This window comes from Akebia trifoliata, chromosome 13 (assembly GCF_017979445.1).
Source record: "Akebia trifoliata isolate Shusen 1 chromosome 13, ASM1797944v1, whole genome shotgun sequence".
Classification (NCBI taxonomy): Eukaryota; Viridiplantae; Streptophyta; class Magnoliopsida; order Ranunculales; family Lardizabalaceae; genus Akebia; species Akebia trifoliata.
This window is the reverse complement of record NC_141387.1, coordinates 15,983,830-16,128,008: the sequence shown is the minus strand read 5'-3', so window position 1 is coordinate 16,128,008 and position 144,179 is coordinate 15,983,830. Positions and strand designations below refer to the sequence as shown.

Below are 144,179 nucleotides of genomic sequence, written 5' to 3'. Positions count from 1 at the left end.
TCCTAACTTTCACAAGTTAAGGATTTAGGCGCCAACTCTTTTAAATTGGCATTTTAACCGTACGTTTTACTAAAAAACTAAAATAACCATCAACCTTGTCAGGTTTATCTTGAGAATTTTTACTTAGACCTGAAATCTAGTACGTAACATATGGTACATACAATTTTACACAAAACTTCTCATTGAATCTTATGTCATTTTTACACGCATCTTCCTTTTCTATGAAACTTTGGCTATAGGTATTTTGTTATTTCCTTCATTTTTACAACTGTAAGCTAAGGGTATGTTGGTCGTCCCTCTATTTTTACACGATTAACAACAATAGAGCTCCATTATTAAGTAAAGAAGCTCCAATTTTATGTAACGAAACTTCTGGTATTAGCTCCAACCTCTATATTTGCATCCATTTGTCTCATCTTCCTCATTATAAAAAATGTAAAATAAAATAAGATAAAATTACAATACACATGGCGCCTCAACATGGCACAACAATGTACACATGACTCCTTTATAAAGTTTGATATTATTAGATAATGCGCTGCGTTACAAATAATTACACTACAGTACAAGGTAATACATTTTGTTACAAAATCTCTTTCCCATTTTGCAATTACATCTTCTTCTTCGTTTGAAATCTTCGTCTTCTCTTTTTAAATACTTCTTCATCTTCTTCAACTATTCCAATGAAAGCTTCAGCAAAAATGACGGTGAATTGAGAGAAATATATTATATTATGAAAATGTGTAATAATTACACTTGTAAATGTAACTATTTCACATCAGAAAAGATATGTGACAACTCAGCATGGCATGACGATATACACATGACGCCTTTATAAAGTCTAGCATCATTCATTAATACATTGCGTTACAAGTAAATAATGTTGCGGTACAAAAATAATATACTTCATTACAAATGCAATTTCCCATTTTTCAATTACATCTTTTTCTCTGTTTCAAATCTTCTTCTTTGTAGCTGTGTTTTCGATCTTCTTCTAAAACCTTTTCTCCATCTTAAATCTTCTTCTTTATCTTCTAGAATTATTTTGATGAAAACTTCAATGAAAATGGTAGAGACGTGAGAGAAATATATTATATTATGAAAAAATAAATTCTTCTTCTAAAATATCTTCTCCATCTGAAATCTTCTTCTTCTCTATCTAAAATCTTCTTCAACTATTCCAATGAAAGCTTCAGCGAAAATGGCGGCAAAGTGAGAGAAATATATTATATTATGAAAAAGTGTAATAAATACATTTGCAAAGGAAACTATTTCACATTTGAAAAAATGTGTGATGACTTAGCATGGCACAACGATATACACATGATGCCTTTATAAAGTCTAATATCATTGGATAATGTGTGATATTACAAATAAATTACGTTACGGTACAATGGTAATACATTTCATTATAAAAGCGTTTTCCCATTTTTCAATTACATCTTCTCTGTTTGAAATCTTTTTCTTTGTATATGTATTTTCAATTTTCTTCTAAAACATCTTCTCCATTTGAAATCTTTTTCTTCATCTTCTTCAACTATTTGGATGAAATTTTCAGCAAAAATGGTGGAGAGGTGAGAGAAATGTATTATATTATAAAAAAAATATAATAATTACACCTGCAATGGACATCAATAGCATGTTTAGCATCAGATTAGGGTAAAAAGTATTTGGGCATAAAAATATACTTTTTGCTGATGTGGCAACATTTGAGGGTAAACTCCCAATTCTGAAGAGACAAGCTCTAAACTCCTAACAACTAAGAGCATAAATCACTAAAACCCCCCAAAAATATCTAAACCAAAAGACACCAAATAAGCCTTTGGACTACCGTTTTTTTCTACAAAATAAAATAGATATAAAGATAAAAAAAAAAAAGATTAAATTAGAGAGTTTCTATTGGCACTAAAATTTTACTTATTATACCACAATTTCTTAATTTATTTATCACACCTCAATTAAAGATTAAAACACATTCCTCAAATGTTCCAAAGTTTTGGCTCAAATTATAATCTCAACATTAAAAAACATTATAACACTCATTGGAACAATTTCAATAGTTTTTTACAATAATGAATTAGGCTCATATAAAATTTTAAACCCAAAAAGGATAAATCTAGAAAAAAAAATGAGTGAGCTTATATTGGTACCCCAACTTTTACTTGTTCTAAATCATTCACTTTTTTTTCTTTATTTTTAATTCCAATGGCAACTCTCTTAAACAAAAAGATTGATGAAGGGGTATCTAACCAACTCCCAACTATTCCATTTGTAAATGTGTTTTTTGTGATAACCTCGAGATCATGATTTGGATCAATATCACTCCATTAAACCCACAAAATATTAGAAAAGTATGGAAAAAATAAAGAACGCGATGATTTTTTACGTGGTTCGACAAACGTGCCTATGTTCACAAGTTCGGGTACCCAATCCACTATAATAGATTTTCTATTACATGATTTTATCTTCCTCTTCTTCCTTTCTTCCCCCTCTTTGCAATGACCTTATCCTCCTTTAAATAGAAAACCCCTAACCTTAGAAAGAAACTCTAATTCTAATTAGATTATAATTTTCATATTTACCCCCATACAAATTAGTTATTATCTAAAGGGGAAGAATCCTCCTAAATTATGAATTCTTTCCTAATTAGATAGAATCTCATTCAAACGTAGTCACGTGTCTATCTCGAGATGTATGTTGATTGGTGTGAATGAACAGTCCAAATGAGAGTCAATATTTATCCCTCTACAAAGCCCCCTCTCAAAGGTAGAGATTGATGTATCGAGATTCTCTTTTGAAAACTTTACAACTTCTGAAAATTATTCTCGAATGAGCATCATTTTTTTTTATTTTCGAACTAGTATGATCCCTTAGCTCTTGAGCTTATCTTCTTTCCTGTTTAGGGTAAATTTGATCTTTCACTTGGTTCTCCCATAATAAGTCGATGCTTCAATAATAGAACTAACTATTCTACAAGTCGAACTTAACTCCTTGAATGAGCCAAGACTTTGACAAATGATAGAATAATCGACCAACATCCTAAGTTGGACTTGGATCCTAAAATGATCAAAGACTTTGATAAATAATAAAAGCTTCAATCGAACTCCCAAATCAAACTCACATCCTAGAACATTCCAAGACTTAGATAAATAATAGAAAAATTGACTGAAATTTCAAATCGGGTTTAGATCCTAAAATGATCCAAGACTTAGATAAATAATAAAAGAATCGATTGAAATGCCAAATCGAACTTAGATCCTATAACGACCCAAGAGATAGATAAATAATAGAATAATTGATTGAAATCCCAAATCGGACTTGGATCCCAAAATCATCCAAGACTTTGATAATAATAGAACCGAGCTTAAACCTTGAACCTTTTTTGCCTTTCCCCTTCGTGAAAAAGGCTTGGTTCCTAGAACCAACCTTAACTTTTTTCTTTTCAATTCATTGAACTGAAGAGTATAGCTCAATTTGTTGAATCGACCTTACCCTTTCCTTTGGTTTTTTGATTCATTGAAACTACCGTACATTTTCCTTTTTCGATTATTTGAACTGAAGATTATGGTTCGATTCATTGAACCGACTTTAACCTTGCATTTTGCCTTACTCCCCCTCAAGAGTAAGGCTCAATATGATTTATTGAAAAATCTTTTTAATAACACATGTTTATAAATTTATCTTTTTTTCTTATAAAATTGAAAAGAGACCAAGTACACTTTTCTACCTTACTGAAAACTTCATAGAAAATAATTCTTATTAAAATCTTACCAAAATACAATGGGTCAAATTTCCATTTTGAACATCGACTTGCCAACAACAAGGTTAGGGTTACCTTTTATGTTCCTAACCAACAATGGGGCCAGATTTTCTTTTTGTGTACCAATGACCCAAGAGGTCGGATTTTATTTCTAAATTAAACCGTCGTAGAAGACTGACCCATTTATCTTATTTATCCACCAGAATAAACTCAATTCCCACATTGAACTGAACTAAAAGATTTAACCATTTTTCCTGATGAATTGGGCTTAAATTGAGCCCTTAAGTAATTAATTGACTCGACACAATTTGTTGAGTCAGATTTTGAGGGAGCTATCATTTCCCCAATTAACTTAGCACCTGAGCTTGATTAAGCCCCACAAGTACCAAATAACTATTTTAACTACTTTTAATCTTGTACAGGACAACATCATATTTATAACCTTGTTATACCTATCTAATATAACTTCTTGTTACTTTATTAGAATTATCAACGTTGATGTGCTTGTGACACACTTCACAGGTAACTTTTTTTTTAGTTACTTATTCCCTTTTGCATGTTAAATATGTCTTAATGCACATCAAGCATTTATGTGCATGTTTTATACCATATTCCAGCTCTTTACCTTTTAATCATTGTACCATTATATTTTTCTAAAAAGGTCCCATACATCAAGAATAATGTACAAGTACACATCCAACGAAGTTTTTATACTTGTTTTTTAAGAAATGTATAACCTCGTTTAAGAAATACCAACATTATCGTTGAAGTCCTTGTGATAACTCCACACCTTATACCTTGTTGTACAATAATACGCATGTTGGGGCTTTAGTCCTTTGTTGTTGCCACTCCACGAGTCACCCACACACCTCATAATCCCCATACCTCTTTCCTTACCCTTTTATTTTTGCCTTTTTATTGTATTTCTTTTTTGGAACCTACTATTGCTAACGACCTAAATCACAATCCACAACTCCTATCTCTTTTTTTTTCATCGAACACCTTGCGAGCATGTACAAGATCACCACTCTTATTTCTTAAACCATGTTCTTGCTACTTCAACATCTTCCAACCCTTCTCAATTACACACCCAATGGATCAATTGAACAAAAAGAAAGTAGTTCTGAACCCAAAGGGTTGGATGTTTAATAGAATATGTGTTAAGTGTCGATAAATAAAGGTATAAACAATCCTAAAATGTCACAACCCAATTCTCATACCATGAATGAGATTGGATGGGAAGAGATAATCGAACCCAACTCTTCTCTATCACCTTAACCTTTTGAGAAGTTTAAGAACATGATAAATTCCTTGTAATTACTTAATTGCCTTGGTTATCTCCAATTAAATAATTTGAGACATGAACTTGATGATTACATTCCTTTATTGGTTGAGTACCCCAACTCATTTTCCCTTTTGAAAAGATGGCCTTCAATACACATCAAAGTTGATGTGTATGTGAAGCAACCAACTCACTCCTAGTTTCATTTTGTATTTACTTTTTAAATAGAAATAATGGTTCCACATACATCAAGTTCGATGAATAGGAAAACACCTAAACCTAATCTTTTAATAGTTACCTCGATTAACCCAAATCTCATGAGGGGTTGAGTGCTAACCTACAACCACTGAAAGTCATTAGTGTTGAGTCAACTCGCCATATCCCTATCCACATAAATCCCATAAAGCTAACTGTAGACACCCTAATTTGATCAAACAAGCCCAAGAACTTATTCGAATCCATGTATTGAGGATCAAATCGAGAGAATTTCATTCAAAAAAATGGGATCCACTTAGACTAATAAAAAATTATCAATTTTGATTGGCCATTGCATGGCCGTATAGATCATATGGCCAAGCCATTTTTTGTACTGATCTTACCTTTGTGATGTGTAAGCTTAAAATTTTACTAGCCTTACCTCAAGGATGGCTAGGTATAATTTTTTCTGGCCATATCTGAGGTACATCTAATTTAGTTAGGTAGTTAGAGAGCCCAAGTGTGCATGAGATCTCCACAGGAAATGACTCTCTAAACCCCTATCTTAGTGATGGTTGAATGTTAAGATGGTGTTTGGATAGGACTCCTTGGTTACTTCTGACTCTTGCGGGGAGCTAGAAGTCGTTTGGATAATTTAGATAAACAACTCTTTCGAAGAATTACTCTGCGCAAGAGCAAAAAAATGCTCTTTATGAAAAAGTCGCTAAAACCTACTTCTCAATTTCGCATCTTGCGGGGAGTAATATTCTAATGGTTCATTTTACCGAAATACCCCTAACTTTATCGAAATACCCCATTTTATTAATTTTCTACCAAAATACCCCCGTTTTAAACACATTATATTAATATTTAATATTTAATATTTAAAATATTATATTATATTATATTATATTTATTATATTATATTATATTATATTAATATTTATAGTTAAAATGTCAAAAACAGTATAGTTTGAAGGCATATTATGATACTAAAAAACAAAAAAATAGTAACTAGTATAATATAAGGGTATTCTGGTCTTTTTTCTATAAATCATGAGAAGTCAGTATGGTTCCCAAACAGACTTCCAGCACAAAAGTACTTCTGCTAGTACTTCACAGAGTTGATTGCCAAACGCCCTTTCTGTACATAATTACTTTTCCAGTTCCTCCACAGAATACTCCAGCTCCTGCTCTTTGGAACAGTAGTTCTGCTCCTGGTATCCAAACACGCCCTAAGATGCTGAAAGTATCTAGCTTCTTTGTAAAACTGTGCACACCACTCACTAAACTAGACATAACATTTTTTATATCAGGATCTACCTTCATCTTGTACATTCTTAGCTTCTTAACATAACCTTCTGTACCGAACTCTTCATTATTAGTGTTCCAATTTTGAGTACTCTCAGCTAGCTCAACTAGAAAATCATACGCTTGGTTGGGAGTTTGGTTCATGAATTAACCTTTGTGCATCGACTCAACTAAAATATATTGATTCATTATTAATCATCGATAGAGTATTGCACCAACTGTACTTTTTCAATGCCCTGATGTGAGCATTTGAATAACAAATTATTGATTTTTTCCTACGTTTGAGAAAATTCTTCATCAAAACACCCTTTAAAATTCCTAATTGTGTTTTTCATTCTCTCAATTTTGGTTACTAGGTAAAATTTGACCATGAATTTCTTGGATAAAATATCTTATGAATTTATGAAATTGAGAGTTATGGAGTTCAACCATGCAACTGCATGATCTTCTAAGGATAATGGATATAACATAAGCTTAACACTATCCTCATCTAAATTTTGATTTCTAAAGATTTGATATATGGTCAAGAATCAATTGAGGTGGGTGTATGGTTATTCACGTTCTAGACCGTGAAACTTAGGGAATATGTTTATGGTGGTTGTCCTAATTTCAAATTGAGGTGCATTGTTTAATGGTAACACAATGCACGTAGAAGGGGTAGCAAAAACAGGAGAGGAGAACTCATTAAGAGTTTGCTTTCGATCACCTATCATATTTAATTAGGGTCTCTTACGAATTTTACTGATGGTATGCTCCATCTCAGGATCAAATGGTTCTAATTTGGTACTCTTAGATCATCTACCAAGCATACAATTCACAAAGTATTTCAAACAATCATGAAAGAAAAAATTAGACATAAATAGGTTGCTTAACTTTAGATAGCTCTTAATTTGTTAGAAATTGCACAATTAACCTTCCAACTTAGTCTTATGAAATCAAATTTAGATCATTCGAAAATCTAAATCAGAGGTGGCGCACAATGCATAAGCAACGATACTCTTAAATCACTTTCCTTTCTCAAATAGACTGAGTCTATCCCCTTAAAAGGGCAAGATCTTACTAGATATCAAATATTATCAAGAAGCGCAATCGGCACAACTGAAATGGATTTCTCTTATTGAGCTCGTGGGCCCTATAGTCAAGTCTAATTAATTTTAATTAGATTGATTGGATGACTAGTGAATTATTTCTCCTAATTAGAGATAGAAATTAGTAATGACCTCCAATCCTTATGTTATGATGTTATCCCTAGAAGAGGAGTGCTCTTTACTAAACCTAATTAACTAATCCAAGTGTGTGTAAAGTGAAAATTAACAAACAAAGATAAGGAGTAACCCACTAGCAATGAGAGACATGAGTGTTTCGAATTTACCTCTCGTGCTAGACGGGGTGAAAACGGATTGAGTTGAGTTAGGCTACCAACTCCAATTTTGGTTTGCGAACCTAAGGAGCTGTGATGGTATTATCCAACTGTCGTCCTTCCCTAGTCTATTACAATCTAAGCCTTCTTGGATAATTAATGAAATAATGAAAGTTTTACAACATTCCTAATACAAACTGATCTAAAACAAAAAAGAAATCTAACTAATATAAAAAAAATTGAGCAAGATAGAATGAATCTTGGATCTAATAGATGGAACTTGATCTTCTTGTCCAAAAATTTTCCAACCTACAAAAGAAATAGAATATTAAAAACTAAACAAAATAGAAATGAAAAAAAATTGAACCTACTACTGCAATCTAGAAGAAAAAAAATAAAAGTTCTATCAAAATATGAAAACTCAACTCTTCAAACTCAATGAGGCGCATTGCGTTACATTGAAATCTTAAAATTTGTGTTTGAAATTTTCACATAAATCTTAGTTTGTTTCCCTGATTGCAATGAATATAGATCGACAGAAAATAGAAATAAAAAAAATTAACTTCAACCAACTTAGAACAACTACACATTTTTCCATTAGCAAGGCAAAAATTCTGATCGCTGGATTATAAAAATTAATTATTTATTCTCTCCTTAGCTTGTGGACAAGTAAGGGATCGAACCCAAGAGAAAAGAGGGATGTTACTAAGTTAGCAATAAAAGAAGTTAATCTAATGTTATAGTTCAATCCAATTTTTGTATTTTTATGAATCAAGATGAAGGGTAAAATATTGCTGAAAATCAAAGCTATAGAAGAGAAATTACACTAGGTAAACAAAGAAAAAACATCCATTAGTGATTAGAGTAATCTAAGATTAGCACATAAAATTGTATTTGAGTTTATCCTTTTTTGTCTTCAATCACAAAGGTTTGGTGTGAGCTCCTTGAGTTAGAAGATATGGCATGAAGCTTATAAGAAAATACTATAGTTAGGACTCCTTCACTCACTATTGTGTGAAGTTCCTATTATCAGATATCTAATTTAAGCATGTTCTATCTTGATCTTATCTAAGAATAGAACATCTAAGTTAAATATAAAAATTATAGAAATTCAACTAAAGCTTTGGTTAATTAGAGTTGGATAAAACCTTGAAGTAAATCCTATAAATATTATAAAGAGCATGGAAGGATAAAGAAATAACATAGAATTAAAACTTCCTCCTCTCACTTATGGAGAGAGTCTAGCCTATGGTCATGATAATGATACAAGATAAAATAAAAGAAACAACACTTGTATTCATGATAACTAAGATACACTTTCTCCTTAAGAAATTATAGAAATTGTTTAATTAAAACCTAACTAAAAAATGAAAATTATAAAGAAAATACCAAGAGCATTGGAGGAGAAGAAGATAAGGGACAAGAGCCCAATGACTCTTTCCTAATTGGGAAAATAATCTATTTATAGACTTGAGGCCTTCTCAAATGATCCAAATATAGTCGCCATCACTCTTGCGTATAATCTAATGTGCAAAGCAAATATGAGAAGTTCTAGGGTGGACTACACCACATTGAGAATCCACTGCGTCGCAGTGCTTTGAAAATCTTTGGACCTCATCTTTTGATTGGATGTTTGTTCTGACCTCCAGATTGCAGTGCACTCTTAGTTAAGTGATGTGGAATCCATTTATATGAGTTGATTAGTGACTTGTACAATGAACACATATGACTAGCTTTTCGATTTTATAATAAGTTTATGCAATTTAAGCCTAATTAACATGGTGTAACATGAAATGTGATAATTTGAGACTTAACATGATTATTTATCTAAACTAATGAAATAAGGACAGAAATCGAGATAGATACTAGAGAAAAGTACAGATAATTTAGTATTTTGAGACACTGATCAATGGTTGCTATTAAAAAGTCAAAAAAAATGAGAAGTAAATGTTGGGACTGTTGGGCATAGATCAAAGTGACGAAGAAAAAACGTTGGGGCTATGGTTGTTGTGGAAGGTTAACAAAAAGATAACAGAGATGGTTGCGTTATGTTATGGGCTTCGAGAGAAGAGAAAAAAAGAATGGCAGTGACTGTATTTTGGGATGTTCAAGATAAGAGGAAAATAATGGTTGCGCTGTGTTGTGAAGCGTTCAAGAGAAGAGAAACAACATGGCTGGGGGCTGTGTTGTTAAGGCAAAGAAGATGAAGAAGAAGGATATCTTGGGGGTTGTTATAGTAATCATAAGGAGATCTTGGTTGTGTTGTGTTGTGAGGCGTTCAAGAGAAGATAAACAACATGGTTGGGGACTGTGTTGTTAAGGCAAAGAAGATGAAGAAGAAAGACATCTTGGGGGCTGCTGTAGTGATCAAAAGGAGATATGGTGGGGCTGATGTGAAGCTAAGAGAGGGAGTAAATGAGAGGGGGTGCTTCTCGGAGAAGATGAATCAGGTAAGTCCTATTCTCCCTTTTTTTCTTCTTATTCTTGCTGTCCAGAAAAGAGAAAAAGGAGAAATAGAGGGCAATGAGAATGTATAGAGAGTGAGAGAGGGAGCCTGCAACCAAAATGATGGGAGAAAGAAGTCTGAGAAAGCGTAGAGAGTCCCCAATATGCGTAGAGAGAGTAGAAACGTGGACCGAGTAGCCCCTTCAAGAATGTGTAGAGAGAAACTTTTTATATAAAAAATTATTTCTAATTTCTTCTAATTTTTTTTTTCCAATTTTTTTTTTTTTTTTGCTTCTTTTAATGTTTTTTTTTCCTTTTCTCACTTTTTATCTTTCTTTTCTTTTTTCTTCCCACATTTCTTATAGAGTTACATGGGTAACGACCTCACGCTATACACAATTCGATAATCCTCTAGCGGTTGAAGATTGGTCAATTTAATTTGCATTTTGATTGGTTGATTGAATTGGAATTTGCATTTTGATTAGTTGATTGAGTCTTAATTTTTGTTTCGATTAGTCAATTGAATTTTAATTTTTGTTTGATTAGTCGATTGAATTTTAATTTAATATTTTGATTCGATTGATCGATTGAATTTTAATTTGATTTGGATTAGTCGATTGAATTTTAATTTAATTTTTGGTTCGATTGGTCCATTGAATTTGGATTAGATTGGTCGATTGAATTTTAATTTGATTTTTGGTGTAATTGGTCAATTAAATTTTATTTTTATTTATATATGATTTTGAATTTTAATTTGATTTGGATTTTTAATTATTCAAGTAATTTTTAATTTGATTTTAAATTTTATTGGTTGAGTAATTTTTAATTTGAATTTAAATTTGATTTTGATTGAATTTTGATTTGAATCTTTAACTCGGTTGAGAATTTTTCAATTTTTTTAGATTTTTGTTGCACATAATTAATTTTCTGTCATGCTTCCCTAAAACCAAGGTCTCTAGGTCAAAGTCGGACATTGAGGGGCATTTCGATTATTTTTGTGATTTCTCGTAAGTTTCTTTAATTTCATCGATTAAGGTCTCATCACACTCAAAATCATATTCTAAATACAATGAAGATACTTTCGAGATTTTTCTAAGGTCCAAAATTCATTAAGGGTATTTTCGTCATTTTGTTGATTCTTGCAACTTGTATGAATTTTAGTGTGAGATTTTTTTTTAGTCCCAACTTGATTATTTCTAAGTTTTGAGGTCATATTTTCCTAGCATCACAAGGTCTCTAGATTATAAAATTGTGTAGTGAACTTAAGAGCACGTACTTGCTAAATCGGATGTAAGGTGTAGCGATTCTAAGCGTACGTAAATTTCTATATTGAGTCGTAATGAGTAAGGGAGATGGAAGGACTAGAAATGAAATGATCGGAGATAGTACTCTCAAGCCTTCGAGGTCTTTGTGCTCATCATTAAGAATCCATTATAACCTGATGACGACTTGTCAAATTAGGCAGATATAAAAATAGGGTGTCTATAAATGCCCTTATTTTACAAAGGGTGGAACCAAACTAGATGGTCAATCTATTGTGGCAGATAGTATGACATCCGAATGCCAAAGCTAATAACAGCTTATTCTGTAGTCTTATTTGGCAATTTGTCAAGGCGTCCAGATCCTTGAGTGCTAGCTCTCCCTACACTAACAGATGTCAAATTCTCGAATTTAAAAAAATTCTCCTTAACTAATGCAAATGCAATGAGAGTGCATGTATATGCAATAGTGTATGATGATTTTAAAAGACGTGCCTCCATTATATTCATTCATGATGGGAGGATAACAAACTCAATAGTGAAAAATCGAGTAAAATGTAAATAAAACCTAAGTGAAACTTGAGAATAATTAAAATTAAACTGAGCATAACTTGAGAAAAATATGAGCATAATCTGAGAAAGGGTCTGAGCATAATCTAAGAAAGGTAGAAGAGCATAATCTAAGAAAAGGTCTTAGCATAATTTGAGAAATGGTCTGAGCATAATCTGAAAAAGGGTCTGAGCATAATTTGAGAAAAATCTGAGAAAAATCTAGAAAAAATATCTGAGAAGGAAAATTTAGGAAAGCAAATGAGATGAAGGATCTGAGAAACAATCTGGAAAAAAATTTAAGAAGCAATCTGAAATAAAAATAAGAGAAGAAACTCTACGCAAGAATATGAGGGAGAGTAAGAGGAACTATACAAATTGAATAAAACAAACCTAAAGAAAATCTAGAAGGGAATTTGAGAATAAACAAAAAATAAGAAAATCCAAGAAAAATCTGGACGAAATCTAAGAAAAGTATAAGAAAATCTGAGCATAATCGAAAAAATTCTAAGAAACCTACGAAGAATTTGAGAGAAATTTGAGAAAAATATGAAAAGTCTATAGAAAACCTGGAAAATCTGAGAAAAATCTTAGATGAATTTGAGAAAAATTCTAGCAAAATCTAATAAAAATCTTGAGAAAAATCTTAGAAAGATCTACAAAAAGCTTGAGAAAATTCTGACCAAAATCTGAAAAAGATCTAAGAAAAATCAGAATTTTTTTTTGAGAAAATCCTTAGAAATAATTTGAGAAATTTTTTAGTAAAATAAAAAAACTTGAAGGCTTAGAAAACATACTATAAGAAATTGAGAATCATGTTTTGCAGGTTTTAAAAAAAAAACCTGAGTTACCAATGAGTTTGAAAATTCTTTTATCCTCAAACATGAAATTGAACAAATACTGATAAAAAGGAAGTTCAAAAACATTATAAACTTCTGTTAAAAACATTAGGCATCTCATTCAATTTTGGCACCTGTTCCAAATTGACTTTGGATCATTCTCTTTCTTCTTTCAATTAAAGAATATCAAGGCTTCTCTCCTTTCGGTAAACCTGGTTAGAAAATTTTCTGGACTTATTGAAACGGTCAATTTTTATGAGGTCAAGATTGCTACCGCAAACAACTTGAACACCCGGAACATTACTAACATAACAAGGACTTCTGCGATTGAGATGTAATGAATTTTTCTTAAAAAAATATCTCTATTTTGAGATGACAAAGAGTAGACGAACACGCCTGACTTGAGTGATAACATCTTTTAGAATTCTAAGACTCTTAAGAGTATCATATGTGCAACTTTGACTAAATAAACATTTTTTGAAAAACTCAAAATTTGATGAACATTGAAAGTTTGGATTTTTCTTTCGAGATTTGAAATTAATCTGTCTTTCTCCCTTTTGGATCATTTAGTCAAATGAACATTCCTTCGAAAGTTAGAGATGATTTTGATATCTTCTGAGTTTTTATCAACTTGGGCCATGATATTTTTCTTCATCTGATCCTTCTACAAAGACACAAACATTGAAGGAAATTTCTTAGATTCTCATTTCGGATTCATCTTTTTTTTATGATATCTCGACTTCAACCTAAATCTTCTTTCTAGGTTTTCAATCTAGTAGACCGTGAAAATTTTTATACTCTTCATTTTATTTAAACTGCCTTTTTGGGTTTTCAGCCTAACGAGTTTTGATTTCTTTTTTTTTCACATTTTCCTTGACTTTTGCCTAAGTTGCCCTTTCGGGTTTTCAACCTAACAGACTTTTACTTTTCTTTTCCAAGAAATTCTTCTTGGCGGTAGAATAAACTTCCCTTAACCATTTTGCGCGAGACCTAAGAGGACTTTTTAGGTAGGCTTAGAACGGGTTTAGAAAGAAAGAATATACAGTTCAAAATATCGAAAAATGCCCCTAGTCAAACATGTTCCCCATTTCTAATTAATTAATTAATTTTTTTATTTCTTTTCAAAATGACCCTAGTTTGGCACTCTTGAGTTTCTTTCTTCTACACTCTGGATGAAAGATTTTTCTTTGAAACATACTTCCTTATTTATTTATTTTTTATTTGTGTTTATTTTGACGAGTATAGATCTTTATTTTTTTTAGACTGGCATAAAATAACTGCCAACGTACCCTAATTTAGTTTGGGATCAAGTCTAAACGTAATTTGAATTACCTCCCCTAAGTTGGTTGGTGTGATTTAGGAAAAAATGACTATCTTTCCATGTAGATACGAGGGACTAGCAAATGAAATTTTTTGAAAAGAGTAAGATCGAGAATATGCATCGACTAAAGAAAGGCTTCCTTAAATGAGGTATTGCATAATCTGGTTGAGGTCAGTTAATCACTTTGCCTTGTAAGGTCTATTTGATGATGACTGATCTTCCTCCAGTTGGGCTCAAACTTTCTTTAGTGGAACTTTACTTTTTTGGACGAGTGATTTCATTTTCAATATTGAGTGTTTGAGTTGGTTTCCACTTATAGTATTGATATTCAATTATGGCTCTAAGAGGGAGTATGTTTTTTTTAAAGAAAAATCTTTGCCCCTTATTTGCCTTGATGTCCTCCTTTTTGTTATCTATAGTATAATATTTCTTTCTTTGAAGTCTGGGATGATAAGTTCTGCACATTGCGCCTTGAATCTAAGATGATAAATTCCATGTCTTGAAATGCTTGATCCAATTTGATGGATTAACTTTAAGTATTTGAACTCATTAGTGGCATTCAATTCTTCTGAATGTAATTCATACTCTAAATTTCATATATTTTATTCATGATCCCTTCAAGGTACGATGTGTCTTTGAACTGTCAGAGTAACATTTGATTCTAAGGATACATGTTGTGCCCATAAGTGAAATTTCTTTCAAAACTTAAACGATAATTGGACAAAAAGGTATATTGTTTGAAAATATTAATGCTTAAACTTGGCATATCCTCATATGATCATGCAAAAACATTTCTGAACTCCTTGAGTAAGTTCATTATTTTCTCATATTCCTATAGGGATTGGGTAATTTTGATTCGTACTTTTCAAGAATTATCCTTAGTTTCAATATTTAATCAAATTCATTTTCAAAATTTGAAGACTTGTTGCGCACATGATAATCAAAAAAATCTTTTTATTGGAATAAACTCAATTGATAAATCAGAACAAAAACTCTTATAAAAAGAACTACTTTTAAAAACCTAACACAACTTAGAGACTAAATAAACGTATTAGACATAACAAGACAAGAAATAAAAGAAGTGACTAGGATAACTAGATTGGTATTTTACCCAGAAGACTTGACATTTCACTTAAAGATTATTTTCCCTTGATCGATGAGGTTCTGAACAATGCAACAAAGAGATATGCATTTGTCGGTATGACCTGTAACCAGGTGAAACTCGCAAAACTGGTAACTTTTTTGTTGTTTTGAAAGGCATTAGACATGGATTTATCCTGCAATGGCGAGATTAACCATTTCTTTGTCAACATCTTCAAAGTGATACTTAAGGTCGTCTCAAGATTATCAAACTTTCTTCTAAGCTTGGATCTCTTAACAACATTCACTGTCGATTATGTTGGAGTTGAGTTAACGACATTTGGACTAAATTGTTTCATAAACTCTTCCATGATTTCTTCCTAAGTGTGAAGGCGAGATTGTATTAGAAAGATAAATCACTCGAGAGCGAGTCCTTCAAGAGTGGTACAAACTAATTGTGCCGTTTGTTTACCCCCAAACCTTGAAGATGCATGTCTTCGACATACATGCATAGGTGAATTCTTAGGCAAAAAGTTCTATCGCACTTCGACATTCTTAGTAATTCATATTTCTTCGAAGGATCAATTCTAGTTATTGAAATTCCTTCATGTTTACCTTCATTGTTTTGGCATGTCGCAACTGGATGGCATTGGTGAGCACGGTTCATTTGATTCACAAAACCTTGCATGATTTGACGTAGATTATTCGTGTTTAAGAATGATGATCATTGAAAAAATAAATTGAAGATCACGATCAATAAGGACAAAGGATTCGATTAAAGAATGAAGATTGTGTTAGACGGCCAATTAGATGATTTGAAAGAATGACCTTGGTAGAGGTGTGTTGGACAAACTCGACACAAAATGAGATGATGTAGAATGTCTTAGAGCAATTTTGATTAAATAAAATATTTTCTTCGTGGTTAAATCTAGATACATCATTTATTTTCATCAAGTTTATCAAAATAAGAAATTAATAGAATGACCCACAGTCAGATAGGCAAAGTAAGACAATTGGTTTAATTCATTTGATCAGATCGGTCAAAATGAGATAATGGAAACCTGTCGACTTGACCAGTTCCACGAACGAATCCACATGCCTAATCAAGTTGTTGCTTCAATTCAAACTGATTTTACCTAATGGACTAAACTAGTCATTTCTTTACTTGTAATCAATTGGTCCATTTGATTTTGTAAAAGTTGATCAAAATGTTTGTTCGAAATGGACCAATTGATTAGCTACGAACTATTTCGATCCATTAGGTTGAACTGAGTAGTTTATAACCAAGGACCAATCAATCTAACTGATTTGGTGTAATTCAATAAATTTCATTTTCATTTAGACCAACCGGTTGATTCAATACAAACTAGGTTCATCCTAATAGATTGGTATAGTTCACCAATTAAATCGATTTCATTGGGTCGGACCGATATTGTGGGTTCGATTTGAACGGTGTCGATCTTGTTCATTTTTTTACCTGTTGGTTAGATTAAATGAAGCAACCCAGGAACACTTATGGTTGATTCAAGTCGTGGTCTAATGGAACCGTACATAGGTTCAGGTTTCTAAGCTCATTATATGATTGAGGCTAGGTTAGGACAAAGCTTAGGTTACTTCAGTCCAAAACACCGATATACTATCCTAGTTTTACCTGATCGAGCAGTACGTGGTGCTTTAGTTTGAAGTACTCGAAGGTACTATAATGAATTTGCAGTGGGTGTCCCTCGTGTCTTAAAATACTAGGTTAGCTTGGATCTGACTACGGGATTTATAAGAATATGTCATGATGCAAATATGGGTACGCATGCTAATGTGTGCAAAGTGACATAGTGCGCTTGGGGCATTTTCAAGAATAACCAACCATACAAGTCATATAGTCCAATCATCAAACTAATTAAGAGAAATAAATAATCAATTACATCCAATCCATATCCATGAAAGAAAGGAAAAAATCTAACCTAATCTAAAAGTCTCCTTGCGTCAACTGGGTTGACTCGAGAGAAAAATCAACTTGAGGATAGTCTTGAATCAGGTCAAGTTTGACCCTAAAATCCCCAATGGAGTCACCACTGAAATCGCCTCGATCCTTTTTCACTGAATAATTTAAAGGAGAATCCAGTTGGTAAATGAGAGATTTTCTGGGAGTTGGGAGCCACTACCTAGTTTAGATCTAGGAATCAAAAAATAACTTCAAAATGAATCTGGATCAATTTATGGATAAGAAAAATAGGCAAGGGGTGGTCAGACTACGGATTTTGAAAGGTATTATGCACCGAACCCGTCCGATCGAGATAATCGATCTCTACTACAATCTAAAACTATCCTATGGTCAACGGGTAAAAATTAAAGTCAAACAAGGATCTAATTATCATCAATTTATATTGGGTTTGCTAAATGGATTCTTTGGCTAAAATTTTTCCAATCATTATATGATTCTTTAAATTTTGCCTAAGAGGGAAAAACTTTGAAAAAACCCTAATTTCATCTCCCGTTCTAAAGTTCATGTGGTAATATTCTTCAATTAAAAATTCACATATGCAAATATTCTCCAAATCAAACAAAATAAGAATTTGTGAAAAAAATTCAAATTTTCAAATTATGAATGTGAAATTTCTAAATCAGCAATTTATGAAGTGTTTAAATTAGGAATATGAAAATTTTTAAATTAGAAATTTATAAATATAAATTTTTCAAAATAGAAAATTACCAAAAAAAAAAATGAAATTTTCAAATTAGAAAGTCATAAATTCCCATGAATATGAAATTTTTAAATAAGAACAATGCAAAACTCCCAAATTGGAAAATTACAAAAAAAAAATGAAATTTCTAAATTACATATTTATGCGTATGAATTTTTCTAAAATAGAAAATTATGAATTCCCAAATTAGAGAGTTCCAAAAATGAATATTTTAGAATAGAAATTATAAACTTTCCAACTTAGGAAATTATGGACACACGACAACTCAACAAATCGACTAAATTCAATATCGCACAAAACTATCGAATTAATGAAATATGAATATACATGAATCTCAAAATTAGTAAAAATCAAAATCATGTAAACTTATCAAATCAGGAAAATAATGAACATACATGAATCTCGAAATTAACAAAAATCAAAATCATTAAAATTTATCAAATCAAAAAAATTATGAACATACATGAATCTCAAAATCAGCAAAAATCAAAATCATGTAAAATTATCAAATCAGAAAAATTATGAGCATATATGAATCTCAAAATTAGTAAAAATAAAAATCATGTAAAATTAACAAATTAGGAAAATTGTGAACATGTTAATAAATTCATGAATTGGAGACTTATAGATGTCAAATTTCTAAATTGGGAACCTCATAAACACATAGCAAATCAACGAATCAAGAATTCATACACATAAAATTCTTGAATCAAAACATCAAAAACATGTGGCAAATCAACGAATAAAAAATGTACATATATGTAAAATTTTAAAATCAAAATGTTAGGAACACGTGATAAATCAGTGAATAAAAATTAATGTATATGTGCAAAATTCTTACATCAAAACATCATGGACACATGGCAAATCACCGAATCAAAAATTCATGTATTCATATAAAATTCTAGAATCCAAAAAAGTTAAGAACACGTGTCAAATTAGTGAATCAAATACTCGTGTATACATGTAAAATTCTGGAATAAAAAAAGTTAAAAATACGTGATAAACATTATGAACATGTTAACGAAGGTCAGACATACAAAATAAAAATGAGAAAAGGAGGAGAAAGAAAAATAAGAAAATAAACAAAAAGAAAACCAAGGTTACCTATATTATAGAATGGTAGTTGTAGTGTGTTCCTTCAGATGCAACCCTAGACAACTTGAAGTACGATAGTAAAAAAAGGGAGGAATTGAAGATGGTTGCTGTTAAAAAATCAAAGAGAAGGAGAAGTAAACGTTGGGGCTGCTGAGCATAAATCGAAGTGACAAAGAAGAAAAATTGGAGCTATGAGTCGTTGTGGAGAAGTTAACAACAAGATAACAGAGATGGATGCCCTAAGGCTTCAAGAGAAGAGAAAAAAAGAATGGTAGTAGCTGTATTTTGGGTCATTCAAGAGAAGAAGAAATAGAATGACTGTGTTGTGTTGTGGGGTGTTCAAAAGAAAATGAACAAGAATGACTACGTTGTGTTATAGGGCGTTCAAGAGAAGAGAAACAACATGGATGGGGGCTGTGTTGTTAAGGCAACGAAGATGAGGAAAGATGTTTTGGGGGGCTGTTGTAGTGATCAAGAGGAGATATGGTGGGACTAGTAAGAAACTTAAAGAGGGAATGAAGGAGAAAGGGTGCTGATCGGAGAATATGAATTAGGTAAGACCTTTTCTCCCTTTTTTTTCTTCTTCTTCTTGCTGTTCAGAAAAGAGAGAGATGAGAGATAGAGGGTAGTGGAAATGTGTAGAGAGTGAGAGATGGAACCTCTTGCCAAAACGTGAGAGAGAGGGGGACTCCAGCTAAAATCGTGGGAGAGAGGAGTCTGAGAGAGTGTAGAGAGTCCCCAACGTGGACCGAGCAGGCCCCTCAAGAACATGTAGAGAGAGACTTTTTATATGAAAAATTGTTTATAATTCCTTTTTGTTTCTATTGTTTCTATTTTATTTTATTTTTTTCTTCTTTTAACACTTTTTTTTTCTTTTCTTTCCTTTTCTCACGTTTTTTATGTTTCTTTTCTTTTATATTTGTCACATTTCTTATAGAGTTAAATGAGTAACGATCCCACGTTATCCACAATTTGGTAATCCTCTACTGATTGAAGATTGGTCGATTTAATTTGCATTTTGATCGGTTGATTGAATTGGAATTTACATTTTGATTGGTTGATTGATTCTTAATTTTTGTTTTGATTGGTCGATTGAATTTTAATTTTTGTTTGATTAGTTGATTGAATTTTAATTTAATTTTTTTATTCAATTGGTCGATTGATTTTTTATTTTATTTTGATTTTTAATTAGTCAAGTAATTTTTAATTTGAATTTAAAATTTAATCGGTCGAGTAATTTTTGATTTGAATTAAAATTTGATTTTGATTGAATTTCAATTTGAATTTTTAACTCGGTCGAGAATTTTTCAATTATTTTAGATTTTCGATGTGCATAATTAATTTTCTATTATGTTTTCCTAAGAATCAAGATCACTAGGTCAAAGTTGGACATTAATGGGCATTTCGATCATTTTTATGATATTTCATAAGTTTTTCCGTTTTCGTCAATTTAGGTCTCGTTAGACACGAAATCACATTCTGACTGTAATGAAGGTACTTTCGAGATTTTTTGAAGATATGAAATTCATGAGGGGTATTTTCATCATTTTGTTGATTTTTATGAATTTTAGCGTGAGATTTCTTTCAGTCCTAACGTGATTATTTCTAAGTCTTAAGGTCATATTTTTCTAGCGTCGCGAGATCTCTAGATTATCAAATTGTGTAGCAAACCTAAAACGTACTTGCTAAATCAGGTATAAAGTGTAGCGATCCTAAGCGTGCGTAAATTTCAATGTCGAGTCGTAACGAGTAAGAGAGATGGAAGGGCTAGAAATTCGAAAGATTGAGAACGGTACTCTCAAGCCTTCGAATTCTTTGTGCTCATCATTAGGAACTCATTACAATTGAGTGACGAATTGTCGAATTAGACAGATACAAAAATGGGATGTCTATAATAGGCAAGACAAAGATGACTACCCCTGTGATTGTGGGAAATTTATAGTAGTCGACCAATTGACCTATGTAAAAAAGGTCTCCATAATCATGGGATCCTGATCAACGATCAACCTGATCTAGGAAAATGAGCCACCCAACATAACAATCAAGCCGATCGTAGAATCAGGCAATAACATTGCAACCTCTCATCGATAAATTTGGGATCCCTAATTGAGGTAGAATTCAATTGTGAAACCTATAACTCTTATCTGATACATCACCATTTAATAATTATTTGTTTGATTAAATACATTTGTACTCTAAGTTTTTGCTAAACCACACTAACTTATGATAAGTTTTTCTTATTTATATAAAAAAAATTGTGCTGAAATTTATCATATATGATATGATTTTGGCATGGTTGATCGAACACCCTACGATCATTATTGTATCCTCCATCTACTGAGTAACAATTTCTATTACTCATCTATTCTTGTTATGTGTCTAAAAGTGTGTATGTTCTCACTATTTTATAAATCACTTAACTGTTTTTTCTAACCTATACCTAAGTTTTTATCATGAAATCATGCATAATAGTTAATTCATCATAAATTATATTTTATTAACTAAATTACATGTATTTTCATGAATTTTGAAGGTTTAATTATATATCCATTTCATAAAAATTGAAGAATCTAGGAGTAGAAAAACAATCAAAGCACAATCAAAAATATATAATAGTCTCAGATTGATAGAAAAAAATTTATTCATTCTCAATATGCCAAGTCATACCATTTTGCTCATAAATTTTGACTCATTTTTCAAAATAAGATGAGGTTAATGGGGTAAAAAAATTTATTCATATGAGAACAAATTAGCATTTCAAAAAAAATGGCTAATTTGGGTTTTAAATTGATCAAAATGTGTGACAAGTCAGAGACTCCAAATCTATCATATTTTATCATTTTAAACATAACTTTTGACTCGATCATTAAAATAAGGTTAAGTTAATGGGATTATAACTCTAATTGAGAGAGGAAGATGTTTCTATTTTACAAAGGAGATCCAATTTAGAAAAAAAAAATAGGGCGAAAACTTATTAGTAAAGCAACACTAGTTTTTTTTTTATAAAAAGACCTTAACTCTCTAATTTTTTAGTTTTCTCTCTCTTTGATCTTTATATCATATTCTCTTCTAATTTCTTTTTCTTCATCTTTTAGATTTAAATTTTTTTTTACTTTTTCTATAATTTTGGAAGACAAAAAAGATTTTGTTCAAGGATTTTAAAGAGTTCATCAATAATAAAGATAAGTATTTTATTCATTTTTATAATTGTATCTCCATTATCTTATTTGGTTAATCTCCCATTCTAGGAAGATTGATGAAGACATAATAAAGTAGTTAGGTTTAATTCTAGTATTTTTGTTCTTACATGTATTTTTAATAAATTTCTTTTCAATAACCTTGGATCCTAAGTATTCTTCAATTATTTATTTTTATCCATTATGGTCGTCGTGATCCGTTATTATTGGAATAAAATCCATTCTATCGGATGATCGTTGTGATAGAGGATCATTAAGCAATAAACTACTTTAAAAAAAAAAAAATTGACCTATTAATTAGATTTATTTTGTAAGGGATTTTAATGAAAAATATTCCAAGTTAAGATCCTTAGTTGGATTCTTGATTTGAGTTATTTGACAAAAACTTGAATATTATGATTAGAATTAATTAAGTTATTTTTGTGGATTCATTCTTCCTAGGTTTTCTTAAATTGCAAAAAAAAAAAATTAGTTTTAATTATTTTTGATAAAATTTAGTTTTTTTTTCCAAAATCACACCTTTTTTATTTTGGTTTTCAAAAATCTGAAATATTGATCTCCTAATCCTCAGTGGAATGACCCTATTTGTTAATCTAAAGTAGGTTTTTAATTTTATATTTGTTCTTATTCCTTTTAGAGATATCTTTACATGACAAACAATTTTATACCCAGTTGTAGAACTAGGAGAATACTATGAGGAACCAACCGAGAGTGGGAATGCTAACGTAGGTGAATATGGTGAGGAGTTTCATAAGGAAGAACCTTTTTAGGATAAAGGGTGTGAGATGATACACAATACAGGAGCTGGTGGTGGTTAGTTTGAGGTGGTATTAATGGGGATAGTAGTGGGGGAGCTTCGGGAAAGTTGATGTAAATAAAGTAAATTTTTGTAAATATCTTTTTAGGGAAAGCTTTAAAAAAAACTATCATGGTGTGATAAGTTGTTGCCATTCTACGTTAGTCATTTTAAATATTTTCAGTAGACTGACTGCTTGAAGTTATTGACTGCATCCTTGAAACAATCAGGTCACGTGTCGTCTTTGACATAACCTAGTCAAAGATGTTACATGGTAGGTCATGTCCCTGGAGGGGGGCGTGACAAAAATCTTACCGAACATAGCTTTCTCATCACTCCTTTTGACTTGGTCAAGCCAAGTCATGTCATCAAAATTAGGGCTCAACTCTCCATCGGTAGGTGCATCTATCACCTTATCAATCTCCCCCCCCCCCCCCATGATGTGCGTATCTGTGATGGCTACCATGCTCAACAAACCTTTCTTGTATTGGCCACCACATACCACCATTATACTTTCCAAAAGACTTCCTCAGATGAAAAGTCTCCAAGACCATTAGGACTCCATCCTATTCAAGATAGTTGGACCCAAATGTCATTGAAGAATGCGACATATGAGATAGGAGAAGATAAAGGATCAATGAGATCTCAAGGTACTATGGTAGACCTCGATCAACATGTGAAGTATAGCCCTAACCATGCAAAATGACATGTCCCAAGTTTGGATGGTGTGAAAGACATAAAGATGTCGAGTGTATAAGAGGTAATAGTTCTAAGTCCCTAAAATATTTGACACTACCCACTTGCCACTGCCATAGAAGGAGTTGATTGTGGTATAAACATCTTGCCTTGAGGCCATTGTTATTGGCAATCTCTTGTTTTTCCACCTCGAGTCAAATCACAAAGTGATCGAATCCTAAACTTGAAGTACACCTCCCAATTTCTATGTGAGCAATCCCGAGTATATAGCCGATGTCAATGAAACCAAGTGTGAACTTGATGCCTCGGAAGGACACTTGGAGCTTGAATTTGTTTGAATTTTCCCTCGTGATGGAATTGTAGAACTTTTTCACCAAAACTTCAACAAAGGTTTCAAAATCGGAATAAAAAAAAGGTTTTTCCACCATTGATGGTCGATTTGATCGTAGAGCAAATCATCAAGTTCGATTTCCAATGGGTCCATGTGCGGATTTAGATAACGAGGGCATGTTGTTGAAAGACATGATGACTACTATAATAGGGGTGAAAAATGGAAGGATGTGGACAAATTAAGTTTGATTAGGCCCAACGTGACCACGACACAGTAATCTATCTATCACGATGCCATGTGATCTCACAATAGAGAGATCTACTTCTAATAGAAAGATCCAAAATTGAAGGGGAGTGTAGTATACTACTCTATTTGATTTTTGCAAAAAATGACACAGAGAAGAGATCTGTGAGAGTTCTATCGAAGATATGGTTTTAAAAGGATTTGAAAAGAAGAAGTGAGGGGAAAATTATGTTTAAACTCTTTAAAGAGTTCGAAAATTTTCTTGGGAAAATAGTTTTCCGAATAGGAGAATTTGATAAAATTAATTTTCCAAAAAACAATCATTGAAAAAATTAATTTTTCTGAAAAGTTTCCTTTTTAAAAATATAGATTTAACACCTAAACTTCTAACCCTAACACAGTTAAGTTTACTTGGCTAGGCACTAGACTAAAAACTAAATGAAACTTAAAGGTTGCCTCCCTAGAAGCGCTAAGTTTTATGCCTTCAGCCAGACTTATTAGAGTCGATGATCCGCAATTCTCAAGCATGGGTTGCCTCCCAAGAAGTACTAAGTTTAACACCTTCAATCAGACCTTAGAAATGGGATGATACCAATGATTTTTCTTAAAGTTTTTTGGGTACCTTAGTTAATTTTCTTTCCAATGTGTCGACAAAATAAATTTATATCGTCCTAATGGCATGAAATTTATTTTGGACTATGTAAATCATCCCACTTATGTCTCCTAGTATTAATGTCTTCACCTTTTGTAGGCAATGCTCAATCATCATGTTGTATAAGAAAATGGATATTGTAAGACAACTAAGGTCCTTACAATTTCTTAAAATTATTGGTTGGATGAGACACGATGTTTGATTTGTTTTATCAATTTCCAAGAAGGTTTCTCACTTGGCTATGGTTAGATTTTGAGGAATTGATGTTATTGGAAAGTCTTTCGAATTCAAATTGGAATCTTTCCTTTCTTCCCCTTGAAAAATACTTTTGTTATCATAAAGCATTGGTGGGACATTGTCCATCAATAGTGGGTCATCAGCCATTGGTAGACAATTATCTTGTTCATCAGGAAGATGGATTAAAGGTTGGCTCTCTAGGATTTTCTCATTTGGGAATTGGTTATTCTCCCTTTCCTCTAAAGATATGGTCAGTTGTCTTAAATCGATTTCCATGTTAGCTAAGGCTTTAGCAGTAACTTGATTTATCTAAGATAATAAATGATTGGTTTCTTGTTGTTGTTGAATGAGTTGTTGTTTTAATAGCTCAGTCATCATGGATTCTAATATAGAAGATTGTTGGGAGACAAGGGGAGAATTGGATGTTGAATCCAACCCTAAGACTTTATATTCAGTGAATTGTTGCTGAGACGAGTATGATTGTTAGGGAATCATGGTTTGATTCATCAACGAAGTGTCGTGATTGAAAAAATTCATATAGATGCCTGAATGACTATGCTGAGTGAATTTGTTCTGCATATGTAAGACATTTGAAGGGAATTTGTTCTGCCTAGGTATCAATGTCCAATAAAAATTGTACTCATGGAATGTATTGGTTTGCATAGCTCTTAACATGAGCAGACTTGGAAAACACTCGGCTAAATGATCATAGTTATAGCAAAGGACACAAAAAGACTATGATTTTCTCCCCATTTTCATGATAGAATTCTACAGATCCTACAAATCATACAATCAATCTCAAGATCGAGAGGTTATACTTCTTCTCTATGTGATCACCTACCAAACATACTCACACAATCATCCAATCAAACAATAAAAAGAAAAAACTAGACCTAGTAATAAGACTATCGTTGTTCTTTTCACCAGAGTTAATAATAATCTTACTTTTACCTTACTTGTAGGGTAAGTAGAGGATCAAACCCAAGAGAAAGGAGAAGTAGAGTTAAGCTAAGAGAATAAAATTCAAATTAACTAAAAGGAATTAAAACTGTTTTTTTTTTTTTTTTTGTATTTTTGAACTTATAAGAAAATGTAAAATTGCGAGAAAATGAACTAAAGTAAATGAAATTAAAAGTAAGTAAACTTATGAAATTAAAGCACCATTGGAGGTGGATCTACTTAGAATATGTTGATGAGCAATTCCTACTTTCTAATCTTTTTATAACTCAATCGTAAGGGCTTGGTGTTAGCTCCTTAGATCGAAAAGTTTTGCAAATGAAATGAAATGAGGGAACATAAACAAAGTAGAATTCTTTGAAACTTCTTACTGCCAACTATCTACTTTAAGCATACTTTATCTTGATCTAATCTAAGCATAAAGTAAATATATTAAGAATAAAAAGTGCAAGAAACTTAAAGAGAATTCATAAGCATTTTAAATAAAAGAAAGGCATGAAATTAGAAACAACACAAGAACTTGCTCTAGGCTTTTCCACTCTTCAATGGAAGGGAACTTAGTCAAATGTCATTGCAAGAGAGGGAAGATAAGAGATGAAAGAATTTTTCTTCATTTCATGGAGAAACTTACAACTTCTTCTTCTTCTTCTTCTTCTTCTTCTACTTCTTACAAAAATTTTAGCCAAAAGAAAATAACTAGAAGATAAAAATACAAAAAATAAGAGAAGAGGCTAAGAACCTTAGATTAAAGGAGTCTTCGATAAGAGAACCAAGATGGGACCCTTTCTTTAGAGATGGGGGCTCTATTTATAGAGAAAAATGTGTGTAGAAGAGTCTAAAAGTAGTCGCTACTTTTCTTTGCACAAAAAGATAAAAGAGGAGAATATTAGTTAAGGATTAGAACATTCCAAAGGATTAGGGCATTCCAAAGTGGGCCCAAATGTTTTTGTCTTGAGATTTTGATTCCAAAATATTGATTTCCTGCACAAGAAACACATGTAATTATATTTATCTAGTAAATGAATTTATTTATATATAATTAAGTCTAATTAACATGCAACATGGTGTTTTGAGGCTTATCATAATTATTACCTTAATATAGAGAAATAGGTACAAAAATCAAGATAAATATCTGAAAAATGTGCGTATAATTGAGTGTTTGGAGACACTCATCACACCCCCAAACTTACCTTTTTCTAGTCCCTAGAAAATAAAACTGCCACTTTCGCAGGCACCTCGACTGCATTAAGCGAATGCAGCAAACCCTTGAACCGCTAGATTACCCCTAGTGGACGAGTTTGACTCGTAAGGATTTGCAGAAAATATACCCACAAAATTTGAAAACAACTTTGAAGTAAAAATAGTCAAAATCAAAACTTATATTGAAAAGCACAAGTATTTTTTTTTTTGTCAATCAATTGGAAGTACTGCTTGGTATAAAGTCCCAACCCTTATTTCTCTATGAAAAAACTTAGACTTAAATTGACCTTTGAGCGATAGTGATTCTAACTCAAAAATTTAAGAGATTCGATTTCCTAAAATGAGTTTCAACCTTCTAACTACTCAAGAATAGCTGGAGTAACTTAGGGTTTAATTCTAAACTTAGCATCCTGTTTAGGGTAGTAAGAAGTGTGGATATTCACTTTAATACCTCTAGGGGCTTTATTTGTGATATTCCAGTATACTCACATTTTTACACTTGATGGCTTTCACCCTACTAAAACTTTACATAAACTTTTGGATCTTTGATTTTTTTTTTTTTTTGAAAAGTCTCTTTTTTTCTATTACTTCTTCACTCTTTTTCTAAGAAAAGTAGGCATTCCTTTTCAAGGTACCCAGTCTAATTCAATGGTTACTGTACAAGGTGTATACAGCCCAGTTCTGTTTTTCTTTTAATCAGCCAACCAATTGAACAAGGAAGTCAAAGTTCATCAAACCTAATTTTTCCTTAAACTCTAGATAGAAAGAAGGTAACAAGCTCTCTTAATACAATCTAGACTCTTGGTAACCTTATTAGAAGTGACTATAAACCAAAAGATAACTTTGCTCTAATTTTTACCTAAGAGAAACACAAATGGGGACTCCAGATCATAGCTTCCAATGAAAGATTGATAAAATATTTTTAACTAAGTGCTTAAAAATACAAGTTAAGATTTTGAGCAAAATATAACAAAGTTGCCAACCAAATATTTTTCAAATATTTTTTTTGTATAAAAGAAGAAAATAATAAGTGGAAATCTGACCCATACACCCCCAAACTAAACATTATATTATCCTCAATATTTCAACATATACATGCAAAGATAAAATTGAAATTGACAAAATGAAATGAAGTGAGTTAGATAGCACCTGAGAAAGACCTTACAGTCCTGTTGATATTTAACACAATGTCCCCTGAAACGTGTGGGTTGCCTTCCAGAAGCGCTAAGTTTAACGTTTTTAGCCAGACAAAAACATAGTTAATTTTGATATACGGGGTCATCGAGGAGAAGAACTTCCTCCTGCGAAACATACTCGAGAAAAGGTTTGAGACGTTGGCCATTCACTTTGAAAGTGAATCCGTCCTTAGGATTAAAGACTTCAACAGCACCATGGGGGTAGACTATTTGGATAATATATGAGCCAGTCCATCGAGACTTAAGTTTTTCTGAAAAAAGGTGGAGTCTGTTATCATACAACAAAACTCTTTGATTAGGAATGAAATTCCTCTTAAGAATGTGTTTATCGTGAAAGAATTTGGTACACTCTTTGTACCTTTTGGCACAATCATACAAGTCATTTCTAATCTCTTCTAACTCGTCTAGTTGTAACTTTCACTTCTCACCGGCTTTATCAAAATCAAAGTTGAGGCGCTTGATTGTCCAATATGTACGATGCTCGAGTTCTACAGGGAGGTGACAGGCCTTGCCAAAAAATAACCGATAGGGAGACATAACTATGGGTGTCTTGAATGCAGTCCTATAGGCCCAGAGTGAATCACTCAATCTCAAATACCAATATTTCCTTGAAGGATTAATTATTTTTTCTAAGATAGTCTTTATTTTCCTGTTAGAAATCTTCACTTGTCCACTTGTTTGTGGGTGGTAAGGTGTGGCATCCTTATGAGTTATGAGGTAATTATTCATCAACGCAGCAAAGATCTTGTTGCAAAAATGCGAACCACCATCATTTATGATAGCTCGTGGAGTACCGAATCTTGAAAAAATTGTCTCCTTGATGAATTTTATCACAACCTTGTGATCGTTAATTCTACATGCCACAGCTTCGACCCATTTTGACACATAGTCAACTACAACTAGGATGTATTGGTAACCTTGAGAGATAGGAAATGGTCCCATGAAAGTCTATACCCCACACGTCAAAAATTTCGATGATCAGGATAGGATTTTGAGGCATTTCATTTCTCTTAGAGATTTTTTCTAATCTCTGACATCTATCACAAGATTTGCTAAACTTGTGGGCATAACGAAAAATACTAGACCAGAAAAAACCGCATTGTAAGATTTTCATAACAGTCTTCTTACCACTAAAGTGCCCTCCGCAGTCATGATTATGACAAAACTCTAGGATATTGCCTTGCTCACAGGTTGGAATACAACATCTAATGATTTGATCAGGATAATACTTAAATAAGTATGGCTCATCCCAGAAATACCATTTTATTTTTGACAAAAGATGGAGTTTCTCTTGACTAGTCATTTCGACTGGGAATTGACCTGTAACTAAGTAGTTGACAATGTCCGCATACCATGGAGCATTGGCTTGAGAGATTTGCATAAGTTGCTCATCGGAAAAGGATTCAGAGATGGGTAAGGACTCCTCGGATGGCTTGTTAATTATCCTAGACAAGTGATCAGGTACGACATTTTCTGCCCCCTTTTTATCTCGGATCTCGAGATCAAACTCTTGTAGAAGTAGAATCCAATGGATTAACCTTGCTTTAATATCTTTCTTTGATAGAAGGTACTTCAATGCTACGTGGTCTGTGTAGATCACGACTTTCGATCCTATAAGGTAGGGGCGGAATTTTTCAACGGCATAGACCACTGCTAGCATTTCCTTCTCTGTTGTAGAGTAGTTAAGCTGAGCATCATTAAGGATTTTACTAGCATATTAGATAACATGAGGTTATTTTTCGATTCGCTGACCCAAAACAACGCCTATTGCATAATCCGAAGCGTCGCATATAACTTCGAATGGAATGCTCCAGTTTGGAGGTTGAATAATGGGTGCCGAGGTTAACTCGAACTTGAGCTTGTTGAACGTAGAGAGACATGATTCTGAAAAGTCGAAAGGAACATCCTTTCCCAATAGCTCACATAAAGGCTTCAAGATTTTCTCAAAATCTTTAATAAATCTACGATAGAAACCCACATGGCCTAGGAATAACTTAATTTCTTTAACCATTTTAGGAGGTGGTAATTTTTCGATTAGACCTACCTTCGCCTTATCTATCTCAATTCCTTTAGCAGAAACAATGTGGCGCCCCGCCAAACGCTAACACAAATCCCAAGGCCAAATCCCAAGGTACTAGGTGGCACCTCGAAATTTCGGCATGGTCTCCTCTGTTTATGTTAGCGTTTCACGGAACTCAAACCTGATAAACCAATTTATAACAAAACCTGTATATAAAGCTGTAAATACAGGAAATGAACAGCGGAAGACTAATTACATCTAACATGTAAGTAGATCAGAGTGCGGAAGATTTATCAATATACAGGCTTACCAAAACACTCTCACTCTAACAGAGGCCTAAACTCTCAAATCCAAAAACTACATACATCCTGGATGAAACTGACAACACTAAGGGATGTGGCCCTAGTGCTCACCAGGCAATAAAATCTGATCGTCGATCTGATCGACAAGATACTCCTCAATTACTGCCTCTACGCCTGCCTCGACAGTTGCAAGTGCTGAAACTAAAAAAATAGGAATGAAAGGGTGAGTAACAATGGTTACCCAGTAAGTCCACAGCCAATTCCTACTAATAACCCTTCCTAAGCATGATCGAATAAAGCATACTGAACATTTTAATACATGCAAGGTTTTACAAGATAAAATACGATCAACTGGTACATATAGCCAGGGATGAGCAACTAAACAGTTTAAAAGTAATGCATAGCATCAATCATCCATACTCATTATACATTTTCCATTTTATGCAAATAATGTTGACAACATTGAAATAATAGACATGCTTCTCAGTTTATAATTCGAAATATAACAACAGATACATAATACAAATGGTGGAGTATTGGAATTAAAGAGTTGGGATTCACGACTAGATCGCTCCCAGTCGAGACATGATATTCCTCAATAACATTGTAGTTCCTGATTTTGTGGCTGGTCGTGTCTACCACGCTTGCGGAACCATTTATCCGGCTCAGGCTGACCGTTTGACGTGACCGTAAGCAATGGGTCTCTTTTCGATGTGTCAGAACGTTTGACTACTACTAGATTGTTAGTGATCACTGACTAATCATCTTCGTCTATGCCTATCAGGCGTGCATGTGATTCCCAAATGACACTCCACTCGTATACGACCACCTTTACAATACACGTTCACTGGTAAAGATAAGAAAGGAATGGACCCGGATTCCAGTTGTGACTCCACTCTCATACGCGTCCCATACCACGTATGAGTTTGGTGGTCCCTACCGTACATCCCAGGATAGTGTACCCCTCCGGATGATGTGACACACTATCCCTTCAGGCATTCACAAACCCTTTAACAGCTCACAAAATAGCCACGTACATATATGATTTTTCATTTAAAACAAAAGAGAAATTAACAGAACAGGGTTGAGAACGGATATCCAGTTCCTACCATGCAACCGTGGCCAATCGGCCTAAAATAAATAACAGTACTCAGCGCAAGCGCTAACATAATCGGAAATAAACATGCAACCCTTTCATTAATAACCTGGATATCCTTTCACCAACCTACACACAACATACAATGTAAAATGCAGACATCACCCCTCGGGTGTGATTCTGACATTTTACCGTTCATTCCCTTTTCCCATTCTCTCAACATTCTCATTTTTCATCCTTTCAAATCAACCATTCATTTTCAATCTTTCAAAGTCATTCTTTTAGTCTTTCCATTGAAAACCACTGAAGTTTATTAAAAAAACAAGGTCCCAGCGATGCTCGGGACCAAAGCTGGTGAAAATTTGGCTAAGTGTCAGAAACTCAAATTTTCAAAGTTCTCGAAATTAAAAATGGATTTTTCGAAATGAAAGTCTTGATCATGAGATTCGACACCATATAGTTTTTGTAATCTAATTCAAAGGAACGCGAAAGTTATTTCATTTTGAAAACTTGTCGAAAACGTCGAAAATTACGTTTTGTTCTTGAAACCAAAATTCGGATTTTGATCCTTTGAGATTTGGATCTTAAAACCATTCCCATTGTTCCGAAATGGGGGGTAAAACCTTAATTTCATTAAAGAACTTAAAGTAAATGGAAAGTAAAAATTAAAGAGGACATTTACTTTAATGTTTTTAATGAAATAAAGGGTGAGAAATAGTGTATAAGGTGTGAGTAGGTCAAGCCAAGAGTCAGAACACTGTTCTGATCAAAACTGTGTCTGTCGGTGGCTGTCGGTGGCAGAATCAATATGCTGTCGGTGGAACCGACAGAATACACATCGGCAGGTGTCGGTGGGACCGACGGTCCTGCCGACAGAACAAAGTTTTCGGCGGCTTCTTGATTTCGTCGGTGGCAGAAGCAACATTCTGTCGGTGGGACTAACAGAATGCCTTCGGTAGGTGCCGGTGGCACCGACCCTTCCCACCTACAGCTTGAACCTCACTCGCGATTTTTGGGTTTTTCGATCCCTTTTTCGATTTCTTCTTCCATTCTTCGAACCATTCGACCCACCCACGATTTTGTTATCAAAATTCGATAAAGCATAAACAAAACACTTACTTCTACCATGAATTTGAAATCAAGCACCAATTTCTACGATTTAAATGCAAACAATAAGTTTTGTTTCAAAACCCTAAATGCACATTTCGGAAATCTAAAGCTACCAATAAGAATTGGAAGTCCCTTACTTGGTTGTGGACGCCAATGGTGATGAATCAACACCAAGGATCAATGTTAGGTGGCTCGAAGTTCCGAACGTGGTTGAACTCGGGTGCCAACGGAGTGGTTGGTTGTGAAACCCTCTTTGAAGGTGTTCTCCCCGCTTCCTAATGACCAACAACGACTTTCCTATGATTTGGATGGGGTGAGGACGTAGAGCTCGACAACGCCGACGACTTTGCCTTCTTCGTCGAGGTTCAACTCGGGCTTGATTGGGATAGATCTTGATAGGAATGGGTTCAAACCCTAGGTCTAAAAAATGGCTGAGTTGAGTTCTTTAGAGAAGAAGAGGAAAGAATGAAATAAAAGAAATCAGATTCCTTTTTATAATAAAGTTGAGGGGCATACTTGTAATTTCCCCCTTATTTCTAGTTTCGATCGTAACTTAACTATTCGGACTCGGAAAACGACAAACGAATATACCATTTCGAATAATTTTTCACTACGGATCTAATGGTATCATCAAATCTTTTCGATTCTCGCTCTAACGAAATTCCACTGTTTTGGGTCCCACTTAACACGAAATTCGAGGATTCTATAACTTCTCTATCCAAATTCGAATTCGGACTTGCTTACAGGCTAATGTATATATTTCGATCCTTTTGAATCTAATGACGAAATTGATTTTCCTCGAAATTAATCACAACAAGATCCAAGTATTTTACTCTAAGTCTCTCCTTCGATATTTTCTTCCAAATCTCACCATTTAATTTCCTCGAGATATGAGTTGAAAATCCGGGGTGTTACAAACAATGTGTCCTAGCACAATCCCCGATGTTACCATGAAATGACATTTTTCCCAATTGAGGACTAGATTGACCTATTTGCAACGTATAAGGACTAAAGTTAAGTGATGGAAACATTCTTTAAAACTTGGTCTGAAAACTAAAAAATCGTCCATGAATACTTCGAGATATTTTTCTAGCATATCGCAAAATATACTCCTCATGTACCGTTGAAAAGTAGCGGGTGCATTGCATAATCCAAAAGGCATGCAACGATACGCAAAAGTTCCAAAGGTGCAGGTAAAAATTATTTTCTCTTGATCGATTGGAGCAACAAGTATCTGGTTGTATCCAGAATAACCATCTAAGAAGTAATAGTAAGAATGTCCTGCTAGATGCTCTAACATTTGATCAATGAAAGGTAAGGAGAAATGATCCTTAGGAGTAATCGAGTTAAGTTTCCTATAATCGATACACACTCTCCATCCATTTTGGACTCGAGTGGGGATTAATTCGTTGTCTTTGTTCACTACCACAGTGATACCAGATTTCTTAAGAACTACTTGTATAGGACTCACCCAACGACTGTTAGAGATAGGATAGATAATACCCACATCTAGTAATTTCATCACTTCCATTTGAACCACGTCTTTCATGACAGGAATTAACCGTCTCTGAGGCTCTAAGGAAGGCTTAGTGAAATCCTCTAAACGAATGTGATGTATCACCACAGATGGACTAATTCCCTTGATGTCAGCTATGCTCCAACCAATAGCTTCTTGATGTTCTCTTAATACTCCTAACAATTTTTCCTCTTGAACTTCATTGAGGTGAGAGGAAATAATCACGGGCAAGGTTTGATTCTTGCCAAGAAATGCATATCTCAAGGTCTCTGGAAGTGACTTGAGTTCTAATTTTGGAGGCTCGACATGGGAAGGAACAAGATAGAATGTGTGCACAGGAAGACTTTCAGCTTTTGCATGCCACCGCACAAAATTTAAGAGTGGAATAGATTCAAGCAAAGTATTGACTTCGTTTATAGACTCTTCTACGTCCAAGTCAAGGCCAAAGTGAGCCAAACATTTCTTTAGGAGATCAAAGTACCCTAACTCTTGATACGTTTAATTGACTAGTGTATCTATCATGTTCACTTCCTCCATATCATCATCTACATCAATTCATTGGAAATTGTGAAAAACGTTCAATTTCACTTTCATATCCCCAAATGCTAAAGTCATAATTCCGTTTCTACAACAAATGACTGCTTCAGACATGGCTAAGAATGGACGTCCTAAGATGATAGGAATATGACTGTTCGAATTGATGACTGGCTCTGTGTCTAAGACAACAAAGTCAACAGGAAAATAGAAATCTTTGACTTTAACTATCAGGTCCTCAACTATACCCTTTGGAATTTTTATGGACCTATCGACTAGACTCAACGTGATATCGGTGGGTTTCAAAACCCCCAAACCTAATTGTTTATAAATCGAATATGGTAAAAGGTTCACACTAGCCCCTAAGTCTAAGAGATATTTTTCGACCACTTGATTTTCAATATGAATGAAAATTGTCGGACATCCAGGATCCTTAAATTTTAGTGCAATCATTTGTTGGATGAGCGACGAAGCTTGGGCTGCCATGATGGCTTTTTTAGGAAACAATGTTTTCCTTTTAGCTGTGGTCAAATCCTTTAGGAATTTCGCCTAAGAAGGTATCTGCTTAATGGCATCTAGGAATGGGATATTAATATGCACATTTTGAAAGACTTCTAAGACACCCTCAAACTATTTACTTTTTTTAAAATCTCTTAGGCGATGGGGAAATGGAGCTTTTGGAATTGGCAAAATGATGGGAAGATTTTTCAAATCTTTCTCCTTCTCTTTTGGAGACTCTATGACTTCCTTTTGAATTTTGTCATTCTCTAGGACTTTTTCTCCCTTGTCAATAGGTTGGACCTTGTTGTCCACCTTCTTTCCAAAATGTAAGGTGTGGATAGTCTGGACTGGGTCTTGTGGAGCTCCAGAATGGCTTCCTACTTCGTATTGACCTTTCGATCCGTTTGGAATCAAAGGATGACCTCTAGGGTTAGGGATAGTCTGACTAGGAAATTGACCTTTCTCTCTCCCACTCAAGGAGAGAGCTAACTGCTCCAACTGAACTTCCATCTTAGCTATGGATTGCATAGTGACCTCGTTAATCTGAGTTTGATTTTGATGGGTTTGCTGTTGAGTTTGGATGAACTGTTGTTACTACTTCATCAACTCAGCAATCATAGATTCTAAGGACGACTGTTGTTGGGAAGGCTGTTGGTAATTGGTCATGGGGTCTGGTATGATGGCTCTGCAATCTGTAGATTGTTGGGGTTGATAAGGGACTTGAGGTACAATGGTTTGGTTTGTGGAAGAATCAGATTGCCTAGAAAACTCCTATTGTAACTGACGGACCACTAGATTGAATAGGTTCATTCTGTCTATACAAGAAATTAGGATGGAACCTATTATCTGGGTGATACGTTTGGCTAAAAGAGTTCGGAGTTGACTTCCTAAAAGTACTATAGCCATTAATCGCATTTACTTGTTCAGCTTTGATTTGAGGTAAGGTGGGACAACACTCGACCAAATGGTCATTGTCGTCGCATATGTCACAGAAAGAACTTGGTTCAACAATCACTTGCGAAATTGTATGAGGATCTAGGTGAGGCTTGGATGCTGAGATGGTAAAGGCATCTAACTTCTTCGTGAGATTGTTCATCCCATTCACTAGACTAGACATAACATTTTTGAGATCAGGGTTTACCTTCATATCATACATGCCTGTCTTCCTAACTGGATCGTCTCTATCAAACTCTTCCTGGTTAGTGCTCCAATTTTGAGCACTCTCGGCTAACTCTACAATAAAATCGTACGCTTGGTTGGGAGTCTGGGTCAGTTCTATGCATTGACTCGACTAAGGTACGTTGATTCATTGTTAATCCTCTATAAAAACTTTGCACCAACTGTGCTTTGTCAATGCCATAGTGTGGGCACTTAACCAATAAATCATTGAATATTTCCCAAGTTTGAAAAAATTCATCATCAGGATGGGCTATAAAATTTCTAATGGAGTCCTTCATTTTCTCAATTTTGGCCATGGGATAGAATTTGACCATAAATTTCTTGGATAGAACATCCCAGGTGAATATGGAATTGGGTGTTAGGGAGTTCAACCACGCAGCTGCGTGGTCTTCCAGGGATAACGGGAATAGAATAAGCTTGATACTTTCCTCATCTAGATTCTGATTTCTAAAAGTTCGACATATAGTCAAGAATTGATTAAGGTGGGTGTAAGGTTGTTCACGCTCTAAACCGTAGAACTTAAGGAGCATATTGATGATGGCAGCCCTAATTTCAAACTGAGGTGCATTATTCAATGGTAACACAATGCATGTAGGAGGAGATGCGGAAACTGGAGCGAAGAGCTTATTAAGAGTTCGCTCTCGATCGTCCATCATAACTATTGATGGTGTCTTGCATATCCTACTAATGGTACATTCGATCTCAAGATCAAATGGTTCTAACTCGTTGTTTTGTGAACGTCTACCAAGCATGTAAATCACACAGTCGATCAAACAATCACGAAAAGAAAAGACTGGACCTAGATAGGTTGCCTAAAGCTAGACAGCTCCTAACTGGGTAGAAATAGCACAACTAGCCTTCTAACTCGATTCTATGAAGTCAAGTTTGAATCATTCAGATCTCCAAATCGGAGGTGGCGCACAATGCATAAGCAATGGCACTCTTAAATCACCTTCCTTTCTTGAATAGACTAAGTCTATCCCCAAAGGGTAAGATCTTACTAGGTACAAAAGATGACCAAGAAGCGCAATTGGCACAACTTGAAGCAAAATTTCTCCTATTGAGCTCGTGGGCCCTATAATCAAGTCTAATTGATTTTAATTACTTTGATTGGATGACTAGTGAGTTGATTATCCTAATTAGAGCAAGGAATTAGTAATGACTTCCAATCCTTATTTTATCATGACATTCCTAGGAGAGGGGTGCTCTTTACTACTTAATTAATTATTCCAAGTGTATGCAAATTGAAAAAATAACATACAAAGGTAAGGAGTAACCCATTAGCATAGAGAAGCATGGGTGTTTTGAGATTACCTCCCGTGCTAGACGGGGAGAAGACGGTTTGAGTCAACTTAGGCAACCAACTCCAATTTTGGTGTGCGAACTTAAGGAGCCGTGACGGTATTGTCCACCCGTCGTCCTTCCTTAGTCTATTACAATCCAAGTCTTCTTGGATAATTAAAAAAATTACAAAGAATCTTATACAAGAGTTTCTAAAACAAAAAAAATAAACCTAATTAAAGATTAAAGGAAATTGAAAGAAAAGAAGAAAAAAAATGTTCACCTACAAGAAGCAAAACAGAAATGTTAGTAGAAATGATAGTAAACGGACTCAAAAATGGAATCTGACTAATCACAATCTTGTTGATTTTATCATATTTTATAAAAAAATTCGTTCTACCCCAAATCAATATACTATAATAGATAATCAGAGACCGGAGCAGAAAGTTACAGTTAGTTTAAGTTCTGCTGTCAAGGGTGAAAAAGAAAACGGGAATGACTTTTTTTTTTCAATGTTTTTTCTTCTTTCTTCCCTCTTAAAACCTCAAGAACACTTGAACTTATAGAAAGAAATCAAAAATAAAAAATAAAATAAAATAAAATAAATGAATTTTAAATCAAAACTTACCACTAATACATTTACCTTTCCCCGACAGCGACGCAAAAATTCTGATGAGACTATCGTTGTTCTTCTCACCGGAGTTAATAATAATCTTACTTTTACCTTACTTGTGGGGCAAGAAGGGGATCGAACCCAAGAGAAAGGAGGAGTAGAGTTAAGTTAAGAGGATAAAATTCAAATTAACTAAAAGGAATTAAAACTGTTTTTCTTTGTATTTTTGAACTTATAAGAAGATGTAAAATTGCGAGAAAATGAACTAAAATAAATGAAATTAAAAGTAAGTAAACTTATGAAATTAAAATACCATTGGAGGTGGATCTACTTAGAACATGTTGATAAGCAATTCATAGTTTCTAGTCTTTTTATAACTCAATCGTAAGGGTTTGGTGTTAGCTCCTTAGACCGGAAAGTTTTGCAAATGAAATGAAATGAGGGAACATAAACAAAGTAGAATTATTTGAAAACTTCCTACTATAAATTATCTAGTTTAAGCATACTTTATCTTGATTTAATCTAAGCATAAAATATCTATATTAAGAATAAAATGTGCAAGAAACTTAACGAGAACTCATAAGCATTTTAAATAAAAGAAAGTCATGAAATTAGAAACAACACAAGAACTTGCTCTAGGCTTTTCCACTCTCCAATGGAGGGGAACTTAGCCTAATGTCATTGCAAGAGAGGGAAGATAAGAGATGAAAAAACTTTTCTTCATTTCATGGAGAAAATTACAACTTCTTCTACTTCTTACAAAACTTTTAGCCAAAAGAAAATAACTAGAAGATAAAACTACAAAAAATAAGAGAAGAGGCTAAGAACCTTAGATTAAAGGAGTCTTGGATAAGAGAACCAAGATGGGACCCTTTCTCTAGAGATGGAGACTCTATTTATAGAGAAAAATATGTGTAGAAGAGTCTAAAAGTAGCCTCCACTTTTCTTTGCACAAAAAGACAAAAGAGGAGAATATGAGTTAAGGATTAGGGCATTCAAAAGTGGGCCCAAATGCTTTTGTCTTAAGATTTTAATTTCAAAATGTTGATTTCCTGCACAAGAAACACACGTAATTATATTTATCTAGTAAATGAATTTATTTATATATAATTAAGCCTAATTAACATGCAATATGATTTTTTAAGGCTTATCATGATTATTACCTTAATATAGAAAAACATGTACAAAAATCAAGATAAATATCCGAAAAATGTGTGTATAATTGAGTGTTTGGAGACACTTATCACCTAGGAGGGTGTCTTACTCTAGATAGCTCCTAACTGATTAGAAGTAGCATAACAAGCCTTCTAACCCGATTTTATGAAATCAAAATGGGCAGTCGGGTCCCCAGATAAAAGGGGGTGCACAATGGATAATAAGGGCATTATTAAATCACATTTCTATCTAGAGTAAACGTAGTCTATCCCCAATAGGCTAGGACCATCCTTATTCATAGATTATGATCAAGAAGTGAAATTGGTACAACTTGAAGTGAGCTTCTCCTATTGAGCTCATAGGCCCTAAAGTTCAAGTCTAATTAATTTAATTGTGATGATTAGTGATTTAGATTCTCCTAATGGGAAAGGAATTGGTAATGACTTCCAATCCTCATCTTGTTGGTGTCATCCCTTGGTAGGGGTGACATTTACTAATTAGTTATCCGAATGTGTGCGAAAAGCGATTAACAATCAAAAGCACAGAGTAACCCACTGGCACGAGTTACGTGGGTAAGAAGAGTAGTACCTCCCGTTTAAGATAGCAGACAACGAGTTGGGTCTACTTGGGCCACAAACTCCAATTTTCGTGTACAAACCCAAGGAGTCGAGACGTTATAGTCCAACCGTCCTACATCCCTAAACTATTACAATCTGAGCCATCTCGGATACTTAATATCATTAAAAAGTACACAAAATCCTTGTGCAAATTCCTTTCAAAATGATTTAAGGGTATGTTTGATTGCATGGAAAGTGACTTTCCATGGAATTTGAAATCCATGAAAAAATAGTGGTGAAAAATAGGTAGGGTTGGAAAATCAAATTCCATTGTTTGATTTTACTTGGATAATATCATGAAAAAAATAAGAAGAGAAGATGATGAGGAAAAGGGAGGGGGGAAGATGTGGCGGCGGCGACGGCGGCAGTGGCGACAGTGATAGTGGTGGTGGAGATAAGTGAGGAAGAATAAGAGAGAACGTGATGGTGATGGTGGCGACAGAAAAGGTAAGTAAGGAAGATGGAGAAAACATGGTGGTGGTGGAGGAGGTGAGGGATGGATAAGAAAGAGAAGAAAAAGAGAGAGAGAGAGAGAGAGAGAGAAGGTGGCCGGAGATGGTGATGATAAAGACGGCGACGGCAACAATGACGGTAATGGCAACAGCAACGATGATGGCGACGGTGATGATGATAACAACGAGGTTAGTGTAATGGTAGTGGTGGTGGTAGGAAAGAAGAAGATATGAGTGGGGAAGAATTGGGGATGAAAAATATGGGTGGATTTCACTTTCCCACTTATATGGGTGGAAAAGTGAAATCCATGTTTTGGTGGACTTTTTGATTGAGGTGGAAAATGAATTTCCATTTACATTTGCAATAAAACATACCCTAAGTAGAAAATAAACCTAATTAAGAAAGAAAATCAAAAAGTTTTTGAGGTTTCTCAAATGTTTTTTGTGGAATTCTTATTTCAAGACCTTGAACTTGCAAGATAAAACAAAGCAATCAGAATTGTAGTAAATAGAAATAGTATAGAACAAATATAATTGATGACTACAACCCTCCAGTGTTTAGAAGATTCCAGGAGAAACCATAGGTGTCAACCGTACTGTTCCACCGTGGCATGGTTGGAAACTCAAATTCAACCAAAAGGCTAAGATTTGCTCACTAGTTGTAAAAAACAGTAAGAAATTTTGATTTGTAAATTATTTTGAATAGAACAAAAACAAAATCAAAAAAAATTAAAGATTGGATAAAAAAAATACCCTTTTCCGAATTGAAACCATATATTTATCCTTGAAAGTGGCACCAATTTGTTTGGCTAATTTTTTGGAAGTGCTTATATGATATGTTGATGTTGTAAGGCTCCTTCAAAAAAATAAAATTTACCTTACTTCATAGGGCAAGTGTTAGCTAGCTTAGTTGGTAAAGTCTTTGGGTGATGATACCAGAGACTTGGGTTCAAATCCCGCCAGCATTGAGTTACTGAACTCATTAAAAATAGGTTTACTGATAATAAAAAAAAAAAAAGGTTGAACCACAAAGATAATAACAGAACTCTAATTCAATTGGAAATGCAATCGAACAAAAATAACAAAACTATTTTCTTTGATTGTCTGAACAAGAAATTAAAAATAGAAACTAAAGTGCTTGGAATTAAAACTAAATTTAAGGAAGAAAATCCATTAGAGAAATGGATCTACCTATAGTAGTTTAACTATACTTCAATTCAATTTTATCCTATTTTTAACTCAATCCAAAAACATGTCACTGTATCTTGGGATGGTGTATGTAAGTTTAGCATAAAGGGTGCAAGGGTTCATCTAACGATTTGATCTGTTGGAGTTGGATGAACTTTGAAGAAAACCTATTAAACATTAAAACAAGAAACAATGAAAAGTAAATAAAAGTAAAGCTTCCTCTAGGCTTTTCCACCTCTCCAATAGAAGGACTAGCTTAAAATCATTGCAAGATAAAAAGAAAGAGTAAATGAGAACAAAGCTTTTTTCAATGCAAATTTATTTGCTAATTAAGATAAAACTAAGGTCAAGACTATGATAAGTTCCCTAAAATATGTATTAAAATCAGGATTTTAAGGCATTGATCATTGGTTCGCATAACGAAGTTGGGAATAACTTGAGCATTTGGAAGGGATCCATTGCGTGTTCTCCTCATAATATTTGAGATTTAGACACATGCTCCTTAGGTGTAGTGGACCCATCGTATTAAGGGAAAATGTGAGAAACAAACATTTTTGGAATGGGATGAAGTAATACTTCCTTAAGTACTCTTCGATGGTTCTTGCCTTCTTCTTCTTTTTCAACACTGACCATGTATTTTATCATAGAGTGCATTGCATTACAAATGCTAGTAAGTTATTCCCCTCTACAATTGCATTTATAGCATACTTTCATGAATTGGAAATAATTCTTATTTATAAGGACTTTTCTATAATTTGACCTCTGTAAGTAATATAAATTCCTGTCAAGCTCTCAGAAAAAGACTTGACACAATTATTCTCAAATTCTTCTTGGTATCAGAGCCAATGAATTTTTTCCTTCCTTTCTTTCTTCTCTTTACTCGTTAAACCCTAACCAAGAATCAATTTCATTCGACCTTCTCCCCTTCGAGGATCTTTCAATTTTTTTTTTTTCATTTTATCACATGATGTAATAATACGCTGTGTTTATACTCTATGTTAGGGTTTGTCTCTTCGTAATAGGAATTGCTCTTTTTTGTGTGCAATAGCAACTGAGCTACATTAGTGGCTGTTTTTGGTGTTATAGCCACTGTTATCAAATCCTGCGATAACCTGGAACAAGATGACAAAAGTTGTTATTTCATTTTGGTCCTAATAACTCTACAACAACCCTAAAAGGTTCGTTTTTAGTCCTACGACAACCCTAACACATTCGTTTCAACTCTGTGATAATTGTAGATGCTTCGTTTTTGTTCTACGACTACCTTATAGCTCTAATATATTCGTTTTGGTTCTATGATAGTAGTAACTATGTCGTTTTGGTTCTACGATAGTCATAATTACTTCTGATTAACTCTATGACAACCCTAAGAGCTTCATTTTGGTCCTACAACAGCCCTAACACATTCGATTTGGCTCTGCAACAATCGCAACTATTTCATTTTGGTCCTACGACAATCCTACTATCCTAATAACTTCATTTTTGTTTTACGATACAAGTCTGTTGGACCTTGTGGAGGAGTATGACTGTAGTAAATACTTCGGTTTGGTCTTGCGATAGCCTAAGATCATCTAGATCAACAGGCGACAGTAGTAGGTGCTTCGTTTTGGTCCTAAAATAGATTTATTGGACCTTGTGGAGGAGTTCGACATTAGTTAGCCCTTTTTTTTAGTTTTACAATTACACAGCAGGTTGTAATAGAGTTTGACAGCATGTTGTAATAGAGTTTAACAACAATTTGGACATTGTCCTATTATTTTGGCTGCTCCGATTTATTGTGTAAGTTGCCTACAATAGTATGACTGTTGTCTGTGCTTTGCGATTGCGCTGAGGGTGCCAATTTCTTCTTCAGATCTCCCTTCAAACCAAATAATGTCTTCAGAACAAGGAATTACACCTTCCACTTCAGTACTTGAGTTTACCTCTTCAGCTCAACGTATTACCACTGCTCTTCTTGATGGTTGGAACTTTTAGTCATGGTTTCGATCTGTGCATCTCTTTCTCGGTAGCAAAAGAAAATATGGATGACTCTCTGGGATTATTACTAAACCACATCTTACTAATCCTAAATTTGAATCATAGGAGATCAACAATTGTACTATCCTTGGGTGGCTATTTAACTCCATGGAACAATGCATTTATATCATGTTTATGTACCATAAAGCAGTTCCATCTTTATGGTCAGCGCTTACTTATACATACGCACATTCTAGGAATGACTCAAGGATTTATGAAATTTATCGAGACATTGCCCAGGCTACCCAAGGGACTCAGAGTGTAGCCGATTACTTTGAATACCTTCAGTCATGTTGGGAAAAATTTTCTCACTATAAGTCTATGGTTGAATTGTCTTCAGAGGCAATCGATTATGTTGTCAAGTGGATTGCTCGACATCAAACCTACCAGTTTCTTATGGGTCTACGTCTAGAATTTGAGGTATTTTGCACACAGATCCTCAATACCACTTATTTACCTTCTTTATTTGAGATATTTGATACCATTAACAATGATGAGCGTCGTTGTCGTATTCCTCCTCCTCAGACTCAGGTCCCTAGTATTCTTTCTGCTCCAATTACAAATCAGATGGCCTTAGCTACCAACTTGAGTTTTTTCTACCACCGTACCCTTAGATCAGGAAATCGTGGCCGTTGTAACCGTGGTCATGGTAAAGGGAATAACCTTACTTGCAATCATTGTGGGAAGACTAGTTATGAGAAGGCTCGTTACTTTCTGTTTTATCATCATCTGATATCACGATCTTCCTCCATTTCATCTTTGGGACAGTCTTCTCCTCGTGCTGCTATAGTTGAATCCTCATCTACTAATCCTTCTTCACGTGGCATGATTGACTTGCAATAGCTACAGACTCAGATTGTCACTATTGTTCGGGATCTGCTTCAAGCTCACACTAAAGCCTCTTCGATTGCGGTCTTAGGTATTACGCCTATAGGTACATCCTCTGCATTCAATGTCACTCAGTCTAGCTTTACTCCTCTGACATGGGACATTGATTTTGGTGTTTTTGATCACATGATTGGTGAGTCTAGCCACTTTACTTCTTCTATTATTTCCACCACCCATAGGAAGGTTTGCCTTGTTGACGGATTTCTTACACCTATCCACAGTAAGGGTATCGTCCCTTTATCCTTTGGGATTTCTCTAGATTCTGTGCTTCATGTACCTCATCTATCTCTTAATCTTTTGTCTATTAGCAGTATTACTAAATCTCATAATTGCTCAATTACCTTTTTTCCTACTCACTGCATTTTTCAGGACCTGACTTCGAAGATGATTTTTGGCAAAATATATAAGAGGGATGGGTTGTACGTGTTTGGATCTCAACCTACTACTGCTCTGATTTCTTCCGTGCTTCCATCATCTGGTAACCACATTTTTACATCACAGACTCTAGATTTATGGCATGCTCTCTTAGGACATACCAATTTTCAACACTTATGTTATTTATTTTCTGCTTTAAAAATTACTTGTAGTGGACATAAATTTCAATACTCTGTGTGTGAACTTTATAAAAACACACATACTTCTTATATTCCTCGTATGCATTGATTTAATGCAATATTTGATTTAGTTTATTCTGATGTGTGGGGGTCTTCCCCTTTTACTTCCTTTAATGGTCATCGTTATTATGTTACATTTATAGATGACTACTCTCGTAGCACTTGGGTTTATCTGATGCGTTCAAATTCTAAGGTGCTCCTAATTTGTGTTAATTTTCTTAAAATGATTCAGATTGAGTACAATATCACTATTAAATCTCTTAGGTCTGATAATGGAAGAGAATATATAACTGATGGTATTTATTCCCATCTTTATGAGAATGGTATGCTTCACCATTTGACTTGTCCTTATACTCCTGAATAGAATGGGGTGGCGGAACGCAAGAACTGCATCTCATGAACATTGTCCGCTATCTTCTTCGCGGAATGCATGTTCTAAAGGCATTTTGGAATATGACAGTCCTAACTGTGCCTTTTCTTCTTAATCGCATTTCAAGTCGCACCTTAGAGGGGTAGGTGTCCCTTCATGCCCAATTATATGAAATTGGATGACAAAGTCATTCGATGCATTTTTTTAGGTTACTCCTCTATGTTCAAGGAGTATCGGTGTTATGATCCAGTTTCTCACCGTGTCATCTACATTCTTGATGTTACCTTCTTTGAAAATATTTCATATTATCATGCTAGATCTATTTTGCAGGATTCTCCTACTTTGTAGGACTCGTCTTCTATTGTGTTGTCTTCTCTAATTTTTTCTCCGTTTTCACCGTCGTTTTAGGTCTACCCTCGTCGCACTCACCCCTCTACACCTTTGCCAACCTCCTCCTTAGATTCAGGTATACCCTCTTCTAACTCCTCACATATACCTATTTTTATTTTGTCTATTTTTGACTTTCACTTACCTATTGCCCTTTGCAAAGGTAAGCGGGGGTGTGTTACTGAAAATCATATTGTCCAGTTTCTTTCCTATCATGATTTTTTTTTCTCTTATCAGGCCTACCTTGTCGTAACTGATTCTATTCAAGTTCCTCGGTTTGTCTTAGAGGCATTAAGAGACCCTCAGTGGACAAAAATTATGACTACTAAAATGGATGCTTTGCAAACCAATAATATTTGGAAACTTATTTTTCTTCTGTCTGGGGTGCGGATTGTTAGTTGTAAATGGGTCTTCACAGTGAAATATCTCGTAGATGGTACTCTTGATCGATATAAGGCACGACTAGTTACTATTTACTCAGACCCCAGGGAAAGATTTTGGTGTCACGTTCGCTCTTGTCACCAAATTCTCTACTGTTCGTCTTCTTATCTTTCTAGTTGTGTGTAACTCCTGGCCACTTCACCAACTTAATGTGAAGAATGCATTTTTGAATGGTGATTTTACTGAGGTTATTTATATGGACCCTCCTTCAGGATTTTGTTTTTAGGGAGAGTATTTTAGAAAGGTATGTTGCCTTCTTAAGTCTTTATATGGACTGAAGCAGTCCTCGCAAGCCTGATTTCAACATTTTTTTAAGGTTATTCTTTTTATGGAATTTTCTAGATGTCACTCAGATCATACTTGCTTTGTTCATCGATGAGTGGATGGTCGTGCACCATTATTTTGGTCTATGTGAATGACATCATTGTGACTGGAGATGATGCATAGTAGATTGATAAGGTTAATACGCTAGTAAGTCATGTTTTTGAGATTAAAGACTTAAATCCACTCAAATATTTTTTTGGGATAGAAGTGACTCGCTCTCGTCATGGTATATCACTATTTTAGCGTAAATACACATTCGATCTTCTTCAAGACATTGTGATACTTAGTTGTCATCCTTCTTCAACTCCTATGGATTAGAATCATCGTCTTCAAACTTATTCTGGTGAGGTTTTATCAATAGGCCATTTGATTTATCTAACACACACTAGACCAGACGTATCATTTGGTTAGTCAGTTCATGCATACTCCACGTACATCTCATCTTGATGCAATTTACCGCATTCTTCGCTACTTGAAGTCACATCCTGATCTTGAGCTTTTCTACTTTTTCACTGCTCAGTCACATTTGTCTTGTTTTACAGATACTGATTATGCTGGCTCTCTTACAAATAGGAGATCTACATCTGATTTTTGTACCTTTTATGGTAATAATCTTATCTCGTGGAAAAGTAAGAAATAATATATGGTATCTCGTTCTTCTACTGAAGCTGAATTTCATGCTATGGCCCTTAGTATATGTGAAATAATTTGACTTCGGTCTTTGTTGACAGAGTTGGGTTTTCATGTTTCTGGTTTTTCTACTCTGGTTTGTGATAACAAGTCTGCTATTATGCTTGCTTCTGGTTTCATTCTTCATGAAATAATTAAGCATATTGAGGTTGATATTTACTTTCTCAAGGAGAAAGTTTGATCTGGTGACCTTCAAACAGTCTTCGTTCTTTTATCAGATCAGCTTGCCGATATGCTTACGAAGTCTGTTGATCCGTTTATCACTAATTCTCACCTTGTTAAGCTGGGTTTAGTTGATATATTCTCCCCAACTTGAAGAGGAGTATTGGAAATAATTTAGTTTGTTGCTATAGTTACTTTTTAGTCTTAATTACTTAGTAGTAATAGTATTTTATGTAATTCTTATTTATAAGGACCTTTATGTAATTTGACTTTTGTAATTAATATAAATTCTTGTCAAGCTCTCACAAAGAAACTTGACACAATTATTCTCAAATTCTTCTTCATGGTTCTTAGGCATTTTAACATAACCCTATTCTTTGTTAGGGATTTGCATTTTTTCCTTTTCTTTGTTTGTCTTCTCAAAAGCATTCTTTAGTTAGGATAAATGTGATTTAAAAGCCTCATTCTCTTCCAATAATCTGTCTTCCCTGGCTTTTGAGTATCACCTATTAGTGCCTTAGAAGTCGATACATTGTCCTTCATCGATACTTTTTGTGTATTTCTTTCCATTATTAGCTTTAAAGAGATGTCTCTGATGGCTTTTAAATCCATTGTTAATGCTCTTTGTTGGTCAGTTGGAAGTCTAATTGCCTCTCCATTATTTGTCATTGCACTAGTTAATTCTACCAGACAGTTATATATCTTGACATTTCTTTTGTACCGTTTAGATTGACTTATGATATATTTCCCTTTTAAAAATAGATTGTCCATGTTGAAATTTTAGAAGGATAGAATTTGTGTTTTGTTTTCTTTTTGGGAATTCATTTAAAAAATGTATAAACTGTTTATTTCAAACACAACTGAGAAAAGATAAAATGAATCAAACAAGTAAAAAATGAGAATAATAGGCAAATAAAATGGAATGAACAACCAAATGATGCTTGAAAGTGGGTGATTAAACTAGAAAGGACAAACCGTAAGATTTATTGCTAAATTCAGGTGTAACCTTATCAACGCCTAGTTTAAGGCTAATATGTGGGGAAATGGATAAAAGAAATGCATGAATATAGTAATAAGAACAAAGAAAAGAGAAAGAAAACAATGTCATAGGAAGGATGAGTGGAAAAAGGGTAGCATAACGTCTCCCAAGGAAGAAAAATATCATTGAAGATGAGATCAAGTCGAAGTCCCCGAATGCAAATAAACATCAAGGGGTAAAGACTTGATATCACAAAAGTAATAAAAGAAATCAAAGAAAAATATGGGTTGTTACTCAAAACCAACCACCAACAAAAAATGTCAATTTATGAAGTTAATTCCAATTCCAATTCCAATATGCAAAAGCATGTCGTTGCAAAAGAAATTGAAGTCATAAAAATGACTTGAACTTTCGAGAAAAACGTGGGGGGTTATTTAGAAGCCAACCAACAAATAAAGAGCATAGGACAATATAAGAAAGACAATGGAATAGAAGAAAGAAAAAATATAGGATAAATGTAGAAAATAAGAAAAAGAAGGTTGCTGAAAAAGTTAATTTGTTGCCGTTTTTGGCTTGGACCCATTGCTCAGTAGGTTCGACACATTGCAAAACAACTTGGAGGTCATAGGTTCAAGTCCAACTTATCGATTAAAAAGAAAGGTTGCTGAAAATGGGATAAAACAAACTTTTCTTCACTATGTAGCGAACAAGCATTCTTTATATAACAAACAACCAATCACTATAAAAATGAACAAGTATTCACTATATAGCAAATGGATAGAGGAGATAGGGAATCCTCATTTGCTTTAAAGTGAACGTGCATTCTCTAGAACATTTAGAAAAATTTTGGGAATGGATCCATTCACTAAAATGAAGCCCGTTCACTATGTGCAGGGCACATAACGAACAAACCCTATCAAAATTTTGTTAATTTGTTATTATTGTAGAGGAGAGAATTAAAATAATAGACCACAAAAAACCTATTAAGAAATAAAAAACATACAGGAAAATTGAGGAAAAAACAAGATAATAAAGAATAAAAACAAAGTTAAAGAAAAGATGGCTAAAAAGTCAATAGATGAACAAGAAAAACAAAGGGGAAAAAGAAGAAAAACATGAAAAAAATAGAATCCAAAAGAAAAAGGCTAAAGTAATTATAAAAAAAAAAAGTTAAAAGGGGGGGAACAACAAAAGGCGACAAAATAAGTTGAAAAACAACAAAAATGAACAATAATAGAGATGAAATTAGATCTATAACAAGGATAAAAACAAGGAGAAAAATGTAGATATGAAATTTAAGAAGAAAATTGAAAAAAAAATTCAAGAGTATTGAAGAAAAAAATTGAAATGGGGTTTAGTAAGGTCAAAATTAATAAAAGAATAAAAAACACAGCAACCACAACCAAAAGGAACAATGAAAACACCATTATGTTCACTCTTTGTGTTTTGAGTGCAACTTCTCTTAATGTATGGGTAATTCGAGACAACCAATCGATTCAAGACCATATAGGGAGACATTTGGCTTGAGTTCATTGTTTTGCTACCATCATGAGGATAATGGATCCAAGATGCATCTTCACAAGCGATGGGGTGGTTGATTTTGATTTTCTAGCAAGCTAATTATCAATAGGGATCTCTAATCCAATTCCCATGGATTTAATTCAATTAAATTTTAAATTTAAGTTAAGTAAATAAAGAACATGGATTAAAGACTCACCAAATCTGAAATTGAACTTGAATTTCTCTAAGATGAGAAGAAAACTTGAGAAATTTCTCCAATCTTGTTGAAGAGAAGTGAGTTATAATTTGGACATCACTTTCTCTCTCTAAAAAAGTCCCTCTAATTCTCTCTAGGATCCCTTTTTTATAGATTCATAGGAGTAACTCACAATTAAAAGAAAATTACATAAATGGTTTAATCAATGCTTTTAACAAGAAGTTGAAAATGGAGTATTTTAGTCATTGTCTCAAGTCTATAAAAAGACCGTAGTTAGGGATATTTATTTTCTTTTTGTTTTTTTTCTCTTCTTTTGGATCTGAGGTATTTGAGCCTCTTAGAGCACTTGACTAATCATTGGGGCACATGTAGTCCTCTTCCCATACACATTAGGTAATTTTGAGATAAATCCCTGAGGGAAAGGGTGACTCGAACTCAAGACCTCTGCTTCCTAAGAAGTGACTTTGGAGATCTCATCAACCCTTGGATGTTCATGGGAATTCCATTAGTTTGGAAACACATGATTTCATACATTTTACCTAAACCCTAAGCATACATACATAGGCTCTAAATTACTTAATACACCTTTTCTTCTAAATCCCCTAATTTTTTTCGGGATGACTTGATAATCCATTTAGAAAGCTTTTTCTTTCTTAATACACCTTCACTTTAAGTGGGGAGATTGATGATTCAAAGTATAGAGATTGATGGTTCAAATCATTGATGTCAACCCTCATCCCAATCATCAAGATTGACCTTTTTTAAATTGTCGACACGAAAAAAGATTGTAAATCATCAATCTCGATGTTTCAACATGAATCATTGAAATCAATGGTTCAAATTGTCAAGATCGACCTTGTTACAGTTGCTGATGTTTTAACATGAATGATCAAATTCAATGATTCTAATTTTAATATCGACAATTTGAATTTATTGGTTTATTATCGGGATGAGGGGCATAATGTAAGAAAGATTTTACTAACTGGATTGTTAAAATACTTCCAGAAAGCTCGGGGTGCATTTAGAAACACGTCCCTACCGCAGGGTCTATGAAGTAATTTTCTCTGTAATTTAACATTGTGATTCTGTGTTCATGCTCGAGCATAGGTGTAGGTTATTAATTTAGGGCAATAGTGCTTGCAACCCCTTTCTTGTTCTCTCTCTCTCTCAGTGGCCCCTCGTTGGCGATTAGGAGACTGAGAGAATTGTTCATCTTCTCTTGGCTTTGTTTCTCTCAGGTAAAATAATCGATTTTGTTATTTTTCTTTCAGTTTCTCAATCTCTTGTATGCATCGATTCACGCAAGTTAATCGTTTCTCTGTTATTTTCCTATCTGATCGGTTATTGGATGATAATTTTTGTTTTTCATCTCTTTCAAGTTGCAAGTAGTTATTTTTTGAAGATTGTTTCTTTTGTTTTTGGTTTGTAGATACTCTTTATCTAATTGTCATCTTAAATCTATCTTCTGTTTATGAGACTTGATGTCGGAGGGGTTGTAGGTTCAATTTTCATAATTTTCCTTTTTTTTATTTTTATTTTTATCTACCTCGCCAAGTAATATGCACCAAAAATATTTATAGCTAGAGCCATCGACATTTGAAACCATGAATTAGGTTCAATTCGCGAATTAGATTTTTTTATTTTGGCTCTAGGTTTTTTTAAGGGTGTGTAAATTGACAAGGTATTGTCTGGTTTTGCTATTTTTGTTGTGCTGAAAAGAAATGTATCTTTACGGGCGAAGAACAATTCTTATTTTTGGTGCAAAAAAATCACGATTCAAACAGGCCCTAATTCTTTGTTTTCTGAGTACTGCAATTGAAATTTTGGCTAATGTTTTGTACTGCAATAAAGTACTCGATCAATGTCCACGTCATATAATTTGTGTGTTAGAGTTTTTAGGAGCCTACCTGTTATGTGCAGCGGAGAGCTAACCTTGAATCATGTCACATTCACTGGTCATTGGAGATCGGAGAGTCTGAACACCTGTCACGTTGACGCCACTAGAGCAATTTGTTCTAGTTGCTTTAAGCCCAAAACTGATTTTCATGTTATTTAGGCTGTTTCCTCCAAGTCTTTCGTTGAAGGGCCCTCTCTCTTTCTCTCTGCAATCCAAGAAAAGTAATTAAGAAATTCCCTTGTCACAATCTAAAATTTCCTAGATCCGTACTATTCTAAAACTGAATTTCTTGTAGCCCGTATGATCATCAGAAATACACATGTCTCCATGTAATCAGGCATAAATTTTCTAACCTTAGTTATTCTTATGCCTAAGTCCATCCTGCCCTAAATCTAATCAGGGCATGCGATTGAGAATCATGTTCATCAATAAAATAAGTGGTGATCTACAATGAACACAATCGATATTTCAATTACTCATCAACAATCGTATCATGAATTTATCAAAGGCATCTATAACATGTAATCAATAGCATGTTCCTTCTTTAAAGGAACATGCGATTATGGGAGGGTATTAGAGTTTTAGTTTTGTTGTAGTTTATTAAGTTGTTTTGTAATGCACTAAATCATGTTGATGAAGTTAGTAGTTATGTAACTACCTTGTACCCACTTCCTCTATTTAAATGCAATCTCACCAAAGATCAAGATTGATTTGGGTTTTCAGTTAATTTGAAATTTATCAATGCCACACACATAAATTTACTTCATCCCTTAGATTAGTTAATTGACATCTTAATTATGACAGCAGACCAAAAGACTAAACATTGACAATTTTCAAAGTCAACAATTATCTCATTTGATGCACAAATTTTGAAGATGAACAAAAAGTTACCACACTCGCCACTAATAATTTATACATAAAAGTGCACGACATGAATGTTCGAACTCTTTATGTATGTTATATAAACAATTTTACCGCGTGATTGTTCAAATCATATGTAAATTTGAAAAAAGGTTTGATGGCTCAAATCTCTTGTTAGCATACTAGAACAAGGTCAGATGGGGTTTACACAACCATGCATAAAACATATTAATTTTCAATACATGGGCATCGATTCTCATCATGAATCAAACTACTGTGAAGATTATTTTACCCTGCCCATTGATGTAAGATAATGTGTTGTGTCACATTATACTTTAACAGCCCATCCGTAGGTCCATTGTTGATAAGCAATGTAATTATTACATCTTGGGACCTTCAAATTGATTGAATGGATTTCAACGTATCCATTCACTGCACCTTCCTCAATAAGGAAACAAGACATAAAAAGTAAGAGATCATGAGTTCACATGGGAGGAGCTTTCAGAATTATCTTAAAGATTGGGAGGACCCACCTACACCCACGTTGACTGAAGCCCTCAAGCCCAGCTCCGTGGAAATCTCGCGTGTCATAAGATCATCTATTATTTTGTAATGCACCTTTATGCTTTTGTAACGCGTTACCCCGTGTAATCAATATTATATCTGTCACGCCCCAAAAACTCAACCCGAATTCCCATGATTCCCAAGTTGAATCCCAAGGCATGATATAAAACCCACCCATATTATGATAATCAATTCATAAACGTAAACGACAAATAATATAACTATATGTCATACCTGATTATTGCTCAATAGAATAGATACGTATCCTCAAACATCAAAACACTTGACACATACATAAAACAGTAATGACATAATATGGTTTTCATAATTACATAACAAAAACGATACTTAAAGACTTAAACCTAACTCTAGTTTAAGACTCATTACTAGTAGTACCCATGCTCCACTCTTGGAAGCTTGGACTGATCATCTATAAGGCCATGGTACTGAGTCTCCTCAGAAGGATCACCTAAACCAGGTGTGTCTGAAATTTGTGATGTCGTAGGGGTGAGTAACAGGGGAGTTACCCAATAGGGGAATCTTACAATTCTAAATAACAGCATCCTATATGTAGTTTAAACATTCTAGGAATTCATAAATCATGCATATTTGATATTCAACACAATTGAAAATAATTGAACACCGATGTCATAAAACTTAGTAGGAAATTGAAACACTTAAAAATCTAAGAAAAATAATTGTTCATAATATAACATCAAATAATCGAGTACTATAATAGAGAGTTGAGGGTCACAACTGATGTGAACATCTCAGTCAAAATACAATTATTCCAATACTTCACCAGTGTAGAACCCTACCGTTAGTTCCTGATTCTATGGCCAACCTCTGCTATAATTTGGGTAATTGTTTTTTGGCTCAGGTTGGCCGTTAACCAAGGCCTTAAGAAACGGACCAAATGAAGTAGGTCATTCTTTCTTGACTACTTTAGACTATTAATGATCACTAACTAGCCATCTTCATCTATGCCAATCTGGCGTGCATGTGATTCTCGATATTCTCTATCAATCATACAACTATCTACATCTTGTTCTCTATTAAAGATAGAAAAGAAATTCCCGGATTCCTGTTGTGATGTTGTGTTTTTATGCATTCCATAATACATAAGAACTCAAACAACGCAACTGTTATCCTAGAATAACACATCATTCCGGAAATGTCACAACATGTTATTCTTTATAGGTTTTCACAATCTCTTTAATAAATCACTAAAATACTACATATAAGTATTTATTTTCTTTTCAAAATATAATGAAAGTAAAACATACACGTGTTTTAAATACCCAGTCCACTCTCAAATGTACAGTCTCATCTCTCTTGTCTTTTTCTTTCTTTCATGTCTTACACAGTCTATGACTGAAGCATCACTTCATCTTTTCTCTCATTTTCGTGTCTTATACGACATACGCCGAAACATCTCACTAACTGGGTATTTTAAAAGCACGACATTCAATTGAGAACTCGTTCTCATATTTATTTTAATAAATTATTTTTCTACCCAACTTTTTAATTAGAAATATTTCTTGGAAATCCATCACTAAAATGATTAAAGTAAACTATCCACCAGTTTAACTTATTCAAAAATCATGTATGTTTATAAAAAATGTGAACAAAATATATGTATTGTGTGTAAAAACAGCAATTCATATAGTTGCTGTATTTTTTTTTTTTGACAAGTACAAAATACTTATAAAGTACGTATAAAATATGTATAAACTAATAAATGGTTTGAACATTCAATCTAAGTATACATAGTAAAGTATTATATAAAAACAACAACTTTCATAGTTGCTGTATTTTATATTTAACACGTATAAATACGTATAAAACACATATAAAACACGTATAATGTACGTATAAAGCAATCATTTTTTTTCCTTCTATGTAGCATACATGTTGTCAATTTTATACAAAAACAGCAACTTTCATAGTTGTTGTATTTTGTTTTTAGTATATATAATTATGTATAAAACATGTATAAATCAACGACAAGCATGTAATAATTCTTTTTAAATAAAACAACTACTAGCATGCTTTAAACTCATAAAAACAATAATATAAATATGTATAAAGTATATGCATATTGTTAAAAAATTTTACAAAACAACTTTAGCTTTAAAATTACTAAATCAGAATTGTTTTAAAAACAAAACAAATTCTATTTTTACAACTATAAATCAGCAATATATATATTTTTTAAATTACTAAAACTATTATAAAGAGTTGCAAGGGCCTACATTTTTTTTTTGTTTCTCTTTCTTTTCTTTTCCTTCTTTTCTTTCTCTTCCTTCTTTCTTTTCTCTTTTTTGTTTGTGTAAAAAGTGAAGCAACAAACAAAAATCAGCTAATATCATATTTGATATTTTCAAAAAAAATATCTAGATATTACAAAAATTCTAATTCTTTTTAGAATTTCTTAAAAAGACCTTAGTCAATTTGACTTAGTCAAAGTTGTTTGACTAGAATTGATTTGACTTGAGTCAACAATGGTTGACTTAGTCAATAATTTTTTTTATATTTTAAACATTACAATATCAACAAAGTTGCCTTCGGGCTTTGCGTCGTTTACTTGTTTGCTAGCTACGTTTGGTGTGTACGATCATTTTACAGGCTCGCAAGTGGAGTTGACCCCCTTGCGCCGCACAACCTCATTTCGAAAGAAATACAGCCGTCAACTGTCACGGTCACAATGAATTTGCTCTGATCTTGTGACGGTGTTTAATAAAGGTGCATCACCCCTCCTTTCTTCCTTCTCTCTCTCCCCCCCTCCCCTTTTCATTTATTTATTTTCAGTCTAGGTTCTTTTCTCCTTTTGTTGGGTTTTCGAGTCAACTCAATGAGTTTACTCAACACATCGAATCATTGAGTTGATCCAACGAGTTCAACGCTATTCTTCTGTATAGGACGGACATATTCCTTCGTGATTGTTCAAGATTTTGAGTCAAAGTTGACTCACTGATCTACAATTAGTTAATAAAAATGGGTTGAGTTGACTCACTATTCAAGATGTAGAATTAGAGTTTTTCTTTATTCTACTACCAGAGAGAGTCTTGATCAAATCTGATCTTTCTTGTAAAACTAGAAGAATCAAGGACTTTAAGGTGTTTTATTCAAGCAATGGAACACAATTTATGTATCTTTGATACCAATGTTAGAGTTTTTAAGAGCCCACCTATTATCCTCAACAGAGATCTAACCTTGAAATCGTGTCACGTTCACCGGTTGCCGGAGACCGGAGAGTCTAAACACACCTCATGTTGACACTACTAGAGCAATCACGAACTTCCCACTCCTTAAACCCTAGGGTCCTTGATAGAAACCCAAAGAATCTTGCAAAACTTAGAGAGGAGATAAAGAGATTTTCTGTCTCTCTCACGTATGAGTCTCCAACATTTTTATGGGAATAGGGGATTCTGTAGATTGCAGTCTCCTATTAAAAAATAGGGACCCAATCTAATTAGGACTCTTAACTCCCATAGGAGTTCTAATATAGGCGAGTGTATGTTATGGGAATGGGCTCACATGGACGTCCTATCAATTGACAGTGTGAAATTCAGTTTGATTTGGCTCCTTAGATGTTTTAATGCTGACTACCATAATACAGATCATTTTCCTTCATTCAGTTCTGGTTAGTATCTACAAGTACATCATCTATTAATACTAAATCCACCTTATTATATCATTTCTCTACTTTTTCAACTTTGTTTTTTTTTTGGTGTGTAATATTGTATTTCCTTGATTTACATGGTTTGATGCTCCAAACAATTGATGTATCCCATATAACAGACTCAGGTAATTTATTTAATAATTATTTTTCTAATTCTCTCTCTGTGAGCAGGATAAAAAATGGGCATGAAACAAGCTTTAAAGAGTCTCGATGCATTTCCTCGTGCTGAAGAGCACTTGTTGCAGAAGACTCGGTCTGGAGCAGTAGGTATGAACTTTAGCTTCTGTTAAATCCACATATTTAGAAGGATGACAACATTTAGGGTGGTTTGTAAGAGGCAGTTACTCGGAGTTAGAGTTGGCTGCAAGTGCAACTCTTGAAATTTCGTTTTTGGGATTTGTTCATAGCTCCAAATCTTGGTTTTGTTCGGCCAACTTCCCTAGAAGTAGTTGCTTGTTATACACATATAATTTGTCTTAGTAATTTTGAACGAATGTCTCATTGCTTTCATATATAGCATTTTGAGTCCTGTTTTAAGAAAAAAAAGATCTCTTATAAAATGATATGTAATATTTTTGCTTCACATGAAATGAAGATATATAGGTAATCTGTGATTATATTATGAAGGAGGCGTTTGACCAATCATACCATGATTAATGATCGAAAATACCATGATCAAATAAAATTGGATAAAAAAAAAAAATTTAGTGACTCATTTCTCTCTATAATGCAATAATAAATCCATTATTTGATTTGGTATTTACTTTAAATAGTGATCATGAACATTCCTAATTTCCTTGGTTGAATAAAAGGAACCATCTCCATGAGCACCTCAAAAGATGAGATCGAATACGTCATATCCTAATGGTTTTGATTCAACACTGTGGTCCAAGAAACAGCTTGATAGGCTTCCCTATGAAAGGGAAGCCCATAATATTTGAATTAGATTTGCTAGGCAAGCAATTCTCAATACCCATCCCTCTGTCATAAATATTAATCGATTGGTCTAAGTTCTACACTTAAATACAAGCTCATTTAGTTTAGTAATACCAAATTGTGTTTGTCTATCATGTGTTTCTGTTAATATTAACTCCAAATTAATATTCAATTTCATAACAGAAATAATATATTTTCCAATATTAAATTGAATATTAATTGGTAGACTAGTTTGATGTGATAGTTTTCTCTCTAGCGTATCTTCCATCAGTGTATGTCTCTTCAAATTTTATGTTTTATTGCCTGCATTTGTGAAGGAGAGACTTGTGCACTCGTGCTTCGTAGATGGTCTCTTTGGAAGAAACCTAACTAATTACTGTGAGCTTCTTCATCAATTTCTTTCTTCATATGGATGGGAATAGTTGCGAAAATTGGACTAGTTGATGCATTGAAACACTCAAAATTTATTTACCATTCAGTGCATTCTTCCACTGTCAGATAGATAGATCGATGTAAGTGTTGGATTGTGGTGGGTAACTGCTGGTTTTGGTGATTCACTCACCATCGAATCCAACCTATCAAACTGCAATTCCTCTGTATACCCTGATGGTGCTTCCCATAAAACTCCTATCAAATTTTGTTCTCTTGTGCATTTGTCTGTTGGCTGTTCCCCTCAACTGTCCTCTTTGTTTGGATTTTTACTTGATCAAAAAAAAAAAAATCTGCACTGATTTTAGCTGTAACTTAAGCTTATTCCATGGGTTTCTTTTTTTTTTTTTTTTTTGTGTTATATATTATTATCTCTAGTAACTTACCAAAAAAAAAACATACTTTTTTGTAGTCTCCATCATTGGTTTAGTTATAATGGCCACATTGTTCTTGCACGAGCTGAAGTATTATCTTTCAACATATACAGTTCATCAGGTTTGTTTAGATGCCACGCTTCCATTTTCTATTTATTTTTTTGTTATGCACACTTATACTACATGCACCTCATTGCTTTTTCTCTTTAGAACTGTAATATTACTCATATAAGGTTAGAAGCACTACTCTACAAGCATGTCTGATCATTTGGATTCTTTGACTGTGACATACTTTATTTGGACAGATGTCAGTAGATTTGAAACGTGGAGAAACCCTTCCAATTCATATAAATATGTCGTTTCCTTCGCTTCCCTGTGATGGTTAGTATTTACTTTCTGTTTTTCCAAATTCCATTGGTTTTCATGTTCGCTAATATGATCCAATAAATCTTTTTACAATCATCTTTAATGTCTTCAAATTCAAATAAATTCAGATAATGGCTATTTGCACGTTTTTTCAGTTATTAGTGTGGATGCCATCGATATGTCAGGCAAACATGAGGTGGACCTGGATACAAGCATATGGAAAGTAAGAAATTTGTTCCATCAGTTAATTACTCGTTGGTCTAAGGCAATGATTTATCCCAATTTTTAATCATTCATCCATTTAACTCTATTGTGAGCTGAAGAGTATGTAATTTTTGGAGTTGACTTGACTATTTGATAAGTTAACTCAAAAAGTTGGTTCTATTAATTTTTGTGGACGAGTCACCCCAAAATCCAATTGAATCAACTCTACTCAATCTAATTTGGAATTGACCTGATGATTTTTTTTAAACTATGCTTGAAACCAAATTTAAGCTTTTTAATAAGGAAAAATTACTTAAAGGACCCTCGCGGAAGCGTTTCTTTCTAAATGGTCCTTAAGTTTTGCATGATAGCTTGATAGGACATTTAGTAAACTTTTTCTTTCTTAATGGTCCCTCATTACTGTCTAGTTCACAATTTTTGTTGTCGAACTCAACACTATTTACGGTCAAACTCATCACTTTTTATATTGAGTTCACCACTTTTAAAATAAAAAGTGGTGAACTCGACACTAGTAAAACCCACTCATTTTCAATTTTTTCGTTTTTTTTACTAAAATATATGGAAAGATCATTAAAAACTTGAGATAACGACTTGTATTAGATGATTTCTATAGAAGAAATAGCAAAGCTGTTTTTCAATGAATATTTTCCCACATTAAGCAACATTTCTTGACATCTTTTGTTACAACATTCATCCAGCCATTCTTGGTCTTCTCTTACGCTTTAGGGCCATCGACTTGCACCAAAGTGCTTATTCTCATTGGTGCTGTTAATGGTATTCTCTGCACATGCCAAACCATATAGAATATTGCTAAATATCCTTTAGTGTACTCATTTCTGATTTTTTCTGTTTTAGTATTACCACTCATTTCGGGCATCTTACATATATACTATACGTTTTCATCAATATTTCTTGCATTAAACACAAAAGGGAATTACTGGTAGCATTTGATGTGGTACCTTTAACCATGCCCATGCCCATTATTTCTTTGAATGAGAAGTATCCTTGTTTCGTATACAAATTTGGGCATCTTAGTATACACAGTTATCTCGTTGCCCAAACTCACAACTCTATATATGCGTTCGGGCATCTTATGCATATGCCATTCCTTAGCTAGATAGACATCTGGCCATGAAAGAGGGATTAAGTGGGATAGAATTGACTGTATGGTTGAGTCATGGAAACGCTTGTTTCTTCTATATTTTGGACCTTAGCTCTATGGAACAATATTCTACTGCTGAAAAATGGAAGAATTGAAATCTTAGATCAAAACACTATGTATGGACGGTATGAACTACTTAGACATACATTTACACAACTATTTCTTACATTAGAACCAAGGGAACTACTGTTATTAAGCCTATTTTTAAATAAATAAGCTTAAAGTCCATGGATCACCACTTGTTAATTTGTCTTTTTTTTTTATTTTTATTTTTTATATTGGTTTATTCCCTCCAAGTCCGTGTTTCTTCTTCATCTTCCATCTTCCTCAATAAAGCTTACTTGATGTTTTGTCGATCTACTAAACAGTTTAAATTTTAACTGCAGCTTCGTCTGAGTAGAGATGGCCACATCATTGGTACTGAATACATATCTGATCTTGTTGAAAAGGATCATACAACTCTCAAGCATGGTAATGTCCTTGTTGTCTATTTAAGGTTTTAAGTCTTCTTCTCTTTTCTTGTGGTCAAATTATGATCTTTCTAGGAGGGGAAGAAGTGCTACACACACACATAAATATACACATGTGGATATATGTATATGTATGGGTGTAAGTATGTATGTATATACTCACTCACTCGCTCACTTGATGAGTAGTGTACATTTTTTTACTTGTATAATTTCATCAGACTTTGTGACATTTATTTTTCTATATTTTTGTTAATTATGTGTAATGGTCAAATAGATTATATATTTTTTGCATCAAATCATTGAGAAAAAATTAGTATCCTTGTAAAAATATATACAAATAGTAATGTTACAAGATTAGGGTTAAAGAGAGGAGGAAACTAGAGAAGAGAATGAGTAGGTCTACACCCAATAGGGTTTGGCCTCTCTTTTATATTAAAAACATGTGGTTGGTCGTGTAGGCTTAAGTATTGGGCCCACACAACCTTACATTAGTGAGAAATAAAACATGGGTCATTTGGGTTTAAGTATTGGACCCACATGACATTAAGTAAGCATTCTAACACTCCCCCTCAAGCTGGGAGCATACAAATCTGACAAGCCCGACTTGGTACAAAAAGTAAGAAAGGAACTCTTAGACACTAGTTTTGTGAGAACATCTCCCAACTGATTTTCTGACTTGATATAGGGAGTAGATATCTTCTTAGCCATTGCCATATCACGAATAAAATGACAATCAATCTTAATGTGCTTGGTTCTCTCATGAAATACTGGATTACTAACTATATAACTAGCAACTTGATTATCACAATACATAATAAGCATAAGAGTAGGAACTTCAATCCCCATCTCTTTTAGAAGATTCTAAATTCAAAGCATCTCACATGCAGTATGTGCCATCACCTTGTATTTTGTTTTAGCATTAGAACAAGCTACAATTTGTTGTTTTTTTTACTATGCAAAGTCACTAAATTACCTCCCACGAGATATATTACCTAGAAGTAGATCTACGATTAGTCCGGCTCTCCACTCAATCAACATTGAGAAGCCAATATTGGATATAAGAGGTGAAGGTGATGCAAAGCGATGATGGGAGATAAGAAAATTGAATTTGATTTAGGCAAAATAAGGGATTTAGGGAAATCTAGTTGGGGATTAGATTAAGGAATTGGGTGACAATATGAGAGATAAGAAAATGGAATTTGATTTTGGAAAAATAGAAGATTTAGGGAAATCTGGTTCGAGATTGAGTTAAGGATTTTAGCGACAATAGGATAGATAAGAAAATGAAATTTGATTTTTTTAAAATAGGGGATTTAGGGAAATCTGATAGGAATTGGGTTAGGATAGGGTAAACCCAAAAGGTAAGATGAAAATTTTATTTAGGTTAAAGAATGGTTAAAGGTTAAGAGAAAAGATGATTCAAGGATCAAGAAAGGGATTTCAATAATCCAAGACTTTAAGAAATCAAGAATGAAAAATCAAGAAAGGGGTTTCAAGAATCAAGAATTCAAGAAAATTAAGTGTAGAAAATAAAATAAAATAAAAATTAGAAGAAGAAAAAGATATTGGATTCACTCCAAAATGGCCTCATACCACACCATTAATGGGAATATAAAAGCTTCAATATCAATTTTATTCATTAAATCTTTAGTGTTCATTATCATCATTAAAAAAATCCTAATACAATTTATATAAAGAAAATAAATCAAGAATCCCAGTCAAACTAAAATACCAAATAAGTTTACTTATTTTCGTAACTTTCTCTCTTAATTTTCAAATCCTAATAAATCTAAATAAAAGACAAATTAAAGTTACTAAACTTCTCCTAAATATTTTACTAAGACCATGAGCCAATAAAATATCAAAATAAGTCTAGAAAACATGTAAATAAAGTCCTAAAACAGAAATCTAAATAAAAATTAAAATCTACTCTTTAAGATTTGATGTCCCCATTAATTCTCCTTGATTGGGAAGATTTAGCCATTGAGAAAATAAAATTGTAGTAATTATAATTATCGGTTGCATTTTGCATTAGAAGGTCTATATAAGAATCCTTTGCCTGGTAATCCCTTTAGATACCTCAATATCCTAAATACAACATCCCAATGAGTCTGTTGGTGGAGCATGCATAAATTGGTTAATTACTCCCTCAACAAGATAATATCTGGGCGAGTGACAGTTAGGTAGATTAGTTTGCCAACTAACCTATGGCAACATTCTACATCAGGATAAATCTCCCATTGTTTAACATAAAGCTTAATAGTGGGATCATCAGAGTATCAGCCATAGTCACCAAAGTCGCTGACTTTTTCAAAAAATCGTGTTTAAATCGCGCGATTTTAAAGACTGGCGATTAAATCTCGACTTTTTGAAAAAGTCGCAATTTAGATACAAAAATGTGAATTTTTTTTTGTTGAGCAAGCTATTTTAAAAGGGTTTTTTCTTAAGTTTAAAGTAGGATTTGATGATATAAATGATAACATCACTTAGTAGAAAAAAAATATAGTCTTAACACTATTTTGATTTTTTTTCGATTTTCTCTCTTTTTTGATTTCTTCATGATTTTTTCGTTTTTTTTTCCGACTTTTTCCCTTGCCGACTTATTCCTGAACCTAGACTTGGTGTTTATGGTATTAGTTGGTTTAGAACCCAAAGTACCACTTTCAGATAGCAAGTCCAAAGCATACTTACTCTAAGACAAACTAATACCTTCTTTGGAATGAGTTACTTCAATACCCAAAAAGTAGTAAAGAAGACCCAAGTTTTTAGTGTGAAACTGTTTGGCTAGATGAATCTTAAAATTTGAGATACCATCAGGATCACTTCCAATGATGAAATCATCCACAAACTATCAATACAATAATTCCACCAGAAGAGAGCCACATAAACATTGAATGATTAGAAGTAGACCTAGCAAATCCATAGGCGAGAACAACTAAACTAAATTTATCAAACCAAGCTCTAGGTGATTGTTTTAGCCGCCCTTAGATTGTCTTTCGTAAGCGACACACTAGTCCAGTCTTACCAGATGCAACATATCCAGGTGGCTGCTCCGTATATACTTCCTCCTGCAAGTCTCCATGTAGAAATGCATTTTTTATATCCAACTGATACAGGTGCCAAACATGACACAATGCAATGGAAATAAGAACTTCAATAGAGTTCAAGTGAGCCACTGAAGACAAAGTCTCACTATAATCAACCCCATCAGCTTGTGTAACCCTTGGTTATAAGGTGAGCCTTCAACCTCCCAATAGATCCATTAGGAAGATACTTGACTGTATATACCCATCTACACCCCACAACCTACTTCCCATGTGGAAGTGGAGATAGATCTCAAGTATGATTATGATGTGTTGCAATCTCATCCATAGTTAGTTTTCACCCAGAGGAGGATAATGCCTGTGTATTGGAAGTAGGAACATAAAAAGTAGACAAGGAAAGTGTAAACTGATGAAATGAAGGTGACATCTAATGAAAAGACACAAAATTAGCAATTGGGTGCTTAGTACATGATCTAGTACCTTTCTTTAAAGCAATTTGAATATCACTAGAAGTTGAAGTGGATGCTAGTGGATGTGGAGGAACCTCAAGTGAAGCTGATGATGGATCTAGGGCGGTAGAGAAGATGAAGGTGCTCAAAAACGAGTGTGTTAGTATACTTGAAAAGGCACAGTGGAAAGGGGTCACCTGCTGAAAGCACATGGGAGGAGGAAAATGTAGCTGACAGTAAATGTGATCGAAGTCCATACACTTAAAATCAAGGTGAGTAATGAAGAAATCTATGAGCTTGATTTAAGCAAGAGTGAGATTGACAAGTGTGAGGCATCATTATCGGTTCTTGAAGAAGAATCTAAGTTTGAAGGATCTGAACAATTGGCACAAGAAATTGTGGAACCACTACATCCTTTGCTTTAACACCGATTTTATCCCATGAAAAAGAAAAGGCAGATAATGTTTGAATAAATCAATGAATTACATTATACATGAAGCATTTTAAAGTGCCAGTTTCAATTCTTGCTGGAAAATAAGAGTCCAACGATTATTATTTGGTTTGATGATATCTATTGTAGCGTGGAGGGTGGATTGGTTGAGAAGCAAGTCAAAATTAGATTGTATGTGGCTTATAGAGACATGATTTGCTGGGGAATTACCACAATTTTATTTTGTTCGTAGCGAAATCTTCCTAGCCAAGGAGAATTGATGGGGACATCAAAGCTTGAAGAGTAGATTTTTATTTTATTTGATTTTCTATTTTTGGATTTTATTTTATTATTTTTTAGGCTTATTTTCATGTTTTATTTGCCCATGATCTTAATATAATATTTATGGGTAGTTTGATAACTTTATAATGTCCTTTATTTAAGTTTATAAGGGTTGAAAAATTAGGAGAGAAATTTACAAAAATTAGGTTATTTATTTGGTATTTTAGTGTGATTCCGAGAAACTCTTGGTGTGTGATTCCAAGCTTTTATCCCTTCTCTCTTTCTTTAGTCTTAATTTAAGTTTATAAGGGTTGAAAAATTAGGAGAGAAATTTACAAAAATTAGGTTATTTATTTGGTATTTTAGTGTGATTCCGAGAAACTCTTGGTGTGTGATTCCAAGGTTTTATCCTTTCTCTCTTTCTTTAGTCTTAATTTTCTTGATTCTTGATTCCTAAAATCCCTTCCCACATTCTTTAATCATCACCCTATAAACCTAGATCCTCAACAATAATGGTAAAATGCTATTGTTAAACCCTATAACCAAATCTTTGGGGTTGACCCTAAACTTTTAAGGTAACCTTATTGTAGCCCAAATCCTTAATCTAATCCCAATTCCAAAGAAGATTTCCCTAAACCCTTTTATTTCCTCTTCTTCCATCACTGTCCTGTATCAGTAGGTTTTTTTATGCTTCTGGTTCCAATGTTGAAGTTTTATTTCATAATCTTCTATTAAAATATAACTATTGAGTGGGTCATTTCCTCGAGATACTGATTTTCTTAGGTCATTACAAAAGGCCCCTAGTTGTATCTCTCATCTAGGCTTAATTGGTGTCATATATTTTATTTTCTCATAAACAGATGACAATGAGGATCACAAACATCTGCAACATCAATTTGATCAAGATGCTGAAAAAATGGTCAAGAATGTGAAACAAGCTTTGGTGAATGGGGAGGGATGCCGGGTATGTTTTAATGGGCTTTACAATACTTGAATTTGTAATCTTTGGGCTGACCAACTATAGCTTATGGTTTCCTCCAGGTTTATGGAGTTTTGGATGTTCAAAGGGTCGCAGGGAACTTCCATATTTCAGTTCACGGGTTAAATATTTTTGTTGCACAACAGGTCAGTTCTTACACCATTGTTGCATTTGTGATGAGGTCTTGTGCTTTTTTTTTATCCTTTTGAAGTTGTTTTGTTCTCAGTTGATTCATTCATTTTCTTAAGTTTGTGGAATGGAGGTTATTTGTTAGTTTTTTTAGGGAGATTTGCGTTGCAGCTTCAACTCTATTTGATATTGCTTACTGCAACCATAAGTTCTTTGCAGCTTCGAGGCCTTGTTATTTAACAAGATCACTTTTCAAATGCTTTATATTACAATGGAATTTCTCTATAAACATAAAATGGGTTTTTAATTTGAAGGGTTGCATTTGGAAGCTTGGTTTTTTTTTTTTATCATGTGTACTCCACAAGTGGGAGTGTAAGTAGGGAGTATATATAGGCAAAACTCTACCAAGTTGTTTGACTACCATGACCCTGTTTGGCACTAACACTAGTGTCCTTCAAGTTACATAGATGCACTGAACTCATGCATGCACATACTCGTGTTTACAGATACATGGTTGCTTCGTTATCATTATGCCCGTGCTTCTAAAAGAGAGCTTCTATTGCCACACCAACTTTTGCTAACTCCACCACAAATGTGTGCTAATTCTTTGATAATTTACATATGAATTGGGGTGGCGTTAGAAAAAGTTGGCATGGCAATAGAATCTCTCTTCTAAAATGGTTCAAGAACAGGGAAGCATTTCTCCTTTTGAGGAGATGATGTCTCATAATGATATGGTAATACCTCTTTGATATGCTTACAAGGTCTGTGTGGAGTCAACAAGTGAAGGCAGATATTGGATTTGTGAGATTATTTAAACACATTCCAATTATCATCTTCTTTTATCTCCTTATGAAGGAGTTCTTTGGTACCATCTGTTGAAGAATTGCATATATATATATATATACATATTGGAGTTCTTTTATCTCCTTATTTCAATTTGTGACATGCAGCTTTCATATTGGCTACCTTTTTATTCTTTTTATACAGATATTTGAGGGAGCTACTCATGTGAATGTTAGTCATGTGATTCATGATTTATCATTTGGACCAAAGTACCCCGGAATTCATAACCCACTTGATGAAACTATGCGGATTCTGCGGGATACAAGTGGAACATTCAAATATTACATAAAGGTGTGACTCACTTGCTGATGAATCTACACAACTAGCTTATAGGGTATTTTATTTTTGTCGTCTTCAGGATATTCTGGATATTTTACTCAACTTGCATGTATATGGCTGTTTAACGAACTACATTTTATGGGGTTGTTAGGAATTCCCAACAAGCAATACATCACCGTGGGCTGCTGAACAACTTTTAATAACCACTAGGGCACCCAACTTTTAATAATCACCACGTCTTAGCCAAGCAATGTTCTATGTCATTAGCTCTCTTTGAAATATGAGAGAAAATGAGTATCTACTGTCTAGCATATACCCTTATGTGCTCCAAAAAAATTTTCTGGTGCCATGGCCCGATCCCTTCATTTTGTACCCACCATATGATAGCTAGTCTAACCTTAACAATTAAGTTATTTTCATCTTTGAGCAATACCTGTTTTTCTTTGTTGGGCATAAGTTTCCGAAACATCCATTATTAAATTGTGCTTGATAATCTTCTCTGTTGATCTTCCATTTATCTTTAACTTTTATGTAATAAGACCTTCCGGTTATGATGTTTCCGCCATTATGAACTCTAAAATTGTGATTATCTGTAATATTCTGAAATTAGGGACCTTGACCGAAAGAATTCTCCAAATCTATATAATAGAACACAACGGTTCACTTCCCAATGTTTATCCCCCATATAAGTAGGGGTTGGGATTTAATCTTCACACAAATCTCGAGGAAAATTATACACTTTATTTCCTTCTCTTTTCCTCCTCGTTTCCAAAAATACCACACTTAACTTTATTCCCTTTCCTCTTCTACCCTCCCTTTTCCAAGAATACCCATCCAACTTTATTTTCTTTCATTTTCTCCTTTTCCAATAATCCCTCTCTAACTTTATTGCCTCTACCCTTCTACCCCTTTTCTAATAATACCCTTACAACTTAATTTTCATTCCTCTTTTACCCCCTTAACCCCAAGCTCTAGCGGAGTGTATGCTTCTGCAACCGAAAGGAATGCATCATCAGAAATCTTCTGGTTTCTTTTCTTCTAGAGGCATCGACACAGCAAACAAACAGATTTTCTGAAGAATCTTCCTCCTAGCACTGAATAGTGCAAAAGAAGAGACCTCAAAATATCCAAAGCTTCTTAGAGTAAACCTAAAACAAATGAACAATATAGAAACAAACATATTCTTAATGTTCCATACACATACATCACATATCGTTGATAGAAATCCTTATATTACTGTCAAAAAATAAACATCCTTACTAATAAGTTGGTCAATTTAAGGATCATTCTATCCAAATCCACATGCTAGGTGTACTACCATGATTGAATTGAAAGATGTTGCAAATTAGTCTTCCAGTGATTTTTCTTTTGAAATCCAGCAACCGAATAATTTTGTTTTTTCAAAATTTTCATGGAAATCTCTTCTTCTAAATCTCATTTTTCGGATTTCCTTGTCAAATGGCACTGTAGGGACATGCCTTTCTTTTTTGTTAGCAAAGAGAAATACCTAATAATCAGGAAAACTTGTATGGAAAATTGGAAACCACACATTTTTTTAGAATAATTGTTAATCCTCAAACCCTGAATAATTGTTAATCCTCAAACCCTGAACAAAAACCAACCTACAGTCTTTGGCATATATTGCAGATGATCTGAAGTCTCGTAATATCTTTAGACGTTCTGAACACGAGTTAGTTTCAGACCATGGCCAAGTCTAGTTTGATTCAGGTTGAGCTGATTGGAATCAGCCTATACTGTTTCTTTATTTATGCTATTGCATGTATTTATCTATATATTGTGATGTAGATCGTTCCAACCGAATACAGATATCTCTCAAAAGAGGTTTTACCGACTAATCAATTTTCTGTCACGGAATATTTTGTCCCAATGAATGAGTTTGATAGGACTTGGCCAGGTTAGTCCGCACCTCGATCTTTACAACTTATTTTTATGGTTTTTTTTTTCATCATATGTTTATCATTGATTACTTGTCATCTTTGTTCTTTGATGTAGCTGTTTACTTCTTGTATGATCTTTCACCAATAACTGTGACAATTAAAGAAGAACGCCGCAGTTTTCTGCACTTCATCACTCGGCTTTGTGCTGTACTTGGTGGTACATTTGCTTTAACAGGTTCTTATTTTACCCGATTTCTTTGGTTTGAAGTGTACTGTATTATTCAAGGTTTAAAATTTCATATCGAATTAATGTTTTGGTCAATTTAAAAACTGATACTATATCGGCCTATTCAATCTTGATACATTCAATGTTTCAGGGGTCAATGTTTCATATTAGTCCCGGTTGATACCAACATGTATCGGCTGATACATTCCAATATTTTTAACCATGATTTTATTATGATTACTAGAAGGTGGCATTTGCAAAAGCACATGTATCTGATGGATTTATTTGTAATTTAAAATATTAATTAAATGATGACTACATACTAAAAAAGGATATTTCCATAATTTTGAAAACTAACCAACATGAGTTTAGGGACGTGGAATTGCAATTTTATTTGTTTTTGACCAAAATGACTGATTATATTAAGTTTAAATGTTAAGGTGGGGGTATTTTTGGAATCCAAATTTTTGTGTCGAATCACTTCTACTCCCCCTTCTCTCATTGTAATAGAAAAGATAAATGTAATTATCCGTATTGACCATCTGTGATTTGAGTTCTTATTTGATAAGTTGGGCTGGATCAGATTGCCCAGCTTCGCATAATAATCTGCTTTCTTTTCTTGTTTCTTTTTTATTTTTCCCTGTACAAGCCGATGGGTTAGTGGTTAGGTGAAGGCTTGTTTTAACCCATATCGTGGTATTAACACTCAATAGACTTTAACCAACTTAGCAAGTTGGCACCTTGATTGATTGGGGGACATGACCTTTTTGAGAAATTAGAAAAAAAAAAAAAAAAATCTGAAGTAGAACTTGGGCATCTGTTTTATTGGTGTATGATCTTGAAGAAGTTCAAAGGGGTGTTTTTCGAGGATTTCATTATCCGTTGGGATTTTGTCAGTAATCTCTCAAAACCCTTCCTTAAAGCTTGTCTCTTTGTTTTATTTTTTTTAGGCTTTCTTTCTGACGTTTAGAACCTGTATTGTATTGTTCATCAACAGGAATGCTAGATCGGTGGATGTATAGGCTTTTGGAGGGATTGACAACGTCAACCAGTAGAAGTGTACTCCGCTGACCAAAGATGTGTGTAATTTATGTTGAGATAAGAGGGTACCATTGTTACAAATTCAAGGAAAGGTTTTGGAAAAAAGCAAGATATAATGAACATGATCCAGTTTCTGCACAACGATGAAAATTCAAGTGAGCGTCAATATGCCCATATAAGAACCTGTCGTGGAATGTTAGCCAATCTTTTACTTATTGAGAACAAGCTTTATTGATAATGGTGTTCTTTTATTTTTCTTTTGCCCATCTGCTATTCTACAGTACAATCCTCTTGAATCAAATCCTAGCAGATGTTTTTAAGTGATTCTGCATTAACATATTCCTGCACATCATATCATCGAACTCTTATCCCAAAAACCCACCCGTGGCTGTGGGTTTGCTCCCCCGAGTCTCCTCACCCATAACTTTACCATATATGCCTGTTTGTGGTGGCGCGGCCTAAAGGGATAAGTCTCATTTCTAAAGTGGGCAGGGGATACCTTTCCAAACTAAAAAATAAAAATGCAGATAACCTCAAAAAATTGGTGGTCATCAAATGATATCTATTTGTTGCATCATTCAATTTGATCTGTCATTGCAAGTGTTCATTTCCATTCTAATTGCTTAATCTTCCTCAGTTGTTTTCGGAGGCAAACAGTTGGAAGTCTTCGTTAGCTATTGATTCTACAGCTTTGCAACTTAAGCTGTTTTGTACCTCTTCATGGTAACAAAGTTCGGAATCAGTGGAGATTCAATTCAATTCAATTTGGCGTCAAAGTATCATAAAAAATAGGAAAATAAAATTTTGGAGACCGTACAAATTAAATATATATATATATATATATATAATATATATATATATATTTTGAGGTGTCTTAAACAAAATCAATTACCTCCCTAGAACCCCAATCATGTTATTAACATTTGAACGTTGAGAAAATAAAATGCTGAGGGTGAATGGGTAAAAATGTAACCATATTTCGTTGATTAGTCCCTTAATTGAAAAACTTTGGTGATAATTTTGGTTGTTCAAAGTGCCTTCCTCAGAGATATTTTAGATCTCCAAAACCCCTCCTTCCCTGAACACACCAAAATTGTGATTATTATATTAGCACTTGTATTGAAAACCAGAGATGCAACAAACAAATCCTTTATTACTTATAACATGTCATGTCATTACTCAATTACAATCAATATAAATTGGCTACTAAAAATAGGGAAGAGAAGATCCAAAGAAAAACATAAACATAAATAGAAGAAGAGGAAGAACCCAACATGCTGCACCATAACCAACCAGAGTTGCTTGATGTGACATGTAGATTATCCAATGTCATCCAAGCCAAACTAAAGCTCATCCCTGCCAGAGTAGTAATGTCGGAAAACACACGAGAAATCCTCGAGCTCGTGACCTTCCTCGCATAGTTTCATGTATCTGTAAAACATAAATCAGATGAAGAAAACAAAATGTTTCACAGCAGCACATGCATGAGAGGACCCAAGCTAGATATATAATGGGTAACAAGTAGATGTCAGAGGTCAAAATCAGACCTATAATGACTAGATTAAGAGAGAATAACCAAAACGGCACACTATTCATTTTAATTTCAAAAAACGGTAAATTACCATTTTTGAAATTAATTTTTTCAACCAAAACAGTAAATTTGTAAAAAAAAAATTCTATTTTATAAAATAGTAAATACTTTCCCTAGTTTAGTTTCAGTAAAACAGTTCTAAAAAACAAAGAATTGTTTTATAAAACGGTGAACTTTTCCCCACTTTAACGAACACATTTTATTCCTGAAAACAGTAAATTATCAATTTCAGAATTAAAATGAACAATGTCGTTTTGGTAATTTTTCAAATTTCAGTGCATGTTTTGGTAGATCACCCTTAGATTAATCCAATTTCACATTTTTTCAGATGCTCTAGTATATATATATCCAGAGAAAAGGTCCTGATATTTTTCACACATGCATACTAACACGAAGCATTACTTCTTATTGCACACACGACTGAGTTGAGCACATAAAATATGCACATTTAAGAGTTCGGATGATCTTGAGGAGCACAATAATTCTCCTATTTATGCCTGTGCTAAGAATTTTTACTAATCATGAAAGTGAAAAGATGAGTGCCTCCTTGGGATAATCCCCAAAACCCTACAGAAAAACAATTCCAATTCCAAAAGCAATAGCAGCAGATCGATATGTAAAATCTAAATGCAGAGGCAATAAACCGAGGGGTGCATCAAACACGTTGTCCAAAGGATAATTCATAATGATACAGAGATCTTTGGACTTCCCTGCCCTTAATTAGGGTACCACAATCTCGGGCAAGGAACTATGTGATGCCAGACAGAGCTCTTTGGGTAAAATGAGCAATGTTGTGCTTGTTATCTAAGGAGTACGACAAAATCCTTTGGTCAATTCATCCATCAAAGTTACACCCATTGCCTGAAGATAAAAATAGAAAAACTAAAAATACTAATTAACGAACCAAATAGCAAAGAGAAATAAACAAAGAAAAATAGGACATTCTCTGCCTCTTAGCTAAGTGGTAAGATGTGTGGAAAGTTATTCCCACATCTTGGTTCAAACCCCCTTGAACCCATATTTCTTCACCTCTTAAAAAAAGCAGCAGCCAAAAGGGAATCTCTTTTATAGGACTCAGACCCAACAAACACTTTTCCTGATTGTGACACATTGTGTTATCAGGTTCACCTATCAGATGTGAGCAATATGAAGAGTCTCCAACGGTTGCAACATTAAGAGAACTAAACATTTAAAATTCTGTTGAGAATTGAAATCTCTGTGGGAAAAAAAAAGTGAAAATAGTGAAAAAGGTGTCAAAATACAGCTCATTAGACAAAGCCCACATGTGGGACTACCTACTCATAAGGCCCACGCCAAGCCTAGTGTGGAAAAGTTAGCAAATATGTCCTCATGCTCACCTACTTGTGTGATTACCATAATCCTTGTTCTAAATTAGCTTTATGATGTAGGACTATGAAACTAAGATGTTGGTTCTGAGATTTGGATTTGATACCAAAATAGATGTAAGATATTTCAGGTTTAGCGCTGATACCAAGATTGTTATGGGACAACCCAGGTCTTATCGATTCTAGGTTTGTTCGACTTTAAGAAGGGGAGGAGAAAGGCTAATTAGGCACTGAAGAAGAGAAATAACAGAAAATGGTTTTAGGCACAAAAGGATTTAGTGACCATTGTGAACGGTTTTACAAGAATTGGCTACATTTTTAAGGTAATTCGAAATTTTGAAATAGGGTTAAAATTAATTGGGGTAAATTGAAGAAGGTTGTCGATTAAACTATGGATTTCAAATTTAAGTTTTGAAAGAGCATGGATAGATTTATATCCAATAGGATAGGTTTGGATAGTTTCTTGTGGCCCAAGAAGGATTTGGCTAAGCTGTTTTATGAGTTCCAAAAAGAAAATAAAAGAAAAACAGAAAAGAAAATAGAAGAAGTTTACGGGGAATACAATGATAGATTGATTTACCTTAGAATTGAACATGAAGCTCCATCAAAATATCCACAAAACCTTTTATCTTCAACATTTTGTAAGACATTTCCAACAAAATTTGTGGAAATTAGCTTCTTTTTTATTTTTATTTTTTTTAATACTCTTCACTACACAATACTTTGATGACTTCTAAGAAGATAAGGCAAAGTTGGTCTTGAATTCCAAAACCATCTTCAGGCACCACTTTGATTGGAATATCACTTTACCATATGCTAAAACCACAATACTTGGCCACTCTCTTTGAGGTCAATGAGGGATTAGAATTTTGCACAAATGTAAGCAAAAAACATAACTAACACCACAATCACCAAATCATGGTTCGATAATAAGTCAAGAAAAGGAAAATTTGAAATTTTTGATAAAATCAAGAAATCAAGGTTAAGGCCGTGTAATTGTTCCTACTAGGTGTTCTCATTATATTATCAAATATATATAAAACCACAATAATCAATCACCAAACCCCATATTTATATCATTTGTGCATCCACAACAAATAACCACATGTCCATAACATATTCAAGGTTTATATATATTGAGTTCGAGTAAGGATACATCAACTAGTCAAATCATCAAAATCAATGTCATCCTCATTTTAAGCTCTTTTATCTTTTGTTTTATCAATAAAATGATCACCATGAATTATGCTCTAATGATATATAACCAAAATCCAAGCAGTCAAGGCGTGAACGAATATGAAATTAATCTTAATATAACGTCTAATAAAACTCCACCACGCCAAGCTTCCTCATCCCCTTCCAATCACATATGTTAAGAGTTATTATTTAATGTCGTGTGGCATACTTAAGTTTACACGACCAACCACATGTTTTTTATATAAAAGTCAGGCCGGACCCTATTGGGGGTGACTGACTCATTCTCTCCTTAACATGGTATCAGAGCACTTCTACCATTAGATCTACTTGATTTCTCTTATTTTCTTCCCTTTTCTTGATCCCTTTCTTTTCCCTCTTCGATCTGGTACTTTCAAACCCTTAAGGCCTTTGTTCCAAAAAGGGATTAAGTGGTTGAGGTTTGTTTGTTTGCCCCTAGATGTTTATCTAGGGCTCCATTTGAGTTTGTTTAAGATGTTTATGAATGATGGGGGAATTGGTGGACAATTTATAAGCCACAAAATTTAGTTTTAAAAAAAATGTGAATTGTGTCGTATGAACAATGCTACATGAATATAATTCGTGAACAGTGTTTTCTACGTGAACAATATTTTCTGCATGAACAATATTCCGTGAATGGTGTTTTTTGTGTGGAGTGTTTTGCAAAAAAAATCGAATTCTTCGGCTTCTCGATCAATAGTATGAAATTTTGCCCAGATCTCAATTTTTTCTTCGGGTGTTTTTGGGTTTTGTGATTTTATTCCAATCGTTGTTTCGTTGGCCTCTCAACCCTAGCTGCATATCATGCAATATCCCAAGGGATACTTTATTTTTTTGAGATTTTTTCTATTTTTTTAATCTCTGTGCGGGTTTTAGTTTTTACTTCTCGGATGGCAAATTTGGTGATTTTCGATGGTGATGGTAGAGGAAGTCATGGTGACCATGGTGATCGTGGTGGTAATTTGAAATGTACCTATTATGGCTACACTTGCCACACTAAGCAATTTTGTTGGGATAAATGAGGTAAACCTGCTTGAGCTAATCAAGCTCAAGAGAAACTTCCTCAAAGTTTCATTGATTCCACTTGTCAAACTACATCTAGAGTTGCAATTTCCGATCTTACTAAACAGTTGGGAGAGATTCTTCAGAAGTTGACTACCTTGACTGCAGAACCCACTCCCCCTACAACTACTTCAGGTAATCTCACATTTATGGCTACGAAGTCTCTCTTATCTTGGGTCATCGATTCATGAGCTATTGCACACATGTCAAGTATATCTCGTTTCTTTTCTAATTTCCATTATCTTATTCTCACATTATACTAATCGATGGGTCTACTCGCAATGTAGTTGGGAAATGTGATGTTTTTCCAAACTCATCCCTTCCTATCTTCTACTCTTTTGGTCCCTAATTTTCCTTTTAATCTACGTTATGTTAGTTAACTTACAAAATCATTGTAGTGCTAAGTAACCTTCTTCCCTTCTTATTGAGTGCTTCAATTTCACTCATTCAGTGGCACTATCTATTAGGTCATGTGTCTTATATCTAATTTATGTCGTGTTATTCCTAAGTTGAGTACAGTGTTAGATTTAGAATGTGAAGCTTGCCAATTGGGCAAGCAACACCGTAGTTCTTTTCCTAATTGTATTAAGAGTCGTTAATCTAGTCTTTTTGAACTAATTCATAAGGATATTTGGGGTCCATCAAGAATAATTTTTTTTTTGTTTTCATTACTTTGTTATGTTTCTGGATGATTATTCTCGTATGGCATAGCTCTTCTTATTGAAAGATCACACTAAATTACCTTGTGTTTTGCTTACTTTTTATAAAGAAATTTCAGTCCAATTTGGCAAATTTGTGAAAATTATCCGTTTTGATAATGCATTATATTCATGCAATCTTTTATTCAATCTTTTTGTTCAGATAATGACATTATTCATCAGACCAATCGTGTTAATACTTATCAACAAAATGGTATTGCTCCGAAAATATTGTCATATACTTGATGTTGCTCGCACCATTATATTTCAGATGCATGAACCTAAGCCTTATTGGGGTGATGTTCTCACAGCTTGACATCTTATTAATCGTATGCCATCAACAATTTTAAATGGCCAATCACCTTTCTTTCTGGTTTGTCTTCAAGTTCATCATTTTGCTGTTATTCAGTCTTTGGTTATGTTGTTTTGTTCACTTATTTGAGCCTAGGTTGGATAAACTTTCCCCAAGATCCATCAAATGTGTCTTTTTGGGTTACTCTCGTACACAAAAGGGTATAAATGTTATTGTCCTATCACTCAACGCTATTATATAAGTGCTAATGTGACATTCTTTGAGTCTACATCTTATTTTTAAGATGTTGGTGCCTCATTCGACTTGAATCTTGTGCCTTCTTGTTAAGAGGAGATGTCTCCTACAGTTTCCTCCTCTCCTGTCTTTCCAATTCTTCCTGTAGGTGACCCTTCCATTAGGCCTTTTCAAGTATGTCAACACACTCATTTCCGAGCACCTTCAGCTTCTCTACCAACTCCAAATCCCTCATCAGCTTCACTAGAGGTTCCTCCACATCCACCAACATCTACTTCTATCTCTAGTGATCTTCTTATTACTTTAAGGAAAGGTACGAGAACTTGCACTAAGCACCCAATTGCTGATTTTTTGTTTTTTCATCGGATGTCACATTCATTTTGCCAGTTTGCACTTTCCTTGTCTGCTATTTCTGTTCCTACTTCCTATACGTAGACATTATCCTCCTTTGAGTGGAAACTAGTTCTGGGTGAGGAGATTGCAGCCCCTCATCATAATCATACTTGGGACTTATATCTGCTACCACCTGGGAAGTAGGCTGTGGGGTGCAGATGGGTCTATACAATCACGTATCTTTCTAATGGATCTGTTGAGAGGTTGAAGGCTCACCTTGTAGCCAAGGGTTACACACAGACTTATGCGGTTGATTATAGAAAGACTTTTTCTTCAATGGCTCGCCTAAACTTTGTTAGAGTTCTTATTTCTTTTGTAGTGTGTTATGCTAGGCACCTATATCAATTGGATATAAAAAATGCTTTTCTACGTGAAGATTTGCAGGTGGAAGTATATATGGAGCAGCCACCTGGATATATTGACTTTGGTAAGATTGGACTAATGTCGCCTATGGAAGACAATCTATGGGTTGAAACAGTTGCCTAAAGCTTGGTTTGATAAATTTAGCTCAATTGTTCTCGCCAATAGATTTTCTAGGTCCACTTCTGATCATTTAGTGTTTGTGAGACATTCATCTAGTAGAATTATTGTGTTGATTTTATGTGGATGATATCATCATCACTGGAAGTGATCTTAGTGGTATCTTAAATTTGAAGACTCATCTAACAAAACAGTTTCACACTACGACTTGGGTCTTCTTTGCTACTTGGGTATTGAAATAGCTCGATTCAAAAAAGGTATTAGTTTGTCTCAGAGGAAATATGTTCTAGATTTGTTATCTGACACTGGTACTTTGGGTTCTAAACCAACTAATACTCCTATGGATACTACCACTAAGCTTGATGCTAAACAGGGAGAGATTTATCCTGATGCAGGGCATTACCGTAAGTTAATTGGCAAGCTAATCTATCTGACTGTCACTCGCCCAGATATTACTTTTAACTATAGGAGTAGTTAGCCAATTTATGCATGCTTCACAACAGACTCATTGGGATGATGTGTTTAGGATACTATGGTATCTAAAGGATTCACCAGACAAAGAGTTGTTATACAGACCTTCACATCTTATATCCATTATTAACTTCTCAGATACTGATTGGGCGGGGAGTAGGACTGATCGTAGATCTACTTCTGGGTACTGTACCTTCGTGGGAGGTAATTTGGTGACTTGGCATAGTAAAAAAAGCAAGTTGTAGCTCGTTCTAGTGCAGAAGCAGAATACAGGACGATGACACATTTTGCATGTGAAATGCTTTGGGTCTAGAGTCTTCTAAAGGAGATGGGGATTGAAGTTCCTACACCTATGCTTATGTATTGTGATAACCAAACTGCTAGCTTTATAACTAGTAATCCTGTATTCCTCGAGAGAACCAAACATATTGAGGTTGATTGGCACTTTATTCGAGATATGATGATGGCTAAGAAGATATCTATTCCCTATATCAAGTTAGAAAGTCAATTATGAGATGTTCTTACAAAACCATTGTCTTGGAGTTCTTTTATTACTTTTTATACTAAGCTGAGCATGTCAGATCTGTATGCTCTAGCTTGAAGGGGAGTGTTAAGAGTTTTCATTTAATGTCGTGTAGGCCCAATACTTAAGCCCACAAGACCAACCACATGTTTTTAATATAAAGGAAAGGTCGAACCCTACTGGGGGTGACTGACTCATTCTCTTATCTATTTTCCTCATCTTCCCCTTTACCTTAATCTTCTAACAACATACTATTGACCTTCAACTTGGAAATAAAGTTTGTTATTTGATGGCAATGGTCATATGGTGAAAAAATTGTGTATTAATCATCCCCTCCAACCACCCCATCTACATATTTTGCCTCCAACCAACCCCCATCATTACCTTACCAATTTATCCTTTGTGGACCTCTGTAAGCAAAGGTTGCACCTAGGCCCCGCTTTGCTCGTCTAGACCATCCTAGCACCTAGGCCTTACCTGCTTTTAGCGGGGTTTCAAAAATTGGGGTTAAAATGATATTGTTATGAAATAATTTTGTATAAATTGTGTTTTAAAGGGTATTTAATCAATTTTAAAACATAAAAGGTGTCTCAAATATTTAGCTAAAATAGTGAGGTGTCTAAGATTAAAAAAACTAGTAGGTGGCTTGTACAAATGCACATGTATTGCAAAATTTAGGATTTATGCATGATTAAAATTACTTCAAAAAATGATTTTTTGAAATTTTAAATTGATAATCGTATATTTTCATATTTTATCATTTAATGTATTGTAAAGGTCTATTTGAAATTTAAAATATTCACTAAGGCTATTTTGAAGATAATATAATAAAAAAGATATTTCTATTATTTTAGAAAATTGAAATCTAACTAACGTGGTTATAATGTTGTGAGATTGTAATTTTATTCATTTTGAGAAATATGAACTTGATGATAATAAGTTAGATCTAAAGGTGTCCAAATTTTGGTGCCAACAAACACCTATTCAGCCTTCTCTTATAATAACAACAAAGATTTCTGAGGGACATCAAATTATTTCAATATTTGCAGTTACATTGTTTTTTTTTTTTTTTTTTTACATATTAATTGTGTTGACTTACAAATTTGCTTGGTAGTTGGTAACTAAGTATTATCTTGGCAATGACATTTACATTATTTTTTTGCTCTATTTTGCATGACCTAAAATATAAAAAATTGAAACATTAATTTTTTTTTTTTGTCGCTTAAGACTCACCCGGGCCCCTCTCATGCTCGGGCGCAACTCTTTTAACCACCTAGCTGTGGACAACAAGCTCGACTCCTCCCTCCTAGTGTCAGGTCCACCAAAGAATGCTACATATCTCTACCATTCCTGAAACATTTCTTTGAAATTCGGATGTTGGAGGCGCATGTTCTCAAGGTAGAATGGAGTGGGCCAACATCTATCTAAATCTGCTTCAAGAAAGATGGGGCAATGCTTTGTTGCTAAATTAGGAACCATTTATTGGACAAAAGAATTAAAGTGCTACTAGACACCAAGAATCTACCAAGCCTATTAAGAATAGGGTGCAGATAATTTGGTGAACTTATTCCTACAAAGAGAGATCAATAAAAAAAATTCAATTCACAAAGTCCTTCCTAAACACCTTGGCCGGTCCCTAAGCGTTCTCACATAATCCAACTCCGCCTAGAATTGATTGAAGTCACCATCCATATTCGGATTATAGATCCCCAAGAAGACCCAAGAAAAATAACTCCTGCAGTAACTTATGTCCCAAATTGTTAGTTGTGTTGGATAGAACTTTGGTACTTCAAAGTTATTTTCTATCTATTAAATGTATTGTTGATCTTTAATAATTTCCATTGGATGATTAGAGTGGATGTGGGACTATGACCCTTGATTCGGATGGACATGACCATCACTATGCTGGATGGCCAAACAGTTTTGACCAAAAAGTGACTGTTAGACCATCGGTTCAATGTGTTGACTATTGGTCAAATAGGTTTGACTGCAGCCGCAGCTTAACCCAGTGTATGTTTCATCTCCTCTTGACCATTAGATTAGATGTAAAATGATCCAAGCCATCCAAAAATGACTATTGAGGCAAATAATCATGTTCATTGTTTAAATAGTCACAATAAATTTGTAAGGGATTAGATCATAACACAGACAGAACTCTCTAACATAAAGAAATATTAAATACCTCCTTGGTTCTATTTTTTGGGTACCTATCTGATTGAGTCATATAGGAGAATTCTTCGTCTATGAAAGACGACGAATTGTAATCAAGAGATAGGGATCATTGTATCCTGGAAACATTTGGCAAGAACCTATTATAGACTTAGAGTTCATTCTTGAATAGGAAGCCAATAACGTTTCAAGGAAAACGGTAATGTCACTCAAGTTCAACATCTCGAATTCTTTTTCTAAGTAGTTATTTAGATTCTAGATCTATTATTCCCAAAAGTTACAACCACAATGAGAAAAGCAACCACCACAACGTGACGTATTGACTCTTCCACAATCACAACGCAAATGACCACGCCCACTACCTAATAGTACAAAAAGTGCAATAATAAAGTGAAAACCACGGAAACATAGGTGAAAAAGCTCTAAATGTCTATTGCTTCAACAAGATAGCATGCAATTCATCAAACAATGTGAGCAATAGGAGTTGGTTATAGAAGTGAGAAAGGTTTTCATAGTCCACTCCTAGATCAGCTAATGTGAACAAAACAATATCATGAACCAAAAATTGAAATTGAGAAGTGGAGGTAGATAGACTAGAATTGGTTGTAAGCAAATACTTTTAAGAAAAAAAACAATTGTATCCTCCTTGATGAAGTCGCAAGCGCCATGGAACTGTAGGAGTATGATTGTGGGGGGTGAATGTATTCCTAAATCATGTCAAACATATCCAAATTTTTGGAGACCAGTTACAGGAGTAATATAGGCTAATTAAGGGTACATTGAACTAAACAAAACAAGATCATGAACCAAAAATTGAAATTGAGAAGTGGAGATAGCTAGACTAGAATTGGCTGTAAGCAAATACTTAAAATAAAAAAATAAAAAAAACAATTGTATCCTCCTTGATGAAGTCGCAAGCGCAATTGAATTGTAGGAGTATGATTGTGGGAGGTGAAAGTATTCCTAAATCATGTCAAACATATCCAAATTTTAGGAGACCAGTTACAGGAGTAAAATAGGCTTATTAAGGGAAACATTGAACCAAACATGGAGCTATCAATAAATAAGATGCCAGGCGAAAAAAATATGAAGAACCATAGTTTTGTCATCAAGGTACTCATGGTGAAAGGAAGAAATACACCATCCACATATTTGAGAAGGTATTGACTGCGCATAATAGGAAGAATGTGATTTTTCCAATGAAAAAAGTTGGTGAAGTCAAGCTTGACCGACATCAGATTAGTGATATTTTGCAAGTTGGGTACATTCAGCTATGGTCATAGCAATAGAGAACGAGGACAGACAACATTTTGGCTGAAAGATTTGCAACTGAAAATAATAATCACGAAAAAAAATAATTTAGTGAAAACTGTAATGAAAAACTATAATGCAAGGGATAAGAGTAAGAGGAAGATGAAGAGAGAACATGAAAGATGCGTTGACACTAGAGAAAGGAATAAAACACGAGAAAGAATAAGTGATGTTGCATAAATGCAACTGTGGAGACGAAAAAAAGGGGAGATATTAACTGTGATGAGAAGAAAGAAGAAGAGCCTTTGGGATTGCAACATGATCGTGATCATAGGCAACATCTTTGAACACTGAAATATAGAAGTAGAGAGAGGATTGGATGGGGCATCCTTGATGCTTTGATATCATGTTAGGATTTGCATGATCTTGAGATATGTGATGATCCTAGTTAGGGCTATCGAAAGGTATTTTTGATAATCATGTAAATGAAAAAGAATTTCACCGCTTTAGGGATATAATGGAATGCAAATTATATACTGATAACACAATATTACTTCTTATTTCTCAGAAAACTAAGAAAGCATATCTCCTAAGTGTTATCCATGAAACGGTGGTGGGAACATCCTACATCTCCACATGTACAACTATGCCATCAAGACATTTTAGGACACTAACAAAGTCCCTTGATAGGACTTATCAAATTGTAGTTGAAACATCCTACATTTGCCCATGCCAATTGTGCCATTTATTACCTATAGTTTGTAAGGTCAGAACTATACATCATCCCCTAGAAAATTCATAAATATTGTTATCAAACTATTCCACAAAAAAAAAAAGTAATTTGCAAATACAAGTTCATAGACAAAAATAAGGCTTACATCTCTTTAGCTTGGGATGTTAACGTGCATTTGTGATGGACCTCTTCCGCAGATGCCACAGCAAGTTTCAAGTCTTTGGCCTACAATAATGTGTAGATGTGAGAAATGGGATATAATGCAAGATTTTATTTATTATAGATTATAAATAAAGAAGGCATCAATAGAACGAAAGATACGATTATGAAATAGGTTTAGAAAGTTGCTATTATGTTATAGATAGGTTAGGCCTTTTAGTATTTTAGAAGGTTTCTAAATTGTTATAATGAAGTTATCTATATAAGGAGCTTCAAATACAAATTTTGAAATAACTATTCATTCAATAAATTTCAAATTTAGCTATTTCTCTTCTTTCAATTTATTTTTCTGGTTTTTCATTCTTTTCCAAGCTTGAATCTATTGATTCAACTGATTTTGTGTTCCATTGAACACAATCTTTTAATTCCTTTCAAATCTATTGATTCACACGCTTTTGCTACGTCAAGTGATATCAGAGCTCTTGTTAAGATACACAAAAGATGGTTGTTGAAGGTGATTTTGTCACAAAATCTTATCTAGAAGTTCGATTTGAGAGGCTTGAAGCCATAAATTATGGTTAAGTTGGAATCCCTTGTTCAAAGCATGGTTCTCAACATCCTTGAGAAAGAGAAAGATAAGAGAACCCTTGGAGATGAAGACTCCAAGGATTCCTACCATCCCTCCCTCAATTCCCCTCAAAATTCAACCCTTAGGATACCAATTGGTGAGACCGAACCTAACAATTTTCAAAATTCTGCTCAAATGTTAATCATACCCAAATTACACCCTCCCAAATTGCATCCCATGTTTCCTTAAACCCTCAAACCTATCCTCCACCACCACCCCATCAAAACCCTTCCAATAAATTATCTTTCCCAATCACTCCCCACACCTCATATCCCCCTCCCTCAAACCTTCTAGCCATACCGCACCAATCCTAGACCCTCAAAATAAAAATCCCCCCCCCCTCCCCATTCTAACAATCACATATCAACCCCCACAACATGTTTCTCATAATCCCAACTCTCCATATAACCCTCAAAACCCCTCCCAAATCCAACCAACCCCTTATACTGATTATCTTGATGCATTGGATCCCTACTCTACTCCACCACCCACCTGAATCCATCAGGTCGAATATCGACCTAAGACGAGCATCCCACAATTCAATGGTCTTCTCCACATCGAGCGTTTCTTGGAGTATAAGTATAGGTGTTTAAAATCCTATGAAGAAAGAGATTTGGTGATGGTTTACCTTAGCAAGGATCGCTTTCCAACGGACACCTACAACAAGATTAAGTTAAAGAAGATAGGTCTACTATGCATCCTCAAGAAAATCAGCGATGTAGGACATCTACTTGATGTATGATATCTACAATTCGTCTTTAGTAGTTTCCTAATTCTAGTAGGATTTGTTTATATTTTTAGTTCTACTAGGATTTCTATTTTCTAATTACTTTAGGAGATAGTTCCTAAGTTGTTTTCGCGTTTCTATTTTTGTTTATATTTGTTTGTATTCTTTAGGCTATTATAGGCTTAGAAGGTTTCTAAGTTGTTATGATGAAGTTATCTATATAAGGAGCTTCAAATACGAATTTTGAGATAACAATTCATTCAATAAATTTCAAATTTAGCTATTTCTCTTCTTTCAATTTATTTTTCTGGTTTTCCCTTCTCTTCCAAACTTGAATCTATTGATTCAAAATTTCATCTATGACTAGTCTTTCCAAGAAATCCTTATCCTCATCAAAGATAAGGTCGAAGTTAAGTTCATCATATTTCAATCTACAAGACTACATCTATAGGGTTCATAATAAATCTTGGACTTATAATATCTATAATTCCTTCCTTCAATAATCAACATCCTTGGCTTCTAAAACTCTATCATCCATAGAAATTCTAAAAATTAAATTTATTCCCTTTCTTGCATTTGCCACTTATCCGGAAAAAAAATGTTCTCATCCCCTTTCAACTACCTACTTCTTAATTTAGGCCTTGAACTTATTTCCTCCAATCTAAGTACATTAAGAAAAAAAAATTGAGATTTGTTCCCTTTATTGATTCCTCGGTTTATAACAATTTCGCCCCCTCCTCATCCAAGGAACCACTACCAAAAACCTCCTTGGTCCTAATATTTAACTTTACAAACTTTCAATTTCTTTCGAAATAACGAACTCACACTCCCAGGGAAGTGGAACTCATCCTACTAAACCTTTTCCTCAAAATCTCCCACCTCAAGTCACAAACTATAAATTCAAAATAGAATAGGATAATTTCCACAACTCCCACTTTGGGGCAACATCGACGTATAATCCAACATCGTTTTCATAATATCCACTTGTCAGATATTATAAACAATTTCACCCAATCATCATTGATCAAAAATCTATTTAGCCTAGACAAAATGCGACTCTCTTGATGGTTCAACTAAGTAAATCATCTCTCTTCCATCGGAAGGTCCATAAAAAAGTTCCTATCGACAAACTTCCTAGAGTTTCTCACCTTTCAAGAGATTCAATATCCTATTTTTGTTCTAAAGAAAATCTAATAACATTGAAGTCACCTCCCACACATTACACACCACGCAAAATCCTACAATCCTTATGAAATGGCGCTTCATAAACAAGTGTGTGCTTCGTTGGATAAGGGCTTTGGAATTCGTGTCGTCATTGAATAGTGAGGTATTTATAGGCCTCTCTTTGTCCTTGTCATACTTTTAGTTTTTTTGGGAACACATGTACTCAATTTCCATGTACCTCGTCATAACCAATCCTCGTTTGGGACGTGCATTCTTCTCATTGGCCTATGAAGATAACCTGTCCATTGGCACCCCTCTGTCCTAATCAAGCTCATCCTTCCACATGGCCCCCTAGTCTTCGATGGAGTCATCCCTTGGTTGGCATACCCCTTACATGCTCTATGTCAATGGCACCTAGTCATCCGTTGACCACCAATCGATCCTCGCCAAGTGTCATTGTCGAATGGTGTGCCTTCTATACCATTTTACACCATCCATATTTGGCCCCCTATTTGATTGGGTAAAAGGCTAATATTTCACAAGGATTGGACAGTTAATGTTTTATCTCAAGCCCTATTAGCCTTGGCCAAATGTCTAGGTTCCATTTAAGGCGTGTCAGCTTTGAACCCCATTTGTTTGATGGAGACCTTACAAAACTTAAAGTAATGAATAGTTCGAAGACATCTACTCCATACGTACCTTCTTTCGAGATACAGAAACTTGCATGAGAAAATGTGTTTTAATGATGAACGCAACTTTCAAGATCAAGTATACACCATTACCCCACCATATAAAAAAGGACCACTCCCTTTTCTTCTCTTTTTCATTTTGAGTTGCTACTTCTCTAAAACCCCTTTGCCCGAACCTTTTGGAGGAGGTAATGTCGATTTCATTTGATCTCGATTGAGGTGGATCACTCTTTTCTCCCAAGATCTATCAGCATGTCCACTCTTTTGGATTTTCATTGTGTATCTTTTTAGGGCATTGCCCCTTCTTCCTTAGTTTGACGTCGTTGTGGCTCATTGGGATAGATCGGTGGTGTCATAGCCGCAAACAAACCCGACGGCATTACCACTCGATCCCAAGTGGGATCGTAGCCATGATTGAGTACTCTCTCTTAGATCTGGTTGAGGCATCATCAGAGGAAGACAACCCCACCCTTTGAATCAACCAAGGCTTCTCTCTATTTATTTATTTTTGATTGAGGCGCCTTATTAGGAGAAAACAAAACTTCCATCGGTTCCACTGTGATTAGCTGCTCCATATTCAAAATTAGCTAAGGCCACAAAGAAATGAGTTGATAATTACTTGGGCACATTAAGCCGAGCCGAGTAACAAGTGTGAGCCACTGGGGTGCCTTAGCAGGGGAAGATAGAGCGAGCTTGAATCAATTGGCACTGTGTGTAAACAAAAGATAGGATTTTGTTGAAGGTTTGGGGAGGAGAAAGCCATTGAAGGGCTGGGGAAACGGTGAGGTTCTGACTCCTGATTAGGTATGAACTAGTTTGAGAAGGAAAAACAGTAAGGACAGCCCCACCATTTGAATCGGCCAAGGCGCCGTGAAGGATCTTTCAGCTAAAGCTCCATTAAGGACCTTTCGTCCCTACTTCGTTGTTTGGCAAAGGTGTCTCTCCAAGGGCCCTCAATCTCGTTGGGCCATTCGGTTAAGGCGCTACCAAGGTTCCATTTTACATTTGCTAATTCCAGTTCATTCGGTTGAGGTGCCACCAAGCTCTTATTGGTCTCATTTCTCTTCGTTACTCGCCTCAACTGATCTCGTTTGTTTGTTCGGCCGAGGAGCCATTTAAGATTCTTGACCATACTCGGACCTTCGTTCTCACTCGGTCGTTTGGCCAAGGTGCCACAAAGACTCTCTTGATCTCACTTCACTTTGTTATTCGTCCTCTGATCTTGTTTGGTTGCTCGGCCGAGGCGCCATTGAAAGTTCTTAACAATACTCGGTAATTCCAGTTACCTTGTCATCGTGCGTGAGTCGGTCACTTTTTCCTGGCTGGTAGAGGGAAAGAACTGAGGTGAGTAGCTAAAACCATCGACCCACCATCTATGGTCTCTGATGACTCTTTAGGGTGCAACTACCCTCGGAGCGATGACTCATTTTTTCGTTTTACCGAAGCATTTTCCTTCCAATCAGCCCCGCCTTCTCACAAATGGTTGTTCTTGTGTGATTCTACCCCAAAACCGAGAGGCGATACGTCTTCCTCGCCGATGTCACCCCATTCGAACCCTTCAAAGCATTGGGCAAATTGGGTATCGTACATACTATCTGATAATGTCATGGCATCTAAGTTGAAGGTCCGCGGGCGTTTATGATGCCTTGTATCTCTCATCTAGGCTACGGATTGAGGAGACCCCAAGTTTGGTCACCTTAGCCTCCCGTTGGTGCTATGCTAGTAACACATTTGCGTGTTTCTTGGGGTGAGGCTACCATCACTCTTGAAGACATTTTCTTGATCCTCAGTTTACCCGTTATGGGTGATGTTGAAAAGAGTGATTTGAAGTTTTCATCGGAAGAAGAAGAGATGGCTAGTGAGTTGGAGAGTGCACAAGCGGCGGCAAGAAAGAACCCTTGTCCTAGCATCAATGCTTGCACTAAGAACGAGATTTCTAGGCAAGCTAACTTCACCGACTGTGCTAGAATATTTTGGGGCATGTTGATTCTGATAGGTTTCGAAGATGGGGAATGATGAGATAAACAGTATCATCTCACTAGGTTTGTTTTTTATTGGTTATCTTGGCATGTAGTGGAATGTGCCTTTCACGAGAAGGTACATGAGTTCTTGTTTCCGTTAGTCCTAAACATAGCGAGTGGTCGACAAGTTCCATTGGCACTTATATTTTTGGGGACCCTTTATCGTCATCTATCCCTTTTGCAGGAGGACTTGTGTACACCTAATGGTCTTTGTACGGTGTAATCTTTCTTGTCTACCAATTTTTTTGCAAATCTGGGTCTAGGAACATTTTCCTACTAATGCTCCTTCCCCCACATAGTTTTCGACTGTAGTGAAAATGAGGTCTCACCTCAAGGATGGCAATATCGCAATCACATAGTCTCCTTCGAGTGAACCCCAAGCTTGGTGTTGGCTTGGGAAGAGGACCATTAAATCCCTTGCTATCATTTTCAATGATTTTTCCAAAGTAGTGTTTTGTGTCCTTTTACCCACCCTTGACAACAGTTGCCCAAGTTAGAACATGCGCTTGGGATCAAGGAATAAGTATTTTGCTGAGTGATTGGGAGGACTTGTGCAAGAGACAAATGGCATTTTTATAAAGTAGCCTTCCAGGGCATGTTCTGTAGTTTTTATGTGGTGAGTGGTCCACTGAGTACTACAGGCCCAATCAATGTGCTAGGCAGTGTGTTCGATTAGGGTTGTCCTGGTGTTATTCCTAAGGAGGTATTTGTCCTGAGGGTATTATCTCAATAAATTCTTACAGATTGTAGTTTCAGGAGAAATTTGGGTTCGAGTTTCTTCCGTTCCTGAAGGGGGAGCAATGTTTCATAAGTCCTCGGCTTAGGAATTTTGGGTTGAGTCATTGGTACATTAGCAATCTTTTGTGTGCGATCCTTGTGACTCTTGTGTTAGAACTTTAGAGTCCTTGCTTGAATTACCACGTTTGACTAGGATTCCCCCTAAAGACAAAAAGGGTAAAAGAGAGGTTGCATTGTCTTTAGATGCTGATGTAAGTCTCCACCTTCGAGGAAACACAAATACACAATGATCGACAGGATCATGCTAAGGCTTCACAACCAAAATGACGCGATTCGGGTCTGGCATCGATGAAGGCACCTCTACCTTCTCGTCAGATACATTGTGACTGAGGAGACACGCCATCTTCTAATCCTAAAGCTCTTTCAAGGGTACTTTTTCTTTTCTTTCTCTTTTTTTTAATTGCCTTCATTTTTTTCTTCTTTGTTTTGCTTAAATTGAGACTATGTGATGATTTTGCTCAGGCTCCCTGACCTAAGAATCGTGGTTTAGGTGTAGTGTCGACAAAGGCACCTTTTCCTTCTCGTGAGATACATTGTGGTGAGGGGTATTCCATCTTCTAATCCCAAAAATCCTTCGAAGGTGTGTTGTTTTTTTTTGTCCGTTTAGATTGAGGTTATGTGTTGGCTTTGCTTATATTGAGACTTACATGTTGACTTCGCTGCCCCTTCCTTTATGATTTTAGGAGGTCATTACACTAACTCTTTCTTTTACTACTAGTGGTTCTTATGATGGCTACAACTCCTCTTCAAATTCAACAGATCTAGTTAGGCAGCATGGGCATTGTTTGGATGGTGATGGTGCAGATTATTCTTTGGAGGACATGCCTCTAAAGTTGCGCCAAGACAAGTATCATACCCTTGATCATGTGGCATTTCGTAGCCCGCAACTGTTAATTAGTCTTGACATTCTTGATGATGATTTGAACGGTGTCATCGAGTTGGGGAATCAAACAAATGAGTGACTACTAAAGCCATGGGTTCCTTGGGTGGAGATGAAGATTGTGGGGATTGCCTGTAGTGTCTCGTGAACCTCTGTCATTACCTGTAGTGTCTTGTCTCCATGTAAACACCTTAGTGGGTCTCCTTTAAAGCTTTTTCAATACAGAGTCTCCTCGACTATGTAGAATCATTTAACTCGTTTTTGTAATTTCATTGCCTCAAATTTTCTTGTCGATAGGCCCCTTTCTTCAAGGTATTTGAGAAGTGGTGTTGGCCAATCATTGTTGCAATTAGCGCAAGATACTTCCTCTTATTGTGTGTTTGTCTGACATGCGAGACAATTTTCTTGGAGGGTTTGTGCCTCCTTTGCCATTTACGGCCAATATAACCTTGTCTTTGGATGCGATGGTAAAGAAGGATGTTGAGACCTTGCCTACAAGTTTCATTATGGATTTTCTTTAGCACTTTGCCAGCTTTGGGCTGCTATATACATCGTGCAAGTGTTCCATCTAGACGCCTGTAATACAACCTCCTATCGAATAAGGTGAAGGCTCTCAGACTCTTGAGGGGTGTCAAGCACTCCCCAATCATTCTCATCAGGTCTTCTACTAACGGGCGCAGCCAGTCATTAGGCGTTTCCTTTTTGCCTCCTGACCTTTTTATTTAAGGTATGAGGCGTTTGGATCTTCTTTCGTCCGTAACTTCACCCTCGACCGCGAGTTTGTAGGCCAAGGTTGTTAGTGCATCCGCATGTCTATTTAATGTTCTTCCTATGTGCACCACAGAGACGTTGGTAAAACCTCTCATGATCTGTTGTGCCTTAGCTGCATATGGTGCGAAAATGGGTTCTTTCAAGGCAACTTTTCCATTCATTTGGTTTACTAGAAGGCTAGAGTATCCTCACTTCCACATCATGACCCTAAGACTTGTTGTTGTCAGCCCGATAATGAATGCCTCATAATCAGCCATATTGTTTGTGCACGGGAAGTCCAACTTAAAGGCCTGCAAAGTCACAACCCCGTCTAGGGTGACCAGAACGACCCCCGCTCATCCTCCTAGGGCAGTTGAGGAATCATCGAAATATAAATCCATTTAGCTGGTCGAGATACTATTGCTACTTCGTTCAAGAAGGTACCTGGTAAATGGTTTTCTCATGGGTGTCATCATCCCCCAAGAAGGGGGCTAAAGGATCTACGACAACTTACTCTACTTTGGAAAGTTGTAACAACCATTTCGCCGAACGGCCAACCTACACAGGTCTAGACAATAGGTAACATTTCTCTTTTCTTCAACTTCTAAGGTTTTGTTGATTAAAACCACCTTTGGGCAGCCTTGACTTCCCAGTTTCGATCTCTTCGACGTCGTTGTCGTAATTCATGTTCTGTTTGTCTATCATTAGTTTGCTTTTGTAGGGACGGGGCTTGGTCGTGGGCGTGGTTGCTGTCGTTGTTGATTGTATCTCATCAAGCCCTCCTCTAACCATCATAATCCCATCAAGGCGGGTTGCCCATGTTATTATGCCCTTACGACCATGTAAGGCTTCATTGGTCTGTCGCCTCTTGTGCAAACCTTCGTTTGTATTCCACTTTGGTAGAGGTGTGGCGTGGATGCTCGCATCACTAAGTGTTCCTTATGAAAAAGGAGGCTTCTGTGAGGTGGGCTTCCTCTAAAGCGAATGACCTCTCTGTTGTTGGTCCGTACAACCTTGCCTTCTACCATCGCCTTCACGCACTGGTGGTAAGTGGAGCCGATCACTTGATGTTAGTGAATCCATGGCCTCCCAAGGAGGATCTGGTAAGTCATCTCAACCTCAATTATATGAAACCTCGAAATGGCCCTCGTAGGTCCCACGACTACTTGCACGTCGATGTACCGTGCATTTGTTTTTTGTTTTTGTACATATGTTTGTTTGTTGAATCCTTGTACATTTGTTTTTGTCTTTATAACATCTTTCAACGAAATACCCACAAGTGTTGCGATGGAAAGTGCCATTAAATTCAGCAACGCCCCCGTGTTGATGAAGGCTCTTCGTAGTGCCACCCCTTTTATCTGAACTATCACATACAGAGGCTTCACGTGTTCAACCGTGCATGGTGTCTCAATCACAAGAAAGTATATGTCGAGGACACCTAAGCATAGTTGTCCAGATCCATAGCTTTTTACCAATGTGAGTCTTTCTTCAGTTGGGTTTGCCATAACCACAAGGGCGATGGCAGTCTCGTACCTTTTCTCCTCCAAGAAACCCTATTGATTGAAAAATTGCTTAAACAAGACTATGTCTTTATGTTTCATTGCCACAACGCACATTTCTTGATCCCTGCATTCATGCTCATTGAAAAGTTGTTCACCCAATGCCAATCATTACCATATATCCGTCGATTCCACCCAAGTCTTCATTATTGCAACCCATCATCAAGCATTGAGGGAGTTGCAACTCCCTCGAAGCACATTTATCAACAAAAATTTTACGTAATGCCCTGTACCTTCGCGTAGGGTGCCCTACCAATTAGTGGAAACAAAAAAATCTTTGGTGTCTTTCGTCCTCAACTGTTGGCTCTTGTTTCATCGGTGACAACCAAATGGCGCCATCCTGGATCTAGGCCTCTAAGATTTCTTCAACATCTTCAATTCTACATAAGAAGTTTGATATCTCCTTCCCTTCTGTTATCTTGTTAGGATTGTTCCCATTTTCTCCTTTAACTACTATCGATCTTTCCGAAGGGGGGTCCGTTGCAAATACTTGTGATATTGGGCATTTGTCTACTCAATTGCGCTCCAGCTTCCAAGAACGTCCCTCGTTCCTTTCGAGTAGTCCCAATGCCGTTGTGCATGTGCGCCTCGCCGATTCGTGTAATACTGAAAAACTAGGTATCCCAAAATTTTCCAAGAGAGCCATGTATGCGATGATCATCCCATTTATGCATATCTTGACTAGGCGTGATTCAGTTACTTGCTCGTGGTAATCCATTGCTAGGTTTCGAAAATGCTTGATGTAGTTGTTGAGATGCCCAGTTTCATTCTACTATACTTTTCTTAGGTCGATAAGCATCATTTGTTTCGTCTCAAAAAGAAACTTCTGGTAAAACCGTAGAAAAGGTCGACCATCTGCCGCCAATCAACTATGGATCCTGCTGCCTGAAGGTTGTTATACCAAGTGTAAACACATCCAATTAGGGATTTGGAAAACTCTCTCAAATAATCCCTAATCAATGTCGTATGCTCCAAGGGTTTCAAGAAAACGAAAGATGTGCTCTCTCGCGCTTCCTTTTCCATTGTACATCATGAACATTGGTGGGACGTAACCCAAGGGGTAAGGACGGTGTTGTAATTCTTGCGAGTAAGGCGGTTTGAGTTCATATGCGAACTCTCCCTTCCATGTGCATTCTTGTTCTAACAAGCAAGTGATTTCAGACATCATCAGAAATTCTCCTGTCGGCAACATTTGTTGTTTTGTGACTTGGGCGGCTCCAAAATTGTTCCCAACATCTTCTTTGGTCGTAGATGGGACTTCCCTCGGTCACTCCTCAACTGTGGCTTGAGTTCCCATTCAAAGTGACTTCCTCTACAATTATGTGAGGCTAGAGAAATGTTTGTCCTTGGTTCGAGATGGATCGTCGTAGGAACATTAAGATCTCTTTGTTGGTCTCAGTGACGTTACGGATGATCTCAGACATAAATTTAGGGGCCTCGCCTGTCGCTTTGGCCAAACCTTCTGTTGGTTTGGGTGGTGGGTGCATCGCCACTGTGTCAGTGACCAAGATTTCTTGTTGTGCACCTAATCCGCACCCTACGCTTGGTTCCGCTTGGCTTCTGGACACGGTCATGCGACCCTAATGTTCTTCATCGTAGTTCATGAGTAAATAGGATTATGCGATTTTCGTTCGTTCCCCAGTGAAGCCGCCAAAATGTAATGGCTCCAAATACAAGTGTATGCGCTATGTTGGATAAGGTTTTTGGAATTCATGTCATTCTCATTGAATAGTGAGGTATTTATTGGCCTCTCTCATGTCCTTGTCATACTTTTGCTTTTGCTTGGGAGCACTTGTATACTCAGCTGCCATGTATCTAGTTGTCACAACCAATCCTCGCTTGGGACATGCATCCTTCTCATTGGCCTATGAAGGTATCTTGTCCATTGGCACCCCTCTATCGCAGTTAGGCTCGTCTTTCCACATAGTACCTTGTCTTCGACTATGGTGTCATCCCTTGGTTGGCATACCCCTTACATGTTCTTGGTCAACGGCACCTCATCATCCATTGACTGCCAATCGGTCCTCACCAAGTGTCATTGTTGAATGGCATGCATTCTATGTGATTTTACACCATCCACACCTTATATGTTGCTCAACTACAACAAAAAGTGTTCTTTGAACACCTCTCTATTTGGATTATAGACACTTACCCTTTATGTATAATGTCGTGGTACTTGAAAACATAGATGTGCATGAAACCTTTGCTAAGCAAGATCCAATGTGACTCCAAATTGATGGTCTAATTCTTGTATGGGTCATGGACTCCAAACATAGAGATCGTAATATCCAATGCAGACGAATTTAGATCTAATACATGAGTGGCAAACAAATATGGTTAATGTCCACAAAAAATATTTTATTTCTTGACTAGGTACATTGTATAATCACTAAAATCATGGTTCAAAGTTTCATTCCATTTCGGAATGTTTCGACTGAACATTATGATTTTCCAAGGTACCAAAACCAAACATTGCCAAATTTAATTTGATAACAAATGCAATTGTAAAAAAGGATAACCTTTTAGTTATTGCCACCAAAGATGGTGGAAAAAAATTGGCAATTAAGCATTGCCTTTACGCAAATAATCACACCTAACATTTTTTTCCATCTCAAATCTTGCCTGTAGTTCTCATTTTATTTTCTATGTATTAATACACTTTATCATAAAATAATAAAAAGTACATTTTTGGTGTAACAAATACCCAAGGGGATTGACAAGACCCATGATTAAAAATAGTATAAAAAATAGAACCTGGTTTAAAGCCTGTTCGTATTTGAACAAAAATACCTTTCATGTTTAGGGAAAAAAAACATATCATTTAATTAGCTAAAACAGAAGTGTGAAATAGAACTAACTCTGCCCCTAGATCTCTTTTATGATATTTTAAAATTCCAAAGTTGTCCCAAGTTCTCTCCTGTCAATCCAAACATGGTGGAGAGAAATTGAGTTTCTCTTCTCTTCTCTTCCCTTCCCTTCTCTTCTCTTCTGTTAATGAGTTTCTCTTCTCTCCACTTCTCTCAATCCAAGCATAGCCTTAAGTAGTATTTGAGAAAAAAGTGTTGGGTCCTTATTTTCTAATTAAAATATATTGTGACCTCAAATAGTAAGGGTGGGAAAGTGATACCAGGTATTTTCCAATGATTAGTGTTGTTCATTTGATTACTGTTTTGTTCGGACTTCGGATCAAATCCTAGATCTATGGCTTATTTAGTTATAAAGATGTGAAGAATCTCCAATAAAAAGAACTTGGATATAGTTATAGAAATAATGACAATCCTTAGTTTCCATGTTTTCGACCCACTACCCTAAGTTGCAATAACTTTCAAAAGGTTGTCTTTTATTCAACTTCCCTTTTTTGGGCTTCAATCTGTAGCTATGTTGGCTGATAATCAGCATTGCATTCACACTATCGCCTCCATCTCACCAACCAAACGAAAAAATGAAAGGAAAAAAAAAGCCAAAAACAGAGAGAGAAATAAAGCTAAATCACATACCATAAGCTTAGAAGAAAATCCACCATCATAATTCATTGAAGAGGGTACCCCTCGCATTACTCCAGGAACAGGATTGTAACTGTCACTGTTCAGCATATTAGTTGAATTAGGGAAACTATTTAAAAGTATCATAGTTAATGACCTATGTAATAAGGACAGTCATTTTACACATTTCTCACCATGTTGACACGTATTGACACAAATGTCTGTGTTAACACATCTCACCACATGTTCTAACAAATGACAATACCACCCTTTAATATTAATATTCATTAAAAAAAAATTGGATTCTAACGTGGGATGTCATGCCACATCTTCCACGTACTTGTTTTTTTTAAATAAGATATTTCGTTGGCAAAAACAATGTGTGATACATAAAACTTTGTATTCACGATGACCTAAAATGAAAGCCAATAAAACAAAACAATCAGTTAAAATCCACAACCACTGATAGCTGGTATAATCCAGGCCAAGTAAACAAAGAAATACTCATTCGTCACATATTACCAAATTCAACTTGAATACAAAGTCTCAACAGAAAATCCCCTTCAATTCTAAATGTGTTTTGATCCAAAAAAAAAAAAAGTTCACTTTGGCCAAAAAATGTTTCTTGGTGGGCCCTCCTTCATTCCTTCAACGGTCTTGTTCCTATCTTTCCATGAACCCCAACAAACTCAAAGGGAAATTTTCTTCAAAGAATCCTCTATCCAATTAAAAGAATTAGTAAACCAACTACTAAGCAAGTCCGACACAGACATTCGAAGGGTCTAATAAATGTGGAAGAAAAGAAATGGTACCATATCGTCTCGACCTTCCTATGGGTTAAGAGATGATGGATCTTTTTCATATAACTCACATGACGCATAAATCTATAATAATTTGATTATATGCAATCAAGTGATCCACCATAAGGATTTTATCTAAATTAGCAGACCAAACATGAAAACCCACTCAAGCAGGGATTTTTTGTTCCCAAATAAATGATCCAGGGACAAGGAATGACTACAATTGGTGCATTATAGAGTATTAAGGAAATGATAAAGAACTTCCATCCTGGCTCATCCTCTACACATGGCATCATGGACAAAGAAAGCGCTTCTCCTTTCAGAAAACCCAACCCATGTACATTTCTAAAAGAATCATCTTGTAATCCACATTGTTAAGTGGTCAACCTGGAAGCAACACTACAGATCCCAAAATTCATGGTTTGGAAACATGGAAAAGAGGTTCATGAGCAACCAGATTGAGTCTTTTATCCAAAGTAAGAACGTGACCCCATGATGTCCATCACAAAACATCATAATCTTTTTTCCATCCACACAGATAGACTTAAAACTTTTTTAGGCTTAGACTCAAACATTTTGGTGAATGGTAAGTTATGGTCAGTGTTGTCATATGCGATCACATATGCTATTTTTTATCAGTAAATCGCATAAAAAATGGTATATGCCATCATGGCATATGCGGTTTAGTGATTCTAGATCATTATGCCATCGCATACTGTAATATGTCATGGCATATTACTCCAATGATTAAATATTTGACTATTGGACCATAAATTTAACTTTTTTTAATCTATCTTCACCTACAAATACTCTACTCCCAATGTTATCAAATAGCACATGCCTAATCGCACACAAAATATTTTTTTATTTCAAATAAATAAATAAAGACAGTAAAAAAAATCAGAACATAATAAAAACAAATCTATAACAATAAATTTGGATTGCACTCATTTTCCAAATGGAATAAAATAGATTAAATTTAGTCATTTAGTAACAAGAATAAAAGAACTAAAAAGGCTATATAGTTAATAATATATAAACTATTCATGATACAAAGGTGGCCTACTTTAATTATCAAGTTCTAGTTCTAGATAATTAAAGTGGACTTTGCTTTAATGGTTTAATCATTGGATACTATGATCTAATGTTAGAATGCATAAACTTAATATTTTGAAAAAATAAAGTAAAAAAATAAGATTTAAAGAGAATATATGCAAATGAGAGAATAAAAGAAATACCTTAGAATAATGTAGGCATAGGGAGTGGAAATAGGGTAGTTGTAGGAGAAGATAGATTAAAAAACACTTGAATTTAATTCTCCAATAGTCAAATTTTTACCCATTGGAGTAATATGCAATCGCATATTTTTGTAAGCCATGGCATAATGAACCAGAAAACCTAAATCGCATATGCTATTTCATGATATGAATGTAGCTATACTTCAATTATCAAGTTTTAGTTTTGGATACTTAAAATGGACTCCACTTTAATAGTTTAATCACTTGATACCATGAAATCTTACGTTAGAACACATAAATTCAATATTTTAAAAAATAATAGTAAAAATCAGATTTAAAGTGAGTATTATGTGAGTGAAAGAGTAAAAGAAATAGTTCAGAATGATAGGAATAGGGAGTAGAAATAGGGTGGCTGTAGGAGAAGATAGATTAAAAAAAATCTTGAATTTAGTACTCCAATAGTTAAATCTTTACCCATTGGAGTAATATGTGATCACATACATTTGTACGTCATGGCATATGCGATTTACTCATAGAAAATAGCATATGCAATCACATTTGACAACACTGCCTATTCCCACCCCATATTTCTACATCATTCTAAGCTATTTCTTTTACTCTTTCACTCACATGATACTCACTTTAAATCTGATTTTTACTATTATTTTTCAAAATATTGAATTTATGCGTTCTAACATAAGATTTCATGGTATCAAGTGATTAAACTATTAAAGTGGAGTCCATTTTAAGTATCCAAAACTAGAACTTGATAATTGAAGTAGAGCCACATTCATATCATGAAATAGTTTATACATTATTGACTAAACGTAATCAATTCTATTCAATTTGGATAATGAAAGCCATCCAAATGTATTGTTCTAGGTTTGTTATAATTTTCTTACATTTTTCTGATTTTTTAAACAATTTTTTTTTATTTTTTCCTTATTTTTATATATTTTTTTGAAATAAAAAATTAGTTTGTGCAATATGCTACCTTATATGCACATAGCATATGCTGGTTGCATGTGCTATTTGATAACATTTGTTATGGTAGTGTAATTCAAGGCACAACGTATGCTATTTCAGACTTCTAATGTCAATAAAAAGTATTAGACTAAGAAAGTGTGTGATACCAACTCCAACAACGAGCACTTGAAGAATTGAATATCCTTGTTAGTGTACTTGCTGTAATTCCCAAAGATTGACCAAGGGAAAAGGCTTCTGACACCCCAAGCATACTCACAGCCATTGCCAAGTTATTGCAGATCTTTGCTGCCTAAATAACAAACAAATGACAATGTATCACATAGTCAGCAACAACGACGAGAGTTCAAGGCTTTAGGGATCAATAATCTACTCCTCTAATGTATTTAGTGTTCATTCAATTTTATGTGGAATGTTTTTTTTCCGATGTGCAACATGAAGTAAGAAAGCATACAACCAAGTTGATCTGAATGAGGAAACCTAAGGAAATATGGTAAAATAATAAGGGTCACACTTGCTTTTCTTTACAATCTATCTTCACAATATTCTGTTTGAATGTCTTGTTTATGGAAAAGCGTAACTCAGGATCACGTGTTTAATATATATATATATATATATATATATACAGATAACACAAAATCCAATGACCGAGATTTATACGTATCTCCATAACATCTCGAAGAAACTTATCTCGAGGATAAATCTCAATCGTTGGAATTTATATTTAAACAGTTGGGATCGTGTGTTTTTTTCCATAAGTCATTCTTCATGAGTCACCGGATCTTGATGCTAACGTCCAAGACCTCATGGGGACGTTAGCATTCTCCAACACTTTTTTCCAATAATATCACCACCCATTTTGTCATTTAGTGAAAAAGACAAGGGTATATTAGTCTTTTTTACATAATAAATGCTAAGTGCATTTAATCTTTAGAATTAAATATCTTACTACAATAAATGATTTGGGAATCAACGCAAACAAGCATTTATTGTGTAAAAGACTAACGTACCCCTGTTTGTTTTCACTAAAAGACAAAATGAATAAGGGTATTATTGGAAAAATAAAATGTTGGAGAATGCTAACGTCCCCATAAGGTCTTGGACGTTAGCATTCCCCATATATATATAGGGTCGAGATCCAATGACAATCCAATTGACAACAACTTGTCCTATAGGGTAAGAAATTTTGAAAATGGGCAGATTTTTTTGTGAAGATGGTCTCTATGTATATGTGTATAGACTCCCTTTCCCTCCAAAGATTTCTATAGAGCTTTGAAGGTAATTTACTCATTGCCACCTTGATGAACTTGATTGGTAAGACTTGTGAGAGAGTGACTTAGCATCAAACCCTTTATCATTAAGGGAAAAATGAATTTATGCTCAAGATTTTTTTGCGATAAATTCTAATTTGGGATTTTTGGACTAAATTACCCCCAAGGTGTTTATGAAGGCCCATAGATAGACATGGGTTCTAAGACAAATTAACCAAGTTTTCCTACCTTGAAGTTCTTCCAAAATCCCTTGTCAACTCTCTCTTTCTCTAAAGCCTCTCATCCCTTAATTATAAAATACCCAATTCTAGGAGAAGAAGGAAAAGAGAAGAAGACAAGTGAGAAGAAAAGGAAGATACCAAGATAGTTTAAGTATTGAATTTCAATTATTACATCTTGCATTCTCCTTCCCACTTCTGGCCCAGTCACTCTATTTTCTTTTTCATTAAAGCCAAATTTACAAGCCCCTTGTCCCCTCGAGTAGACTAGTAAACTCCATTCAGAAAAGTAAGCCAGATGAGAGCTGAGAAGAAAGGGTGGCCTAGGACCCTTTAAGACCTTTTTAGAGTCATATTTTCATGTAGAGTAAGCATCTCATGGCTATGGTGAAGGAGGACATATTCTCTTCAAGAGAATATCACTCTCACCAATGCCTACAATAATCTCCAATTTTAGGAGAACTTGCACGCATTTCATATAGTCTAAGACATTAATGGGCTAAGTAATAGAAAAATTACTCTTTGTGAGGAAACTCTCTTTACCTAAAACCTACAATAAAATTCCAAGATGAAGAGATTGAATCATGCATCATTTAGAATAAGGACATTGCAAGACAAAAAAATGTGATGAACATTTTTTCTCTATGGAGTGATTTCCCTACTACAATAACCAATTCTAAAGAATGTTGATGCAGCTTTGGTTAAAGTAGGTTTCAGCAAGACAACCTTGCCAAAGACACATGTCAGCAAGCCTAAAAAATATTGATGCAGAGAATGTTGAAGCAGCTTTGGTTAAAATAGGTTTCAGCGAGACAACTCTGCCAAGGACTCTAGTGATCACGAGCAGTAACTTAAATTTTGCAATAGTGATTGAATCGCCAGTATTTCCAAGGATCTCGATCCTAGGAGAAGTTGTGTTGAAAGACCTCCATTTGAAGACAAATTCAGAGCAAGAGGTGGATGTTGGAAGGATCTCTCAATAGGAAACGACGATGACTGGTTCAGGAGTTGTCCTAGCGAAATCAACGTTGGGACCCAAAAATTGTTTCAGAGTTAAAAAGGCATTTAAATTTGGAGTCTGGGCAGGAGTTTCAATTTCGAATTACTTGGCAGACATGCATGAGTCTTCAAAGGTATGTGTCACTCTGAGTTCTTACTTTCAAAAGAATGAAGAGTTCGGTACAACGGAAATTCAGTACCATTTATTGGCTCGGAATGAATTAGAAAATGATTTGTCCATCGAATGAGGTTTGGAAGGTCCAATCAGAGTGAAATTCGTCAATTCCGTCCATGCATCAGCATACGGTAGCAAAGAAAGGTTTTCTTCAATTTGGGCTTAGGGGCCATGAGGATATCCACAAAAGAAGGCTTTTAGGGTGTAAGACCACGAACAAAATTTCAAAACCGAGTCGGAGATGTTGGTCCGAGTGCATGGGCCCATGGGAGGTAATGTCCGTAAGTCTAAATTTATTTGGGTAAAGAAATCCCATGGGCTAGGGGCTATGTTTGGTGCCCGAGAAAAAGAACAAGGTTGTAGCTGGGCTTCAGACTCTAGGCCAGACAGGCCTAAGTTCTCATCAAGTGGGCCTGTTCTGAGGCCTTTTTATTTGGTTGTCTACTAGGCTTGATGAAAACTTAAGTCTTTCATCTCAATCTGTTACTGAGATTGTGCCCCTTCAGAATCAACAATGAATCAAAGTTTACTTGAGAAGAATAGGGAGACCTTCATGTCGCTGGTTTTGTCTGGAAAAAAGTGTAGTGCCTTAGCCTCGAGAGCGACAGTAGTTGTTGAAGTAATTAGACTGAGACTCAGACAAGATCTTCGGTGGACTTCTCCTTGGATTCCAACCAAAGGCTCTAGTATGATGGTTTTGAGGGGGAAAAGCCCAGTTTTTTTTTCTTTTACTTATCTAGTAAAAGATAATACCTCACCTTTATCTCTCCTTCGTTGGCTTTCAACTACTTGTTTTCAATCTAAGGCTTGGGTGGTTTCTTTTGGTTTATTTTATATATTTCTTTTGTCCTATTCCCTATTGCTTGCATTGGTCTCTTAGTTGATGTCAAGAACTCTTCAAACCAAGCTATGGTCCAAACCCAACTAACTTTTTTGGAAGATCCAGGCACTAAGGGGCTATTGGATTCTGATATGTGCTGGGAGTTGTTTTTCCAATTGTTATGGGCCCTACTGTCACAAGTTCTGTAGATGCTTCTAGAGAGGTTCAAGAATTACCAATTTCTTAGGAAGAAGGCTTGGATAAGGGTCGTAGAATGATGTCTGTGTTGGCTCTTGGGATTGTTGTGAGGAAGATGAAAATGAGATTTTGAGGGTGGAACTAGAAAAAGATGTGTGAGTGGCTTTTGAATCACTTGACTATTCTTGCTCTGAGGTTGGGGGTCCGTAGCTGTAATACCACAAATTTTCCTTCTCTTTTTTCGGAAGTTCTAAGTAAACAAGAAAAAGTCCAAGGTTTAGAGGAATCAACTAGATATGGGTCAGGATCAAGGGCCATATGTAAAAACAATGTAACATTAATTAATTTTCAAAATATGAATTAGAAGTTTCGGATTGAGCTGATTTTTTTTTGAAGATGATCTCTATGATGGGAAGATTATCCAAAAAAAAAATCAGTTCAATTTAAAACTTCTAACCCCATTAAAAGTGATTAGAATGTGGACAGTTGATTTTTTGCCAATTTTTATCAATAATTTGTAAATCACTTTTGATTGATTTAGAAGTTTCAGATTGAGCTGATTTTTTGTGAGGATGATCTTCTCATCATAGTGATCATCGTCGCAAAAAATCAGCTCAATCCAAAACCTCTAACCCATATTTTGAAAAACCATTGTTTTTACATATGTTTTTTCATATGTCCCTTGAACCGCCCGCACTAGATATTCTTTAGAAGAGGATCCCAATCTTCCATTTTTGCACCGAGACGAGATCCAAAGGTGTTTTGATGAAACTCAAAAGGATTATTTAAAAGGCTTAGGCGTGGAAGGACACCATAGTAATCAACTTGAGACCCTGGTGGTAGCTACCACGCAAAAAAAAAAAAAAAAAAAAAAAATCAATAAAAAATAGAAACACTTTGAAAACAAAGTTTAAAGCCTGGTGAAAGACATTTGTGATCACCCTGGTTTGGTAGAAGGTTCGAGGCGAAAATATAAGGAAGTTGGCAGAAGTTCTCAATGGTTAAGATCCTCTCTTGAAATATAAGAAGTCTAGGGAATAAAAGGAAAAGGGCGACAGTGAAGACTATGTTAAGATTAAACAACCCCCTTTTAGTGATGTTGCAAGAGTCGAAGTTGAAGATGTGTAATGAGGAGATTATCAAGAAGTAGTAGGGGTTAAATATTGGGTGGACTTAGCTTCCGACGTTAGGAGCCTCAGGGGGGATTGTGGTGTTGTGACAAAAAGAGAGGTTGAAAGTCTTAGTTCCCTCGTAGGGGGGCCTTCTTGGTGTCAATTTTGTGTCAGGAACTACAAAGTGACTTTAATTGGGTATTTTCAGGAGTCTATGGTCCAAATAAAAATAGAGGGAAGAATTGAATGGCGTGGCTAGGTACTAGGAATAACCTTGGTATATTGGGGGCGATTTCAACGTCGTGAGATTTTCTCATGAAAAGAATGGTGAAGGAGCTATCTCAAAAGGTATGACAAATTTTGGAGACTTCATAAATCGGTTCTCTTTATCGATCTTCCTTTGGGGGGGAAGGCTTTCACCTGATCCAATAATCAAAAAGATCCAAAAATGTCAAGGTTTTATAGAATTCTAATTCTAGGGGAGTAGGAGGATCATTTTGGGAATGTTAGTCAATTCTATGTCAAACCTAGCCTCAAACCACTCTCCAATATTGTCAAATACAGTCGCATATGCTATTTTCAAAGTGAATCACATATGCTACAGTCGCATACCCAAATTATACTATCTGCCAATATGCGTTGGCATATTTTTTTGTGCGACAACATATGCGATGGAATATTTTTTTGCATTTTTTTTCAATATTTTTTTTCTTGCAGCATATTGCTGGTTGCATATGCTATTTAACAAAATTGCCATTCTCCAATTATTCTAGAGGCTAGAGTGCAAGTAAGTAGACCAAGGCCATTCAGACTTGAAAACATGTGGTTGTGGCATGAGGATTCCAGACAGAAAATGGATGTTTGGTGTAAGGAATTTGGAATGTCGAGGTTTTTGAGAGAGTTGACACAAGCAAGAGATCCATCTTGGAGGAAATTGATTGCTTGGACAAAAAGGAAAAAGGGCAAAATCTTTCTTTGGAAGTAAAGGTAAAAAGAGTTAATCTCCGAACGGAATTTCAAAAGGTCTCTTTTCTTGAAGAGGTGAGTTGGAAACGAAAAGCAAAGGTGAAGTGGCTCAAAGAGGGTGAAACACCAAATTTTTTCACAAGATGACCAATGTTTGAAGGAGGTTTAACAACATAAGAAGGGTGGTTATTGTTGGAATTTTTTCACAAGAATTATATTTGTGTAAGTGCAACAATCCTAAGGCTTTAATTAACATTGTGTGGCATTTATGTAATGGGGGCCCACCTTGTGTTATTTATGTGGGCCCCACATACTTTTTATTAGTGGCTTTTAATAAATAATGAAGAGAGGACGAACCCAAAAGCTAATTGTGTGTGGCTCTCTCTGTCTCTTCCTCTCTAATCTTCTTGTTCTCCTCTCATTCTCCTCTACTACTTGCTCTAATTTTTTTTATTTCTTACTTGGCATCAAAGCAGAGCTTTTTTTCCTTCACTCCCAAGTTTTTTTAGGTTTTAAACCTTGTTTTTGTGTAGTTGAACCTTTATTTATGCAGTTTTGACGTGAAAAGAACTTTGATTCATCGTGGTGTTCTAAGATAAACCCTAGACGTGCATCTAGGGCATGGTTTGTGGCGGTTGTGACTGAGTTTTTGGGGTTGTGTGGTGCTGTTTTTCAGACGTTTTAGAAGGTTTAATTGCGGTGGGTGGTGTCTAGGTCAGTTTTTGGCCGAAATTTGTTCTTTTTTATTTACCAAAAAATATTAGTGGAATTTTTGCACTTCCTACCTTTGCCGCACCTCTCTTAGGTGTTTTTGACACCTATTGTTGTCTCCATCGTTGTGTGTTTGCTCAACCTCGTGGTTGTTTTAATGAATGCATGTAGCTCATTAAGTAATGATTTGGCCAAACAAATTACTTCCGTAAGGTTGAATGAAAATAACTATCATTCTTAGTCCTATGCTATAAAGGTGTTCCTATGAGCCAAGAAAAAACTAAAGTACCTTGTTGAAGATCCTCCTACTGAGGATTCAAAGAACTATGAAGATTGGTGGAGTGAAGATTCATTGATTATGATCTGACTTTGGTTAAGTATGGAATCATCCAACTCCTTGATACTGCAAAAAAGATTTGGAGCTCTCTTGCAGAAATGTACTCTCAAGAGAATAATGTGACTAGGGTGTTTGAGTTGTTTGAACACATGTTCACACTACCAAACAAGGTGATAAACCCCTGAATGAACATTACAGTAATCTAAAAGGTATGTGGGAAGAGTTGTTGCTCTATCAACCACTGAGCATTGATTTGGAAGTTCAACGACGTCAACAGGAAGAGTTTCAAGTTTCATTGTTGTTGTCTAGTCTTAACTCAGAATATAATATCTTCAAGAATCAGATTTTGGCTGGTGAACGACTTCCTACTGCAGCGAATGCATATTCTCAGCTATAGAGGGCCTTACGCACCCAGCTCATTTTCTTAATGAGTCATATGTTTTAGTCACCAGTAATGGTATTCGTGGAACTCCTCGTAATGGACGTGGAGATACTTGCGGTGGTAGTCATAGTGGTAATCATGGTGGTCGTGGTGGAACCGTGGGATTCATGATGGTGGTACTAGCTCTAGTCGTGGTACTAACAGTTCCAATTGAAAATGCAACTATTGTGGTTAGATAGGTCATACCGAGGATTATTGTTGGGATAGATAAGATAGATTCAGATTGATTGAAGAGTCTTTCTTGTGAGAGAAAGTAAAGAGAAGGAACCACCGCCCAAAGGTACCAATTTGGTATGTCATCGGTTCGCAAATGAAGCACCTTGTACTCCTGGTGGTAGGTTGTTCCTTGCATTTGCCATGGAATGACTTCCATCAATCCTCCTTTGAGTCACTCTTTTTATCTCTCCCCCACCTTTACGATGGGGCTTCAAAGACTTGGGCTTGCTGGACTCGATTTTCTTGAGATAGTGCCTCCTAAGAGGAATGATCAACTGGGAACGTCCTGATTATGCCCATAATGCATCTGTTGATATATTTGCACCCAACCATCTGCTTCCAGACCATTGGTTATTGATTCTGAGTCGAAGGACAATCTTACTGCTCAACTTAGTCAAATTCTTCAAAAGTTGCCAGGTTTACCTTTTTCCTCATTTGCTCCCACAACAACTATGGTCAAATATAGGTAATTCTGCTTATGTAGTTGTCCGATCCCCATCATCTTCCTAGGTTATTGACTTTGGTGCTAGTGCTCACATGTTTGGTACCTCTTCCATCTTTAATTTTCATTCATCTAGATCTCATATTGTTTTAGTTAATGGTTCTTCTCGTCCTGTCCTTCATACTGATGACCTTCATCCTACCAATTCAATGAAACTTACTTTTAACTTATTTGTTCCTGACTTTCCTTTTAATATTTTATTTATCAGTCAACTAACAAAATCACTAAACTGTTCTGTAACTTTTTCTCCTACCTCTTGTGTTTTTCAGGACATCAGGACAAAGAAGGTGATTGGTTCAGGGCATAAATAAAATAGCTATATTTTTTGGACTGTGATTCGCATGTTCCTACTTTGAATGCTGATATCTCTCCACTACAATGCCATTATCGCTTGGATTGCCCGTTATTGCAGAAGTTGTGTCGAATTGTTCTTACGTTGAATCCAATTTCAATTTTATAATGTGAGGCTTGGCAGTTAATCAAGCATCACCGTAGTAGTTTTCCTCCTAGTTTAGAGAGTCGTCAGTTGAGTCTTTTTGATGTAGTTCATTCAGACATTTGGGGTCCTGCAAGAATAAAGAGTATTTCTGACTTTTCTTATTTTGTCATTTTTGTGAATGGTTATTCCAGAATGACTTGACTTTTTTTAATGAAAAACTGTTCTAAATTACCCAAAATTTTCTTAGCCTTTTATGATGAGATATTTGTTCAGTTTGAACGCCGTGTTAAAAATTTTCGTTCTGACAATGCCCTTGAATGTACCGAAAATTGTATTTATGATTTCTGTAGAGACCATGGTATCATCCATCAGACTACATGCCCAAATACTTCCCAATAGAATGGCATCGTTGAACGTAAACTTCATCATCTTTTGGATATCGCTCGCACCTTACTGTTTAACATGTCAGTTCCTAAACCTTATTGGGCCGATGGTGTTCTTACTGCTTGTTACCTCATTAATCACATTCCTACACCTGTTTTGGGTAACCAAACACCCTTCTCCATGTTATATCCTAAAGCCAAGTCCTTTCCTCTTGTTCCGCGTGTCTTTGGGTGTGTCATTCGTCCATGTTCTTGAATTGGTCATGATAAGTTTGTCTCCTCGAGCTGTTAAGTATGTCTTCCTAGGTTATTCTCGAACTTAAAGGGTTATCATTTTAATGATCATGTAAGACGTTGATTTTATACTAGTACTGATGTCACCTTTTTTGAGTCTACATCTTTTTTCTCCATTGCGGATCGTCAGTTTGATTCTGATCTGGTTCATTCTCGTCAGGGGGAATTAGTTTTTCCTACTATTCCTCTTCTAGTTTCTTCTCCTCCCCCTTTATAGGTTTATCAGCGCTCTCAGCATCTACCAATTATATCTTACAGCCTTAGCGCAACCGAACCATCACCTGATTCTCCTGAGGATCCTCTACTTTCTACTTCTTCTAAGGATCTTCCACATCCTCCGACACAACCCTCATCTTCTACACTACCAACTGCATTGTGAAAATGTATTCGTTCCTGCACTCACCATCCTATTTTTAATTTTGTATCTTTTCATCATTTTTCCTCTACTTTTTACTTTTTTACATTCTCATTGTCCACTATTTTTATCCCTAGTACTTATCATCAGACTCTGACTTCTTTTGGATGTAAATTTGCTATGGATGACGAGATGCATGCCTTTTATCAAAATTAGACAAGGGATCTCACCATTCTTCCTTCTGAGAAAATCACTGTTAGTTGTCGTTGGGTGTACACAGTTAAGTATCAACCTGATGGCTCTATTGATCGTCTTAAAGCTCGATTGGTGGCTAAAAGGTATACTTAGACTTATGGTGAAGACTATTGTGAGACTTTTTCACCTATTGCTCGCCTAAACTCAGTTAGAATTATTCTATTTGTCACAGTAAATTTTAATTGACCACTTTACCAATTAGACATAAAAAATGCATTTCTTCATGGAGATTTACATAAGGAAGTGTATATGGATCAACCCCAGGTTATGTAGCTGCAAGGAAAGAACATCTTGTGTGTAGGCTGAAGAAGGCATTGTATGGACTGAAACAGTCCCCACATGCTTGGTTTGAAAATTTTAGCTTGGAAAGGGTCTTTTGTACCATCCTTTATCTTCCTTGATTATTTCTGGATACTCTAATGCTAACTGGCCGGGGAGTCATTCTGATCATCGTTCTACCTCTGGTTATTGCACATTTGTTGATGAAAATTTTGTTACTTGGCGTAGTAAAGAGCAAAACATTGTGGCTCACTCTAGTGCTGAAACAGAATATTGTGCAATGGCTCAAATTTTTGGGACTTTGGGTTAAATAATTCTTTTGTGCTCTTGTGATATTGAAGAAGGAAGGGGCTAAAGATTTGGGAGATTTTAGACCGATTAGCTTGCTTAACTCCACCTACAAAATCATCGCCAAAGTGTTAGTGTACAAATTAAAATAAGTGTTATCAATAGTGGTTGATTTTGAATAGGGTGCTTTTATTAAAGGTAAACAAATCTTGGACGGGGTTTTAGTTGCAAATGAGTTGATAGATTCAAAACTGAGAGAAGGTGGTCCGGGTTCAGTGTGCATGATTGATATCCACAAGGCTCGTAATCATGTGAATTGGGGTTTTCTAAAGTTTTTGATGCAACAATTTGGCTTTGGAGATAATTGGATTGGGCGGATCATGAAATGTGTTTCGTCTACGTCGTTTTCAATTTTTGTCAATGGGAGTCCGACAGGTCATTTTAGGAGTCCTAAGGGTTTGAGATAAGGGAATATGCTATCTTCGCTCTTATTTGCCTTGGTGGGTGAGGCCTTAAGTAGGTTGTTTAAGAGGGTAACATTGTTGGGGGAGTTAGACGATTTTGGGATTTTTGAAGGGGATCCTAAGGTTACCCATCACCAGTTTGCAAACGATACTATCGTTTTCTTAAGGGCCTCGACCGACCAAATGCGGCTCTTGAGGGGTATTCTTTTCTGTTTTGAAATGATGTCAAGACTTCGAGTCGACTTTAGGAAAAAAAAACTTTTGGGGGTGGGTTTAGTCCCGTAGATCCATAGGTGGGTAGCAATGTTTAGGCGTCAAGTGGAGTCCTTTCCTTCTTCCTACTTAGGTCTTCTTTTAGGTGTGTTGCTTATAGAATCAAGACAATATGGGCACTGGTCCTTGAAAGAATGGCGAAAAGATTGACTTCTTAGAAAGTAAAATATCTGTCAAAGGAGGAAAGTTAACTCTCATAAGGAGTATTTTGGAAAGTTTTTCGGTGTACCATTTGTCTTTATTTTCTTTTCCAAAAAGTGTGGAGACAAAGTTAGAAAGAATGGTTAGGGAGTTTCCATGGAATAATAAACAGGGGAAAAAGAAGTATCACCTAGTCAATTGGAAAATGGTGTGTGCTCCTAAAAAAATAGGAGGTTTGGGAATTAAGGGTTTCAAGATTTCCAACAAAGCTCTGCTTGGTAAGTGGCTTTGGAGGTTTGGGGATAAGAAGTTTAGTTTGTGGAAGGAAGTCATTCAGGCTAAGTTTGGGGAGAAGATGTTAGGGTGGATGGGGATGTGAAAACAACATTAGCTTGTGGTGTGTGGAAAGGAATCACAAAAGGGTACCAAAAGTTTCGTAAGTGGATTATCTTCACAGTTGGAAAAGGAGATTGCGTTCGTTTCTGGAAGGCCATTTGGTGCGGTGAGACGGCCTTATCTCAGTAATTTCCCTTGATTTACGAGCTTTCCTCTAAAAAGGAAAAGCCCATCTCGGTTGTCGTGAACCACTCTAGTAGCGGTACCTCTTGGGATCTAGGTCTTGGAAGGTCTATTAACGATTGGGAAATTAAGGAGATAGCCGACCTTTGTGCAATTCAGGGAGTGACTTGGGAATGGACCAATAACAATGAGAGAAGGTTCTTAGTAAGCTCTTTCCGGACCACTCAAGAAACACATTCTTTAGTTTCATTTGGGGTTCTAAAATTCCGTCAAAAACTTCATTCTTTACTTGGTTAGCGACTTCCAATAAAATTTTAACCTTAGATCAACTTATTTCAAGATGCTTCATTACCCTTAATTTTTATCCTTTGTGCATGAAAAGTGGGGCGTTTGTGGATCACTTGCTTTTACACGGTTCCTTTGCTTCCAAAATTTGGTCTCATTTTTGGGTTTGTTCAATATTTGTTGGGTCCTCCCTACTTCCACAAAGACTTTGTTCTCCACTTGGGAATTTAATCTATTCACTAGAAGGAAAAGAAGCCTTTAGGCCTTACTTCCTTTTGCTATCAACTGGAGCATTTGGAAGGAGAGAAATGGGAGAATGGGGTGGAGAATTTGTTGCACAAGATGATTTTGATGGTTTTAGGTTTTTTGTATTTTTGGTGCAAATTGGAATCAATGAGGTTCACCCTATTAAAATCCTTGTCAACACTGTCACTTCCTCCTTTGGGATACATTGTACTCATGCTCTCCATATCACATCATACTTGTAGGCACTAGAATGTAAGGAATTAAAAAAAGGGGCTCTCTCATGGGATGACCCTAAAATTCCAAGCAAAATCAATTTCCCAATCATGGGACACTCCCATTATCACATTTAGAATACCTCATCAAATAAGAAAAGGGAGTACAGATAATCCCTTCCATGGATCTATCCTTAATCTAAATGCCTAATTCCACCATACTTTACATCAAATGAGAAATATCTTAAAATCATCTTTACATCATCTCCACACATACTTGGATTTTAATTTTCACTTTGACATTGGCATTCTCATGCATCATCATCCCATCATAAATGTATCAAATGACTTAGACTTAGGCTAAGGCCTCTCAAAGCCATTGAGATAGTCTAACCAATAGTCTTAAATCTTTGAATCTCCCACTTGGGATATTAAATTTATTCTCAAGTTTCATTTCAATTTAAGCCTAAAATCCTCATAATGGCCAAGTTCTAGGTAATTACCTATTAGTCGGTCAGACAGATTGCCTTAACACCTTCCCCGTCCTTCAACTGAACATCTTTATCCAGTTTCTCAGTTTGACCATGCCTAAAGTCGCCAATTTTCTCTCAAAATGATTCCAAACAAAAGTGGATTTAAGTGAGCACTCACTCCTTTAATTTAAAATGAATGGTGGAGATTCCCTAATCTAAGTAGAATGAGTTTTCTTAAATGGAAATTCTACGTCTACCTCAATTTCAAGAAGTTTCAGTGATCATTGATCAAATTTATGATTGTTGCAGTTTCCGAATCAGTAGGTTTGTGTGTTATGATCATCAATAAATAGAGTAGATCGGTTTATAAGGAGAAAGCAAGTTAGTATATATTGGGCAGAATGTGCCAATATTTCTTTTTGTTGTATACAAATAAAGGGACTTTTAAGATAGAACTATTGCTTTTATTTATGAATTGCATTTGATTATGCAACTGTTTCAATATATTTTGTCATTGTAAAAACTTGTTGTATTATATGCATTTATCATTGTATGGGAAACATCTCACACCTCGAGATTCTAACACTTAATCATGGGGATGCATGTTAAGATTTTGAGGCGTGACAACTTATCAAAACAAAATGATTTTGAGGCGTGACATGCCTATTGCAATTTGTTGGGGGCATTTGGAAGGGAAGGAAATGCCAGAATTTTTCAGACCAAAAAGAAGCCTATAAAGAACATCATCATTTCTATTTTGGGCATTCTAACCTTTTGGTTTAAGGTCTTCTAACATTTTAAAGGTGTTTCTTTTAAGTTTTTTTGTATAGATGGGACCAGTTTGTAACATTGCAATCGACAAGTTAGCTCGTAATTGGGTATTTTGATTATGTTTTCCTCTACGGTTATTTCGACCGCGGTGATCAATGAATTTTTTATCTTTACTTATCAAAAAAGTTTCATACCGTTTTAGAATGTTCCAATGGAATATTCCCTTTTTGGACAAGATTGGAAAAAATCACTTAAAAACATTGAAGGTTTCAAGAATGTTCCAGTCAAAACCATTTCAATTTTTCTCCAGACCGAAACATTGCATCAAAATGAGATTTTAAACTTTGCACATATTATTGCAAACAGAAAATATAAGTTTCCAAATAAGTAAACAAAATGAATATTTTGAGAGAACTTACAGTGCCATTTCCAGGTCCACCACAATAGATTGTGTGTTTTCCCATAGAAAGAAATAAAGGTCTTGCAGCCAAATAGACTTCCTCTAAGCCTCCAACCTGAATGACATGACACCTGCAGCTCGTAAGTTTGCATGTACAATAAGGGATTGACTTTTGTGATTGATGGACACAAAATGTGTCCCTTCATTCCTACTACATGCGAAAACATGAATCAATTTAGAAGGTTCAATCTGTGAAAACTGTCCAAAGCGCCATAGACTTCAATTCAAAAAAAAATTTCATAGTTGCATGAAGGAGAAAACTATTTGGATGCTCGAGCCTTGAACAAAGTATGGTATCCACTAGAGGGGAAGTCAACATATCAGCCTGTTAGGAATTTCAATTGATGACTTTTGGCAAAGGTCATATCACACACGACACCCAACCAAATAGAAGAATCCAATCATGGGAGAAGGTAATATTGTAGGATGATGGACTCAAGTTTATGTCAGATAAAACTCCGAGGGGTCCTTTGGATGCAGAATTATTTATTCCTCAGTCCAGTCCAACAAAACTTCAACTTGTTTGGAAAAACTGTCATTCAAAGGAGCTTTGGTTAAAACAAAAAGAAAGGGTCAAAGTGCAAAAAATCAAGTGACATATAATCCATAGTCGGTTAGTTCTGACCGTGAGACCTAACCTTGCATCCGAGCAATCCTTTTCAATAAAAGAATATAATAAATAGAAGCATAAATAGTACTCCTGGAAAATGTGTACTGCTTATTCAGAGTATAGTTCAGTATAATTCCTAATGATGATGCAAAAAAGTAATTATATCTACAATGAAGCTCTAGCAATATCTCTAATAAGAAAATGCAGTCTTTCATCACAGAATAGAAACTGTAAGACCATACCATGAAAGTGAGGTTGCCAGCTTCTGCACCAAGAACACCCCCAGAAACAGGAGCATCTAACATGACAGGAGTGTCCCAATAACCTATATTAAATATCCTTAATTAATTTTCAGAAGCTAGAACTAAAATAATTGTATCTAGTTTTGGATCAACTTATTATTAAATAAACAAAAACATTCCAAAATAATGAGATTCCACTAAAATAATAGAATGCATAAAAAAATAATATATAAGATTCCACTAAAACAGGTAATAGAATCATGTCCAACATATAATAAGAGAACGCATAAAAATGAAAGATACAATGCTCCTTGGGAGCCTTAATCTCGGTTCATATGGTTTACATCTCAATGTATAAACAAGCTCCCTAAGTCATCCACTGGGATAGGTGACAACAACAACTTAATAATAAATTTAAATTTTTATTATCTCTATAATGCAAACATCAGCTTAGATCTTCTCAATGATTTCAGACAGGAAATAAAATTAAAAAGGGACAATTACTAAGCATCCAATTACTAACATCGACCTCTTCAACCACTAATTAAATCTCAACCAAATAATTCCAGATTTTAAGCATAAAAATACCCGTAAGGAGGTGACATTCTATAGTCAAAAGTAAAATCTTGGGAATTCTTGGTGGACAGTCCCAATAATTAATTTGAAATTGTAAACAAAAGAAAATGTTAGTAACTTTTACTTCAAATAAAATGTGTACACACTAACACTGACAAACTTACCTATCCCTAAAGCTTCAACTCTTTAAATTTAATAGCTTTGGAATCCACTGTCAATGCTAAGGCCAGATTTGTGCCTATGAGACTTTTGTGGACCTGTCTTGACAAAGGAAATTATTCACTGTCGTTTCATGAGTTGTTCTATGATGTCATTGACCTTGTAATCAGATATGAAAACTGATTAGCATAAATGCAGAATAGCCAAACAAGATGAAAACCGGATAAACTTGTTACATATAATGCCCAACATATAGAGATGTTCCTCCCAAATCATAATTTACTAGCTTTACATATTTCACCTATTTACAAATTCCTTGCAATGCACTATGCATTACCTGTGCTGAGACCCAAATGTTCTACTCCTAGATTCTTATAAATTCACTCAAACTCCAAAGTATCCTCACTCATGAACTTGGGAGTACAGGAAAGAAGACAGCATTGCTCTCAGCTTCCATAAATGATTGCAGATGAGATCTCCCCACTCAATAAACTTGGGAAGGGCATATGGACAGCTGGGATCATGCTAAGAAAAAAAAACTCAGTTGTTGAACACTTGGATTTAATCTTCTGCTTTTGTTCTTTGGACTACTCTAGACCTTGTTTACATATGTACAACAGTGTTTATGAAATCCAGCCTCAAAGAACATGACCTGCCAAGGGAGGTATAGATTCCTACCATCGAGGCTTAAGACCCGTCTTGTTTATAAAAGGCTACTACCTCACTTAGTCAAGGCTTGAGGCATGAGGCTCAGGCAATGCTGATGTGTTGACTTTACAAGTATATACAAGAGTTGGACATATAAATTATTAATTCTTTTTTCATTTTTTCCCATTACTTCGTGATTTATATTCAGTGCCAAAAATCACTGTGGTTATGATAAATCATCTTCTTCCTATTATTTAAACTAATCAAGTTACATGCATAGTCTACATAAATTCAGCTAGCATGTTTCCTAGTGACTAAATTTATATAATATTGGAGAAACAAATAATAATAAACCCTCTTAAAGATCTTCTAGATCTCTCCAACCTAATTTGATGTAAAGATCTATAACATTACTCTGGTTTTTAGGACACCACACATAGCCCTGGATTGGATGAGTAGGAATGATCCTCTAATCAGTCTAGACTCTTGAGTTTATTTTATTTTTGGTTTTTTGTAAACCATAGGTTATCGAGAGATAAAATTGCCTAGATCAAATGAGTTGGTGGAACATGTGTGTGGTATCACCAAAGTTATAGAGAGTAATAAAGCATCATTCTTGATTTTAGGAGACTCGTATGTTCTTTCTACTATTATTAGCACAGTATTTGACATCATAACAATACACCTATTTAGCTTAATAATAAAAAAAATGTGAACACTATTATAGCAAAAGCTCCAATTACCCTTGCACATGAACAAAGACAAAAGGTTGAACTTTTGACCATCAATTCATGAGATAAACTAAAGCAAAAAAATCTTAGTGATCAAATGATGTATCAAGAATTATCAACATGACTACTAAAACATCTCACAATCATGCAAATGGTCCCCATAAATACTTTGTTTCACTTCAAAAAACCTTTATTTTCTTTCAGAACACATTTAGAAATAGTAGTAGAAAGCCTTCGTGAGGTCTGCGGATCAATTGTAGATGAATCTATTGATAACCACGGCCTTAGGAGATGCCCGCCTTGAAGCAAACCATTTGGTCCAGTGTAAGCCTCCAATACCTGCATAAATAGTTTCAATTCTAAATTGAATGTACAAAAGTTTCACAACCATGTAAGTGGATCATGAATTGTGTATTTCAAGGGAACTACAACAACTAAAAAGTGACGATAAGTCGCTTCACATGTCTATATTAATTAAGAAATAGAAAACTAAATTGTCATCTTAAAACAAAACATCATTGAATCATCAAAACTACTTCGATATCTCGTTAATAGAAAAATATTGGAAAGGAAAAATGCTTCGAAGATGAAAATGAAGCATGGTGGGGAAGCAGATGAAGCAAGACATGTCTACTTGTGGTTTTAAAGATCAGTAATATTCGGGGAAAAATTGGATCGACTACTTTAAAAAAAAAATTAAAAGGATACATATACTATAACTTGAATGGAAAATTAAAAGAACTACAAAATAGTTTAACTAGATTATGTTAAAAGTTTTTTGCTTCTTTTAGATACATTGAACTTCTTTGTCTTTTAGTGGGCGTGTGTGTGTGTAGGGGGGGGAGGGTGTATCTCTAAACAGTAAAAAAGTTGGAGTTAGTTGCCCTACGGTCTTGATGGGGGGAGATCAAAGTTGAAGAGTTAACATGAGTAAGAAGCCTTTTGTCGCATTAAATGATGATCCCTCATATCCATGCCATAAACAAATCAAATATTTGTCTTATCACACGATGATCCAAAGATCCTAAATAGATACATTTGATTGTATCACATCAGCAAGACCTATAAAAATTGGGATGGTTGCAAACACACATGATTAAAATCAAGAATAATGAGATGAAGTTAAATTTATAATTAATTAATGGGGTTCGCAACCATACCTTCTTTATTCAAAAAATTTACTTATAAAAAAAAAATGTTTCAAAATTGTTGGGCAATGTTGTACTTGTAAACTAGCAAAACAGAGAAAGCAGAATATGAGTTTGCATACTCATTTGCCAGTGCCACACTCCCCATAGAGAGATACTACTATGAACTTCGGGATTGGGCTTCCCAAGACTCCACTTACTACCTTGTTCTAATATTGCCAAATATATTTTGAATAGGTTGTTCGTTTGCATGGATTGCCAAAGACCATAGAATTTGATAGGGACATCAAATTCATGAGTTACTTTTGGAAAACAAGCGTGGAATATGAGAGGGGGGGGATGTTGTATCTCTGAACAGTAGAAGAGTTGGAGTTAGTTGCCTTACGGCCTTGATGGTAGGAGATCAAAGTTGAAGGTTAACATAAGTAATAAGCCTTTTGTCTCATTAAATGATGATCCCTCATGTCCATGCCATAAACAGATCAAATATATGTCTTACTACACACTGATCCAAAGATCCTAAATAGATACATTTGATTGTATCTTATGTAAGACATCTACAATCCTAGTTAGAGCTTTACTAGTATTTCTATTTCTATTTCTATTTCTACTTCTAGTAGGATTTCTATTTCTACTTCTAATAAGATTTTTATTTTATAGTTATGTTAGGAGTACAATTCCTTTTTAATTTCTAATTTGTTTTAAATTCGTTTTTATTATTTAGACTATAATTAGAAGTGCTTAGAAGTCTCCAATTTGAGTTCTAATAGGATTAGAAAGTTAATATTATGTTATAGATAGGTTAGGAATATTAATTTTTAGTATTTTAGTAGGATTACAAGTTGTTATGATGGAGTTATCTATATAAAGAGCTCCAAATCCGAAAATCAATAATCAATTCAATTATCCTTTCTCTTTTAATTACCTTTTTTAACTTTATACTTTATTTTCTTTCAAGCTATTGCTTGTTTATCAATTGAATCTATTGATTCAAATTGATTTTGAGTGTTCCATTGAACACGATCTATCGAATCTATTGATTCACACGCTTCCGCTACGTCAAGTGATATCAGAGCTCTTGCTACGATCCACAAAAGATGAATGGTGAAAATGATTCTATCACAGAATTTTATCTATAAACTCAATTGGAAGCCAAATTGGAGAAGTTTGAAGAAAGAATCACCAACAAAATTATGGCTATGTTGGAGTCTCGTGTTCAAGGCATGGTTCTCAACACCATTGCGAAGGAAAAAGGTAAAAAACTTTTGGAGAAGAAGACCCAAAAGATTCCCACCATCCCTCCCACAATTCCCCTTATAATTCAGCCCCTAGAAACTCTTCTAGAGAGGCCGAATTCCCTCAAAACCAGAACCTTACCCATAATTTTGGTTTTGCCCAAACCGTACCACTTCCCACACCTCAGACCACCCTCCCTCAACCTTCTAACCATACTGCATCACTCCTATACCCTCAAAATAAAATCCCTTACCCTCCAACAGCCACATATCCGCCCCCACAAAACGTTTCTCCTAACCCTCAAAACCCATTAAATAACTTCAATGACCCTTCAACAACCATAACAGCCCCATATATGGATTACATAGATGAATTGGATCCTTATACTACCCCTCCCCCAACTAAACATCTCTATTTTAACCATGATAGACTTCTCCCTAACCCTCCCCATACTCACCCACCTCCATATTACAAAGCCAATGCAAGACAGACCCATTATCACCCACCCACAAATCAGCCCTTCCATGATTTTGAAGAGGTTGAACGCGTGTTCATGCATAACGCACCCCCCCATCCTCGCAACAATGGGCAACAAGAGCGATCTCTTGACTATAGGCTTAAGGCGGATATTCCTAGCTTCAATGGGCTCTTGTACATTGAGGACTTTTTTGATTGGATCTCCAATGTTGAACGATTCTTCGAGTACATGAAAATTTCAGAGGATAAGAAGGTCAAACTTGTGGCTTTTAAGCTAACTGGGGCACCCTCCTCTTGGTGGGACCATCTCCAACGAGATCGACTACGTCAAGGCTTTCGACAAGTTCAATCATGGCCAGCTATGAAGCAATTGCTTAAGTAATGATATTTACCACCGGATTACATCCAAACCTTGTTCATCAACCTACAAAATTGTAAGCAAGGGTCTCAAAGTGTACAAGAATATGTTGATGACTTCTCTCAACTTCTCTCAAGGAATGAACTTCAAGAAAATGAAGACCAAACTATTGGGCGTTTCATCAATGGGTTGAATAGAAGAATTCAAGAGAAATTGACCACGCATCAATACACAAACTTGCACGCAACCATAAACAATGCCCTAAAGGTAGAATCCTTTATGCTTGATTCTCGTCCTTCTTATACCAACAATCGGAGGTTTAACTATCCACAATCTGCCCTCCCATCTCATCAACATTATCCATCCCACAATCAACTCCCTTATAACAACAACCATGTTTCCACCCCTCAAGCTCCACCTTCACATCCTAAAACCCACCAAACTAATTCTTATGCTTCCACCTCTCAAGCTTCACCTCCACATCCTAAACCTCACCAACCTAATCCCTATGCACACCCAAAGCAAAATAAGTGTTTTAAGTGCGGAAAAATGAGTCATACCTCCGAAGTGTGCCGGAAGAATCACACATTAGTAGCCGAGGCTGATTATGAAAATAACGAAGATGACCACTATGTTAATAATGATGCGACTTTCTACTTTGAGGCTTGTGAAGAGGATGAAGGTGAACATCTAAGTTGTGTTATTCGCAACTTATTGTCAGTACAACATGTTGCTCCTTCAACTAGACATAGTCTTTTCCGAACTACATGCAAAGTGCAAGACAAGTTGTGTCAATTAATTATAGATAGTGGAAGTTAAGAAAATATAATTTCAAGCTATATGGTCGATGTACTCACGCTACCTACTACGCAACACCCTACACCTTATTTTATAGGTTGGGTGGACGATGAGTGCAAGAAGAATGTGTCAAATCAATGCTCTTTTTCTTTTAACATTGGACAATATAAGGATGATGTTATTTGTGACATCGTCCTAATGAGAGCATGCCACATCCTCTTAGAAAAGCCTTGGGCTCATGATAATGATGTCACCTACCGAGGCAAAGCTAATACCTATTATTTCATGCATAATGGTGTCAAAGTGATCCTACATCCTTCCTATGCCAAGCCCAAGGTTTCCCACCTAGCCAAGGAGAAGAGAACGTGTTTTCTTTCTCCCATCATCAATGAGGACTTAAAAGAAGCAAGTCAAGTGTTCACAATAGTAGTACAACCTTCCAATCGGGACCCTCCTACTCAAGTTCCTCATCAAGTGCAACCTCTCCTTGAAGAATTTTCTTGTGTTCTTCCTTCAAACTTGCCAAATTCATTGCCTCCCATGAGAAATATACAACACCACATCGATTTGGTGTCAGGTGCAAGTCTCTCAAATCTGCCCCATTTTTGGATGAGTCCAAAAGAGCATGACATATTGAAGGAACAAGTGGAAGACTTACTTTCCAAGGGTCTCATTCAACCAAGTCTTAATCCATGCGCGGTTCCGACTTTATTGGTACCTAAGAAGGATGGTACATGGAGAATGTGTATTGATAGTCGTGCGGTGAACAAAATTACAATAAGGTATCGCTTTCCAATTCCAAGGTTTGATGACATGTTCGACATGCTAACGGGTTCAACCATCTTCTCCAAATTCGACTTGAAAAGTGGCTACCATCAAATACGGATTCGACCCGGAGATGAATGGAAAACGGCCTTTAAGACCAAGGATGGCTTGTATGAATGGCTAGTTATGCCGTTTGGTTTGTCAAATGCGCTTAGCACTTTTATGTGTCTCATGAACCAAGTCCTACAACCCTTCATTGGTAAGTTCGTTGTGGTCTATTTTGATGATATCTTAATCTACTCCAAATCTGATTCGGAGCACCTTCTGTATCTACGGACTATTTTTGAGGCTCTCAAAGCCAACTATCTTTACATCAATTTGAAGAAATGCCACTTTTTCACGCCTTCGATACTTTTCTTGGGTTACATAGTCTCTAAAGAAGGCATACACGTGGATGAAACTAAAATTGTAGCCATAAGGGATTGGCCTCCTCCAAAATCAGCCTCCGAAGCTTGAAGTTTTCATGGGTTAGCATCCTTCTATCGGCATTTCATCAAGGACTTTAACTCCATCGCAGCACTTTTAACTGACACATGGAAGAACAAAAAATTTACTTGGACCGATGATGCTGAAGCTAGCTTTCATCTCTTAAAGGCTAAACTTACTTCCGCCCCTATTTTGGCACTTCCTTGTTTTGAAAAACTATTTGAAGTCCATTGTGATGCTTCCATACATGGAGTAGGAGCTTTTTTATCTCAAGAAGGAAAGCCTATTGAATTCCTTAGTGAGAAGCTAACGGAGGCAAGGCAAAAGTGGAGTACATATGAACTCAAATTTTATGCCGTTGTTCGTGCTCTTAGAAAGTGGAGGCATTACTTGATCCAAAATGAATTTGTACTCTATTCGGACTACCAAGCCTTGAAATTCATCCAAAATCAAAGTCCGACCAGCCGCATGCATTCTTCATGGATCACCTTGCTTCAAAAGTTCAACTTCACTATTCAACACAAATCTGGCCTCAGCAATAAAATTGTTGACGCACTAAGTCATAGTCCTTCTCATGCCTCGCAAAATAGAGATTCTTTACTCATTACTATAAGGAGCAATGTGATAGGCTTCAACTTCCTCAAAGAACTCTACATTGACGACCTAGAATTCCAAGTTATGTGGGAAAAGTGCAATTTGGGCAGCGAGGTACTTCAGACATTGTGGTTCAAGATGGGTTCCTCTTCAAAGGAACAAGGTTATGCATTCCCAATGGGTCTATTCGTGAGCATCTTATCAAAGAGTTACACGGGGGCAGACTCTCGGGACACTTTGGACAGGACAAGACCATTGCACTTGTGGAAGAACGGTACTTTTGGAAGTCTCTCAAGAAAGATGTTGAAGATTTTATCCGTCGATGCCTTATATGCCGAAAAGGGAAAGGACAAGCACAAAACACTAGTTTGTACACACCTTTACCAGTCCCTAATGCCTTTGGGAAGATCTTTCAATGGATTTTGTGCTTGGATTACCTTGAACACAACGAGGCAACGATTCCACCTTCGTTGTTGTTGATCGCTTTTCGAAGATGGTACATTTTATCCCTTGCCACAAGACTCACGATGCGGTAAATATAGCCAACCTCTTCTTTCGTGAAGTCGTACGTCTACATGGCATCCCTAAGACCATCACTTTAGATCGTGACTCTGAGTTTTTGAGTTGGTTTTGGAAGACTTTTATGGGCAAGATTGAAAACTGAACTTAAATTTTCAAGCGCCGCCCATCCTCAAACGGATGGACAAGCAGAAGTTGTGAACCGTACTCTTGGCAACTTGATTCCGTGCCTTTCCGGTGACAAACCGAGACAATGGGACTTAGCACTTGCACAAGCTGAATTCGCTTATAATTCAATCCCTAATCGCTCTACAGGCTACACACCATTCCACATAGTCTATACCAAAGCGCCTAATCATACTTTGGACTTGGTACAACTTCCTTCTCTCCCCAACTCCAATGTGACGGTCAATGATATGATTGCGAACCTTCACAAGCTCCACAAACAAGTGAAGAAGAACCTTGAAGCTTCTAATGAACAGTATAAAGCAAATGCCGATAAGCATCGACGATTCAAGAGCTATGAAGAAGAAGACTTGGTCATGGTTTATCTTAGTAAAGATCGCTTCTCTGCTGGAACTTACAACAAGACCAAACTAAAGAAAATTGGGCATCTTCGTATCTTGAAGAAAATAAACGATAACGCTTATATAGTGGATTTGCCTGATGATACGCACATATCCCCGACATTCAACATCAAGAACATCTATCATTATTTCTCAGAGGATGATTTTTCTACTCCTACACCAAACTCGGGGACGAGTTTTCTTAAAGAAAGGGAGCCTGATGCAGGACATCTACAATCCTAGTTAGAGCTTTACTAGTATTTCTATTTCTATTTCTACTTCTAATAGGATTTCTATTTTTACTTCTAATAGGATTTTTATTTCATAGTTATGTTAGGAGTACAATTCCTTTTTAGTTTCTAATTTGTTTTAAATTCGTTTTTATTATTTAGACTATAATTAGAAGTGCTTAAAAGTCTCCAATTTGAGTTCTAATAGGATTAGAAAGTTAATATTATATTATAGATAGGTTAGGAATATTAATTTTTAGTATTTTAGTAGGATTACAAGTTGTTATGATGGAGTTATCGATATAAAGAGCTCCAAATCCGAAAATCAATAATCAATTCAATTATCTTTTCTCTTTTAATTATCTTTTTTAACTTTATACTTTATTTTCTTTCAAGCTATTGCTTGTTTATCAATTGAATCTATTGATTCAAATTGATTTTGAGTGTTCCATTGAACACGATCTATCGAATCTATTGATTCACATGCTTCCACTACGTCAGTATCACATCAGCAAGACCTATAAAAATTGGGATGGTTGCAAACACACGTGATTGAAATCAAGAATAATGAGATGAAGTTAAATCTATAATTAATTAATGGGGTTCACAACCATACCTTCCTTATTCAAAAATTTTACTCGTAAAAAAAATTGTTTCAAAATTGTTGGGCAATGTCGTACTTGTAAACTAGCAAAATAGAGAAAGTAGAATATGAGTTTGTATACTCCTTTGCCAGTGCCACATTCCCCGTGGAGAGATACTACTATGATCTTCAGGATTGGGCTTCCCAAGACTCCACTTACTACCTTGTTCTAATATTGTCAAATATTTTTTGAATAGGTTGTTCGTTTGCATGGATTGCCAAAGACCATAGAATTTGATAAGGACGTCAAATTCATGAGTTACTTTTGGAAAACTAGCGTGGAATATGATGGGTTCTAGACTGCAATTTTCTTCAACATACCACCCACAGATAGATGGTTAGATTGAAATAGTCAACAGGAGTCTAGGAAATTTATTATGATGTCTTGTATGTGATCATCTTAAATCATGGGATTCCATTGAGTTTGCGTACAACAATTACATCGATAAGACCATAAGCATGAGTCCATTTGAAATAGTTCATAATTACAAACCTAGGACACCTATTGGTCTCATCCCTATGATACTTTCACAAAGGCCATTTAACAACACAATCATTTGCACTACGTATTCATGAATTGCATTCTGAGATTAGGAAGAGAATAACATTGAGGAATGAAAATTATAAAATGCATGTTGATTCACACCATAGGTTTAAGGAATTCCTAGTGGGTAACTATGTGATGATTCGCATTAGGCCTGAGCGATTCTCAATTAGAATTGTGAAGTTGCAAGCCCACAATGTTAGTAATGGGGTCATTCATACATTTCTTTCAATTTTTCTATTTTTAAACACTAAATCAGTCTCATCCAACATCTTTTAGAGTCCCTACACCTAGTTAAACCTAACAAATCCTCTCACAAATCATACCCTTGCTGCCCAGTCCAAATAAATCTCTAATTCCTAACCGAATCCCTTATAATCCTCCCTAAATCATCCCTACTTGTTTTCAAATAATTTACAGCAACTCTAGACTAGCAAAACTCTAGTAAAAATACTTCCAATTACATTTTTTTTTTTTTTTGCTCCATAGTAATTTACCACCACCCTAGTTAATTGAATCTATTTAAAACTCATCCTAAAATCTATTTTTTTAATTAATCTAACCCTAAACTTAACATTAGGAACCCTAATTTTTTTATATCTTCCTAAATATTATTAAATTGATACTCTAAGTTAGTTGAAAGTTTTATCATCCATAAGATCCCTCAATTTAATATTTGAGATCAAGTTTGGGGGATTAAAACATTGCTTAGAATTATTTGTTAGTTATTTATCAAAGTTTTCTTTTTTTAATGATAGAATCTAGTTGTTTGTGATATTCATTGTCCTTGATAATTTCATCGTAATCTAAGAACATCTTAGTTAGTTTTATAGTCCTACATCAGAAGACCTTATCCACCTTTTGCAATTTTGTATCAGTATCGGCATCAATTGATACATTCAGACATTTTAAACCATGTTTGTATTTGCCAAGAACCCTTTTAAATCTGTAGATACTTGCATTAGCATGTAGCAAATGTAAACGATGTTCTATTAAGTTTCTTGATATACCGGTGTATGTTTCTTATGTTTTTTTTTTTTTTTCCCTCTTGGTAAGCATCCCTAATTGTCCAATTCATTCCAACTATTCCAGATTTTTAAATAGTCTAAATTTGAAGTAAAACCAATCTTAGAATTTTTTTAGCAATAACCTACTAGTTTGTCTGGAAAGGGAATGAGTGCAATAGAGAACTCACATTTGACAATGAAGGCAACATCGTGATTACAACATCACTTGCTTCTGCAACTTCAAAAGGTGTTTCTTTCGTGGGAATTCCTCTCACTAAGAATTTCTTCATGGCATTATAATTTCTGAAAAAACAATTTCGTTCATTTTTATAAAAATGCAAATTGAACAATATTTTACTCCAAATAAAGACAAAAACAACAATTTAAATAGATTGACCCTGATCACACAAACCACGACATATTTTCCCTCAACACAACATAGTTAAATCTTGCACTTTTCCAAGATTAAGGAAATATATACTCTATAAATATGGAGGGAATTTTTCCAGTAGATCAAAAATTGCAAGAAAAATCTGAATCATCAAATTGGATGTCTTGAGAAGATGATTTTAAAACATGGTATTTCATCTCATCTCCAGACAAAATAAAACATTTAGCTCGGTTTACAATTATTTATTAGTATATATTTACATAAAGATATAATTTTTCATAAGATAAGATGGATTGAAAGATGTTGTCAAAATCAAATTTTTATTTTGATAATACATATTTAAATTACAAAAAAATCAAAATAGAAAACCATTTGACTTGGCCAATTTTTTACTGACTCGGCCGAGATTTTCAAAATATTGCCCAAGTCATCTCAGGTGTCAAACGAAAGAGTGTGTTGGCCAATTCGCATTGAAAATCCTTCTCATTCTTGAATGATTCCCCCGAGAAAGAGATGCTTGAGAAGGCCTTTTTTTTTTTTCCTTCCAATATATATAATAAGAAACCATAACTTATACACTACATAGATGATAGACCTCAAAAAATCAACAATTTAAACAAAATGAGACATTAAGCATCACTAATTGTTAATAATTGTAGTATAACAAAGAAAGATGGATCCAAATACGTTACTTGTCATGGATGGAGACTGCATAGCCAGCCCTAATTAGATTATTGACCATGTGAAAGCCCATATTTCCAACTCCTATGAATCCCACCCTCTGTTTCAAACAAAAGAAAAAGAAAAAAAAAACAAACAACGTCAATCATTCTTGTGTTCCATAAAGGAATTGAACAAGGGATTCAGAGAAGTAATGGAGACTTTCTCACCTGTAAATGAGATGGTATACTGTGGCAAGAAGAGAAAGTACGGAGTGAAAAAGATGGAAATAGAGAAGAGAGAAGTTCAGATTTTGATCTCGAAGGAGATATGAGAGCTCTCGCTCTGAAAACTGCCATTGATGGCTATTAGGTGTAGCAGACAAGACGCCAAACAGCCAAAACTACTTCCACTCAGAGTCGCAGTCGCAGGTGCTCAAATATTCTTGAGAATTCCTTTGGCTCACTTCGTGGCATCCAAAAGCATGGCTTTAGGGTTGGTTATATAGAGAAAAAGTCTACGTAAATTTTCCTAAAACAGAGGGAGTTATTTTTCACCGTGGAATTTAAATTTTGAGTTTGGAAGTTGCGTGGAAGTTCGGTTGCCGTCCATTTTCAAAACCTTTTACATAGAGTTGAAAAGAAATTTTTTGTTGAATTTTTTTTTTTAATCTGAATTTTTCCATGAATCTTAGAGGTAGGGGTGTTCATGGGTACCCATTTAACCGGAATCAAAATCGAAAATGAAAATCCCGATTCCAAATCCCTTTCTATTGAAACTGATTTGAGCTAGGTCTAAAGTGGAACCAAACCAATAGAAACTTGAACCGTTAGGTTCAATCCAATGGGTAACTGCAAGTACCCCAAACCGATTTATTTTGTCATTTCTTTCAATACAGTAGATGATTTAACGTTATTTCAAAATAAATGCATCTTATATAAAATTCTTCAATTTTCATATAAATTATCCATTAGATCTTAAAATGAGCTACTCTTCTAAAAAGTTTTTACTTTCAACAAAGATAAATTTTGATTTTTGAAAAAAAATCATTAATTTGTGTCTTAAGTATAACAAATCATAACTAAGTTGATAATATGTTAATTTTTCTGAAAGAATCTTTTTATAATAATGATTTGAAGTACTTTTTTTCTCATTCGACTCTTGAGAACCAGAACAGATGGGTACCCATGATTTTTGGCAGTTCCGGTTTCGATTTCATTTATTTTGGAATCGAACCTGGAATTGACAAGAACCGAAACCGAACTAAATATAATGGTTATGGTTATAAGTTCCTTAGGAACCAACCCATTGACACCCCTACTTAGACGGTTGGGTGTTGGTTTGTTGAAGTAATCCATTTGAGCAAAACAACCCTTAGTAAGGCTTAAAATATAACTATATTAGTAAGGAAAATGTTTCACTTTATAATATCAGGTAAATTATTTAAGAGATAATTCTCAAAACAAAACACAAATTTCAAATAATTCTCAAAAAGGTGCACTATTGAAAATTAATTCTTGATCCTACTTTTGATGGTTCAGTTAGGAAATTCTTCATTTTATTTCTTTTATTGGTTGCAGGGGTACATTTTGAAGAATTCTTGATTGATCTTGTCCCCACTACAAGGAGAAAGGATCGAAGATCCAATCTTGCAAGTAGTAAGGTGATCAGATCCATTTTAGATTTTGTTTCCTTAAATTCCCAGATTTGTGTTAAAATAAAATATCACATCCTAATTGAATCTAAAACGGATTTTTAGATTCAATCAAGGAATTTTCTAGTGTTGAAAGATCAGAGTTCATGGTTAGAAATCAAAATTAATGGTGAAAAGTCAGAATTGACGATTAAGAAATCAAGATCAACAGTGAAAATCGGATTTGATGATAAAAGAATTAAGAATTCACAGTGAAAGATTAAAATTAATGGTGAAAACCCAGAATCAAAGATGATGATCAAAACTAATGAACTTTTCATAAACTTAAAATGAAAAACATTGCAAATATTTTCTTACATTTTCTAATTTAATCAAATTTCAACAGATTTGAACAAATTCCTTCCTTGATCAAAGTGATCCAACTTTATAGAAATTATCTACAGTTATTGGGGATAAATCTATTAATATCTGAAATTCTCTCTCTCTCATTCTCTTTAAATTTATCTCATTTTAATTTTGTCTAACTTTAGCTCCTTTTTTAACTTTCCTTTGAATAGAGACCCCTCCCCTCTATTTATAGATTCATAGAAGGGAGGTCTTAAAAAAAATTCAAGGAATGCGCAAAAATCAATTAGTTGCCAAAATCGAAGATCATTATTTTAAGAATTTTACTATGATCGCTATATAGCAATTAGAGGCCATTCTTTTAGATTTTTTGAGTTTGATTTCTTCATTACCTTCCCATTTTCAATCTTCATTTCCTTCAACCTTCAATTCTTGCGTTTTGCTCATAGGACTTTAATTGTCTAAAATAGTGTCTGATTCCCAGACAAAAGACCTATATTACGGCTTGAGTTGTGGCTCAACTTGATATATAACAATAAAGTCCCCTTGATGTTTGTCTACCAGAGGGAGACTTAAAAGCAAGCATCATATTCGATATTAGCTAAATGCCCAAGATTTGTGATGTCGAAGAGAAGTTGATGAAGCCAGGTACAAACAAAAAGCCCAATGATACAAGTAAGCTTAGTGTAATGAGAACGAGTGAAAAGACCCATTTTCACATGATGAGTATTTTGAGGAAAGTTCAAATATAAAAAGGGTAGAACTAAGGCTATCAACGGATATCTATCCAACCGGATATAGATATAACTGAATTCAAATCCGAAAAAATTTACCAATATCCGAATTCGATCGATATTCAAAATGGAATTCCGAATTCAAATCCGATTAGCCTTTCAAATATTCAATTACATCTTATTCGGATTAGACCTTCTGAATTTTGTTCTCAAACCAATGGAAATGACTTCAAAATCCCTTATTTTCAACCTAAAAAAACTTTTTTTTCAAATCCATTCATCTATAATCCATGTAAAAAAAAAAATTTCCTTAAAATCATTCATCTTCAACTTCTATTAAGAGTAGAAAACTCTAGAGTCTTTGTCTTGCAATTTAAGATGTAATAACCTGAGAATCATTTTGGCTTGAGGTTGAAGATGTGTGTTTGTGTGTGAGAGACAAAAAGAAAGAGTTGCAGACTAAAAGAAGGACGTACAAATCAAGAAGCTTCTCCTTCTTGTAATTCTTGATTTTTCACGAGCTTCAAACATTGTCTAAGGTATTCACGTTCACTATTCATTATTCACGTTCGTCTGAGTAAATTGTTGTCGGATGCTCACCTATTTCATAACTCTAATGAAGATAAGGATGAAAACTCTTGATGAGAGGAAAAATCTTTGGAATATTGGAGAAAAAGGAAAAAAAATGTGGTTTATATGTTTTAATAAAAAAAAAACATTAATTTTATCTAACGAAACGGATATACTGCTATCCAATTTTGTATCCGAAATGTTATCAAATATTAAAACATATCCGAATTTGAATCTGATATTTGAAAATATCGAATAATATCCAATTTTTTTAATACGAATTCGGATTCGGATTTTGGCTATCCATTTACAGGCCTAGGTAGAACAAGACGCAAAAATGCATTTTTGTTTTTTTTGCGTTAGTTCATATTTAAATCATCTGAAACTTTTAAGGCAAAAACACTATAAGACAAAAACTTTTGTGCCTTGCAAAGAGGAAAAATTAGAGCAAACTCATCACCTCAAATTATCTACGGAAAGTAATAAATAGTCCCAACGACAAAGTCGAAACAAGATGACAAGTGCAGATCTGTTCTTATGAGTTATCGTTCAAAGTCTTTTTTTTCTATTTTTTGGTTGTTGTCTTGTTTGTGGTGTTTTTGTTGTTGGTATGGCCGTTGCCATGGTGGGAAGATGGCTAGTAGTAGAATAATAAGAGATGAAACCCATAGCGATGGGACCAAAAGACTGAAATAGTAGAGTAGGTCATGTTGGAAACGAAAAGAACTATATCTAGGGTTCTAAAATGGAACCCTAGGACCAACTGAAAAAAATCGATGCTAATATAGGAAGACAAAGTGTATCAAACAACATGAAACAACCCAAATCTTAGGGTAGAAAGGATGAGGATGACAAAAGAAAGCGATTGGAAACACCCTTGAAAATAATGATCGTGGTCGTTATAATTTGAAAAGTCTCACCCCCAGAAGAGATTTTGGGATTGTTATATAGCGATCACAAAGTCGCTATAACACTTAGCAAAAATAGCAATCAGAAGGAAAGCGATCAGACAATAGCGATAAAATATTCTTTTTAGGTATAGTGATTAGACATTTTGACTTAGAAAAATGTAAGAGAGAAAAATAGCGAGCAAAATTAAAAAAAAACCAATCACAGGATAGCGATCAGACATCCAGACTTATAAAATTCCTAGGATTTGTAAAATAGAGATCAATACTTCCAGACTTAGAAAATATTGAGGACTCTCTGAAACTAGTGACCAAAAGGCATCTGACTTAGAAATTTTGGGCTTTTTGAAATGTTGTCAATCACCTACAAACTAAGAGTTCAAATACCTAATAGAGAGAACGGTCTCCTTCCATGTTTACATTATTTTGACAATTTTATCGATCTTGTCCATTAATATAACTTGTTATTATCTAGCAAATCTAAAATGGCAATTTCCACAAAGAAGACCACAACTACTAGACCATACAGGAAGTCCTCACAATAAGCTACTCAGAGTACCACAAAAACTCAAAAGTCCAATCAGCCACCAAGGAAGGAAAAAACCACAATACTAGGATGTGGATGCGACGAAATACTACCTGGCAAGAAGAATAATTGATGAAAAGGCTGACAATTCAAAGATATCAAAAATCAAACTTTTCTAGGCTACAACCATCATTTCAATTCCACGGGGCTATGACTGACAAGATTGAGAAGAGGCCCATTACTTGCCCGAGGGAAAATGAAAACAAAGACTTCTTCCCTGATATTCAGTACTACTACTACTAGGAATACACCCAATGGGCCTCTTGGGTAAAAAAGGTGTTTCATAATGATAATAAACAAAAGAGGCTTGAGGAGCTAGGACTGCTCTTATGATTGTCCTGACAAAGATATGGAACCCCGATACTCATATTTTGATTACAACGGGTGTTGAGTACACTTTCTTGAAAAAGATGCAACAAGATTGGCAAAGCTACCAGTTGGGAGGGTGGTGGCTTATATGTTGAAGGGTGAGCTAGATGATGTAGAATTTGGTAAAGTCTTTCGAATGAAAGGCATGAGACATTTGGTTGAAGGCATTAAAGTTGTACATGGAAAGCTCTACTTGAAGAACGGGAGAGAGAAGTTTAGAGGGTAATTTTTCAAAGAAATCGATTTTGTAGCCTTCCTGGTATATTTCTGCTCGATTTATATTGCGCCAGTCATACCAACAAAATGCATCAATTTGACCATTTTCAATATTGTTGCCAGGATCGTAGCGGTCAAGGATACCTATTTGGTCAGTCTGCTCGTGGCTCAAGTTTATTAGGGACTTAATAACTAGCATAGAGAGATGACCAACGGGGTCCCAAAAGACTTGTCGGAGAAAAACCTAAAACAAAATTGGACAGGTATGGCTATTTTGGGTTCTATAGTTGTGGGCGTACATAAGATTTGAAACAATTGCCCCAAAGAAGTCGTTGTCAATGGCCCAACAACAATACACAGAGCATGCTACTATGGGAACGAGAAACCTAGAATAAAAATACTTTGCTCTATATGAGAGATTTATGCACCAAACCTCGACTAACATGGAGGCTATACCAATAGGACGAGTATCAGTCCGAGCTCCTTTTTGAAGACACAACCAAGGTCAAAGGCGAATCAACTGCCTGGCTATATTTCTATATGACGATTGAAAGCGCCCTCGATCCGCGGGGTGCGCGGATCCACTTTTGACCCTTGAGGTTTGGGAGTCGCCACCTAGTTATTAAGGTCTAGGAACCAAACTGACTCTAAAGAAAGGCAAACTAATCTACGAAAGAAAAAAAAAAGTCCGGGGATCACGTTACGGGGTTGGAAGGTGTTAGGCACCAACCCCGCCCGGCTGAAGCCGGTCTCTACTAACTTCCCAAATAAATTACATTGCTAAAAACCTAGATAAAAATAAATAAAAAAATTTATATCATTCCGATAGTAAGGACTTTGTTCCCTCAGATCTGACAAAAATAGCTCCTTGTACCGTACTCCCTTGCTTCGTTCTGTCTCCGGATTTGATTTCGGATCTCCGATATAAGGTATCTCCTTATTTTTGGATCTGAATTCTTCAAGTTTATTGTGGATTTTGGGATGTTTTTGGAAGGCTTTTAGGCGTTTCTTAGGCTAAAATCGAAGGAGGGATGTTAGGTAAGGAATTGGGACTCCAAAACTAGGGTTTATGGGAGGCTAGGGGGGCTTTTAGACCTACTTCTCTTAGGGTTTATGATTTGATATGAAAATAGGGTGTGAGCACCTCTATTTATATATATTTTTTTAGGGGTTGATTTTGATAGAGTTAGTATTTAATTAGAGTTCTTTTAATTAGAGTTGTGTTTTAGTTAGAATTGTTTTAGGTAGAATTGTGTTTTAATTAGAATTATTTTAGGTAGAATTATTTTTTAGTTAGAACTCTATTAGATAGAGTTATTATTTAATTAGAATTCTATTATGATTGACTTTTGGTCTTATTTGATTGACTTTTAATATTTTGACTTTAGTCTTACTTGATTGACTTTTAATATTTTGACTTCAGTCTTGCTTGATTGACTTTAATTTTGACTTTAGTCTCATTTGATTAACTTTAATACCTTGACTTTAGTCTTGATTGATTTACTTTTAATTTTTGGAGATCCCTCCTCCATTATTTTTTTAATTCTTTGGACCCCCAAATGGAGGGGTCCTTAAAGAAATATCCCACGAACCCTCAACAATTTTACTTGAAAGCCCGATTGATCGATTTTTTTAATTTAAAATTTTAATTTAATTTCATCAATGTTTCACTTTAATTATTTAATATTTTATTTATTAATTTCGAATTTTTTTATTATGAAAATTGTGAAATTATCGTTTTGCCCCTAAAGAGGACTTTTTACGTTTTAAATCGTTTTTCAATGTTCCAGGATGTTTTGGAATCAGTTTTTCGTAAGGAATTCAATGGGAATGTTGGTTTTTGTCATTTATGAAGTTTTTTGTATGAAATGGTTGTGAACTTTATGAGGGGTATTTTCGTAATTTTGTCAAATTTTGTGAAAATTGGCGAAGTGGTTTACTTGGTTTCGATTTGTTGTTTTATGTGTTTGAGTGGATTTTCCTAAACGTAATGCAGGCTCTAGGATTGTTTTGATGTTAGGGGTATTTTGATAATTTAGTCATTTTTAGTGATTTTTATCGTGAAGCTTCTTTTTGGTTTGCAAGATGATGATTTCTATGTTTCTGGGGTCGTATTTTCCTAGCGTAGCATGGTTTCTAAGTTTTGTCAGTTCGAGATACCTCATCCAGATTTCTGAAATATATCTGGTAATAAAATAAAGCATTGGAATAGATATCCATCATTGGGAACCTTTGCGATCGGGTTGATGACTTGATTAATCAGGCGGATGCAAAAATGGGGTGTCTACAATGACATGTAAGGCTATTTGATTGGGATGCCGGCATATCCACCGAAAATGCAAAAGAAAGATGTAGACCCAACTGCACTACTGGTCCCCTACTACCCACCAATTTGGGTATGATTAGGATGTGCCCTATCAATGGAAGCATGACAAGTATAACTCAATTGATGTAGCTACCAATTATTTTTTCATTGTGCCACTATGCAAATATCGGTATGTTGTTGAGAATGATAGAGAAGGTAGGGTTACTGAAGAGTACAACAAACTATACTACAAGAATCATGTGTGGGTCTGATGTGCAACGATAATGCAACTAACGAACGACATCAAGAAGACAACATGGGTTTGTACGTGTACTAATCCAAAGCCAAATCACTCAATGTTGTTGGAATGGGTAGAGGAGGGAAGATATGCTTCGTTGGAAAATGTACAAGGCAGGGGCTTTGATCTGGAAGTGGTTGGAAAGCCAATAAATACTATAGTTTACATAGACTCAATAGACACCAAGCTTATAAAGATAGTAGAAGAAGAAGAAGAAGAGCAAGCAAGAAACACAAGCGTTGAATCAATATGAAAATAATAAGAGAGAAAGTGAAGAAAAAGAAAAGGGCACAGAAAAAGAAATAAGGCAAAGTAAGAAAAGCAAAAGTACATCAAGAAACCTGAAAGCAAAAATAATCGAGCAAAAGAGAAGGAAGAAACCAAAATTTGATATTAGAGTAGTCACCGGTGTCACCCTCAAGATAGGAGAGGAGGACGAAGAGGAAGTAAGAAAACAACAACTTATTGATGAGGTAACAAATGAAGGTAATAATATACGAAAAATAGGCAATAAGAATCCTATGTTAGGGTAAAAAGAAAACCTCAATTTTAATATAGGTAAGGCTAATAACGCTATAATTTCTTGTCACCTGTGAAAATAAACTAGATAGGAAAACGACAACTCTAGTTGGTGTATATTAAGCACTAGGTTGATTAAAAGGGAAAAATCAATGTCCCATGGTCATAGTGAACTGAACAATAGATAGAAATTTTTTTTTTAGATAAAAGAAAAATGGAAAATTGGAAAACAAATGAGGCATTTGTTCTATACAAAAAAAGAGATAAATTTAATAAGAATTTGATCATTATATCAACACCATAGGTTCTAAGGGTATATTAGAATAAGACTGAAGTAAGAAAATAATGTAAATAGTGCACATTAACTCGCATACACACACACACACACGCAAAATACAATATTGTGAATCTTAGAAAAGAATAAGTAAAAGAAACGCATAAGATTATCAATATTATCAAGTTAAGCAAAATAGAAGTTTAAAACTCATATTTTACTAACTATGGATTAATTAAAGTTCTCGTGATATTTCAGAGAAAGAAGAAAATGTTCTAACATAACAAGATAGTAAAACATCAGAAGAAGAGTATGAGGGTGGACCAGAGGCACATGAATCATTCTAAAAAATTGAAGAATAATTAGGAGAATCTGAACAAAATAAGTCATTTTCAGAAGAAAAGATACATGACAATGAAGAATAAGCTAATAAAGAAGAAGAAAATCAAGTCCTAGAGAGCCAAAGAGAAGAAGAAGTTCAAATAATTTTAGAAGAAGAAGAGGTAGAGGGAAATGGTAGGTATAATTAAATATATGCAATTTTTATGAAATATGTATGCATGAACCTGACCTTACAAATTATTTTTTACATGACCAAAATAAACAGAACTAGCAAACACACCAAAAACTCCTACCCCATAGGTGTAGACAAGGATAGAATCCAACTCGGAAGACATCTTTGGTTTGATTCCAATGATTGAAAAATCTGAGGAAAAGAAGGATAAAGGAACAACAAAAGAAATGAATCAATAGTTGTCATCCCAAGATAACTACCTCAATACTGAATCTCAAGAGACCATCTATGTAAGTATTAAAATAAATGCATGATCAGGAAAAGAAGAAACCTGATATGACTCCTAACTCATGACTTATCTGACTCTTTTTATTCAATGATTATTTCAATCACAAGAGAGACCGAAATAAGAAACATGCCCTCATTTTGATGGAAACTATCAGCTTGTATTTTTTAAGACATCTCAACAAGTCCAGGATGTATATCAAAAGATGGGGATTCAACTGATGCCAACCAAGTCGGCGAGGAGTAAGAAAATAGATAAACATATGATATCTGAAGGTTATACACACCATTGTTGTCTTGTTTATACATATGCCATTTTGACTTTAAGTTATTTTTGTAGTAGAGAATTCGTTTGGGATGGACTTATTGATGAAGGCGACATAATTTTCCAATCCAAATGAATCCCAGGCGAGTTTCAATGAAGAAACACCAGTAACTTCTCAAGTCCCAACTATAATTGAGGCATTTCCACCTTTTTCCCAATAAGGTGGCAATAATTGTTCACACCTTTGTACTGGTGCGGATGCTAAAATAAGAGAAGACCCAATTTGTAAGTCTTTTATCTCCCAATAAAGAAATAAACGCGATTTATTTTGTGTAAACATGGTAGGATAACATTTGACCATGAAAATTATGTGTTTGTTTGAATATGAGAGATGAGCCTGTACCCAAAAATGTGTTGCATTGCCTTGACTTTGTCTTCCATTTGCCTTTCTCTACAAATTCTAACCACAGAACTCTTTGATATGTCGCCTGAGACTTCAAAAAACTTATCAATAACGGCTTGTTCGATGATCCACAAACTTTCAATCTCGACAAAGTTGCATCTTCTTTGAAAATGGACTATTCACATTGATTATGGGTGATGTCGTCGTTGTCATCTCAATAGAAATTAATATTTTTATACTCTCCTTAGCTTGTGGGCAAGTAATGGATCAAATCCAAGAGAAAGGGAGGATGTTTCTAAGATTGAAGTTAATCTAAGTTACAAATTAAATTTTTTTTTTTGTATTTTTGTGAAACAAAATGGAAAGTGAATGTTACTGGAAAATAAAGCAATAGAAAAGAAATTTATGCTAAGAAAATAATGCCATTAGTGATTAGAGTAACCTAGGATTAGCATATAAACCTGTATTTAAGTCTATCCTTTTTTGCACTCAACCTGATGCGAGTTCCTTAGGTTGGAAGATATGGCATGAAGCTTGAAATAATACTATAGTTATGATTTCTTCACTCACTAATGTGTGAAGTCCTTACCACCAAATATCTAGATTAAGTATGTCACACCCCAAAATCCCAACATGTATCCCAAGGGTTCGTCCGTCAGAATCTCGAGGTGTGAGGTGAATATACACACAACCTGATAATCAACAAGGATAATAATGTTAAGAGATAAAGATATACGCAGCGAAAGCTATACTGAAATACAACAAATCAGAGTAGTAGAACTAAAAGTAAAAATCATCATTTAAGAAGATCCTTAACATCCCTCATATCCCAAAATACAACTTCCCAAAAATAAATACATCATGTCCCACAAAATTTGGAATCAAAAGATAGATAGCATCTAAACTCCTAAAGTGATATTCAAATTGATGGAGGTTGTAGATCATCGATGTAACCTTTCAAGGGAACCTCCTCAAATGGCTCCTCATAAGTAGGCTCCTCAGAAACTGGACAATCTGAAATGGGTGAAGAATAGGGTGAGTAACAGGGGGATGTTACTCAGCAGGATGAACACCGTTCTAACGATGAGTCATACGTGTATGAGTAATCATCTAAACAGTTAAATCATGCAGACTTTTCATAATGTAATATACGAGAAATTGTCTAAACATAATTAGCAAGCAATTGCAATAATTCCAATCTATCATCAAAATAGCATATACAACTTTCAAAAGGAAACCGTCTATCAACATTACAATTAAAGAAAATATACATAATACGAACATGGCGGTGTAGTCGTTAAGAGAGCAGAGGATCACGCCGATATAACCGCCTCGACTGTGGCAAACTCGATATTCCAAACTTCAAATCCGACGTGGAATCCCATCGTTAAAATCTAATTTTGTGACTAGTCTAGCATACCACGATTGGATGACCATTTATCCGATTCAGACTGACCGTCGACTAAGAACCCAATACTGAGTTCAACTAACGGTGAGGTCGACCGTTTGACGACTACAGACTAACAGTGATCACTAACTAGCACATGAAACCCTTAGTGTCAAAGCCTGTCAAGAGGCAATGCATGTGAACCCCACCTACCTCTATACTATACAAAGATTGCCTTTACACGCAACGTTTCCTAAGAAAGAAGTAAGGGAAATTCTTGGATCTCAGAAGCTGTAATATGCTCTAAGGTATCCCATACTACCAAATAGCATATGACATCTAGTGCTAATCTTAGATTGACCCGCCGCTTTCGGATATACAATAACGAATCACTCTTTGTAGATTTTCCAATGATTCTTTTCTGGTAAACAAAATAGTTTATTTTGTATATAGTATACTAATTTCTTTCTATCGAAAGTACAATAAAGTCTGATAGTGCCCTCCGGTGACAACCATTTGTCATTTCTATCCATCAACAATTTCATCCATCTATTTATCTATCATGGTTTACGCGGTGTAGCATTACGTAGACTAGAGGCACTGTCCCAACAATCAGTCGAGAACATACGTTCTCTCTATCCATCCATCAATCAATTGGTAAATCAAACGTCTAACTCCTTACATATCTATCAATGTATCTTTATTTCTAAAGTTGTTTGAAAATCATAAAACACCAATCAATTCCATTCGATGGTTTTGGTTGAGTAGAAAAGTTCGGAATGCGATAAAATCATATGACAAGAAAATTGGAAAAACTGTCAAAAATTGACTAAGTATTGGAAAAAGTGATTTTTCAAAGTTGTCGAAATTAAAATTTTATTTTTACACGTGAAAGCCCTCGACAACATGAGAAAGATCATATAATTTTTATTACTTGATTCGAAGTAAAATTAAAGATATTGCATTTTCAAATTCGGATGAAAATGTCAAAATTTATGTTTTGTTCTTGAAACCAAAAATCAGATTTTGATTCTTTGAGTTTTGGATCTTGAAACCATTCCCATTGTTCTGAAAAGCGGGTTAAAACCTTAATTTCATTAAAGAACTTAAACTAACATTTACTTAGATGTTTTTAATGGAATGAATGAAATGAAGGATGAGAAAATCATATATAGGCAAGGAAGAGGGCAACTCAAAAGACAGAAGTAAGTTCTGATGAACTGTTCCTATCGGTGGAATCGATGGCTCCTGTCGATAGAACCGAATTGACGGTGGTAGAAACATGTTTCCGTTGGTGGGACCGATAGAATGGTTGTTGGTCAAACCAATAGTACTTGCCGACAATACTAAACCATTCGCAAATTCTCGACTTTCCGAGCCCTTTTTTCGAGTTCCTCTTTCGTTCTTCGAATACTTCGACCCACTCATGAAACTAAGGTTAAAATTGGTAAAAACATGATAAATCTCTATTCCTAACTTGAATTTATCAACATTATATTCTATTGAGGATATCATACAACTTAAGGGTAGAAGGGAAGGCATCTTACTTGTATAGCTTTTCACGATTGATTAGAGGCAAAGAGTGGCACGAAGGTCAAGGTTGGTGAGCTTGAATGCGAGATGCTTGGGTGGTTGCGCTATCCTTAGAGACAAAACTCTTCTCCTTCTTATGATGAAGAACAATCCTCTCTCAAGTGAATGAACCCTCAAGCAGGATGAGACGAAACCCACTTGTTGATTTTTGGTGAGAGACGGAGAAAACGAAAAAGAAGTTAGGTTCAAAGATCATGAGCTTGTAGAGCTCGACATCGTCTTCAACTCTTTCTTTGTTGTCGAGGTCCAACGATCACTCAATGTCAAAAAATCTAGAAGGGAAAAAATATGGAAACCCTTGATTCTCTAAGATCTAGGGCTTGGGGTTATTAAAGAGAAAGAAAAGTGAAGAATAAGAAATCAGATTTTCTTTTATTTTAGACTTGAGGGAAAAGTTGGTAATTTCACATTATTTCTATCTTCGATGATAACTTGACTTCCCAAACTCGGAATTTGATGAATGAATACTCTATTCCCTTTAATTTTTCATCACGTACCTGACGGTGTATTCAGATTTTTCAAATTCTTGTTTCATCACGAATTCACTATTTTCGGGTCCCACTTAATACGAAATTCGAGGATTTTCATGACTTTTCTGTTAGAACTCAAATTTGAGCGTACTTACAGGCTAAAATATGTTTCTCGACCATTTTAAGTTCATGGAAAAGTTAGATTTCATTAAAAATGAACTGAATAGAATATGGGTATTTTATCTTAATCTTCTATATAAAAATAAAAAAAAATTTCTCGAGCCTTGAATACTTGGTTTCCTCGATATATGAATTAGAAACTTGGGGTATTACAAAGTATGTTCTATCTTTATCTTATCTAAGCATAAAATATTTAAGTTAATCATATGAAGTGTAGAGATTCATCTAAAGCTTTAATCCATTAGAGTTTGGATAAAACCTTGAAGAGAACCCTATAAACAACATAAAAAACATGGAAGGATAAAGAAATGAACATATAATTAAAACTTGCTCCTCTCACTAATGGAGGGAGTCTAGCCTATGGTCATTGCAAAGATATTAAAAAAAATAAGAGAAATAACACTTGTATTCATGTGGTAACTAATATACATTATTTCCTTGAGAAATTACAGAAGTTTTTGAAATAAAACCTAACTAAAAAATAAAAATTATAGAAAAAATGCTAAGGGCATTGGGAAAAGAAGAAAGAAGGGATAAGTGCCTAAGGACTCTTTCCTAATTGGAAAAAATGATCTATTTATAGACTTGCGGTGCTCTAGAAGGATTCAAAAATAGCCAACATTACTCTTTTGTATAATCTCACATGCGAAGCAAACTGAAGTTTTTTAAAGGGCGATCCATTCGAGGTGGACTGTGCCACATTGCTTTGTGACTGTGCCACATTGATTTGGAAACATCCAAAAATATCTATTTTTGCATGGCTGCTTGATTGCAGTACACTATTTATTGATTAATTTGGTGTTTATTTTGATGGGTTGGTCATTGACTTGTACAGTGAATACACGTGATTAATTTTTTGATAATTACATTTATTTTATGCAATTAAGTTTAATTAGCATGATATAACATGAAATGTGATAAATTGAGGCTTAACATACTTATTTACCTAATCTAATGAAATGAGGATGGAAATCGAGACAAATTCCTAGGAAAATGTGGATAAATTAGTAGTTTGAGACACTAATCACACTTCCAAACTTATCTTTTTTTAGTCCCTTAGAAAATAATTATACCACTTTTGCAGGCATCTCGACTGTATTTAGCAAATACAACATCGCTAGGTTACCCTTAGTGGATGAGTTTGACTCATGAGGGTTTGTAGAGAATATATTCACAAAATTCTAAATAACTTTTGAAGTAATAATGGTCAAAATCTACACTTATATCAAAAAACACAAGTTTTTTTTTAAAGATTTGTTAGTCATTTGGAAGTAATACTTGGTATGGAGTCTCAACTCTTATTTCTCTACGACAAAACTTAGATTGAAATTGACCTTTAAGATATTGTGATTCTAACTTAGAAATTTTAAAGATTAAATTTCTTAGAGTGAGTTTCAACCTTCTAACTAATCCGAAATAATTGGATCAACTTAAGGTTTTATTTTAAACTTAACATCTTATTTTGGATAGTGAAAAGTGTGGATGTTCACTTTAATACCTCTAAGGGATTTTATCTATGATATTCCAACGTACTCACGTTTTTACACTTGATGGCTTTCACCCTACTTAAACTCTAAATTTTTCAACATAGATTCTTTTAAATCTTCCTTTCTTTTTCGCTTCGAGGGATCTTTTTTCTTTTTTACTCCTTTTACACTTTTTTTAAAGAAAAGTAGGCAACTCTTTGTAGACACCCCATTTTTGCACTCGCCTGATTAATCAACTCGTCAACCCGATCGCAATGATTCCCAATGATGGATGTGTATTCTATTGCTTTATTTTGTTACCAGATATGTTTTAGAAATCCGGATGAGGTACCTCGAATTGACAAAACCTTAGAAACCACGCTACGCTAGGAAAATACGACCCCAGAAACATAGAAATCATCATCTTGCAAATCAGAAAGAAGCTTCACGATAAAAATCACTAAAATTGACCAAATTACCAAAATACCCCTAACCTCAAAACAACCCTAGAGCCTACGTTACGCTTAGGAAAACTCTCTCGAACACATAAAATAACAAATCAGAATCAAATAAATCATTTCACCAATTTTAACAGGATTTGACAAAATTACGAAAATGCCCCTCATAAAGTTCACAATCATTTCACATAAAAATTTTTATAAATGACACAAACTAATATTTCCATTGAATTCCTTATGAAAAATCGATTCTAAAACATCCTAGAACATTGAAAACTGACTTAAAACGTGAAAAGTCCTCTCCGGGGGCAAAACGGTAATTTCACAATTTTCATAATTAAAAAATTCGAAATTAATAAATAAAATATTAAATAATTAAAGTAAAACATTAATGAAATTAATTTAAAAATTGGAACTAAAAAATCGATCAATCGGACGTTCAGGTAAAATTGTTGAGGGTTCGTGGGATATTTCTTTAAGGATCCCTCCATTTGGGGGTCCAAAGAATTAAAAATATTTTAGAGGGGGGTTCTCCAAAAATTAAAAGTAAATCAAGAAAGACTGAAGTCAAGGTATTAAAGTCAATCAAGTGAGACTGAAGTCAAAATTAAAGTCAATTAAGCAAGACTAAAGTCAAGATATTAAAAGTCAATCAATTAAGACTAAAGTCAAAACATTAAAAGTCAATCAAATAAGACCAGAAGTCATAATAGAATTATAATTGATTAATAACTCTATCTAATAGAGTTCTAACTTAAAAACAATTCTACCTAAAACAATTCTAATTAAAACACAATTCTACCTAAAACAATTTTAACTAAAACACAACTCTAATTAAACACTAACTCTATCCAAATCAACCTTAAAAAAATTCTATAAATAGAGGTGCTCACACCCTATTTTGGGAAAAAATCATAAACCCTAAGAGAAGTAGGTCTAGAAGCTCCCCTAGCCCCCCATAAACCCTAGTTTTGGAGCCCCAACTCCTTACCTAACATCCCTCCTTCAATTTTAGTCTAGAAAACACCTAAAATCCCTCCAAAAACACTCCCAAATCCGCAACAAACTTGAAGAGTTCAGATCCAAAAACAATGAGATACCTT

The 144,179-nt window shown here is 35.0% G+C and overlaps 2 protein-coding genes across 2 annotated transcripts; one reads left to right on the top strand and one right to left on the bottom strand.

The window, feature by feature from the left end:
- Window positions 1-51,939: 51,939 nt before the first annotated feature.
- Window positions 51,940-71,665, top strand: LOC147388021 (Endoplasmic reticulum vesicle transporter protein). Its single transcript, XM_086421664.1, has 12 exons — window positions 51,940-52,093; window positions 58,034-58,129; window positions 59,640-59,722; window positions 59,907-59,982; window positions 60,123-60,190; window positions 61,741-61,825; window positions 66,890-66,993; window positions 67,071-67,154; window positions 68,128-68,274; window positions 70,069-70,177; window positions 70,276-70,395; window positions 71,384-71,665. The coding sequence occupies exons 2-12, from the start codon at window positions 58,042-58,044 to the stop codon at window positions 71,455-71,457; spliced, it is 1,038 nt and encodes a 345-aa protein (XP_086277790.1). The 5' UTR covers window positions 51,940-52,093; window positions 58,034-58,041; the 3' UTR covers window positions 71,458-71,665.
- Window positions 71,666-72,560: 895 nt separating this feature from the next.
- Window positions 72,561-127,768, bottom strand: LOC147388020 (6-phosphogluconate dehydrogenase family protein). The gene is made up of 10 exons (XM_086421663.1): window positions 127,508-127,768; window positions 127,310-127,398; window positions 126,415-126,529; window positions 117,044-117,194; window positions 114,742-114,824; window positions 113,849-113,944; window positions 99,935-100,077; window positions 96,779-96,863; window positions 84,052-84,131; window positions 72,561-72,858 (listed from the first exon to the last, which is right to left on the bottom strand). Exons 1-10 carry the CDS (start codon window positions 127,634-127,636, stop codon window positions 72,771-72,773), a joined length of 1,059 nt encoding a protein of 352 aa, XP_086277789.1. The 5' UTR covers window positions 127,637-127,768; the 3' UTR covers window positions 72,561-72,770.
- Between the last annotated feature and the right edge of the window lie 16,411 nt (window positions 127,769-144,179).

Excerpts from the sequence above, each read along its gene's own strand:
- LOC147388021 (XM_086421664.1), top strand. The coding sequence starts at position 58,042 with ATGGGCATGAAACAAGCTTTAAAGAGTCTCGATGCATTTCCTCGTGCT. Across the intron at positions 68,275-70,068 it reads CATTCAAATATTACATAAAG|ATCGTTCCAACCGAATACAG; the intron begins GTGTGACTCACT and ends ATTGTGATGTAG. Across the intron at positions 70,396-71,383 it reads TGGTACATTTGCTTTAACAG|GAATGCTAGATCGGTGGATG; the intron begins GTTCTTATTTTA and ends GTTCATCAACAG.
- LOC147388020 (XM_086421663.1), bottom strand. The coding sequence starts at position 127,636 with ATGGCAGTTTTCAGAGCGAGAGCTCTCATATCTCCTTCGAGATCAAAA. Across the intron at positions 126,530-127,309 it reads GCAGTCTCCATCCATGACAA|AAATTATAATGCCATGAAGA; the intron begins GTAACGTATTTG and ends TTGTTTTTTCAG. Across the intron at positions 117,195-126,414 it reads TGTTGCCTTCATTGTCAAAT|GTATTGGAGGCTTACACTGG; the intron begins GTGAGTTCTCTA and ends CTATTTATGCAG.